We start from the raw sequence: 144179 nt of genomic DNA, 5'->3' as shown, positions 1-144179 counted from the left end.
ACTGTATGCAAGAAACTAACACATAGGGAGTGTAAATTCAGATGTATTTTTCACACTTGGATATAATACTTGTATACACTTTAAATGAATATTTTCCCAATCTAATGGACAACATACTAAATTATTAAAGCGGTGGATAAGGGCAGTTGCACAATACTGATTAAACACTGCTGCAAGCAAAATGACTGTGTATATAACCAGAAATGACTTTTGGTGACGAACTACCTGTTTTTCTTATAAAGCTACATGATAATGCCTGTAAAACTCAAGGCATACGATGAAAAGTAAATAATACTATGTAAGGCGCTAATGTGAGAGACTTAGTAATTACGAACCAGCGTCCACATAAACTGATATTTATAATCAAATGACATATCTTTGCATACTTTTATCTGTCCCATTGACTTCATGGGACTGTTCACAGCCTACATGAGGAAGTTTGTCCACTTGCATATTTAGGATTGAGAATTTCTTGAAAGGTGTTGGGCCCATGGGATTGACTTCAGCAGAAGAAAGTCGGCCTTTCAGGAATTCACTGATTTACTGGCAAGTGCATAATAGGAAATGTTGGATCAAGTCCTGCTTTTCTTTCCTGAGAAGTCTCTGCAGAACAGCATTCCCCATTAAACAGTTATTCTCTACCAGCTGTTCCCTCCATCAGGTCCTGATTTCTGAACTTTTATCATAATATGGTATCTGGTGATAAAGGACGTATTTTTGAGGGGTTCCTTTCTTGTCTTTAAAACATGCTGCAGAATAGAAATATACAAGTAGGAAAAGGATATTACTGCTTTTTTTGCATAAGATGTGCTTCTTCTTAAACTTGATAAATATTATGTACTGTCACAGCCCATTTATTTCTCCAAGTCTGGTTTGTCCTCTGAGTTTGATTTTGCTCTTTAATAAATGAATTACAAATTTTTTCCTTCCCAGACTGAGAAGTGCAAGTTAACCATTCCCTCTTGCTACCAAAAAGATGAATTATAAATAGTTATTCAACTAAAATAAGCATATTTATCACTGATATCTGGGCTTACAGAATGTATCATAGTTCTTTTAATGGGATAATTTGCTGGCCTATTGTTTCTTATCTGTAGAACTCTTTTAATAATGTCCTTACCTCTGGGTTGTGTCCAGACCCTTAAAGTGCACAGTGACACCAAGCAAAGAAACCTACTCTGCTATGCAGGCTTCTACCTTGGCGGAACACAAATGGTCGGGATTTGCTATAGTGGGAGTTCTAGGGCACACAGAAGCAGGAGGTATCCCTATTACTCACTAGCCCCAGGTGTTTTCTTTGCCTTAGAAAGAGAATTAAAATTCTGGTCCGCCTACCACTGAGATAAATGGAAAGCCTGTTATCTTCACTGGAAACTGGATTGAGCCATAAGAGGGCAAATACCTGTTCAGCTAGAGAGTGCATACCTAACAGAAAGCTACTTCTGTTCTTTTTAAATACCTCCCAGATGCAGAAGCACCAGTGTGTTTGTGTTCATGACAGTAAAACACCTTCCAGAAGCATACTAGGTGGGAGCAGCAGATTGATAACTGAGAATTAGCACAGCCAAAGCCAAACACTGCTCCCTGTGCAAGTTAACTGTGGGCAAAGTAACTTGCCATAGTAAGTTTCCTCCATTGCCTTATTAATGAACCTTGGCTTTCCCTTCAAGGGATCTTCTACAAGGGTGAGAGAATAGTTCAGCTTTTATATCGTGCTTTGGCTCAGATTTTATTTCTTGTCATCCGTACTTTGGCTTTTCTCCACTCACATTACTGCTAACAGATCTGAATTATTGTTAGTAGTAAGAAGAAACTGATTTCATAAAGGTATAATTTGTTTGGGAAGTGCTATCACCAGTCTTGTAACAAGATATACCTGATTTTTCTTGTATCAGGCACTGGCTACTGGTTTGTCTGAAAGAGGATATATACAGACAACTCTATGTTTTACTGGGCAAAGTAATAGTCTTAGGATTGGGAATTAAACTGGGATGGTGGAAACTCTAAAATCCTAAGGTCTGGTTAGGGGAGGATTTCCTAGGCATACACCCACTAACATATAATCTGGGAATTGTGGGCAGGCTGTGGTGGTCGTGCAACTTAATAGCTGCTTAGTTACTCTAAGGCTGATCTGGCTTTTGTGGTAGGGTCAGTGGGCCACAAATATACCTCAGAAATACCAACATTCCCTGGCACCTTTGGTGTGAAATTTCTGTGTTAACTACTGAAAAGCAAGATGCAGGAACTCAGCCATAAGGGCTAGCAGGGAGAAAGAGTTTGTTTTGTTTTTTTCCCCAAAAGTCTGTTCTCTTTTGGTTCCTCTGCTAAGACTGTCTTTAAGTATGTCAGCATCTACTGTGGTTTTTGTGTAACATGCACATTATATACACCTTCTCCCCACCCTCCTAACTGGAATGGGTTCAGAAAATATAATTCCTTGTAACAAAAAAAATCAATTATTACCTGTCCTGAAACACAGTAAGAGATAAAGTATATTTAAATTTTTTTTTTCGTATTTCATTCTTGATGTTTTGTCTCAAAATCAGAAAATTCCAAGACAAAGTTAAAAACAACCAAAAAGAAAATACCACAATGTGTTTGTAGATTTTGGTGCATGTTGTCCTAGCCACCTATATTATTTAGTTTATGTGATAAATATTTCTGTAACCTCTATCAAAGAAGCGAAAGAAAAAAGAAAAAAAAATATACCAGCAGGTCTCAGGGTTATTATCTAAGAGAGTGTGATGTTTTAATGGGATTTTCTGACATTTTCAGAATCTAACACATACCCTGTGTGTGACCAGAACTGATCTTCAGTGATCTACATTCACTTCTTATCAATGCTGTCTAGCTGCTAAATTGCCACTAAGCAGAGACTGCAACATTTTGAACAATTTTGAGTCTTATCTGGGAGAGAGATTGCATCAGTATCCACGGTACTCTCAAGAACCAAAATTCATCTGCAAGTGGGCTCTGCTGCTCGCAGTACTGAGCCTGTACCACTTGCAAATTCTTTTTACCTGCAGGTTCTGGGAGCCTGCAAATCCTGTTCCAGCTTTGGAAAGCAGATGCCCTCTCTGAAGAAGGCCACATTTTGCCAGGCCTAGGAAAAGAAACATACTACAAAGACAGAAAATGTCTGTGTAGCAAGCAAGGCAAAATAATGTCACAGCCCTTTATATCCCAATGAACTTTAAAGTGCTGATTGAAAGGAAACTCTCTGTCAACCTTAGGAAGAATTGGGCTCAAATCTATCTAAAGGTTTTTACCCATCCAAACTGACATGTTTCCAAGTTGCCCAAGTCCAGAGCAACACAGGCAAACAGACCCAGACTGCCTGTGCTGGTAGGACTATTTGTGAAAAACTGAGTTCAGTTCTTAGACTCCAAAGAGATCTGAATGTAAGAATACAAAACAGGGTAACTTTTGAAAAAGTAATACAAAAAGTGATAATATCAGTGATTGCTTGGATCATTGTATAATCGATGTAATAAAAGGAGATATTTTTTTCTGGAACTTTTGTAAATCCTCTCCAAATATGTTGGAATAATTTACAGCAATTTACACACTTGGACCTACACTGTATTTCTGGACAGAGCTCTGAGTGAGGGACAGCACAAAAACTGCTCATGAGAGTTAAGCAGGCTAGCAAGCACTGTGGCTTGCAAAGTCCTTTGTGGGCAGCTGTAAGAGTTGTCCTTACTGAGGTGCAGGAGCTGCTCTGTGACATTTGACCAGGGTTGGTCAAGTGTATGGGACTTCCAGGCCAAACCCTGTTCTCAGAGACTGACACCTTATGGCTACATTGTTCTATCCACCATGTGGATTTTGTGTACCCTTAGCAAGAAGAGACCCTCAGAGAGCTGATAAAGGTGTGCTTCTAGTGGTTATGTGTTGCTGGAAAGGCACAGCTCTGAATCTGATTCTAACATACGCTGCACAGCAGTGGCAGTACTGAGATTGCTAAATTCAGTGTTGATTTTCATTTAATGAGTGTGGCAGGCAGCTAATAATGTAATCTTACACACACAAAAGCCTGCACAAAACTATTTGGTATTTGAATGGAGAAGATCTGTTGAATATCAGTTTAGGCAAGAAAATGCAGGGGTGAAAGGAGAGGGCTAGAATATCAGAGCCCAAGGATGCTTCAGAAGAGTGAACAAGGATGGGGCTGTTGACTTGAGAGAAATTTTGGGAGCTAAATATTTGGCTAGAACTTGAGGAAAGAAGCTATGTTGTTTAATGTCCCCTGAACCAGAAAAGAACTCATAAATCAGCTGCATTCTGTCAAATTACTTGTCACTCCTCTTATGATAAAATCAAGCTTACAAGACTCTGATTTTGGCTTACTACTTCAGCAAAAGGGGTTGAAAAGAATAGATAAATAGTGACAGAGTAACTTCGTAATTCTAGTCAACAACAGGAACATTCAGGTACGAAGTATTGCATTGAAGGCAGCATCAGAAATACACCCCAGGCTGACTTGACAGTCCTTGCCTGGGTTTTTATGTACTGTGAATGGAAAACTCTTGTAGATGAGCAGAAATGCTGTCGTCAGCCTCTGTGTTTAATACTCAATGGCCTTTGCAGAATTGCTGTGAAACACCTGACCTGAGCTGGAAGTCGATGATTTCCTGCATGTTCTCCCTGCCCTGTTTTTCCTATTTACACTTTTGTCTAATGGCTTTTTTCAGGAGAAAGCAATTTGAGCTAGAGAAAAGAACTCTCCCCTTGGAGACACTCAGAAGGTGACAGCTTAGGTAAACATAGTGTATTTTATTCTTCCAAATGAAAACTGTTCGTGAATTTCTTTTCCCCAGGAAGAAATGTGGATTTCTTCCTTGAGAATCTTGGTTTTATGAACTAGGGTTGAATATTTTAAATTTCTTCTTACATTTTTAGCTTCAGCTGGTTATTTTTTTACCTAATGTGCAGACAATTTTTAGGATATTGGCTTCTGACAAGTGAAGATTCAATAAAATACAGTTTTTCAAAATATCCCAAGTCCAATTTATCATAGGATGATGTAATAAAGATGAATATTCAACCAATAATGAAAAGCTTAGTAAATGGGAATGTTTAAGCTCTATTGTATGCAGGGAAGTACATTAAGGCAGATCTAAGAGACACTTTAATGGATTTAACATTAACAATCAGACCTGGACTAAGTATAAATCAAATACCACTGCATTTCATCCTAATGTACACCCACTCATTCATTAGCACTGTTCTGTGCAGATTATAAATATTAGTGAAGAAACCTCCAGGTCTTGAAAAATCTTTCCACAGACCCAGCAATAATTGAACAATAATGATGACAGTCTTATTTTTATGAATCACTATAACTTATTGATTTGCACTTGGGACTTGAGAGAGCTTTCTCAGGCAGTATGCAAGAGGAAATAGTTATAAGCTGTTAAAAAGCAAAGGAGAGAAAGAGAGAGAGGCAGAATGATAGAATTATAAGAGAAGCACAAGAGGAGAGAAGCAGTGGGGAGGTGATGGAAGTAACATTTGGTATCAGATATATGCAGATATAATCAAGATGTAATGAGAGGGCTCCCTAACTTACCAACAAGGTGATATAAGGTAAATTAATTACCCCACGTCACATATGTGTTCATGCATACACAGGCCTTTGAGAAGAAAGGAAATTATAACATACCTTCATTTTGCTTTCCAAAACAAAAAGAGAGGAAACACATGTAAATATTTTACGAACTGCATACGCATAAGAGTATAAATGCAGGAAGAAAGTGGACTTTCCCACCACCTGTGATATAGAGCTTCAAAACAATGTAAGCAGTGTAAGGTTCTAGAAATATGTGATCTACTACTATGAAAAAGAGCAGATCTCTCGTGCCTTCTATCTGTGAAATATATAGCTTTATTTGTCAGGGAGCTTTTTCCTATCTTGTATCTCAAAATTGGTAGAAAGTTGAATATCCTGTACAGATATGAAGGTAGTACCAGCACTTATCTCTGTTTTGAAGTAGGAAGTGTATGTGTATGTGTGTGCGTTCTTGTTAGCTTTTCTTCTTTCTTGTTTTTGGAAGACACAAAAAGATTGGCTTTCACAAGCACAAAACACAAACTAGAATTGTTTAACCATTTATTTTATTACACTAAGATTTCACTGGTAGTTATTGATTCATGAATAGCTAGGATGCCACCACATGACAAGTTCACTTGGATATTGTGGTCTTTTTCTACAACTGTTTATTTTGAAAGTAAATTCACATAATTCAGGCTAGAAATTTTTTATGCTAGCACTTAATGGTGTAATAATTACTTGTGCAAGACTCTTCCTCCTTTTAATGATCTAAAATTTGCACATCTTATCTCAGCCTAATTTACGGAAATGAGTTTCATCAAGGCCAGATTCTGAACGAGATTCAGCTGTGCAAAAGGAGTTATGACATTCAGAAGTTCACTTTAAAGCCCCAGGCTGATGGAAGTCTAGAGAATTTCATTAACAGGCATAATTAAATTACAGCAGTTTTTGGGATTCAGGTGTCCTGTTGGGAACCCTGAAATATTTCAGCTTGTAACATAATCCAATGAAACATAGATGTTTATTAGGAGTCTTTAGCTACGAGTAAAAACATCAAAATATTACTTTTATGGGTTTTTTAATTGTTTTATCGTACATGATCATAAAACCACGATGCCAAATGCAATTACAAAATGAACTTGAATATGAACTACAGCCGTATTGATTAGGTTAATGCAGATTGCCAACGCAGTTGTTATGTATTACCATACAAAATGTTCACACAGTAAATATGCTGAAAAAGAATTATTGTCAAGATACCACAGCTATGGGCACTCTGTCAGCAGTTTTCAGGTTAAGGCTTTCTGATATAACAGGGAGAATTAGCTCTGGGTGAGATTGCCCTCCCTCAAATGAAAAGAAACAACTGGTGAAACCAGACCAGCAGAAATCTTGTGAAGTTCTTTTATTAGGGCACCTGGAAAGCACCCTCTCAGGTCAGAAGATTTGAAGTACGAAAAAGTTAACAGAGTAAGGTAACCTGGAGGTTTGCTGGGTGGGAAGATGCCTATATCCGAGTAGGTACAACTATTAATCTTCTTTGCCCTCTTTCAGCAGCTTTAGGACTTGTGCTGGTGTTATGGATCTGTGTGGCAAGGTTTTGGTAGCAGGGGGGCTACAGTGGTGGCTTCTGTGAGAAGCTGCGAGAAGCTTCCTCCATGTCTGATAAATCCAGTGCCAGCCAGCTCTAAGATGAACTCGCCGCTGGCCAAGGCCAAGCCAATCAGCAATGGTGGTAGCACCTCTGGGATAACATATTTAAGAAGGGAGGGGGGCAAACAACTGCAGTGAAACGGCAGTTAGAGAGAGAAGTGAGATGAAGTGAGAGAAACAACTCTGCAGACACCAAGGTCGGTGATGAAGGAGGGGGAGGAGGTGCTCAAGATGCTGGAGCAGAGAGTTTTGCCTTGCAGCCTGTGATGAAGACCGTGGTGAGGCAGGCTGTCCCTCTTCAGTCCATGGAGGTCCACGGTGGAGCAGATACCTGTGGCCCTGTGGAGAGAGGAGCCCGTGCTGGAGCAGGTGTGCTGGCAGGCCTTGTGACCCGGTGGGGGACTCACGCTGGAGCAGCCTGTTCCTGAAGGACTGCACCCCGTGGGAAGGACCCACGCTGGAGCAGTTCGTGAAGAGCTGCAGCCCATGGGAAGGACTCATGTTGGAGAAGTTCATGGAGAACTGTCTCCTGTGAGAGGCACCTCATGCTAGAGCAGGGGCAGAGTGTGAGGAGTCCTCCCCCTAAGGAGGAAGGAGCGGCAGAGACAACGTGTGATGAACTGACCACAGCCCCCATTCCCCGTCCCCCTGCGCCGCTCAGGGGGAGGTGGGAGAGAAATGGGAGTGAAGCTGAGCCTGGGAAGAAGGGAAGGGTGGGGGAAGGTGTTTTAAGATCTGGTTTTATTTCTCATTATCCTACTCTGATTTGATTGGTGATGAATTAAGCTTCCTTTTCTCCCCAAGTTCAGTCTGTTTTGTCCGTGACAGTAACTGGTGAGTGATCTCTCCCTGTCCTTGTCTCAACCCGCGAGCCTTACATCCTATTTCTTCTCCCCTGTCCAGCTGACGAGGGGGAGTGATAGAGTGGATTTGGAGGGCGCCTGGCATTTACCCAGGCCAAACCAAAACAACTGGCTAAATCCTTAGGCAACTGCCTATAACAGCAAGAAGAGGAGCTTTATTCCATATCAAGTACTATTCTATCCTGTTTGAAACTGTTATGGAGAGATGTCCATGTCTCTGAGATATAGCAGCGTAGCCTTGCTGTGCAGTAACTGCTCATGTAGAGATGCCCTCATTTGCACAGGTTGGGAGTAACACCTCAAATCCCATTTAAAGCATCTGCATTATATTGATTACAGTTTAATTGTGGTTTAATACCATTGCCTAGATAAGGTGAATCTGACAGTAACAAAAAAAGCAATTTTATGTCGAAACTATTTGCAGAATGAACATGGTTGGACATGGAAGCCATGTTACCAAATATGTTCAAAGGATGAATGCAAAGGCTGTGGCCTATGTGGACACAGAAGCAGAGCAGCAGCACTTTTGGTAACTTCCTCCTATAGCATTTCTGCATTGTCTTCTCTCATGCTAAATATTGTGATAAACTAAGTAATTAACCATGGTACTTTCTCCACAGTTGATGTGAGCTGTTCCAGGACATGGACGGAAAACTGAAATGTGGGAAAATTTACCTGGCCCTTTCTGTGTCCAGTGACAAGAAATTTATCTGACTTATTCAAAACTTTTCCCAACAACAAATCCACCATACAAAGATATTTGAATAAAAAAAAAAAAGAAAAAAGAGTCCAACTGAGCAGTCTGCAAGAAATGTTTTTGACTGTGAGGGAGAGAGATGTGTTCACAGTTCCACTACATAAAAGGGGGTATTAAAAGATATGAAAAATAATATATTGGAACCACAAGGATTAGCTTTGATTTGTTCTAGGTGATTTCTATAGTTACCAGGATTCACCACTGAAAAGAAACAGTACAAGTGTGGTGGGTTGACTCCACAGCCAAGTATGCCCACAGTCGCTCCCTCACTCCCCTCTTCTGCGGGGTGGGAACACAACACAAGGAAGGCCAGAAGACTCGCGGATGAAGACACAGACTGTTTCACATGTGCAGCAAAAGCTGCACTAGCAGGCAAAGCAAAGCAAGGAATTCATCCACCACTTCCCATGGGCTGGCAGATGTCCAGCCACTCCCTGCAAGGCAGGGCCCCAGCATCCCCAGCGCTGACTTGGGGAGACAAACACCGTAACCCTGAACATACCCTCCTCCTGCTCCTGTCCCTCGGCTTCTCTTGCTGAGCAAGCCGGCGTAAGGCATGGGGCATCCCTTTGTCCAGCTGGGGTGAGCTGCTGCGGCTGCGTCCCCTCCCAGGCTCCTGCCCACCCCCAGGCTCCTCACTGGAGTGGGTGGCCCAGGGCAAGAAACAGAGAAAGCCTCGGTGCTGTGCAGGCACTATGCACCAACAGCCGAAACGCTGGTGCGTTATCAGGACGGTTGTCGGCACAAATCCAAAACGCAGCCCTTTCTGGGCTGCACTGAAGAAAGGAACTCCACCCCAGCCAGAGCTGGTACAATGAAATAGCAAAGAAAATGGAACCTGGGTTTTACATTCCTCCAGCTGAAAGGTGCCATCGTGTTCTAGGAGAGATGCACCAGCCCCCAGGCGAAATTGGAGCACCTTGGTAGTATTACTCTTCTCACCAGCATCCAGAAGTGGCATGTTCTTTTTTAGGCATGTTTTTTGAAGTAGCTGGCTCCTTTTTCAATGTATTTGTGATCCAGCTTCTTTGGAGTCAGGAATAAGAAGCAGTTGTTTTCAAATGCACGGAACTGTCATTATCAGCTGCTCACAATGCCCTGTTAGGAGGCTTATATATAATACTTCAGTTCACAATGTGTTGTCCTGTGCTATCGCTACTGCAGTTTTCAATTGCTTCTGTCAACAGTAGTGTCTAAAATTGCAAACACGAAGAAGCAAGAGGTATAATTCCATTTGCAAACCATGGTAGGCAGAAGATAGTCACTGATCAAGAAGCTCTATCATACTATCAGCATTATGCATTGAGGCTGTACAATAATTAAATCTTTATTGATTGCAGGAAGTTAAAAATCACGATAACCTTGATCACTGTTCAAAAACAGGGAGGCTGTTCCCTTGGAGGCTACAAATCAGAAGTTATTTTTGAATCTAAAGTGCAGTAAAGAACAACTCTTAATTGCGGGCTTGCAGAGATGAAAAAGACATGTGACTTGGAGAACAAGCCGGCCTGTACAAAAAGTGGTAAGTCAAAGCTCTCCTGCAGACCGGGCACTCTGTACCACCCCAGTGCTAAGTAAGGGTCAGGAGTACACCGATTATTCCAAATTGATACACTGACAGAAAAATCAGTGTGTTGGTTTGGTCACATTCTGTTCTCAGCTGCATATGCATACATTCCAGGGCTTTAAAGGGTTTTCGTTACATGATCCTAAGGACTCAACATAACCTTGATTATTTTTTCCCTCCAAATAAAAAGGAATATTATACTCTCGAAGAAGGCTGAAAATTATCAAAATCGAGGGACTCAATGGAAAATTATGCTTTTTTCCGTTGGATAGGTATGACGAATGAGTGATGACTCAAAAATGTGAATGACAATTCATTAAGCCTATGGAACAAAATACCTAGTGAAAGAAGTAAAAACATAAAAATTATGCTATCAGGATCCTCCACTTCTGGAGCTCCCGACTCAACTGCTCATCAGACCTTCCTCTGAAAATCAAGGGCTTCCTGTGAATGAATAGAGTGAATAGATGTAAGATGGTAGTTTAATTCTCATTTTCTTTTCTTTCATTGTAAGTTAAAGCTAGCCATTAGCCTGAAGTCACAATTTACTGTGGAATGAGGGATTGCTCTCTTGAGCTCTTTTCTGGAAGACCACACACAAGTAGAGCTCCAACAAAAAAAACTTTCAAGTCTTTGGTATGCTTAGCTCTGGATTTAGGTTCGCATCTGTTGCTATTAGAAGTGCGTGTACTGCTATCTTCAGTATTATCCTGAAAATATTTTACTCCAGATGATTTTGTGGAAAAGGATACTAATGTCAGTTTGTTTGTTTACATTTTAAGCTTTTAAAAAAGCACCAACTGGTAAAGAAGCCTTCCACTCATTTGGCTAAAATACCAGATATCTGTTGCCAAATATGGTTTGTAAAATAAGCAGGAAGAGGCTTATTATTTGTTCAATGACATTTTGGTATTTTGTGGCAGATAAAGTTTTGAAAACTCTCTTACTTCTGAGGTTTGCAGAAAAGAGTATGGCACAGGCAAGAGGAAAATAAACCTGTGCGATCCCAGTGGCGTTGCTGCTAGGGTAGGAGTCCTGGTCAGGAACCTGTGGAGGCTTTGAATTCTCTCCTGGAAATGCTAGAATGTGTGCCAATTAGAGCCAATTTTACTATAAAATTTTTTTGGATTAAGAACAATAATTGTTTCCATACAGGAGCTATAAAGAAAAAGGGTGACATTTGGTCACTGCTGGCCTGTGACTAAAGAAATCCTGTTATGATCAATTGTCTCTGAGTGACACACTTTCCCTGATACTTACAGATTAATTGCATTAAAGGCTGTGTTTATGACACAGGCTCATTAGTGTCCATTTAAACTAATTTTTATTACTGATGGGATAAAGATATAAAATAACATTTAATTTACTCTGGATGGTACTAAAACCCTTTCTGTGGGTAAGTTTTGTTTGCAGAGCTCGTAAAAATGTGTTTTTGTAAAATAACATGCTACCTGTCTTAAGCCTACCCTCCCTTTTCCCTATGTCAACAAATTCCGTGGGCCAAAGCAGCATATTCCAACTGTTTTGTACTATGCTGATAATGTATAGCAGCTGTAACTTCCATTAATGTAGGTGTTTAACCTGTGGGAAAGCTTCTTCACATCACGGCAGGAATGTGAAGCAGCCAGACAGTATCTGGACTAAATATGCCTTCCAAAGTGTATATTATTTCCAGTAAGTGCTTTCAGCATATCGTTATCAAACATGCTTGTTAAGCTGGATGTTTGTATTTGAGTAGGAAAAAAAAAATCTGTATCTCTCCATCACCAAGCACTTTGGTGGCAAATAATAGAGGAAGTAAACTAATTTCCTTGGTATTTTAGGGCAGACAGCAAGTAGAGCAGAAACTTTCTATAATTCAAATCAAAAGGAGGCAACAATTGGTGTTTGTTTTTAGCCATACCCCTCTCTCCCCCTTGGAGTACAGCTCGCTGTGACCCAGGGCGGGGAATACTCCGTAGGAGCTCTAGTTGAAAGTGCTTTTGGAGCGCGATTGCCCGTAGGCTTCATGTTTAGGATGTAGGCTCATGAATGAAGACGAAGAAAGAAAAATTTAATATTAAGCAGTTTTTCTGCTAGGTCTGACTGGCCGTGCCAGGAGTGCAATGAGCAGGGGTGTCTGCGGCAGCAGGTGCTGGCTGCTGATTTCAACATGACGTTTTCCTTTCAAAAGTCACTAGCCCTGCTCGCTAGCGTCATTTCTGTGGGATGACAAGCTTCCCCCCGCCTTTCTTCCCTCCCCTCCATTTTTTTTTCTTCCGATGTAGGCTTGCAGGGAGAACTGGAAGTTTATTTGCTTTGCCTCTTTTATCATGAGAGTGCTGACAGCGTGCTGAGCCCCCGCCAGCTCTCCTGCCTTCGCTCCTGCAGCCGAGCCTGTCTGACATTGCGTTTCTCCCTCCGGGCCCGCACCCATCTCTGCTGTCGGAGGACACTGTCCTTGAACTGAACAAAGTCCTCACATGCTGAGCCGTGGGTTGAGTCACTTAGCTCGGCCTCCGGAGGAGTTCATCTCCCTTGACAAGGCTTCGCCCAGCCGTGGCGGCATGGCTGGTGACAGGCCGTGCGTTCTGCAGCGAGCGACCCGGGCTCCGCGTACCCACGCAGGAGGTCGCCGGAGCTGTCACGCAGTCAGGACAAGTTAATTCAACGCATGGAGGAAGAGGTGTGGGCTATAATAATACCAGGCCCCTGGAGAGGGTGCTGTCAGAAGCCATGCACCGGCGGCTGCCCCAGCTGCTACCTCCGTCTGTGAGGACGCATGGTGACAGGTGTCAGGTCGGCTGGGGACCGCGCATGTTAATTTTCTGTCCGTGTAACAGAGTTGGTGATGCTGCTGGCTGCGGCGCTTGAGGGGCCTCTTCGCGCCTCTCACCGTGGAAGGTTGTCTGAGGCCGCAGGACACGTTCGGGGGGCGGCGGCAGGTCGGGGTGCCCGTCCTCGGTGGCTCTTGGACCGGGCCTCCGCTGGGTTTGCTTAGCGTGCTCTGCTTCTCTCGCACAGATTACTCCGCACCTGTGTTTTTCTACCCTCTTTTGACAGCAGGTTGGTGCTTTTGGAGGCTAGTTGCCTTTAAAAGTTTTAGGGCTGTTGACTCAGTTCGCTTGTGTTTGTGTGTATGAGTGCATACTGCACATATATACACAATACACAAATGTACACACAGGATTTTCAGCTCTGAATGAGGCAGAGAGAGGAAGAATCTCTTCCTGTAAAATGTAGGTAATGCCATAATAATAATAATAATACTCTATGTCAGTCAAATGAAATTTCTCTTCACTGACAGACATGAGAAGCTCCAGAACTGGCTGGCCAAGGGCTCCCTGGCTACAAACACCCAGGAGTGATTAAACAAAATAGCAAGACTCAGTAATGCTGGTTTAGAGACCAGAATTAGCATGTGAAAACGGTGGTATGAAACATAAAGGATGAAGAAAAGGCCCCATGTTGTTGTTTGCTCCTACCCTCTTGCCTAAAATACACTTAATCAAGGAACACAGCAAGAAAATATGACTGCTGCCAAGAAAATAGTAAAAATGCTACCAGCCTATCAGGCTTCTGCCTGGTGGGAACGGGAAGTCTGCTGGAGACACTGTACATGTAGACACAGGCAAAGCTCTGGCTGTTAGTTGGTGTATGATTTAAGGAAAACTCTGATCCTTGCCTGCAGCTGTACTGGCTTCTCCTGTTCTGCAATGCCTTGCAGAAACTAAACCAGAAAAGCCCTCTAATGAGATAAATAACTTCTTGCCTAATAGTCAAATAGTACCTCTTCTGCTGTAAGCTGTTCTGCAATTGGTTGACTTGACTCAGAAAAAAAGTCTCTTTCATTTCGCTATTTTTGGCCTGGGCAAGGCTGTGGGAAGGAAAAAGTGGGAAAAAAATGCATGGGAAAAATCACTGCCTTAAGTCCGTTTGCCTTTCTTGTAGCAGTGCCTGAGAGGTGAAGACAGGGGATGAAGAAATTCCTTTTAATCTCTTGACTATGGTGACTGAATTTGAATGAACTGGATTTGAGATCCACATGTCTGAGGCTGACTCTAGAATTATATATTTAGAAATGGAGACAAAACCCAGTGTTTTAGGAAACAGATTGAAAGCTGACTCATTACAGCTGATTTCTGCTGTGGGCTAGGAACAAAGGGAAGGAAATGCCTTTTCGTGCTGTGTTAAATAAAACTGCACACTCTGTGCTGTAAAGATGACGTTGAAACCAAGATGAGTATGAGTCACAAAAATGGTTGGACACTGATAGCTAACGAGAATATCCAGAATTGAAACAGCTAATGATAATGCATTCTTCAGAAGAATTACTAAACTGAGAACTTCCCAGTTCCTATCTCAGACAACTAAAGAACAGGAGATACATTACTTCTAGTACCACTAAGAGTCAGGAGCAGGATAACATGTTATTTGGACTGTGCGTTCTGACCCAGCCGCACAACACAGGCCCCAGACGGATCAGGGCTCTGCCTTCACATCGGAGTGTTGCAGATGGGCCAGGAGGTCTTGTTTGCTTCCTGAAAGCAAACTGTTAAATTCTTGTTGTTCAGCTGGACGCCAGGAGCTTGCCACTGACCTGGTTTACAGGACTTTTGATTCTTCTCTTGAATTGACATTTTAAGGAAACTGTACAGAAGGAGTCCAAGGCCTTTCCTTTTCTGAGTGAACTTGGTGCTCATCACTGTTTCTGTAAGTATACGTACATAGGAAGGGCTTTTCGTTGTAGGTCTCCATCCTACACTTTGCAACACTGAATTTCAGTTGTCAAGTAATTAGTACAGCATGAGGCCCTTGATATCTGTGCATTTCTTAAACAAGACCACCAGCTGTCCAATATAGACAAACACCACTGACGGTTGAAGTACTAACCTCTTTTTTGCTGGTAGCTAGAGCCAAAACATGTTCACAGATTTTGAGAGATCACAGAATGGTCGGGGTTGGAAGGGACCTCTGTGAGTCATCTAGTCCAACCCTCCTGCCGAAGCAGGGTCACCTACAGCAAGCTGCACAGGACCTTGTCCAGGCAGGTCTTGAATATCTCCAGAGAAGGAGACTCCACAACCTCCCTGGGCAGCCTGTTCCAGTGCTCCGTCACCCTCAGAGGGAAGAAATTCTTCCTCATGTTCAGACGGAACTTCCTGTGCCTCAACTTGTGCCCATTGCCCCTTGTCCTGTCACTGGGAACCACTGAAAAGAGCTTGGCCCCATCCTCCTGACACCCACCCTTCAGATATTTATAAGCATTTATTAGGTCCCCTTGCAGCCTTCTCTTCTTCAGGCTGAACAAGCCCAGCTCCCTCAGCCTCTCCTCGTATGGCAGATGTTCCAGTCCCCTCACCATCCTCGTAGCCCTCCACTGGACTCTCTCCAGTAGCTCCTCATCTTTCTTGAACTGGGAAGCCCAGAACTGGACACAATACTCCAGATGAGACCTCACCAGGGCAGTGTAGAGGGGAAGGAGAACCTCCCTTTTCCTGCTGGCCACACTCTTCTTGATGCACCCCAGGATCCCACTGGCTTTCTTGGCAGCCAGGGCACACTGCTGCCTCATGGTTAACCTGTCGTCCACCAGATCACCCAGGTCCCTCTCCGCAGAGCTGCTCTCCAGCAGGTCAGCCCCAAGCCTGTACTGATGCATGGGGTTGTTCCTCCCCAGGTGCAGGACCCTGCATTTGCCTTTGTTGAACCTCATGAGGTTCCTCTCTGCCCAAATTTCCAGCCTATCCAGGTCATGTTGAATGGCAGCACAGCCTTCTGGTGTGTCTGCCACTCCTCTCAGTTTTGTGTCATCAGCAAACTTGCTGATGGTACATTCTAACTCTTCATCCAGGTCATTGATGAAGAAGTTAAACAAGACTGGGCCCAGTACTGACCCCTGAGGGACACCACTAGTTACCACCCTCCAACTAGACTCAGCGCCACTGATGACAACCCTCTGAGTTCTGCCATTCAGCCAGTTCTCAATCCACTTCACCAACCACTCCTCCAGCCCACACTTCCTGAGCTTCCCTAGGAGGATATCATGGGAGACTGTGTTGAAAGCCTTGCTGAAGTCGAGGTAGACAACATCCACGGCTCTCCCTTCGTTTACCCAGCCAGTCATGCCATCGTAGAAAGCTATTAGATTGGTCAGGCATGATTTCCCCTTGGTGAATACATGCTGACTACTCCTGATAACCTTCTTTTCTTCCACTTGCTTGATGATGGCCTCCAGGATAAGCTGCTCCATCACCTTTCCTGGGATGGAGGTGAGGCTGACTGGCCTGTAGTTCCCTGGATCCTCCTTCTTGCCCTTTTTGAAGATTGGAGTGACATTAGCCTTTCTCCAGTCCTCAGGCACCTCTCCTGTCCTCCAGGACCTCTCAAAGATGATGGAGAGTGGCTCAGCAATGACATCTGCCAGCTCTCTCAGCACTCGTGGGTGCATTCCATCGGGGCCCATGGATTAGTGGACATCCAGATCGCTTAAGCGATCCCTCACACAGTCCTCCTCAACCAAGGGAAAGTCATCGTCTCTGTAGGCTTCTTCTCTTACCTCTGGGGCCTGGGATTCCTGAGGGCCAGTCTTAGCACTGAAGACTGAAGCAAAGAAGGCATTCAGTAGCTCTGCCTTCTCTGCATCCTCCGTCACCAGGACACCCGCCTCATTCAGCAGCGACCCCACATTGTCCCTAGCCTTCCTTTTGCTGCTGATGTAGTTGAAGAAGCCCTTCTTGTTGTTTTTGACATCCCTTGCCAGATTCAATTCCAGGTGGGCCTTGGCCTTCCTCATCGCATCCCTGCACGCTCTGACCATGTTCCTGTACTCTTTCTAAGTGGCCTGCCCCTCTTTCCACATTCCATGGACCTTTCTCTTCCACCTGATCTCCGCTAGAAGCTCCTTGTTTAACCATGCAGGTCTCCTGCCTCCTTTGCTTGATTTCTTTCTCAGGGGGATGCATTGCTCCTGTGCATGGAGGAAGTGACGTTTAAAGAGCAACCAGCACTCATGGACCCCCTGCCTTCGAGAGCCTTGGCCCACGGGATTCCTCCCAGTAGCTCCTTGAAGAGGGCAAAGTCAGCCCTCCTGAGGTCCAAGGTTTTGATCCTGCTTATCGCCCTGCTTCACAGAATAGTAGGGGTTGGAAGGGACCTCTGTGGGTCATCTAGTCCAAACCCCCTGCCGAAGCAGGGTCACCTACAGTAGGCTGCACAGGATCTTGTCCAGGCAGGTCTTGAATATCTCCAGAGAAGCAGACTCCACAACCTCCCTGGGCAGCCTGTTCCAGTGCTCTGTCACCCTCAGAGGGAAGAAGTTCTTCCTCATGTTCAGACGGAACTTACTGTGCCTCAGTTTGTGCCCATTGCCCCTTGTCCTGTCACTGGGCACCACTGAAAAGAGCTTGGCCCCATCCTCCTGACACCCACCCTTCAGATATTTGTAGGCAGATCCTGAACTCCACCATTTCATGGTCACTGCAGCCGAGTCTACCTCCGACCTTCACATCCTCCACCAGTCCCTCCTTGTTTGTTAATACAAGGTCCAGCAGAGCGCCTTTCCTTGTTGGTTCCTCCACCACTTGCATTAGAAAGTTATCATCGATGCTCTGTAGGAACCTCCTGGATTGCGCCTGCCTAGCTGTATGGTCTTCCCAGCTGATGTCAGGGTGGTTGAAGTCCCCCATGAGAACCAGGGCCTGTGACTGTGAGGCTGCTTGCAGCTGCCTGTAGAAGGCCTCAGCAACGTCCTCCTCCTGGTCAGGTGGCCTGTAGTACACACCCACCGTAAAGTCACCCTTATGAGCCTGTCCCTTAATTCTAACCCACAAGCTCTCAACTTGTTCCTCATTTGCCCCCAGGCCAAGCTCAATGCATTCCAGTTGCTCCCTCACATATAGAGCAACTCCCCCACCTCTCCTTGTTGTCCTGTCTTTCCTAAAGAGTCTGTAGCCATTCATGACAGCATGCCAGTCATGCGAGTTGTCCCACCACGTTTCTGTGATGGCGACCAAGTCATAGCCGTCCTGCTGTATAATGGCTTCCAGCTCCTCCTGTTTATTGCCCATAGATGATGGGCATGATGGAGAACATGGGACAAGAAAGCTGGTTCTTGCTGCCAGGAGGGAGACAGAACAGAGTCTCGAACAGACACTTGCCTCAGAAACGGCTAGCGTAAGAGCAACTTTACAGATAGCATCATTTTATCTATGACTCTGTGCTACTAAAAATATTTGTTGGCAGTTCGGTAAAATTAGAATTTTACGATTTCTTACCATTGTCATATAATAAAAAGTATGTGCATTAACCCATGAAATGTCAGTCTCCTAGCATGACAGCTGGAATGGATCCCAGCTGTGATTATATATTAGATGTTTACAATGAGGAACAGTTTTATTAGAGTAAAGGAGTTCAACTTCTCCTTTTGTGAGACTTTTTGAAAGATCAGAATAATCTTATCATAGGTCATACAGTGCAGTGTGTTCTTTACCGCTTAATCTATCTTTAGGAAACAGAATATTGAAACAGATAACATATTCATACTGTTTAAAACTTATACTTTGGCAATGCCCTTTTAGTATGGGATTTGAAATCCCTTGAAATATCCTAGCTTGTGTACAACGGCTTATGTAGTGAGACATAACCTAGAATGATACTGTCTGCAGCCCATGTGAAATATACTGGACTAGAGGGGCATCTTATGTTGGTGCTTAAATGATGCACGTTGTAGGATCGTTCAGTAAGTGGATGGTCTATGAATTTAACTGCTTCTTGAGTGAAGTCTGTAAAGTAAAAAGGAGCTCATCGTGTGGTGCGTTTCTCCTCCGTGAGGTGTGCTGGGAAGAATAGGAGTATAATGAAGTACTGATTTGCTCTGGCAGTGCTTTCTTTTTTTGGGTAAATGAATACAATTGTATTAAGTCAGTCTCCTTCGGATTTCCAACCCTTTCAGCAAGGGCTGTCGCAGAGGTTACTTGCATTTATGGTAGGGGTTTCAGTCTTACAGTTTTTTGCTTACTGGCTGGAAGGTACTTCCCCTCAGTTTTGTACCTGTCTCTGTACTGTCTGTGTCTTTTCTCATAAAGTGTGGTTCAGGTTTGTTTGGTGTAAACTCAGTGCATTTATTTTGCATCTCACCTGCCTTTTGAGAGCATATTCACCCGCATCAGGGATGAGCTGATCAGCTGTGGACAGATGGCAGGTCTGCCTCATCCCCCTGAGCAGCTGCCCCTGCTGACAAAGATATTCTGTCTCCTCAGCTGAAAGAACAGGAGAAGGGTGGGAGAACCATTGAATATTTCATCCGACATGAAGTGAAGAAGTGATTTTACAACTTACTTCCAGTGATTAAATTAAATCGATTCCTTTCATATACATATTTTATTCGTTGCTTGACTATTTCTTATTTTGGAGAGGAGTGGCTGACTGTAGTTTGACTCTCTTCCCCTAGCTCTTGCACGCAAGCACTGCCTCTTTCACCCCCGTCTCGAGATGCGCACAGAGCCTTTGGTTCAGGTCTTTCTTTCTGAGAGGGGAAGGGTCATATAATTTTAGCTAACTTGATAGTATATCCTGGCTGCTGGGTGTGTAGCTAAAGTTGAGTGAGAAGTCAGAGTAGTGTGTTTTATTTCTGGGTTGGTTTTTCCCCTTTTGTAGCCCCCAGAGATGTAGGAAGCACTCCTAAGGTGTAGTGGAGATCTGAATAAAAATGCCCTGACACTTGCTCACTACTGACTTGTCAGTGCAGATAAAGTTTCAGCTCATCAAAACACCCCTGCAGGCAAGAACAAGACAGCTTTTCTCTCAAGTCTGCTGCAGAAAAGCCTTTAACAGAGTGGGAGTCAGTAAATTAACACTGGCTATTACCAGGTTGAGAGGTTTTGTTTAGCACTTTGCTAATTTTGTAGTCATGTGGTTTGGGCTCCAGAAGGGAGGATGGTGGTGAAATATTCCACACAGCTTGTCACTGGGCTACCCTTAACCTTGTGCAGGTTTGATCTACAGAGACAGAGAAAATTGGGTTTAGCAGCACTCTTCACCGCCATTGTTCCTGGTGCTGGTTTTATGGATGTAAAAGGTCGTGCGTTATCAGACCAGTCAGCTGTTGGATGTAGCCCTACAGCAATCGATCAACCAGGGCCAACTGCCTAACGCACTCCTCTTCATGTCCGTGTTGGGGATGGCTAAGGCTGCTCAGCATAAGAAATATGGCTCTGTCATTCACAGAAATGTTTCCACTGTGATTCAGGACCCCTTGAACATTTCGGTGTCTGTCAGCTGTGCAGGTGAAATGAATGCTTCACCAGCTTGTGCTGTGTGAAAGGGCAGTGTTTGGGAACAGCTGGAGGCTGGGGCATTGGCTTGGATCACAGCCTCTCTTCATATCCCAGCTGCAGAAGAAAATAACACCATCCTGACTTAGCGGGAGAATAGAAGAAAATAAATGAAAATCAGGATCCTGTACTATCTCCTTCCCTGAGATGGAAGAAATAATATACGATCATCTCCCACTTAACTGGGGTGTGGAAGATCACCACGTTCTTCTCTGAGATGTGTTGAAGAGTATGGTGGCTAGGTGAGGAATACAGTACAGTGAGGAGAAACGGAAAGGTTTGCTGAGGAGGCAAAGTCATGAAAAGTGCTGAGGAGGAGGGCTGGGGCTCTTGGGTGCCAAAGTCTGAGGTCCTTCACAGGAATATATGCTGGAGTGATAGAAGTGAGGAGACAGAAGAGAAAATCATGGCTGTCTGGAGAGAATAATAGGAAAAAGGTGATTAATTTGAGCCAAGATATTAATCTCCCCCACACCATATCGTTTTTCATTCTTATGAAAACGTAAGAGAAGAGTTTGACTTGTCCCATCATATTTTGTAATATGATGACTTACATTGGGGTGTAGTTGCTGTCTGGAATGCTAAAGGTTAGGCTCTGGGAAAAACAAAAATGGGAGAAACTCAAGGCAGAGTCAGGTACTTTTGTTGCCATCCTGCATATCTGAAAAGCACATAAAAGTTCTGTTTCCCTCAGTACAGCAGGAGCTGCACTGCAGGAGTCAACCTCTTTGCTTTCGGCTTTGTCACCTTCCTAGGCATTGTTCAAGCCCCAAGGCCCTCTCTTCGTCAGCTTTTTCTCAGGGTCACCTTACTATTGCTATTGCAACAGTGTTTGGTGATTCAGCTTGCTTGCTCCCTTTGCTCCCTATCCCTCCGGTCTTTTGGCACCTTTTTTACAGACACACAAAGCCTTTGAACATAATACTCAGTGAACCACCTGCACCCATGGAGCGAGCTGGAAGTAAAAAGTTCATTGCATACAGAGATTCATCAAAATCTCTTCCATTCTGTTCAACAAAGCACAAGTTTTTTGTGGTCCAGGCTCATTTCTTAGTTCTCTTTCAGGCTCTATTGTGCAGCATCAAGCAGGATGCTTAGTCTGGCTGTGGTGGTTCCCTGACATCTGAAGGCCAGGAAGGGGTGAGGTGGCATAAGTTCATAAAGTCCACAGAGAGCTTTGAGGAGTCAGGCTGGAAATTACTGCAGAATGAGAAAGCTGCTACATAGATGAGATGGGGTTCCTGCAGTGTGAACACAAGGACCACAAGAAAAGCAGAGGTCCCTTCCACATCAAACAAATTACCTCAGGGGAGTGCAATGAGCATGACCTTGAAATGAGCATACGACTCTACGAAAATTGTGCTGAAAAGAGCAATCATGGACTGGCTAGTTTATTGTAAGAAATAAGTGGAAATACATGCCAGAAGGGCAGTAGAGGAATTTGTAAAATGCTGCCCTGATGAGCCTTGTCTCTTATAAAAGATGCAAGTTTGTGAGAGTTGTTACAGTGAGTAAATTAGAGAAGATTTCTGATATTGAACAGATACGTCAGATGCCCTTTTCTCATAAAAGTTTTGCTGATTAATCAGTTTTATGCTGGTATTTCCTTTCCTTCTTAGACATGCACCAGTCTTGTTTCCTGACTGTGTATCTAATCCATTTTTCCCCTTTTTTTCCTTCATGAATTAAAGAAAGAAAAAGATATTGCTTTTATTGTTGCTATGAAAAGTACAATAAAGCTGATTATCTCTTCTTTTATTGTTCTATATTTTCTGTCTTAGAGTTGTATTGCTTTACAAAACAGTAAAAGAAGGAAGTAGAGGGACAAAATTTGGTCTGGAATCCTTTTGGTGATTGTGGTATTTGTCAGAGTAGGCCTTGCAATTTGTGCAGGCTATCTTTGTTGTTACACTGGAGAACTGGAACAAAACATCCACTCTGTTTCTTTTCCTACTGTTTAATCCTGGATATGATCAAGGGTGGCATCTTTTGCAATTTACGGCAGCTCTGGCTGTCTGTGTGTATTTATGGATTTATTGGGCAGTCAGCACAGGGATCACTGGAGCACAAGAAGAGATCTGGTCATGTTCCCTTCTTCTCTGCTTGCAAATCTTACCTTTAATGGTGAAGGTAGAATATCAAAGAGGAAGCATTACTCCAGCTCTGGGAAACCAGAGAACTTACAGAAGGCTTTCTAGATTAGTATTTTGTGATGTTGCATTAAGTTTATGGTAATACTGTGTTTTAAGGCTGGTCCTGACAGTTGCTGTTACCTACCATTTTTAGGAAAAGACAAACAAGTTATACTGTTGCAACTTTGTGTCTGTCAAAATGATATGATATGCATAAATCCAATCTTCCTTGACCTGCATGATGATGTTAGGTAATTTTCATGTACTCTATATCCATAATGCATTTAGAACCTATGTTAAACTCTCGTGATATCTTTGAAAATAAAATAGAAATTAGTACTAGCTGCTTGACACTTACAAACACACCCAACTCAGTTTTGCTCGGGTTGAACAGGTAAATTAATATGAACGGAAAATGCTACATGAAACTTTTTCTTCCACCAAATCCTCCTTGAATTTTCTATCTGGCCACTCCAAGGCAATTTTAAGGAATGCTTCCCCTTATCTGTGTGCTATCCTATGGAGGAAACTGCTTGTTCCTAATTAACGCACAGTCAGGATTGTGACCTCACCTCAGTATTTAAAAGCAGCAATATAATGTGACTTTCAGTCCTTCAACCTTCAAGTCATCAAGCATTTAGCTCATTAGCAATGTGATTCCGATCTGACTCTAAGGAATGCTTACTGATGCACAAAAGTGGATAAAGCCAACCTTTCATGACAGAAGCCTGTGGAAACTGGATGACTTTCATACGCATCTTTGGCAATGTTCGTAGCTCGTATCTTTCGATAAAGAAAAATTTGTCAAGACATACATTAGCTTGAAGTTCAAGAAGTCTTATGAGAAAATTAGGTTTTCTGTAAGCATTCCAGACCAGGGATACACGCCTGAAAGGTGTAAGTCATTTCACTGTTGGAGATTATTTTTTTAAAAATCCACTTACTGATTTAAAATATGGAGAAAATGGTACCAAAATTGAACACAGTCTTGCTGATGCAACCTTAACAGTGCCAAAGAGAGACTATAGTATTTTTCTTCATCTTCTGGAGAAAGTCCTGGTGTAGTCTCTATGAGGTTTATCTTATTTTTTGTTGAGAGCACATTTTTGGCTCATATTCAGCCTAATGACCACTGTAATTTCCTGGTACTCTCCAGAAGAGCAGATTCCAGTGATGCTTAGGTGGTGGAAATGTGTTTTGTACTAATGCTGACATCAGGGTAAAGCTAGTAAAACCCCGCTAGTCTCAGATGAGCTGGGATGCTTCTTTCTTTGGCTAGGTCTTGTTTTGGGATTTGCTTTATTATATCTCTCTTTATTCACCACCTGTTTTGTAGAAATACTAAGAATTATAAATAAAGGCTATATTTATAATATCTTACTCAAATTATGCCTCAGTAGCATTTAAAAAACCCTAGCATCACTGTAACTAAAGACATTGATGACATTATGAAGTTTCCCTTACACCACAGACAAGACGCACGTGATTTAGTGGCAAGGTCGCACAAACTGGCCACCTGCTGCTGAAGCCTTGCTCAATTTGTATTCAGGTACATTGCAGCATCTGTGCTGAGACAGTTCATGAGGATGGTTTGCCCTGATCTTGTTTTTATCTTGTGGTGGTTTTTTTTTTTTGTTTTTAATTTTATTACTGTTATTTGGGAACTACTGCTTTATAGAATATGAACTTTTAGCTCTTACGGGCTGCCGGTAGCCATCCTAGTCTACCTGTTCTCATGTACAGGCACAAATAGCTCTGACTTTTCTTTCTACATCGGTCCTCTGATTAGTCCCAGTACTTCGAAGGGACTTACTAAGCTGATTTGATTTGTCCCTAGAGAACTCTTCCACTTCACAGAGTTTTCCTGCTTCTGCAGGATATCCTACAACATATTAAGTGGTTGAAAAGAAAGAAGCATCTGCAGTGATGTAATACTCTGTCTATTCCTGGTTCCTGTAATACATGGTGAGGACCTTGACTTGCCAGAAATTTTTACAGAGGATTCCATGAGCTCCGGGGGAAAATCTAAAGATATCTGATAGTCTCCCAGGACAAATTCTTTAATGCTGCATAAAAGAGATAGAGGAGACATGATAGGGATGGAGAAACCTTTTTTCCTTTTTTTTTTTTTTTTCCTAATCCTAGGGATCTGTTTTTTCTTGAGCAGCTTAAAAAAAAGTTTGAAAGCTATATTAATAATTTGGACCTTGATTCTGAAAAACTCCCTTGATGAAACAAAACCCTCTTTCTCTGAATAGTTCGCTGTTTGAAATATGTTTCTGGCTGAAAAGAGCAACACTATAAAAACCTCACTAAGAATAGGAAGTCGCTGCAGGAATGAAACTCCCTTTCTGGCTAACAGGACTATGTTTTCCTATGCAAATGCAGCAAAGCCCAGAAATTAGCAATGACTGCTAAATTAACACACTTGAAGAGCTTGGCTGGTTCTAATAGGCAGTCAAATGGTCTTGTTACATTGTAATGGTGCCAAGCTAATTGAAGTGATTACGGTTGCTCATGAGCAGCCCTTTTGAAGTAGAAGTCTTTTAAATTATCCATAGACGTTAAATGTCAGACACTATTGTGTAATTATACTTTGTAAACGCTGAATGTCATAAGGCATCACAGGTAATTGAGGTTTACAGAGAAGAGCTTTATCTAAACCTAATTGGGCATCAACTCTTTGTCACTATTTCTAAACCTAATTGGGCATCAAATTTTTGTGCTAGGGGACACTCTAACACCTCATCGCAGCCCTCCCCCTGTTACTGTCAGCAAGGAAACACATATCACAGCAAAAATGACCCTCCAAACCCAGGACCTCTCACAGTCCAACCTGTGCAGCCTGTCACTCCAAAAAATTTTAACAGGGAACCAGGCCTCTGCACTTCATGCATGCGGGGCATCAGCAGCTAATGGTGATCTCCTAGTTCAGCCACATCCTGGTTTCAGTTGTCACACCACCAAATGGCTGTGGTAGTCAGTGGAAGCTTTGAAATGCATGAAGAGAAGAGCTTGGTTTAGCGAATGTATTTATTTTTAAAATTTTCTTTCATTTACATTTACTCTTTTTTATTATTATTTTCTAGTATTGGTATTCCTAGGAGAGGTTACAATTCACAGCACAGAAATTTGTTTTCCAACTGAACCCTTGGCTTTTCTGTCATTTTGCTAGTAGGCAACTGTTAAGCTCCATGAGACTTTCTTCCGGGTAGAGAGTTGCCCACAGAATTGTCCTGTTAGGACCATTCATATATAGTGATTGATTGCATTGATATGTCTGATTTTGGCATCTAGCTATTTGATTTCAATTTTTTTGTTCTTTTTTTTCCCCCCGATATTCCAAAAATGGCAATTATGCAGTACTTACGCTCAGTTTTTGGTGCACATCTCCAAAAGCATTCTATTTTGCAGACTAGAGTCCCCTAGCCTTATTTATACAGAGCTTGATCAAAAGTTTACTGAGGTCATCGAGTGCTTTACCTCTGACTTCAGTGCATTTGCCTTTGCAAGGCTATTAAGTCAATCCATTAAAGTCAACGGTTCACCTGTCATAAGATGCAGATATCCAAAATGCTTAGTACTGCCACTTTTGAGTAATTTTGTGTCACAGTCTGTCTTGCATGTTATCGTCAGGTGCTAATGGGCAGTGAGTGTTGAAAGCGCTCATTACAGGTAATGATCTCACATCTGCTCTGTATTGGTTAATTTTAATAGTGTGTTGTGACTGGTGAGGAAATTTATGGACTTATGGGACGGAACTCACTGTATGTATGTGTATTTCAGCGAAAAGGGTGCAGAGATTTTTTTAGACAAAAACTAACTTTAGACAAAATCTTTGGTCTGAGAATCTCAATCCATTTGCAAAGGAAGAGTTCTCACTGGTTACTCTAAATATTGGCACTGTTGTTTTGGCTTGTTATTATTTATTCATTCAGAAAATCCCGAATCCTTATCAGACAAAGCATAAAATAGAAACTGTTTGCTCACTTGGGGGAAAGGTATTTATACTGTAACTTTTTTTTGCTTCAGCAGCTCATGCCCTTTTTGATACTATGTCCCTGCTTTCCCAGTCTGTGCACAGCCTGAAATACAACTCATTTTCTGGTGAAAGGAGAATAAGAAATAACAGTAATCTGATCAGTTTTGAACTGTAGCACAGACATTTCTTTTGTTTATACTGTATCAAATATTTGAGATGTGTAGGTGGACTTACATAACTAACTGACATGGGAATAGGCACCTCAGTTGTAGAAATTTCTTTTTTTCCTCTCTTTTATTGGTGGTGTTGTTGTTGAGGTGATTTAATTAATTTCCCTTAGCTTTACTGTACATTTGCATTATAGAAAGATAAAAGAATACCAGTTTTACTTCTGGACAAATGCACTGAATTAACTTGTCCCATAGAATGTGGCCAAAATGGAAAACAATAAAAGGAAACACTGCAAAGTGTATCAAGTGCATATCCAATTATATTTGAGATCCGTCACTTTGATGTTTGATTTAGTTGTATTGTCTGGGTGTTTGATAGCCTCAGACTTCCTCTCTCTCATATAAAATCATATACATGTCCTTTCCTGGGATGTGCTGAAGACTGTTGTCAAAAAGGCGTTTCATTCTCAGTTGTCTGCAGAAGTCCCAACATGACTGCTAAAATATCAGAAAATGGAATTAAACCTGATGGCTGAGCTATCCCCAAAGGGCAGAGAACCTGATTTCACTCAAGGCAGAACACACTAATCCACAGCATTAGCAACTTGCCAAGGCTGTCTAAGTCACTGCTTGTCTTTGTCAGGAGTGGGAAGAAGGAGAGATATATGTGGAGCTGGTGGGTAGGACAGGTTTGAGCAGAAGGAAATTGGTGCTAACCAAAGAGATTAGCAGTCTTCCACATTTGGCAAAGACCAGAAATAAACGACAGAACAGAAGGAAAGGGAAAAAAAGATAGAGAATAAAAATATTAATTTTTTGATTTGGCAATTTATCTTTCTTTCAAGATTTGAAATTTAAACAAAGTTAAAAGGTGTACAATGTATTTCTTAAGGTGGTAAGTGCTGGAAAATGTCAGAGATTTTATTGCACACTTTAAAACAAATTAACATAGCCTGTGTTTATTGTGGGGAAACAAACAAGAAAAAAGAGGTATTCTAGCGAACAGTCTTGTTAAAGATTGCCTAAATTACTATTCTTTCTAATATTTTGACTATTTCCTTCATGTTCTTGCTTCCATTTTTTGATCTTAGTATTTTGCATTTTTTTTAAGGAGTGCAACCTGCATCACACTTCAGCCCAGTTTCTGTCATCTGACTTCTTCAGTCTCTCTATTTACAACAGAACAAGCAATGTCCACATCTGTATTGAATATCCAGTGCTAGATACTGTATGGGCTTGATAGGGTGGTTCACTCCTCCTTTAATCTCAGCTCACACATTTGTCTCCCAATTTCCATTGAGGAGTCCAGCGTATATTCCTGTTGCTCACAAAAATATTTGCAGTCAACAAAGTCAATATAAATATTGTAGAAATATGAATATGCCATATTTTGTTGAAATAAAGTCTTCTATACCTTCGGGGCCCCATCTTATGTTTCTTCTTGATCCTCTTCTACTGTATGTAAAAGATCTGCCTGAGCAGGGCCAGACTGAGTCATTGATCCCCTGGTGTTAACTAACCAGGTAGCTTGTGCTAAACATGTATCCCAGTTTTTGAAAGTTCCGCCTCCCATTGCTTTGAGGGTTGTTTTTAATAATCCGTTGTATCGCTTCCCAGAGGCTGATGCATGATAGGGCCTGTGATAGACCCACTCAAAGCCGTGTTCTTTAGCCCAGGTGTTTATAAGGCTGTTTTTAAAAGGAGTTCCATTGTCTGACTCATTTCTTTCTGGAGTACCGTGTTGCCACGGAATTTGTTTTTTGAGGCCCAGGATAGTGTTCTGGGCAGTGACATGAGGCACAGGATATGTTTCCAGCCATCCAATGGTTGCCTCCACCATGGTAAGCACACAGCGTTTTCCCTGGTGGGTGTGAAGGAGTGTGATATAGTCGATTTGCCAGGCCTCCCCATATTTATACTTCAGCCACCGCCCACCGTACCACAAAGGCTTTAACCATTTGGCTTGTTTGATTGTGGCGCATGTTTCGCAATCATGGATAACCTGTGCAATAGTGTCCATGGTTAAATCCACCCCTCGTTCCCAAGCCTATCTGCATGTTACATCTCTTCCTTGATGACCCGAAGCATCATGGGCCCACCGAGCTAGAAACAATTACCTTTGTATTGCCCATCCAAATCCACCTGAGCCACTTTAATCTTCGCAGTCCGATCTGCCTGTGGATTGTTTAAATGTTCTTCAGTGGACCGACTCTTAGGCACATCAGCATCCACATGACATACTTTAACAGGCAAATTCTCTAGCCAGGCAGCAATATCTTGCCACAGTGAGACAGCCCAAATGGGCTTGCCTCTGTTCTACCAGTTGCTCTGCTTCCAGTGTTTTAACCACCCCCACAAGGCATTTGCCATCATTCATGAGTCAGTACAAAGTACTGGCCACTTATCCTGTTCAGCAATGTTTAAGGCCAGCTGTATAGCTCTTACTTACCTCCACAAACTGACTTGACTCACCTTGTCCCTCGTTAGCCTCTATGATTTGGTGTGTAGGACTCCATACTGCTGGTTTCCACTTACGATGTTTTCCTACAAGACAGGAGGATCCGTCAGTGAACAGGGTATACTGCTTTTCATTCTCCGGTAGTTCATTATATGGTAGGGCTTCTTCAGCACGTGTCACCGTCACCTCCTGTTCTTCTGGTGATACTGTGAAATCTTTACCTTCTGGCCAGTCCATGATTACTTCTAAGATTCCTGGGTGACTGGAGTTATTTATTTGAGCCCGTTGTGTGATTAATGCAATCCACTTACTCTAGGTAGCATTGATTGCATGGTGAATAGCAGCAACTTCTCCCTTGAACATCCAGCCAAACAGTGGCAGCCAGGGTGCCAGGAGGAGCTGTGCTTCAGTACCGATCATCTCTGAAGCAGCTCAAACTCCTTCATAAGCTGCTAATATTTCTTCTTCAGCTGGACTATAGCTGGCCTCAGAGCATTTATATCCTCGGCTCCAAAAACCTACAGGTCAACCCCGAGTCCCACCTGGTGCCTTTTGCCAGAGGCTCCAGATAGGACTGTTGTCTCCAGCTGCGGTGCAGAGCACATTTTTAATATCTTGTCCTTACCTGACTGGTCTAAGGGCTACTGCATGCACTATTTCTTGTTTAATTTGTCCAAAGGCCTGTCATTGTTCAGGGTCCCATTGAAAATCATTCTTTTTCCGAGTTACTCAATAGAGAGGGCTCACTGTGTGACTATGATTTGGAATGTGCATTCTCCAGAAACCTATGACGCTCAAGAAAGCTTGTGTTTCCTTTTTGTTAGTTGGTGGCGACACCGCTGTTATTTTGTTAATCACCTCTGTTGGGATCTGGCAAAGCCCATCTTGCCTTTTAACTCCTAAACCCTGGATCCCTCGTGCAGGTTCCTCGACCTTGCTGCTTTTTATGGCAAAACCAGCTTTCAGAAGGATGTTAGTTATTTTGTCACCTTTTTCAAAGACTTCTGCTGCTGTGTGACCCCACATGATGATGTCATCAATGTATTGCAGGTGTTCTGGAGCTTTACCCTGTTCCAATGCAGTTTGAATCAGTCCATAGCAGATGGCAGGGCTGTGTTTCCACCCCTGGGGTAACCAATTCCAGGTCTACTGGATACCCCTCCAGCTAAAAGCAAATTGTGGCCTGCACTCTGCTGCTAAAGGAAAAGAGAAAAACACACTAGCTGTGTCAGTTGTGGCATACCTCTTGGCTGCCTGCGACACCAGTTCATACTGAAGTTCAAGCATGTCTGGCATGGCAGCACTTAATGGTGGTGTAACTTCATTTAGGCCACGATAGTCTACTCTCAGTCTCCATTCTCCATCAGGCTTTCGCGCTGGCCATACTGGACTGTTAAAGCTTGTTTAACTTCTTCATCAACGACCTGGATGAAGAATTAGAAAGTACCTTCAGCAAGTTTGCTGATGACACCAAACTGGGAGGTGTGGTAGATACACCAGAAGGCAGTGCTACCATTCAGCGTGACCTGGACAGGCTGGAAAGATGGGCAGAGAGGAACCTCATGAGGTTCAACAAAGGCAAATGCAGGGTCCTGCACCTGGGGAGGAACAACCCCATGCACCAGTACAGGCTTGGGGTGGACCTGCTGGAGAGCAGCTCTGCGGAGAAGGACCTGGGTGTCCTAGTGGACAACAGGTTGATCATGAGCCAGCAGTGTGCCCTGGCTGCCAAGAAGGCCAATGGCATCCTGGGGTGCATTAGGAGGAGTGTGCCCAGTAGATCGAGGGAGGTTCTCCTTCCCCTTTACACTGCCCTGGTGAGGCCTCATCCGGAGTACTGTGTCCAGTTCTGGGCTGCCCAGTTCAAGAAAGATGAGGAGCTACTGGAGACAGTCCAGTGGAGGGCTACGAGGATGGTAAGGGGACTGGAACATCTCTCCTATGAGGAAAGGCTGAGGGAGCTGGGCTTGTTCAGCCTGAAGAAGAGAAGGCTGCGAGGGGACCTTAGAAATGCTTACAGATATCTGAAGGGTGGGTGTCAGGAGGATGAGGCCAAGTTCTTTTCAGTGGTGCCCAGTGACAGGACAAGAGGCAATGGGCACAAGTTGAGGCACAGGAATTTCTGACTGAACATGAGGAAGAAATTCTTCACTCTGAGGGGGACGGAGCACTGGAACAGGCTGCCCAGGGAGGTTGTGGAGTCTCCTTCTCTGGAGATATTCAAGACCTGCCTGGACAAGGTCCTGTGCAGCCTGCTGTAGGTGACCCTGCTTCGGCAGGAGGGTTGGACTAGATGACTCACAGAGGTCCCTTCCACCCGCTAACATTCTGTGATTCTGTGCCTGAGTTTTACTTATCACTCCTTGATTCTCTAGTTGTTGAATCTGTTTTTGAATGGGAATCCGGGAATCTCGGTTGGTGCAATATTGTCATCAGTACACTGTTGTGGTAACAATTGGCACCTGTTGCTCTTTGACCTTTAGCAATCCCTCAGCAGAAGGGTCCTCTGAGAGGCCAGGCAAGGTAGACAGCTATTTAGTTTCCTCAGTCTCTACAGCTGCTATGCCAAGGGCCCACCAATACCCTTTTGGGTCCTTAAAATACCCTCTCTTGAGGTACTCTATGCCAAGGATGCACGGAGCATCTGGGTCAGTTACTATAAGGTGCTTTTCCCACTCATTTCCAGTTAGGCTCACTTCGGCCTCTAATACAGACCACTCTTGAGATTCCCCCATCACTCCATAAATGCTGTTTGACTCTGCTCCTTTATCATTTGATGGCATAGTACACTGTACACCAGTGTCTACAAAAGCTTTATACTCATGTGGTTCTGATGTACCAGGCCCTCGAATCCACACAGTCCAATAAACTCGGTTGTCCCTTTCCTCCACCTGGGTGGAGGCAGGGCCTCTCTAATTCCTTTTTCTCAAGTCTGTTAGGGAGGAACGAGAATTCCACCTACCCTCTCTGGAGAATTGCCCACTGGAAACTGGAGTAATTTTTCTTTTGGACATTTTCTTTTTTCACTCACTCACTCGTTCCTCTAGGTCAGCAGTAGGTTTTCCATCCCATTTCTGCATATATTTCCCCTTGGTCACACAGGGAAAACCACAAGTTTCTCCGTGACATGTTCCATTTCTCTCGAGCTGATCCCAAAAAAGGGGGTCTTCTCCTAATGGCTCTGACATGGCTTTCCCGTGTCCTCTGTCCTCTGACATAGAAAGTTGAGTTTGTCAAGTATTTTGGTCAAGTATTTTTGTAACATATTCTCATTTTTCTCAGCTGCCTTAGTCATCTTCTCCACTGCTGAGATGTAAGCCTGTAGGGGGGAAGATACACTATCTTCTAGCCACCACAATTTGGTGGCCACTTCACCCAGAGTTGCTTCCTCGTCATCTTATATTAAGTCAATTACTGCCAATAAGTGGACATATGTCAATGGTTCACATTGCACAACCTTCTGCAATAAAGGTCAGGTGCATGGCACTTTGTCAGGATTTATAATTGTCTCTGGGTGTCTGTGAATTATCTATTGCACAGCTAATTCTCTCAGATCTTTAATATCTTTCTTCATGGTGGTCCATTTGCTTAGGCAGCAAATGATATCACTCTTATGGGGATACCTACTCCTCACTGCCCATAAGATTTGCCTCCAGAGGCCTTGATTTTCTGCCCTGTCCCCAGTCACCTTATCAGTGCAACCATCTATGGCCAGGGATGCTAACTGAATGGCTTCTCTGCCATCTAAGTCAAAACTATCAACCCCATTACCCCAGCATCGAACCAACCAGGTGGTAAGTGGCTCACCTTCATGATGGCTAAAATCTTCCATTATACCTTGCGATTACACCAGGCATAAGGAGCGGATATCTGTCTCTGGTTCTGATGATGAAGATGTGCCTCTCCCTGGTCTGGTTTTCCCTTATATTTCCTCTTCTCCGCAGGTGCAACAGATACTGCTGGCACCAGAGTAATCACAGTACCTGCAGTGGGGCTTTGAATGGCTGCAGGGGCAGTCACTAAGGTTGGTGTAGCTGCACTGCCAGTCATCAGGGGCAAAGTAGCTGCAGAGCCTGTTACTGGAGCTGGAGTGGCCGCAGGGGCTGTTGTCAGAGGTGGAGTGGCTGCAGTATCTGTCACTGGAGTTGGGGTGGCTGCAGGGGCTGTCGCTGGAGATGGAGAGGCTACAGGGGCTGTTGTCACAGGTGGAATAAGTGCAGCATCTGTTGTCAGAGGTGGAGTGCCTGCAAGGGCTGTAGCAGGAGCAGCAATATTGGCAGCACTTGCTGCGGAGGCTACAGTAGCTGCGATGGGGGAGGAGGTTTTATTGGCACAGCTTGCATTGCGATGCCTTGAAAGAGCTACATTAATTCCTTGTCACTTACGCCCGCACCAAGGTTTAATCTGAAACAACACCTGAAAATCATTCAGAAAAGCCAAAGAAAAAGCAATGGTTTGATAGTCCCAAAAATATCTTACATTTCTAAGCTCTGGCAAAGTCAGGTTAGCATAACAAGAAACTGTATGACTTCTCAGATTAGAGGTATGATTACTGACAAAGTCCACAAGGTAACTCATATGAGCTTGTTGGCACGGGTTAGGGTTTTGGACTTTTCATTTTTAATACTTGATAAAAATGAGACATTGGAATGATAATTGCCAATCTTACCATGATAAATCTCAGTAATAAAGCCCACATCACAACAATGCCTTTCCTCTTATGCCCAAAATTCATAAACCGCACGAAACAAGTGGCAAACAACCCAAAGAGTACCACGACACCTAGGTCTGAACGAAGCTCTAAAAAGACATCATATAATATCAAGCTTAACGATAAGGTTTTCGATGTGGTGAATGAAAGCTGCCTGCTTTAATTCCAAACTCCTCGAAACTCTCAGATAAAAACCTTATACTTTCTCAACAGAGCAGAATCTACTGCCAGAACCTGAGTTTGAACTCAGACCTGCTCCCAAGCCCTCAGCCCCATATTTGGCACCAACAATAATCTGTCATGGTTTACACCAGCGTGTCAATAAAAGGAGTGGCAGAAGCTGTCTATTAACCCTCACCCTCCCACCAGAGGAAGGGGAAAGGAGGAAAAGTGAGAGACACTTACAAATTAAATATAAAAAGTTTCACGATTAACACTAATAATGCTAATAATATTAATAATAAAAGAAATAATGCAAAATATACAAAACTGTTACTGAGTTTCCCGGAGTTGGGTGCCGGGGTGCTGGCATCCTGCCAGCAGCTGCCGGGGAGCACCAGGCAATCCCAGATTGGCCTCAGCAGCAGGCAGGAGCTGGACTCAGGAATGCACAGATCTCAGTCTGGATCAGGATCGCAGGCAGGACAACGAGCAGGGTCCTCTTCAGAAGGCAGCCATGGACGAAGAGAGCGAGACGCTCGTGATCCCCCAGCTTTAAACTGGATATGACGTGCATGGCATGGAACACCTCGTTGCTCAATGTCGCATCATCTGCTCTGTCCACCCCTCCCTGCAAGTGCAACACTTTGCAACTCCTCACTTGCAGGACCCAAGAGATCTGTCGATGACCTTTGCTGCTATGGTAATAATTATAAACAGAGGCCTTTTTCTGCATTCCTTTCCTACTGTTAGCTCAGTATAACTATAAACATTAGGTGTTATCAGCTTTCGAGTGTACAGAGTCTGCAAAATACGCAGCCAGCTTCAGAAAAATGCAGTTACTTAGAAGAATTTAGCTGTAAGGAAGATTCACTAAAAGGGAATCTGTTTTGTTTTAATCGAAACCAGGACAGATGAACTTGAAAGAAGATGCTGAATAATAAGGGTCCGGAAGCTGTGGGTAAGAGGAAAGGAAAAGGAACTTTAAATACAACTAGCTTTTCTGTATCAGACTGTGACCATCAAAGTGAATAGCCAAGCTGGAGCAGACTGGGACATGCTGGCAGCAGTACTGTGCAAGTAAAAAGTTTGTATTGAGTAGTATTGAGCAAAACAGCCCCAGGACTTGTTGATTTCCCCCACAAGGGACTTCATCTAGCACGGACTCCTACAAAGGCTACATGTACTGCTCAGTCAGGCTGTGTGGCTGGGCAGTGGTCAAGCAGTGTTAGTGCTTGTGGGCTGCTTTGCTTTTTGCTCTGGTGGCTGTAATGCTACAAGTATAGTAATTTGTGTATATTTTCTCCCTTTCCCCCCCACTGATATGTAATTCTGCAGAGACAACATGGAACTTGTGCTTTTTTATTTTGCCTTTTTATCATTTGCTGTTTTATTTGGCTTCAATTATTTGTTTTTATTTTATTTACTATTTTATAATGGAATTTTTTTTGACAGATGAATATTTCATAAATGAATTATGTTTAAATGTTTAAAAATGTTTGGTTTGTTCTTTCAGTAAACAATTTTATCAGCACAATAACACCGTCCAGAGCATATGTTTGGTGGACAGTACACACACACCTAAGCTCTGTTATTACAAAGGCTCCTGGCTATTTTCACAGGGCAGGCTACAGATCCCCGGGTCAGGGTGACCTCTTCCATAAGACTTATCTAGGCTTCATACAGTGCAGTCAGACACTGACCTTGTGCTGTTCCTTTGGTAACAGCAGTACTTTATTGCCTGCAAAATGAACACTAGAAATCCTTTTTAGTGTTCTCTTAACCCTTTTACCAGAGATACCATTTTCTTGCATTCTCCCTTTTGCAAGAAACCCTGGACACCTGTGAAATGATGCAATACTGGTTCATCTTCTGGAATTCCAGATGCTTTTAGAGATTTGGATGCTTTTGTCATGAGGTACTTGGGTCATGTCTGAGGCTTTTGGAGGCAAAGAGTGGTGTCATACCCCACCAGCAAGTCTGGCTTCGCTTAGGCGATGTTGCAGTTCAGCCGTGTGAACAATGTTCTTTGATCTCACTGGAGGCTTGCTATTGCCCCGTGTAAAATAGTTGACTCCTTTCCTGGATAATTATTCTGGCTGTGTATCTTATCAGAGTGTAACCTGAATCAGCATCCGGGTGATCTTAGTTCAGTAATAAATAGTGATATGTTGCTAGGAATCATTGTCTTCTGGGTGAACTGGTTGTGAATATTCAGGGGAAATGGTTGAACGTAAAACATCTTTCAAGTGGGAAAGGAGCTGACTCTTGGATGCTGGACATGCAGTTCCAGTGTTAGTTGCTGTTTCCAACAGCTGACTCCTAATTTCTTGGTAAGTCTTACGCTTGATACATAAAACAGACTATGTTCAACCAAATTCTACAGTGTAGGAATAGATTGATTAGGTATCACCGGTAAACATAAAGATGAGTCTGCACTGAAATCAGCAATAGCTTTTGCTGAACATGGGTAAAATTACGGCATGCTCAAGAACCCTTAGTAAGTAAATATTTGGTTATTTGTATATTGTTAATTGATCCCCACAGTTATCACTTGATGGCTAATTTGAAAAACAACACCACGGGAATTACAGAAATTGATAGGAACTTGGGTATTTAACTTGACTTAAGACCATAAATAAAGACAGGAAGAGAACAGATAGTTTACATCCATGGTTGACATCCAGTCCAGCTAGGATCAGTTCCTTTTTGAGATGAAAAGAAAATACGTTGAGGTATAAACAGGGCAAACCATTGCCATCTGGGTCAATTCTTGTGGTAACTATAAAGCAGCCACTCCATACATCCTTGGTTTATCCTTCCTGTTTCCTCACTTATCAAATATTTATTGTCAACAACGGGCAGTTCTGTTTGCACACATTGCAATTGGATAATGAGATAGTTAGGTTTACTTCTGTTATTGATGGCGAGGGCTGATGGCATGAATAATTTCCTGGTTTTATAAATGGGAATTAAATTATTGATGCTTCATTTAGGCAGTGATAATGGTGTTAGTAATGTATTGTTGTGGCTGTAGTCTGGTAGTAGTAGTAACCAAGATGATACTTGCAGTTGATGGGCCAGTTCTACCTTATATCTAGAGTGCAAATTGGAAATCAGTTCCCATGAATACAGTGATTATTGATTAACTGCTGTACAAATAACTCAGAATTTGTCCTGATAACTTCACAGTAGACACCATTGCTAGCAGAATAAATACTACATTTCAACAGTCTGAACTAGCAACATTTTGCTTATAACCCCAGCTGTCCATGACAAAACACCCCATTTCAGAAATAAGGAGAGAGGAACTAATGATTAATGAAATAACAGGTTTTTGCTTGCATTCAAAGGGCTTTTAACATCTTCAGAGAGTTTATCTGAATTTTTCACACAAATTTTGGGCTTCTTCAAGCCTGAGTGTCACTCTCATAACTTTGTGCTTTTAGTTTCTGCCATTCAGGCTCTGGGATTTATTTTTTTTTTCTCCCCATCCGAAATCACTTCACATTTTAAACAAGTAAGCTACAGAGAAATGTGTGACATTTGCATGACATCTTTCGAAAGAGGACATGTCTGAGAGAGAAGAAATGGCTGAGATTCCCTTCTAGCACTCCAACATATGACATTAATGTCCCTTGCCAAATCTAGAAGGTTGAAGTGAAACCTTCTCTACCCCATTTGCATTTCTTCACTTGCTGCTTGCTGTACTCTTCTCTGTCCTGTTTTTCAGTCCTTTAGGAGACTCAGATGCCCTCTTGCTTTCCCTAATCACTGTCACCCCACCAGGGCATTAAGCACAGCAGTGCTTCCCCTGTCTGCAAACCTCCCCCGGCTGCACCATGAGCCAAGTTTTTAGGGAAATGGCAGGATAGTGTGTTAGGAAATGAACAATGCACATTTGCCTCCTCAGATCACAGCTAATAGATTTCAGAAATGTAGTGCTGCTCTGAGATCTTCCTGCCTCTTCACTGTTTTTTGAACTGTGGGGTGATGGGGAGGAGTCATTGCTAAAAGTTTTGTGCAGTATTTCTGATGATAAGTACAGAATAGATCAATACTGTAAAAAGAGAAAAAAAATAAGGTAAAGAAGATCTCAGGCCAATTATTTTTCTACAAAATACTTTATGTGACAACAGCAGCAGCCCCCAAAGGGCAGCATGTAACAACAGAGCCTAATTAGAATGATTTCAGTGTAATCATTAACTAGCTTCTAACACCTATGAGACTATTTCTGTTTAAACTAAAACATGACCTGCATGGTGGAGAGGCCTTGTAAACTGTCTACGAAATAAAAAATGTGACAGTAAAGGTCAGAGCTGTGCTCATTTGAATTTCAAGCAGGAAGCAGGCTCCACAGTCGGCATGTACAGGAAGAGTGGTGGCTCTTTTCCTAGTCTCTCCTTGCCAACAGCAGCAGTTGGAGAAATCCTCCAGGACTAATTACTGGGGCTGCAAAACAAGGATTGTTCTTTTGTCTCTCTCCCTGACCTGGTGAAATGCAAGGGTCCTAATTATATTGCATCAAAGATGTGGTTTTGTTTTTCACTGTCATGTGAGTGAAGGTCACAAGTTAAGAAAGCCAAGTGGCACTTACATCTCTCTCCAGCCACCCGACTACAGCTTTCTTGCGGCTCCTGCTAATCACATCACCTTGCTGGAGAAGCAGGGGAGGGAGGGAGAGTGCTAACAAACTCTGCTTCCAGAAAGAGTGATGCTAACACATTGTGTTCCACTGGGCCCCCTAAAAGCACCTATCAAATCAGTGAGTTTTGGCTTGATTTGCAAGCCTCTGGTGAAATTTTAGAAGGCAAAAATGTAAAACATTCAGTGGAAAAAAAGCATGAAAACATTTTTAAGGAAAGCATTTAAAAAGTTGGGAGACAGACGTCATGAAAAAAAGTTGGCAGAAAGGGTGTTATTTATTCATTTTGAAACATTGAAAAGAGCTCTGTTAACAGCATTTATCTGCTCTTAAAAAAAATCCAAGACAGCAAGTGCATTGAATTCATTTCCTATTTCCTTTTGTGACTTTTAAAGTGCTATATACACACAGAGTGCTTTTTACGCTTTGGGGAATTGACAAAGCTGTAACATTTAGTACATAAGCCTTGCTATACTGCATCTTTCTTCTTTTTCTCCCCATCCTCCAAACTTTGTAAGTTTTGTTTGCATTGGTCTTTATTTTCCCCTTTTCACTTCATGGTGGGTTTTGTTTTTTTTTTTTTGGGGTGCTCCTTCTTCACCTTCCTTACATACTTCTCCCTTATTTTTGTCTCTCATTGCTCATGTTCTTTGTTTCTTGAACTTTCGAGTACAACTAGTGCTTACGAAGTGATGTGACAGCCCAGAAAGAAATACTTCGTGAGTCCACAGAGTAAGAAGAGTCAGTAGAAGGTCGTGTACAAGAAATTTCTTTCCTTTTTTTCAGTAGCCCACTTCTTTGCCTCCAGAATAGTTCTGGCTTTTCTTCAAAGGGTAGGTGACAAACCGTGTATACACTAATTATACATTTGTTTGTATCTCAGCTAGATAGTCACAGGAAAATAGACTGTGTAAACTAGCACAAAAGGTATGTATGATATTCTGCTGTTACTGGGAAACATTTCTGGCATTGAATGTCACTCAGAGGTGTGTAGCTGTTGGGTGGTTTCAGGTGTACAGGAAGAGAAGGCAGGCCCTCATAGTTCATTAGTTTAATCACCTGTTCTCCTTCCTGGAGAGCTTCTTCCTCTGGACATCGTCATAATCTGCTTTGCACCACATCCACAAGAGGCGCAGATAGTAAAATCTTTCTTGAAGTCAATGTAAGTCTGTTGAGGGTCTTGAGTTGAGGGTCTTGTGCTACTAGCAGAAAAAGTAAACCAAAATCTAAAATAAGTTAAGGTGCAGTGACACAATTCAAGACTGTTCCCGTCCCCTGCTGCCCTGTTGCAGCTGGCTGTGAAATCCTCAATGACATATTATAGTTTTTCATGTAATATCTGCTTGTGATATACCACTGAGGAGCATGAACATTTGCAAGGAAAAATTAAATTGTGTTTCAGAAGAATTTCTTTTCTGTACATCTTGCCTGCAACTTCATTACAGAGCCTCAGCCATTGCATGTCTTACCGCTTTGAGAAAACATTTAAGTAGTGACATTTTGGTAACTGATTTTACTCATTTATTTCCACAAATATTTCATATTCAAAGCAATCCATAACTTTTTCTTTTTTCTGTCTTAATATTTTCTCCTTCCACTCATGCTGGAATACTTCACGGCTGTGAAGAGGTAAGATTGAAGGGAATACTGAAGTACTGGCTGTAACTACTGGAGTAAAACGGAGTAACCTCATATAAGCCTGTTAAACGGCATAAAATTTTGGTACTGTCGTGTGATTAGGATCTGGCCTGTTGCTGCCATAGTCTATTTTTGTTGGGAGACTGTGACTTTTGTGTAGTTCCACATGGCTGAACTCCAAATAACCTCTTTGGAGTTCAGGTATTACGTCTGCAGTCTTCTCCTTGGATGACTACCTCCATTTATCTCTGGAAAACTTCCTGCAAAACAGAGTCACCAAGTCTTGGAAGGAAACAAATATCTTTTCTAAAACATGAAATTGTTTTCCGTGCCAATAGAATGTTGTTAGGAGCAGTATTCCTTAAAAGGTTCATTTGTTTCATATAGATGCTGTCTTTACTTACTAGTTGTTTGAAACTTGAAAGATATTTGCACATTGCTTATGATATCTTGATGACTGGCATTTGGAGTTTTATGGGTTTATTTTAATAATTTAGTTTTATGGAACTTTGAGAAATGCAGACTGTAAAGTAAATAAATAGAAACATACGCCTGAGAGGAATTCATTTTGCCTACCAAGAATGTCAGCTTTTACATCCCTAATGTTCAGTTTGGCTGTAGAGTTGTTGTTGAACAGCTGTTTTAGAGTTTCTGAAAAGACATGTGAGTGTATGGTAAAGTTAAAAGGAACCTTGCAGAGTGTCATGACTCTGTACAGCTTTTTCTGCAGCTTTACTATGCATAGAAAGAACCACTGCAATCTTGCTTTATTTACTCAACAAAGGACATCTATATGCTTTTGATAGACCAGTCATATGACTATCCTAAGGAAGATTTTCATTGCCTTACATAATTTCTGACATTGTTGTTCTGCCTTATGCCTCCTATGGAAGGGAAGGAAATTTAATAAGGCAGTATATAATTTCTGTAAAATCTATTATTTATTATAAAATCACGTCTTCAAAAAAATTCTCTTGCAGAATTTTGCACAAAGGTCACCAGATCTGAGATGCTGTTAGTTGCATTTCATTGGCTTCCTGCTTAGGCCTACAATGCTGTGGAAATAACCTCTTTGATTCTGTATTGCTGTTGTCTGGGAGGCCAGTTTTACATGCTTTAGACACGTCCTCTGTGGTGATGTTTGTAGATGTCTGTGAACCTAGGATTTTCTTATGTCACCTTCCATTAATAAGACCTGATTTCTCCTTCAAGCTGGTATAAATTCATTAAAATATGGAGGATGCAGAGTAATATGAAACAGCTACAGAATACTGAACAATTTTGTTGGAGACAGTGGAATTAGATCAGTGTGAAAATAATGAAAAATCTCAAGGAAATACATTTTAGGGAAGTAGGCAATGAATAACATCCAGCAGTCTGCTTTCCTGGTATGCCTTCTGTACCATGGGAAGAGGTTTAGCACGTCCTGCTTGTGACTAGGAGTCTGCTGAATCATCAGGATAAACACAGTCTGGTTCTTCCTGGTGCTAGGAACCCACTGAACCCAGCAACGTCAAAAGATGCAGACACTGTCTATCAGCAGTAACTTGCTAGTGCAGATAAGGCAATAGATGTTGAAGAGGTGAATCCTGGTGTTGGACAGAAGAGCTCTGATTTGCAGAACATGCTGCAAGCTGCAGTGATGACTGGCTCTGGCTCCTGTCTTCTGTAATGCCTCAGAAAGCAGAAGACAGTTGTCAAACTCAAGGTGTTTCAGTGTGAAGATCAGTATTGCAACTTTAAAATCAGGACTGCAGCACCACCAGCGCTGAGACAGAAATCAAATAAGCTAGCTTTGAGCACTGACAGTTTTGGCCTGCGCTGCTGTAAGGAAACTGAGATTTAAGGTACTGTACTGGGGATCTTCTTCAGTATTACAGAAGAATATCAGTATAATTAAGTGGGCTACATTTCTGCAAGACATTTAGCACCTATAGTTTGTTAACAAAAAAGCAGTTTGCAAAACATTGCAACCACGCTGCTTTTAATAATGCTTTGTAAATTTTAGACATTTTTTATCTCTAGTTTAATTATTGATTTGCTTAAAAAATAGAGATAATGGCAGCAGCCTCTGTAATTAGTCAGATCAAAATATAGACAGAAGAAAGAATCTGACCTATTCTTTTCTTCCTTCATTCTCTTGTGTTCCTCACTCCTGCGGTATTAACAGATTCTTGCTGTAAAAGAAATTGATTCTTCACTCCCAGGCAGGTCATTATAAAAAAAGGTTTTAAATCATTTGGTCTTCCCATTTCTGAAATATAGACTTCACTTTAATCTTCTCTGCATTACCAGCAATAAAAAGCCCATAATTTGTGAAAAATGAGCTTTTTCTTCAATATGTCATCTGACAAGTAACATTTCTGCTCCTTGATCACTTGTCCCACACCTGTTAACCTGCCAAACTAGTACTTAGTACATCATGAAGAGGCTGTATTTATCTCTGTTGCATAGCCACATGAAGATCAAAAATCATGTTAGGGGCTAGCCACTCAGTTACTAAAAAATTACCTTTTTTGCTAAGTTGCTGATGACATTTAATCATTCACTGAGTGGAAGGGTGCAGCCTCACGTTTGTATGTCAGAGTGCATAGACCTGTGCCATTAACAAATCAGTCTGAAAGACAGGCAGGTAGGATGGGTTAAGGAAAAGGATTCTCTTCTGCTGGCAATGGTGGTAATTTGTCTGGTTTCTTCATGGAAATACAGCAACCTCAGGGCAGTCCGAGGTAGAATACATTTTCCACAGTACAGAAAGCATTTAAAATAATATAGCAACGCTGACAGTTGGACTAGATGATAGTTGTAGGTCCCTTCCACCTGAAATATGCTATTCCATCCTATCCTATCCTATCCTATCCTATCCTATCCTATCCTATCCTATCCTATCCTATCCTATCCTATCCTATCCTATCCTATCCTATCCTATCCTATCCTATCCTATTTTCCCTAGGGAAAAAGGTACCTATAGATCTGTAGTTATACACATATCTCTTTGTGTTTGCCACCTTACTGGAGCATGCTGGGCTTCTGTGCTAGGACCATGGCCAGCTCCTGTCTTCTTCATTTAGAGTTGTCAGGGTGGTCATGTCTTAGTCCAAACTCTCCATCTGGTTTTAGGGCTTTTTTTGTTGTTTGTTTCATCATCTTTCTAAGGCTTATTGCAAGGTCGGACAGAATGCCTATTCCCAAGTTAGTTAACCACCCTGAAAAACAATTAATTCTGTTCAGCCTGCTCTGATTTTATAATTTGCATCTGCTTGAACTGAAATGAGAAAGTCGAAACCAGACACAGCTACATTCCATATAGGATAGCTACTTAAAAATTCTTAGAAAAAGGCAGCATATGTTTTAAATGGTGTTCTTGAATCAGATAGAGACACAGAATTATCTTAGATGTAGACAACATTAGGAAAAAGTGTTGATTCTTCAAAGTTGTCAGTGAAGTGGATTTCTTTTGATAAAGGAGTGCCACATACCTTCATATTCACAGAGAATAGCTGACCACTAATCATTTTAATATCATTCACTTAAATGTGGAAAGCAGGCATCTTCACACTCTTGCAACATGAGTATTTGCTTAATGGAAAAAAATAGCAAGTGTGAAAAAGTGACCAAAGGAAACCAGGCAGGGATGAAGTTGGAAGCTCGAGTACTGAATAACGTACCAAAGAAGAAGTAAGTCAAGAACTACACACTATAAAGCTGCCCTTTAGGTCCTCTTTGTTCATTGTGCAAAGTGGAATGGAAAGCAGTTGGTAGGATGTGTTCATCAAAACACTGATCTGTCTGGTTAAAATGATGAGACCACTGGGATTGCCCTTTACCTCTGATCCAGCACTGATTTCTGTATTATTTGTACCATTTTCCTCTTTCCTCTAAGTAGTGTTTTCTATGTTATGGAAGACACAGAGGAGTTAAAGAAAATCTACAGGATAGATATGGGGCAAATTGACTGCAACGGTGTGTTAAAGTAAAGATGTACTTTTGTAGTACTAAACAGGTACATAGATAGTAGCTTTGTGGTCTAGATATTTTGTAGAAAATCCTTGTTTTTCAACAATACTATGACTCAAATCTGAGTTTTTCTGAGTAAATTCTAATGTATTCATTATTTCCAGACCTCATATATTATGGACTTCTATTTCTTAGTTGATTTAAAGTATATTTCTTCCTGTTTGGTTGTAATTCTTGTGTTTCTATGCTCCGCTTTGCTAATTTTTGTCTATTTTAGCATATATTAAGGTTTGCATATAAACAACTCTTCATCCATTCTCTAATGATATGGTGCTGGGTTTAGATTTCTCATGGAATGAAGTGGAAATGCATGGCTGAACCTCTTCCTATTCTATGGAAAACCATTTTCTGGCATGTGTTTGTACTATGACAACCAAAATATTTCCAGTCATGTGTTTTCATTCAGGAACCTCCTTCCATAGAAAATCAGCACTGTCTGTAACTCATCCCCTCTCCAGTTAGTAAGAAAAGAAAGGCTGACTCTCAAAAAGAAGAGTCGCATTCCAGTCTTGCCAATTCAAAATCTGAGCCGCCCTCTGAATTTCCAGGGTCACTGTGTACCTGTCCTGGGTACATAATATTTGCCATATGTATTATGGAATAATTGTCCAGTGACAAATAGAGTCTGTGTACAGGCAGGAAAGATTTGAAAGGCGTATTGAAGAAACATAGCAGCAATATTTTTTTAAATAATAAAAGTGACATTCAGAAGACTACCAGATGTCTGGATTTCCCTAGACATTTATTTTTCTTACTGCCTGGTAATTCTAGCTTGGGAGATTGTGAGGAAGTTCTGTATTTGTCTGAGATTTCTACTATTCAGTACTTACAGCTAGGCAGCTGTATGTCTGGAAACTCTGGACTTGTCCACTTTGTCTGTACAGTAAATTCAGTGTGCAACAAACTCATGGTTTAGTCTGTATGTAGGTACAGTTTTCCATGGATTGAACTTCCTATGGACGTTTTAAATGGAAAATGTGCATGTATTTCTGTCTGGAAAATTCTGGGCAAAAGGAGGTTAGCCATAATACTTCCCATGATAATGAATAAAATTGACTTCCTGTTTTATCACAAAGAGTTTCCCTACTTTTCTAGTTCATTACCTTTTCTTTGGGTGAACTAATTTTCTGAATTGGCAATTAAGTGACTGCTCACAGTGACTTTGCATATCCTCCTTCTTTAATCTGCATCTTAGAGTTTCTGGCATGAACTTGGCATGCATTTAGGGAAATTTTAGGATAAATCAAACTCCTATTTCACTCTAAAAATCGGTTCCCATGTCTCTTACTGATCAGCTCTTCTTTTGATCTTTCCATCCCCAAATTCCCTCTCCCTGATCACTATACCTTTCCTTCAATGCCTCTCATTTTCCCTCCTGCTTTTCTACTTCAGAAAGAAAAAGACACTTCTCAGACTCTTCTCTTCTTGATTTTTTCTGATCACCCCTCCATTTCCGCTTCCTTGCCCCAGCATTGCCGCTTTCAAACCTGTCCTTTGCTCTAATACTTATTCCTTTAAAATGTTCTGTGGCTTACCTAATGTTATCTTATTCCTATGTCAAATTTCAGTCTTTACCCTTATCTCTGTGCTCCAGCACAGACTAGCAATAAGTCTTCCTATCACCTCTTTTCTCACCAATTGTTTCTCTTATGTGAGCTATTGCCACAAAATAAGATAGATAACTGGGAGCAGGGAATGCTTCTCACTCTGTGATTTTGCAGAGCACCATGTACATTTTTAATACCAAAATGCACCACATCTATCAATGCTATCTACATATTAAATAGCAAATTACAAAACTGCTGGCAGGTTTCTGCTCCAAACTTCACTGGAGGACTGTCCCAGGCTTTAAATTTTGATGTTGCTTCTTGTGGTATCTTCCTCTAGTAGCCGCACACATAGTTTGTTCTCTGGACTTCTTCCAATATCTTCTGTGCTGTTGGAAATACCTTTTGTTTAGTCAGTAATTACAGGAAAGGAGATCCTGCATTAGAAGATTAATGAAAAGATGAAACAAAGAATCTGAAGAAAACCAACATCCTTTAAAGTGCAGGCAATGGCAGCACTGTTGTCGGAAACAACTAGTTCTGTATGGGAACTTATTTGCTTGATAGATGAGCCATGTGGTGTACAGAAGTACCCTAGCTCTAGCAAAGAACTATTCCTGCATATGTCAGAAGAACTAGCAGGGAGAAAAAGGAGCATAAATTTCACAATCCAAGTAAAAAAATGCAGATAATGTATAAAATTACTTTTATTATAGATACATACATTGCTCTGCACGATATTTTTAACAGACTGACAATTAGAGCCTTTACTACCTTAATATGGTATGCTTTCTGTTTTAAAATTGACACAGCTGGTCTGTTGGCCTTTGAAGAAAAGTCTTCCAAATCCAAAAGTTCAACCTTGTTTCTCGGATGTTTGCATAAAAATGGATCTTGACCTTCTCTTACAGCAACTATCTGATTGCATTTTTTCTTTAAACCTTTAGAAATTGTACATAGGAAGCAACCACAAAACCATAAGGAAACCATTCAGTTCGCATGTCTTAGAGCCATTTATTTTACCCCATTTCTCTTACTTTTTTTCACAACAATGTTTATTTAGTGGGACTAAAATAACAGCAATTTTCTGTCTTTTTTTTTAAACTTTGAAGACCTTAGAAAAATGCAGTGTTCGTTTTTGGGCTGTTTCAATTAACAATGTTTAATCCCTCTATTTATATTCAACCTTTCAAAAATCCAAAAAGGTAAAGTATAAGGCTCATTACTGTTTGTAAGAAGCCCATTGTCACTGTTGCTTGGTCTGCAGAAGAGGGGTAACCTGAAGAACTCACCTATTCAGAGGTTCTTGCCAGAAAAGTGGAGTGAGGTTTTTATCTTTTGGGCTGCTACTTGTTTTACTGACATCAACATTACATAAACAAATCTAAAAAGATTGCAGTTCTGTTAATTACAATGACTTGGAATATCTACAAATTCCTGTAAAGAGAGATGACAATCTCAAAAAGGCTTGCTGTACACCTAACAAATACTGTTTATTTGGTAGAAAAGGAGTTAAAGATATTTTTAGTAAATATACCACCACCTGTACCAACACAAACTAACACAGATGTAAAAAAAAAAAAATTCACACTCTGGCTCAATACTGAAGTCAGATTTTGAAACTGAAGCTAGGACTATGCATCCCTCTGTACTTGTATATAAAATCTTTATTGATTGAGAGTGGTGGTCTTTTGCTCTATATATTCCCTTCTTCCACATATTTTTTTCCTTCTTTCTGATAAGCTGCTGTAATAAAGTTAAAAAGACAAGATGGCTTATTTTCTTTTTGATCTAAGCACCTCTAAGAAAGACATTTTAAAAGAAATAGAGACACTGAGTTGTATACCAAACATACCTCAGAATTTGTAGCACTCTTATGTGTTCTGTCTGAATTTACAGAAGTTCTTTCCTCTTTCAGATGAATATTAGAGCAACAAGAGTGTTTGCTTTTGCTTTTTTTAGCTGCAATCTCAGTTGGTACTACCTGTCAAAGATGAAATATTAGTACATTAAACATTATTTCTTCTTTCGTTTTAAAGATGACCTGCTGTTTCTATGGTGTTTTTTTCCCTTTTCTAATAAACTAATTGATGACTGTGTGCTAAATTTTCCAATCTGAGAAGAGATTGGAACATTCATAAAAGACACAAGCTCAGTCATCCTTGATCATCTTTGAGGCTTTGTGTCAGTATACGTTTTGGGATTGTTTTGTGTTAGATAGGTGCAGCAGACATGAACTTGACCAGGGCTGTCTCAGAAATCAGTTTGTGTTTATTTTGGTACTAAAAGAGGGTTTTGATCAAGGCTGCCCACTCTTCTTTCTTATTTTCTGAGCTTATTTCTTTAAATGCATCTTCTCATTGAAAGTTTGGCTCTAATATCAAGTACATTGTGCCAAATTTTTTTTGCTGAGTACTACTGAGCTGTTGCCTTGTGTTTCTAATCCTCGAAGTCATAGATAATGCAGATATTTATCTTCCTGACGGTGCAAGATTGTTCCCAGCATCACACCCATGAACTTTATTTGGTCTTGTTTTGAATGACTAGGCCGAGACTAACCTGATCTCAGTGACAGGAAATGACTCCTGGCATTCATTCCAGTTTTCCTTGAGAGAGTTCTCTTTTTCCCTGTACCACCTTAAGCTGTTGTTGTCCCCCATTTATCTGCGCCTCTGTTCAAATGACAGTCATGAGAATTCATATAAAAGCACACATGCTTTTGTTTTTATGAGTGCTGCTTTCATCGGTAAGAAAGCCTGGTATTCTCATGATCTTTAGCTGCCCTGTTGTTCTATGTCTGTATTATGGGGTTCCTCCCTCTCATGCCAGTATAAACCAGAAGGCGTTGGTGCTGGTAATGGCACAGTCAAGATAAATCTAATACTTTTAGCATCCTTTCTGAATTCTTGACCAGGCTTTTAGCTAGTAATATGTCAGCATAAACTCCACAGAAATCAATAGTCACCTATATCACCATGGATTGGGCCCAAGGTATTATGTGATTTAAAGCATGTTATTTTTTCTGCAAAAACAATTTTATGTGCTATTGATTTTAGAGTTATACTGCTGTTTGGGTTCCTCTTCTTTTTTGTACTTCTTTTCTAGAGCAGTGTTCAAGGACGTCGTGGACACCCCAGATCTGAGGGGCAAGCCATAGCTTATGATGTGCTTGTGCCAGTAGCAGCATCTGCTGCTTGCTATTTTCTTTGGACTCAGCTTTGAGCTGGCAGAAATTTACACATGGTGATCTCTTTGGATATCGGCTTCTGAAAATAATGTCCCTTGGGTTTTGAATGGGACACCTTTTAAACATGTGCTTATGTTCTGCAATGTGATAATTTGCTTTGGAAATGTGGGTCTCCTGCATTTGATTGAGGTTTAATTGTGATATGAGCCCTGTTCAGTTCTCTCTGTGTTCGAGTTTTACACTAGCAGAGCTTCAGTGACTTCAGCAGAGGCATTACTACTCTTGAATGGTAAAACAGGACATGTAAGTCTTCATTTATTTGTTTATGTATGAGCAAACAAACATTGCACCTGTCCAGTTGTGTAGACCTGTGCAGACAAACTGGAATCAGCGAACCCTTTCTGATTACAACAGTCTTAAGCATACGGCCAAGCCTGAGGATAAGAAACGAAAATTCTATGTCACAGGCATTTGGAATCCACAGAGTATCTACTCCAACCAGTGTAAAGTAGCCTGTATTCACCAGGTTAGCACACTGCTGAGGCCAGCAACTTATATTGGTTCAAAGGTAATTATTCTCAGTTTCAAGACACATGAACTTCTTTGATTCCATCAAGGAACAGAACCCACCGTGAAGCAAATGAAGCAAAGAATAAGTAAAAGATGAAACAGAAGCTGTGTAGAGAATAAGAAGAGAGAAGAACTGATTCTGCTATGGTTTGCACCTTCTTGCTGATTTTCAGAAGCATACAGGGACAGAGGTTATGAAAAATTGCTTTGCGCTTTTCAAAAGAAACAACAAAAATTCATGTGCATCTGTGCATGCTAAGCATAAACTTGTGAGTCTCATTGCTCTGTATTCTAAAAAAGTCATTAGGATAAATGGTCTAAATTCTCTGCATATCTCACTTCATTAATTAGACATGTTTCTCACATCAGGATGCCTGTTTCTTTGCCTTCATGCTCTTCTTGTTTTCATACTGCCTCATGCTGTATTACATTTTAGACTGATAACCGACTTCTATCAAAACGTACTATAACCGTCATCAGCAGCCTGTCTCTTGCCTGGGTGTACCTGTGTGTCTTTTACCAAAGCAACTGAGAAATGGGTAAAAATGGTTTAGGAATGAAAAAAACAGGCAAAACATAAATATAAGAGGAGTATGCCGCTGCAGGCAGTCTCTCAGCCAGGGAAGATTGAGTGGAAAAAGAGTAAAGGTTTCCTGTCTTTGATTCATACCTTATGAGAGGGTTCTTTAATGATTGCTCTTTTGTGTAGCCAAAGCAATGCTCACTTATGAGTCTGTGGTTTAATACAAATGTATCAGGATGAAAACTAAAGGAGGAAGAAGGTTAAATGACAGGCACACCCCAACTTAGAAAATACAAGGCTGATGGATGTCTCAGAAAGCTGACTAAAAGGAAATCTTTTTTCAATAGACCCTGAAAATAACAACAAAGATGAAATGAGCACATTTTGGTTTAATGGTACATTTAACTAATTCTGAATTACTGAGGAACCCTTTTGGAAGTGTTTCTCATAGCAGCATTAATACCAAATGAATTCATTGGGATCAGTGTTACTGCAGTGAGTAATAGCACATAAATTAATATAATTATGGGGAAATAAAAGTGTTAGCAAAATAATTTATATGAGTAATTCTTCATTGCTAAAATCCTATTTGTCCTCTCTTGCATTAAAGTCTCTCTGTTTTCTTCTGCTCTTACTGCTGAGGTAGAGTTGGTAATTCTGGTGATTCACATGTGAGGTACAGTACTGTAATACCCAAGGGTTTTTGCTCTCTGTGTGTATATCTCTAGACTTCCAAGGTGGTATCAGAGATATCCTCATAAATCTTCTGGGACTGATTGACTATCAGTGATTTTGCTGACTTTTACAGAGGAGAAAGAGACATTAAAACTTGCCCAGGGTTGAATTTGAATGTGTGAATAATGGTTTCAGCCCAACAGTCTTTTTTTCTGTCTCAGTGCTCCACTCATTTATGCTGACATAAGTCTAGAGTAACTTATCTGAGGTCAGTGGAATTACATCAAAGTAAAGTTAGGGTAAATGAGAGGAGAACCAGGTCTCCATGTGTATTTCTTCTAGGAGAGCTCTTATTATTCGGTGACAAAGTCAGCAGGATGAGGAATAATTTTCTTTATTATATAAATAATGCAATTAGAAATCAAACCAAATTTGCTCTGACTTCTCCAGTCAGATTTCCTCCAACCTAATATGAAGGAATCAGATAAAAAGGATTCTTCTCCCTATCTGATTATACAAATCATGTTTGTAAATTTAAAGAAAGAGTGGAACGCTTTTGAAGTCTGATGGAGAATTTTTATTTGATAAAGTGAGGAAAGGAATCTGACATAAATTAATTAAAAAAAAGACAATAGAATTAGTTAAACTTAGTCTTCCTAAGTATGGTTATTTAAATTTAGCAGAGAAGCTAGCCAGAAGTTTTATTCATTTCTCTTAGTATCCGAGAAGCTTGCTGGTTTTAGAATGAAATTTTGAGGTTTCTCTGCGAATGGTAACATCAAGGGAATTTGCTCTTCCAGCCTCTCCAATTAGACATCCCTTTACAAGTAGGCTTTCTTTCTAGGAGCTTGATGTTAATGCCCAGGTGAAGTCACTGAAAAAATAAAAAAGGGGGAATTCCTGAATTTAGGGATCCTTCCGTGGTCCAGTACACAGTGTAAAAGAAACTATTTCATCTTTCTGTCTGATGATGTCTGATCTGCCATCAGCCTGACTTGTGATGGCAGAGGCTGTGCTACCATGTATTGGAGGAGGCTTCTGCAGTCCTTCTCAGGCAGCTATGCAGGGATGGCCTGGAGCGTGCTCTGCCACAATGGATGCCACAAAGAACTTGCTTTTTGCTACTGTACAGACTGATTTTATATCCACACATTGCAGGAGGGCTCTCCTGGGCCCCACATTTCCCTGAATGGTGAGGAATGTTTTTTAAACTTCTATTCAGCTGTAATCACGAAGAGTGCACAATATTTTCTAACTTTTAAGACTTACCACAGGAATCAGTTTTGGCTTCAAAGTGTGGCTGGAGAGTCTGGGGGGCTTTGACTTCACTGTAACTAGTCTAGCTGTTTCTACTTTTCTCATCAGCCTTGCTTAATCAGAAGGAAAACCTGGCCATAAGTCAGAGCTGAGATGCTTTCAGTTCAAAAAAAAAGGTAAACCAAACCCCCATAGCTTTGACAGAGAAGCCTTTGTGAATTCTTGTCCCCATTTTTAGCTGTACAGGTAATTGGTGCCTGGCAGCTCATTCCTGCTATATTTCTTTGGCTTGGGTTTGTGTTAATTACCTAAATTTACTCATTTAGAGGCATTGCTGCATGTGCTTTGGCAGGGACGTGTTTTCCTAAAGAGACTTTCATGTATGCTTTTCTGCCTGCACTGGAAACTGTGTTTGCTGCACTGTACTTCAAAATGTTATTGTTTGCTTTATTTAGTCAGATAAACAAATACTATGATAATGAAAAGTCCATGAACAAATGGTGACAACAGCAGAACACTAAACATAAGAATTAATTAACAAGAACAGTGAGCTATGCCAGATGTCTGATGTAATTTTGAAGACAGAACTTGAAATATTGAAGATGTTGAAAGCAGCACTTAGGAGGGTGAAAAACACCCATGCACTTTAACATCTAAACTACGAATGTGGTCTCTGTATCTTACCTACTGGCTTATAAATGAATAATACCAAGACTCGCGTGCCTAGAGCTTATCAGTTGCGATAAAAGGGGCCTATTGCTATGCCTGTTTTCTGCCCATGAGGATCTTCCCAGTTCTGGATTTTTTGTCAGAATGGGTCAGGAGGCAATGCACGGAGGCGGGATTCTCCTTGTCAGTAGTTCAGAACTTTGTATGTTGCACCAATTTCTAATCTCTCATACTTGTTTTGAAAAGCTGAGCCAGAGCTCACGAAAGTTAAAGGATCGTGCCAAACCAGGAATGTTTCCATTATGTCTGTGTTTTCCACCATTTATTTTACCACAGTCTTTTCTGTGTTACATGACTGCTGTATACATCTAGTCTTACTCTTTGCTGAGATTTCAAGGACCCATTTGAAAGCAATTTAAACAGCGAGGTCCTGCTGTGCCAGTTCAGGTCCAGGTATCTCAAACTATGATTTACTTCTGATATGTCCTGGTCCATGCAATGACGCTATTTTATTTGGTTGTAAGTAGCAAGTAAGGTTGCTCAGAGGCTTGAGTTAATCCTGGACAGCCTGAATCAGTGTGCATCACCATTTAAGCTAGTGGACCTGTGCTGGTAAAAAAGCTAATCTGTAAATAACATCTCAGTTGCCGACCTCGGCAGGAGCAGTCTCTAGGGGCCAGTCTTCCTGGTGGATATTGCCAGCCTGTGGTTCAGCTCCCTCCTGAAGAAAGGGGACAAGCTAGATTCTCTATTGCAAACTTCAACTTAACCATATGCCGTTCAATTATAGTTGGCAAAGATGTACTCAGGTCACGTGTTCTGGGCTGCAGGGAAGAGCTACTTGTATTTTTCCTTATTTCATTGCTACTAAGACAGGGCTAACTACGATTTGCTCCTGAAGAAATTTTGTGTTCAGAGGTGGTCTGCACACTGCAGGTATGACCCTCAGAATTTTTTAAAAAATAGTAAGTCCTTGCCTGTCTTAGTTAAGCAGATGACATCATGGGGAGAGGTTGACTCTGAGTCCAGATAAAGATAAATGTGAGGTTTGACCACTGGAAACAAGAATTGGACCTGTGTGCTGAACCTGCTTTGTAAAATGAGGAAATACTCACTAAAGCAGAGCATCGGCATATTTTCAAATTAAGATCACAGTGAAAATGAATACAGTACACTCTGATTGTTTAACTAACTAGATAGATATGAGAAATTCTATCTCCTATGACTAACACAGGATGCTGTTTGATCTCAGTACAATAAGAAGGAAGACAAGCTGCTGGATGTCTTAACAATGTTGATTTTGTATACTCAGTACAAGGTTCCCAGAATTGCAAATATTTAGAGTGAGTATATGCTCTTGTGTAGTCATTATTCCATGGACACATTATCTCCATTTAGGAGGACTCTTTTTCCTCTGTTCTTGTTCCATCTCAAAACTATTTGCATGCCATATCTTTTTCATAACAGCAAAAAACCGTCACCGGTGCCGAGCCCTTCCTAGAGAGAAAACGCAGTGTAGCAGTGTCAGGCTCTACCTGATGGGCTTTTTCCTAAGAAAATTTTAAGTCCACTTAAATGGAGCTGATTCTTTCCCACTTCTATTTCACATAGTACCAGTTTCTTTTTTTTTCTCCCAGGTATTTTACCCGCTTCCCTCATCTCAGGCCACCAGGGGATTTCCAGGAGCCTGGTTATGGTGTAAAAGTGTGATAGTGGAGCAAAATCCTTGTTAAGCATCTGTCACCTGCATGGCACTGAGCACCACTTCTGCAGGAGAGACTTCTGGTGTCATAGGGAAAGTCTGCTTCTCCAGGCTCCTGCTATGTGTCTGGCTTAGCAAGGTGGCTGGTGCCTGCCCCATCACAATGTTTAGGCATAAAATTCCAGCTGGAAATACAGCAGTTAGGTGAGGGAGAAGCACAGAAAGGACAACACAGTGATGTAGGAAGGTGGGTAGGCAGCTGACCTGTGCGACAAATGGCTGGCTGGAATGACTTACATACGTTCATCTAGCGGCCACATCACTCCCTTCACCCCACTTCTTTTTCCTGTAGGCAAGTAGTGTGTGAGCTGACGTTTCCCTTGTCAATAACCTGAGGTGAGGGAGGAAGATGCAGGGAGAAGTGAAATGGGGCTAAAAAGCAAAGCAGGTCCTGGGAGAGAGTACCTCACCATGAATGTGATAAGAAATACATGAGACAGGTTTTTTTTTAGAAAGGAGAAGGGTAGGTGAAAGAGAGACAGAGTAATGAACAGAAGAGTGAAAAAAACTCTAGACAGTTGTGAAGGTAAAATTATGGTGATTAATGCAAGGGTTATAATAAGGAATACAGAAAATGAAAATAAAGAAGTACAAGAACAGAAAAAAATGTAGACTTTGAGGATTTTATTTTTTTCTATTTTATTGGCAGACATTCTTGAAAGACTTCAGGAAGGAGATCAGGTCAGATAGCTAACTTCTGACTACTAAAACCAATACTGCTGACTATTTCCCTGCTGTGGCGATTGCCCTTAAACAAATGGATTCTTTGCTATTTTGAGCTAATATCTTAGTGACGTAATGTCTTACATTTTATTCTAGTTTTCAGTGTTGGTCTTTCTTCCTTTGACAGAAGTAACAAGACTCTGAAGTGGCATTGTGAAACAGTGGTGTAGCAAGGAATTTCTTTTAAGTTAAAAAACTTTAAAAGTTGCTGAGTGTATTATTACAGGGAATTGCTGGAGCAACTTCAGGGGGTAGATTCTGAATGTGATTTGTGTAAGAATCTCTAATAGACTTAGAAAATCAGCTCTGGAGTTGTTACTTCATAAGTCTTTTCCATGAGTCTCATAAGTGAATAAAAAGGCTTAAACATACAATATCAGTTGAACCCGTCTTGCTGTGAAGCTCAGAACCTAGAAGGAAAATACACTTCATAGTCGTTATTCAAAGAGGAATCATTATTTTTATATCCATCTCGAGATTTTTAGCACACTTGATTTTGAGCAGTTGGGTTGGCAATACAGAACAGTAGCAGAGCAAAAATAACTTGCTGCTCTGTAGACAGCCTGTGGCAAAGGGAAAATTTAATGTGAGCATAGCCAAACTCGTTGAGCTGTGTCTAAACTAATCCTGGTCCTCTACCAGTGACTTGGAGCAGATTGCAGGTCCTGCCTAGTTTATGCATTCAGAGTTCCTTTTCTGGGGGGACTGGGGGAGGTAACAATAAAACCAGATACAGGAATTTGGGTTGGAGTTAGTAGTTACCTGGGTCATAACCTTGGGTTGTGTTAGGAGTTCAGAACTGACCTGAGGCTTTCTCCCATCTACCTTCCCTTGACCATTGCCCTCTGTGGAGGTCTGTGTTTACTGCATGTATCGCAAACCAGGAAGATCCTTACCTAAAGTGTTATAGTCCACCTTCCTATTCAGAAGAGGCTGCCACTCGTGCCATTAACGTAGATGAATCTTGAGAAAGTGTACTTCAGGCCACTGAAGACTGTTGTACTGCACTTACTGCAGAGGAGAGATGAAAGGAAGCCATACCAGCAAGGTGTAAGTATTTGCCCTACATTTCTCCATTTCTGTGCTGTAAGAGGATTGCTGAGAAATGCTGCCAGGAGATACTGTGTTCCTCACACAGCCAATTACTTACAGCAGCACAGGTGAGTTTCTTCAGTCCAGCAGACAGCCAGTGAAAGGATGCAGACCCAGTGCCTAATTTCTAAATAATTCAAACAGCTTTTAATCCCCGGAGTTTACAGCAAATGCTTGTTTCATTCCAGTTTGGTCTGCGACCTCTTATTTGAAGGAATAACCTTCACTTTGTCTCTCATCACTTCTCTGCCCCACATCACATGGTGTGAAAAGTAATGATAAACTTCAATGCTACTACCAACCTCATCCAGCTGCAATAGTGTCATAGTAGTCCAGTTTTGCAACCACTTTACATATCATACACTTTATTTTTTTCTCCCATTTCTTCACTTTAAATGTTCTATTGCAGGAAACGTTGTTAGAGTTTCTTTTCCTTTTTTATTTTTTTTTCCCCTGAGGAGAAATATGGCTGTAATAAACAAGGTCTGACTCTCTTCTTATGAAATTTCTTTTCCACTGAGGGGCTCAGCTGTTCATTACTGAGTATTCTCCATTTTGAAAGTGTTTCTGACTTACATAACTTGGACAGTTCTCACTCCCCTCTGTTTATATGGAGGAAAGTATATAAAAATAGTTGGAGGAGAAAACAAGCAACATCTTCCACCTATCATCTATCAAAATTAAAATCTGTTAAATTTCCAATTTGTTCGGGTAATTCAACAACAAGCTGGCTCTTTTGGTGGTGGCTGTGGTGACAGTTTTCACTTGGAGAAAGTTGTGTGTAGGAAGCAGCCAGAAGCAACCATAAGCCAAACGGGAGACTGACAGGGGATCAAAGAGGCACGACTGACTTGCAGCGTAGAGTGCATCCTCTGTAACAGCTGAAGCTCTTGTTTGGAAGAAAAACTACCCCTGTTGATCCTGACACAAAACCAAACATCAGGAAAAAAAGGCTTTGGCAGATATCCCCTGGAATTTGTGGTAATTTATTTATTTTTTCTGGGTGTCCGTGCCATTAACTCAGAAACAGGGATAACGACTCTGCCCACAGTGAATGCAGAGTGTCCTGGGTTTGGCCAGGGCAGGGTTAATTTTCACCGGACTCCAGGAAGGGGTACAGCCGGGGGTGGGGGCTGACCCCACCTGGCCAAACAGAGCCCGGTATTCCATACCATGTGCCGTCACGCTGGGTTCCGGTGGCCGGGGCGGCGCGGCGGGAACTCACTCGCAGCTTGTGGGGGCGCAGCGCCAGTCCTGTTTGGGAGAGCGGCTGTCTGGGTCGTGCGGTTCATTGTTGTGTTTTTCTCCTTATTTGTACCGTTGTTGTTCCTGTTTCCCTCTGTTTGCTGTTCTGTTAAACTGCCCTTATCCCGACCCACCAGTTTCTGCCTGTTTCTTTCCATTCTCCTCCGCACGCCGGTGGGGGGAGGGGCCGCCACGTGGCGCTTTTGTTGCCGGCGGCAGCCGAAACCAAAACATTAATTTGGCGCCCAAGCGTGGGGCAGGGATAACGGCAGGGCTGAGCAGCGGGTGTTAAAACTGCTTTCTTAGATTTTGTTAAATTTTGTTATAGGCATTTTTCTGTGTTAGTTAAATAGTCGCCGGTAAAATGTTGCTGACTTTGTTCAGATGACTGTGGTTTTTGAACCCTTATTTGCAGTATGTGTTTACTGCCATGCTGTTCATCATCACTGGAAAAAGGATTAGGATGATGATTTTGCTGTACTGTACGATATCGACTTATGATATGATAACATCATTGTGCATGAAATTAGGCTTGTGTTTGCATGCGGCACTGCGGTCATTTCCGTACCTCGGACCCTATGTCTTAGAATTTGTTAATAATCAAACCCAATCTGTGGGGAAAACCGAAGGGGATACCTTCCACCACTCTTTCGCCCCCCCTCTCTTCCTCAGGCTGGTCCTAACTGCTTTTGAGAATTTCGAGTACCCGTGGGATGCTCAGGGCAGCACTCTCCTTTTGTTCTGCCTCCTGAATGGGTTGCAGGTTTTGTTTAGGGTTAAACAAGTCGTTAAGAACATCGTGCAGAGACCTGCCCCGGGGCTGGATAGCTGTGAGTGGCTGGGTGTGTGGGACAGCACGGGCAAGTACCTAGGGCAGTGAACACCCCCGATGTTTTTTAAACTCACCCCTGAACACGTGCAGGATCCGGACAAACTAGTAAAATATCTGCAAAAAGTGTGCTGCCACCCTGGGAACTCCAGAGAGACACAAATCACCGCAATGTGCTGGGGTCTGGCCCACGCCTACTGAACCCTGTTCAACACTGTTCAGTGCCTTAAAGGGGAAAGGGGGGGAAGTGAAGCGGCAGGCACTGCGGCTGGCGCTGCCCCCCCAGCCGGCCCTGCAGCCCCTCCAGCCCAGCAGGCAGTCACAGCCCCACGCTCCCCACCCCCCGCTCCCCCCCCCCCCCTCCCCCCCCCGATCGGCACCACGGCTACTGCAACCACAGCTGCAGGGCCTGCCTCGGTTTCCTCGGTTTCCCTGGTGGGCACAGCAGCTGCTCCAGCCCCAGTTCCAGCAGCAGGCATCGCGGCTGAGCCCAATGACCAACCTGTGCCGGCAGCAGTCGCCCCCGTAAAAACTAAAGAAAGACGCAAAGAGAGCAGATCGCTCCGGGAGGGATGACCATGAGCCAGGGTCATCGCGGGAGACAGAGATCATCACCCGGTCCCTGTCCCTGAGCGAGCTGCGAGACATGCGGAAAGATTTCAGCTGCCACCCAGGTGAGCACATTGTCACCTGGCTGCTGCGGTGCTGGGATAACGGGGCCAGCAGCTTGGAGTTAGAGGGCAAGGAAGCCAAGCACCTGGGATCCCTGGCCAGGGATGGGGGCATTGACAAGGCCATTGGGAAGAAGGAACAAGTCCTCAGCCTCTGGAGGAGACTTCTCGCAGGGATGAGGGAGAGATACCCCTTCAGTGACGATTCTGTATGTTATCCTGGCAAGTGGACCAATATGGAAAAGGGTATTCAGTAGCTGAGGGAATTAGCTGTGCGGGAGCTGGTTTATAATGAACCAGATGATGACCAGTTACCCACAGACCGAGATGAAGTCCAGTGCACAGCATCTATGTGGAGGAAGTTTGTGCGGAGCGCACCCTCCTCATATGCCAACTCACTGGTAGTCGTAAACTGGAAAGGTAAGGAGGCACCAACAGTGGATGAGGGGGCTGTCAGACTCCGGCAATATGAGGAAAGTCTCTCTTCCTCCCTTGTCTCAGCTGTAAATAAATTGTCTCAGAAGGTCCAGCGACTCGAACAGAGTATGTCCTACTCCCCACCTGTACGGGCCAGTGTCTCAGCTATTAGGGGCAAGTGTTTCTCTGCTCAGGAGAGGGAATATAGAGGCTATATACCCCGGGGCACCCTGTGGTTTTACCTGCGTGACCACGGAGAGGACATGAGGAAGTGGGATGGAAAACCCACCTCAAGTCTAGAGGCACGAGTACGTGAGTTGCGAGGTAAAACAATCAGAAAAGGGGACTCTGTTAGGAAAAATGCCGCTCCACAGTTTCCAGCAGCCAGCTCTCCAGACCAGGTAGACTGTTTGACCTTGATTCCGATCCTCTGGAGGGGACCTCCAAGTCATTTTTACAGCAGGTGAGCAGCAAATTTTCTGACAAGGATTAGAGGGGCCCTGCCTCCAGCCAGGTGGAGGAAAGGGACAACCGCATTTATTGGACGGTGTGGATTCGGTGGCCTGACACGTCAGATCCACAAGAGTATAAAGCTCTAGTGGACACCGGTGCACAGTGTACTTTAATGCCATCAGATTTCCAAGGGTCAGAGTCCATTTGCATTTCGGGAGTGACAGGGGGGTCCCAAGAGCTGAGTGTACTGGAGGCTGAAGTGAGCCTCACTGGGCAGGACTGGCAGAAGCACCCCATTGTGAGTGGCCCCGAGGCTCCGTGCATCCTTGGGATAGACTATCTTAGGAGAGGCTATTTCAGGGACCCAAAGGGGTATCGATGGGCTTTTGGCATAGCTGCTGTGGAGACAGAAGAAATTAAACAGCTGTCCATTTTGCCTGGTCTCTCAGAGGATCCTTCTGTTGTGGGGTTGCTGAGGGTTGAAGAACAACAGGTGCCAATCGCGACCACAACGGTGCACCGGCGACAGTATCGTACCAACCGAGACTCCCTTCTCCCCATTCATCAACTGATCCGCCAGCTGGAGAGTCAAGGAGTGACCACCAAAACTTGCTCACCCTTTAATAGTTCCCATATGGCCAGTGAGAAAGTCTACTGGAGAGTGGAGACTGACAATAGACTACCGTGGCCTGAATGAAGTCACACCACCGCTGAGTGCTGCCGTGCCAGACATGCTAGAACTTCAATATCAGCTGGAGTCAAAGGCAGCCAAGTGGTACTCTACAATTGACATTGCTAATGCATTCTTCTCCATCCCTTTGGCAGCAGAGTGCAGGCCACAGTTTGCTTTCACCTGGAGGGGCATCCAGTACACCTGGAATTGACTGCCCCAAGGGTGGAAACACAGTCCCACCATTTGCCATGGACTAATCCAGACTGCACTGGAAAAAGGTGAAGCTCCAGAACATCTGCAGTACATCGACGACATCATTATATGGGGCGACACAGTAGAGGAGGTTTTTGAGAAAGGGGAGAAAATATTTCTGATCCTTCTGAAAGCCGGTTTTGCCATTAAGCGAAGTGAAGTTAAGGGACCTGCGCAAGAGATCCAATTTTTGGGAATAAAATGGCAGGATGGGTGCCGTCAAATCCCAATGGATGTCATCAACAAAATAGCAGCTATGTCTCCACCAACCAGCAAAAAGGAAGCACAGGCCTTCCTGGGTGTTGTGGGTTTTTGGAGGATGCACATCCCAAATTACAGCCAAATTGTGAGTCCTCTGTACCACGTGACCCGGAAGAAGAATGATTTTGAATGGGGCCCTGAGCAACGACAGGCATTTGAGCAGATTAAACGGGAGATAGTTCATGCCGTAGCCCTTGGTCCAGTCCGGTCAGGGCAAGATGTTAAAAACGTGCTCTACACCGCAGCCGGGGAGAATGGCCCAACCTGGAGTCTCTGGTAGAAAGCACCAGGGGAGACTCGAGGTCGACCCCTGGGGTTCTGGAGCCGGGGATACAAAGGATCCGAGGCCCGCTATACTCCCACTGAAAAAGAGATTCTGGCAGCATATGAAGGCGTTCGAGCTGCTTCAGAAGTGGTCGGCACTGAAGCACAGCTCCTCCTAGCTCCACGATTGCCGGTCCTGGGCTGGATGTGCAAAGAGAGGGTCCCCTCTACGCATCATGCCACCGATGCTACGTGGAGTAAGTGGGTCGCGCTGATCACCCAGCTCGCCTGAATGGGAAACCCCAGTCGCCTGGGAATTCTGGAGGTAATCATGGACTGGCCAGAAGGCAAAGATATTTGAGCATCGCCAGAGGAGGAGGTGACACATGCTGAAGAGGCCCCACTGTATAACCAGCTGCCAGAAGATAAGAAACAGTATGCCCTGTTCACGGATGGGTCCTGTTGTATTGTGGGGAAGCAGTAGAGGTGGAAGGCTGCTCTATGGAGCCCTACACGACAAGTCGCGGAAACTGCCGAGGGAGAAGGTGAGTCAAGCCAGTTTGCAGAGGTGAAAGCCATCCAGCTGGCTTTAGCCATTGCCAGTCGAGAGAAGTAGCCAGTGCTCTATCTTTACACCGACTCTTGGATGGTGGCCAATGCCTTGTGGGGGTGACTGCAGCAATAGAAGAAGAACAACTGGCAGCGCAGAGGCAAACCTATCTGGGCTGCCCCATTGTGGCAAGATATTGCTGCCCGTCTGGAGCAGTTGGTTGTAAAAGTCCGTCACGTGGACGCCCACGTCCCTAAGAGTCGGGCCACTGAAGAACATCAAAACAACCACCAGGTAGATCAGGCTGCTAAGATTGAAGTGGCTCAGGTGGATCTGGACTGGCAACATAAGGGTGAACTCTTTATAGCTCGGTGGGCCCATGACACCTCGGGCCACCAAGGAAGAGACGCAACATACAGATGGGCTCGTGACCGAGGGGTGGACTTGACCATGGACACCATTGCACAGGTTATCCATGAATGTGAGACATGCGCTGTAATCAAGCAAGCCAAGTGGGTAAAGCCTCAGTGGTATGGAGGACGATGGCTAAAATACAAATATGGGGAGGCTTGACAGATTGACTACATCACACTGCCACAAACCCGCCAAGGCAAGCGCTATGTACTCACAATGGTGGAGGCCACCACCGGATGGCTGGAAACCTACCCTGTGCCCCATGCCACCGCAAGGAATACCATCCTGAGCCTGGAAAAACAAGTCCTGTGGTGACATGTGGTGACATGGCACTCCCGAAAGAATCGAGTCGGACAACGGGACTCACTTTCCCAACAGCTTCATAGACACCTGGGCGAGTGTATCACGTCCCCTACCATGCACCAGCCTCTGGAAAGATCGAGCGGTACAACGGGCTGCTAAAAACCACTTTGAGGGCAATGGGGGGTGGGACTTTCAAAAATTGGGATACCGATTTAGCAAAGGCCACCTGGTTCGTTAACACCAGAGGGTCCACCAACCAGACTGGTCCTGCCCAGTCAAAACCTCAGCGCCCTGTAGAAGGGGATAAAGTCCCTGTAGTGCACATGCGGAACATGTTAGGGAAGACAGTTTGGGTTAGTCCTGCCTCGGACAAAGGCAAGCCCGTCCGCGGGATTGCTTTTGCTCAAGGACCTGGGTGTACCTGGTGGGTAATGCGGAAGGATGGGGAAGTCCGATGTGTACCTCATGGGGATTTAATTTTGGGCGAGAATAGTCCATAAATAAATTGTATAAAGTTAATTGTTAAATAACCCTGTCACTGTCTGTTATCACTGTTATAATTGTTATATTTTGTACCAGTAGTAGCATAGTAAGAATCGTCCAGGTTAAAGAAGGATGGACTTTTTCGATGAAAACCCAGCAGAGCACAGCGATGATGGAACTGGACCTGGTTTTCAACAACTGGCATCCAGCAACTTCATCAAGATCAACGTCTCCTGCAGACTGTGGGCACAGGCTGCAACAGATACATCAGCCGTGAGCTCCGGATGCAGCAAGTGACCGCCCATCACCACACATCACCTCTCCTGCCACGGAAGACCGTTACGACAGATGGAGCCCGAAGTCATGGATTAAATGAACTCAACGGACACTTTAGAGTGATGATCCATAGACTAAGGGAATGATATCTGGAGACAGGAGAAGTGGTGGTGATCAACTGGACAATGGGGGACCTGGGCATGACGTAAATGGTATGCAATAAGGGGTGGATAATGTCCTGGGTTTGGCCAGGATAGGGTTAATTTTCACCGGACTCCTGGAAGGGGTACAGCCGGGGGATGGGGGCTGACCCCACCTGGCCAAACAGAGCCCGGTATTCCATACCATGTGCCGTCACGCTGGGTTCCGGTGGCCGGGGCGGCGCGGCGGGAACTCACTCGCAGCTTGTGGGGGTGCGGCGCCGGGCCTGTTTGGGAGAGCGGCTGTCTGGGTCATGCAGTTCGTTGTTGTGTTTTTCTCCTTATTTGTACCGTTGTTGTTCCTGTTTCCCTCTGTTTGCTGTTCTGTTAAACTGCCCTTATCCCGACCCACCAGTTTCTGCCTGTTTCTTTCCATTCTCCTCCGCACGCCGGTGGGGGGAGGGGCCGCCGCGTGGCACTTTTGTTGCCGGCGGCAGCCGAAACCAAGACACAGAGCTAGGAATTCGCTGCTGTTTGTAAAGCACAGGAAGATCCTTAATTGGAAGGATCAAACATTTCCTCAACTGGGAAACATAAACATCTTGAATAAACAGGTTTTTTTACTGGGCATTTTCTTCTTACTAAGTATGAAATGGTCTTAATGGCCTTGGATGTACAGCAAGCTTTAGTCTGCTCCCAAGTGGCCATTAATCCTGGAGAAATATCAAATTTTTTCAACAACTGATTGCTTTAGTAACGAATATTTCTAATGTGAGTAGAAACTGGTCATGATCGATTTACAGTACAAAACACCTAATGGTTTCTTTCAAGTGGTGATGTTGTTATTCTTGATATTTATAGTTTAAAACAGTTGGCTGCTTGTATTTAATTTATTAGCTCCTCTAATGTCACACTGGACAACACACCTTTTGGATGAGAGCAAAGGAGGACTCTCTGGAAAGCTAACAGAATGCACATTAATTTTGAGCCGGGGTGACAACATTAGGGATTGCTTATGGTCCAGATCACTCCAGAGAGACAATTTTACTCCAGGCTTACCTGTGGATAGTGAGAACAAGTTTGAACAACGTTTGCTTTATATATAGGCCTCTGAGTTCCTGAAGATCTTGAGGTGTTACTATTGTTCATGACCTACATGACTCCTCTTTGAACAGGAAATTTGTCAAGGAATGCTAGATCATATTGCTATTTTTTCTGCATTTCATGGAGGAGGTAAGGTTTAAATGGTGTTGCCTAAAATGCAGTAGTAGTGATCTCCTGCGAGTACAGACTTATTATTCACAAGAAACCAGTCTTTTCAGTAGCAGCTACCATCAGTAGTCGTTGAAATACCAGACCCTTACACTGTTTACAGAACTGGGATTTAAAAAATGGAATGAGATAACCCTAAAACTTGCCACACATTTAAATATATCCACTTGCATGAACATTCGTTGCATTCACTGAAAGGCTTCCACTTTGTTATGGTGACGTACTGCTGTGCTGAGTCTCCTAAGATAAATTAAGTCCTATTATTTTATAACTACTCTTATTGGAAAACACGTCATTGTTATGTATGACCTCTATGGAGGGTGTCATTAAGATAGGGCAGTGTGTGCCTTTCTGTGAGTATATACATTTTGCAGGTTAATCATAATGGTAGTGCATACATTCAAATTATGCCATTTTTCAGCTTCCTTGAAAGAAAGAATTGGAACCTCTTGAATAGACCCAGATTATAAACACTATTCACGTAACTTTATATCTTACAATATATCCCTTAGTGCTCTGTTATTAAAATATTATGAAAAATGAAAGAGCTCTCATTAAATATGCTTGCATGGATAAATTTACATTAATGTGAGGTGATTAATTATAAGTTAATACTCCATTCAGAAAAAGCATTTTTGGTGGCATAATGAACAGGGTGCAACAATAATCCCGCTACAGTCCTCTGGGGAGGCAATCAAAAGCCAGACACGAAGTGCTATTTGGAGTTCTGTTGATAATAAACGCTACTCTGAACTCCTGCTCAGCTGTGCTCTCTTTGCACCACAAGATGTCACTACACAATCCAGGATGATTTTTAGCTTTTTAATTCTTTTTTTCAAATATTTCTTAAGCTATATTGAGAAAAGTTAATTTCTTTTTATGTGTTCTCAAGAAGAAAATAAAGCTTATAGGATAATCTACAGCGAACACTCATCATGCCTTTTAAATAAAGTAATGAGTATAAACCTGCCAGCAGATTGGGAACAACCTCCAGCTCTATTTCTTTTAAACAATAGCACATGGGTCCTGCCAGCAGTCGTTGTGAAACCGCTGATGATCCATAAGAAATCCAGAAGCATGTTTATGGCAGTTGTTCCCAAGTGCCATTTTTAAGAGAGTTATTCCCCTGTTTGGTCTTGCTGCTCATCTCTCCAACTGGCAGTACTGGGGGACAGGTTTTATCTGCTTCTACTAGCACAAAACAGACATCCAACCAGGTGGAAGTAAAGTGTGTAAAGAGTATTACATTGTCAAAGAATTGCACTATTCTAAAAGATAACAGCAATTTCCTGTACTCCATGCTACAGTTAAGCAGTCATAATATGGCAGCCTATAGATGCCAGGCCCAGAAATAATAGTTGAGAAAGTAATCACTGACTGAGAAGATCTCATTTTCTTTATTCGTGTTTTAGTGAAAAAATGTGTGTTTCATTCTTTATTTATTTGATGTATTTCTTGGGAGGACTGTGATCTTCCACACTTCTGTCATATTTGGCCTGGATTTGTAAACCTCTTTTACTTGGAGGTTAGATAAAAACATGCTGTCTACATATATGCCTCTTTATGGCTGCTGTCTAAATAAGTAAAGTACTGTAACTTCAAGATAAGGTGAACACCACATTCAGAAAATGTTCTCTGGGAAAACTGTGCAAACGGACACTTCATCTTACCTCAGCTTGGAGGTGGAATGACAAAGTCAAACCAGAAATATGTTTTAAGTGATTCTGCAGGCAAAATACGATTCTGTCTTCTGACCTGAGGCTGGCTGAGGTGCACAGCATGGAAAATACAGCCAGCCAACAATATTTATTTACAAGAGAAACATAAATTAGGGAATACTGAGATTGAGGAACCCTCCCCGAACTGTATTCAGTTATACATATCTTTTGCTGAATCCAAGTACCTAAAGGAAATAGGATATGATAGGCCCTTTCTCTGATGCTACACATCAGCAATATCTCTACGGCAAAAGAAGTACAGAGCCTGATGCTCAGGTCTTCCTGATTAGGTCAGGGAAGAGGTAAAGTTCAGACGCTTCCTTTTAATTCTGTGATATTAAGCGTATACCTAACTTTTATTAGGACCGTGGCTGGCTACCCTTTCTCACTCTTACACATTGATTTCTTTTACTGCTTCTATACTGTTATTTTTTTACTTCCTTGAGGTAGAATTATGCCCAAGGAGCCTCTGAAATATTCTTGAGGGCATCCTACTGGCACTGTACCCACAGTGCTTCTGGGCAGCCATAGGAAGGTCCCCTCCATCCTTTGTCCCAACCCAACATTGCTCCTGGCCTGGCTGCAGATTACTATCACGGCTATAAAATATGGCCTGTCTCACTGCATCCTTATTTCACTGCCCAGAGTTCCCTAAGAGCCACATGTTCTGATAAAATAGCTCTGTGGTGCAGCTGGGGCACAGAGTGCTTTTCTTTCTAGCAGCCAGTCAGTTATGTCTGCTTCCCCAGGTGTGTTGCTCGGCAGGGATGTGTGTAGGGGTAGACCTTCTTGAAGAGGCCATGGCCATACAGAGGTGACTCACTGGCTGAGGACGATGGCTGTCTTTGCGGCCTGCCAGCAGGAGAGCAGTGCTGTGCCAGGACAGAGGCAGTTAGGGAGCCAGGACAAGTAACTCCTGTTGCATTAGCTGGGGAGAAGGGAAGGGTTTTCACTCAGGGTCTGAGGTGTTCCTGAAATCCTTGAGAAAACAGCCACTGTGTACACTGTACACGATATTCATGGCCGCATTTTCAACTGGTGGGATGTTGGTCAGTGGGTGTGGAAAGGGAAGAAGGCAGCAGACACCTAAAGGGAAGGAGGCAGCAGAAACCGTTTTTTATCAACCCTCTGACTTCCTCTGGAAAGGATGGTGTTGAAATATTTGGTCTCTCCACATAACTATCACAGCCATGGAAGTGAACACAGCACATGCCATCAACAGTGGTGTTACAAATGCTATTTATGCCTTTTTAAGCCAGTGCCCACTCTACTTCCCCGCCCACCCTGTAGTGCCCAGATGTCAGCATTGCATACTCTGACTCTGGAAGAGGTGACAATGAAAGAATAACTGACCTGTCCTGCAGTGCAAAACGTGGCAAGGAAGAGCTCCAGGACTGAAGGCCTGCAGGAATGGAGAAGGAAACTGGAGAAATACTGTCATTCTCCAAATAACACCTGGGACTTAGCTGGCATTCGGAGCAAGTGCATACTTTGTCTAACATTTGGCACTGGCCAGAGCAACAATTTAGCAATTGCAGTTGCATCTGCAGCACAGATATTAGAGGAAGGAACAGAGATCAGCAGATACTTGTGGCAGTGCCTGAATGTCGTGAGGGCTTAGAGAGGTGCTGCAGCCCCAACTACAGAGCAGGAATGTTGTTTTGGACTTCTAGAGCATGCTGCAGACAATATGTGTTCCCTGTGAGACAGGAGAGAGGCCCTGTCACCTGCTTCCGTAAGCCTTCCTCCTGTTAATGGTGGTTGTAATGAGCCTTGAAAGAAGGACACACATTTTCTTTCAAATGAGAGGTGTTGAGGGTCTGCTGGCAGTTCATGCGTAGTTGCTGTCAGGCATTCCTGGGGGAGGCTTCCTTGCACCCACCAGAAATGGATGAGCTCTGTGCATTACCCAGCTGCTGAGATAGGACCTGACAATTTGCTAGTGCTACTTTTCATGCTGGTGCCAAGGAGAAACAAATGTCAACAGTTATGAGATGCTGAAAATTGCACTTGCTAAATATTTGGCAGGATGACAAGGTGCAGTTGAACTCACATTCCTGTAGATTTATCAGTGGCTTTCACAATGGCAACACCTAGGTACATAGATCCATGACTCCAAGGGATGTACATCAGAGTGCAAACCCCAAATGACTTCATGCAGATAGCAAATGAAGGTGCTGTTTGATAGCGTATGGTGGACTCTGAGACCCTGGAACAGAAGAGATGATTGATGTATTTGCACATAATCACAGCAAGCATGGGCCCACTCCAGGAGACGTTTGAATGGATCTGGTTTAGCTGCTTTTTGGGACAGAAGTTTTCTTCAGGATGGGATAAACTGGAGGACATGCGGCTTCACAGACTCCTGTGATGAAGACAGCTACACAGAACTAAATTTCTGTTCTGTTTGAATGGTTGAAATAGAGAAATGGTACAAATGGTCTTATAAGCAAAGCAGATAAAAAAGGGCCAACAGAGTAAAATGGGAATTTAGAAGCCAGTGTGCTGCCACTCTGGAGCTGGAGGCTTTGCATCTAGAAGTTAGGTACGTACTGCTGGTCACCATTTTGTCTGCGGAGTGGCACGGTCTACCAGTAAGTGCTTGGAATTTATGCTCACATCAACCACTACAGTGGTCAAGCCTCACCTTGGCAGGCTCCAGCAATGTGGACATCCTGTTGGTGAATCTGAGAGTGGCTGAGGTGTTTCTTTTTATGGGATGTAAGCTGTGGTCCCTGAGAGGATCTGACTAGATCTTAGCATCAAGATACAGATGTATCTTTAGCCCAGTAAATTTGCTCTGGAGCATCCTGGTTCTTCCCCTAAACCTTGCAAGTCATCATCTCTTTTGGCACAGAAACTAAAAGATAATGCTAAGCACAGTCCTTTCAACAGGATATTGTTTTAGATATGGTTCTGGCCTAAGGTTACTCCAGCTAGTGAACAGTGGGGAAATCCCAAGGGCTGTTAGGTCTGTAGGAAGAACAAGGATGGTGAACACCACTTTTGGAGCAGCCCTTGAGAGTGACCTAAGGGAGCCAAAGCTAATAGGACCTGCTTCTCATATGTAGTGTTAATTATTATGAAAACTGGCATAACTGGTCCATTCGGTAGTAGAAATCTCACATGGTTTGATCTAAAAGAAGTCATATTACTGTGCATATGACAAAACTGCAAACTATTGCTCTGAGAAGGTTAGACAGGGAAAAAAGAAAGGTTTTAGTATGGTGAAATTATACTAATGGCACGTCCTCAACCTTGAAGAGGGTTAGGATTTTTAATATGACCATTTAAAAGAATAATACTGCTCTCAGCAAACCTTTCTATTCAAAATGACTTACTTTGTTGGCACCTGAATGACAAAGATGTTTTTTAGTATCAGACACAACATACAGTACACAAGGCCACGTATTTTCTCACTGGAGAGCAACAGATTATTGCCTGCATTGCTGTTTTGTAACTTCACAACCTAAATGGCTTTTATGTTCCAAAAAGAAAAAGCAGGGAGGCGAAAGGAAAAGCTTCTAAAGAAAAAAATAATTTTCCAATAACTCCCATTAACTACAGAGGTCATTGTGGCAAAATGAATGGGACTCAAAATCCACTAAAAGCTGCAATATAAGGTGTGTTGAGACTGACAAGCCTTTCACCAAGTAGTTACAAATGGGACTAATGGTTTAAACTTGTTAGCCATTGTCAGACCCTCTGATCTTTGAGTCAGCTATGGAGGGTATGGCAGAAATCGATAAGGCATTGCTTACATGGTGAACTGCTAGACCATATAGATTACCTGAAGGGAACTGCTCAGTTCCTCCTGGCCTGCAAGCTGAAACCAGGCAGCTGAATCTCCAGAAAGATCGACGACACTACCCTCCAGCAATTAAGTCTTTTGTTGCTTTAGGCAGTGATGAGGATACGGGAAGGGAGAAGAAGTCAACAGGAGAGATCGCAGACTGGACTTCCATGCTGTGGTGAAGCTCATGATGTGTTTTCACCCATCATCTGCATTATGAAGTGAACGACTGGAGACAGGCACGCTTGCCTCAGAAGATCACAGAAGGCATGGCAGTACCATCGTTAGTATGAACAATCTAATAACAACCTACATATGAACTACTGCTGGTATGGACAGAGATAACCCCTAAGGCTGCCATTCTGAAACTGTTGGAGAAATCCCTTCGACATATTTTGAAACGTTCTTGTCGTATCGATCAGCTGCTTCCTGGTGGAGTACAACAAGGTTTCAGTTAAATGAAGCATGTTTTTGTAACAATTAGAGACAAGCTACAAATTGTCAGCAAGCTGTGAAAGGCAAATGTTGGTACTCGCTTGCCAAGAGACTTTGAAAGACAGAGGGGTGCCATTGTTAGATGTGGTGCTCTCCTTGCCGTCAGAATTAGCTGTACCCTCTGCTTCTGTCCAGTGTTGCACCAGGTATTGGTATGCAGGCTACAACTCTGACAAAGTTCTGAAAATGTGGCGGTGATCTGTGAAGACACTGTGATCTCTCTACTGCTCTCTATCTTTTGTTCCCTCTCTTCCAGAGGTTTAATAATGAAACGCTACATGTCACTGACTAAGCAACCCTCAGAGCTACCCTCTTGCCCCTCTCGCTTCATTTCACCTCTCCTTTGTCCCTCCAAGACAACCAGAAATGATTGACACAACTTGTTTAAATTTACTTTGTCTACTTATGTTGAAGGAAGACCAGTTCCAGACTAGCCAATAGCTTGGTAGTCAAAGCACTCCATAGTGTAGGGGAGAATTAAAAATGAAGATACTTTTCTGATTCAGAAAATGTGTGGACGAAAACATGCTATCCCAGAATCAGGCTCAAATTTTAACAATGTTATTTCCTATCCTGGAACAGCTGTGCATACATGCTTTTCTGCTCATGCTTTTTTCTTTCTTTCTTCTTTTTTTTTTTTTTGATTTTCCACAATTGTGTTTTCATCCACAGTGGTGTAAAAAATCTGAAAACTTTCTGTGAGTTAAAGAAAGAGTGTCTCGTACAGGGATAGCCCAAATAACGTCTCTCCTGTTGAAAAATGTTCAAATGCAGCAAAGGCAAAAAATGTCAAGGTTGTGAATTGACTGTTGTCACTGTTTTGTCCTCTCTCTCTCTCACACACGGTGCATTTTGTCCAGGTTCTCACTACTCAGAAAATGACTTTCTTGTTACAGTTGCTTGATTGCTCATAGAGAAAAAGAAGACGACAGCCTGCTAGAGGTCACCAAGGACCTTTTCTGAAAAAGGCTTGCTAAATGATACAGTAACAAGCATCTGGTGTGGTCAGAGAATGATGAAGAAAGTCAGTTTCAGCCAGACACTATGGCTTGTTTTAGTTCTTAACAGGCTGCGTAGGACGTGACTAAGTTTTTCAAATTCCCCATTGGACTGGGGTTAACAAACTAACAAACCTACATGCACCTTGCAGGAAAACAGCAAAGTTGGCAGAGGTAACCTAAGAGCCATTAAGACACATGATTTAGAAGGTGTTTCCTTAGTGGCTGAACACCAGGGCCAAATAGGTGGCATTATTTTTACATGGCAACATGTAACATGAAGGTTATTTCAGATCACTTACTCTAATGACCAATCAATGTAATAGCATATCTGTGGCAATTTACATGACTAAAAGATTCTGCGGCATCAAATGGGCAGATTGTGCTAAAGACTATGCAAGAGTTTGTTGTTTGTGACAGATTGTGGTAAGATCATGCTTCAAGAAATTGGTGGTGCCCAGCAGCACGAAGTTTTTTGAAAAAGTTTTGGGGTTTTTTTCCTCACTTGTTCTTGGACAGACTTACTCCAGAGGAAACCGCAGAATTACACAGTGCTATGGCAGACTATTAGCTCTGAATAAACCTTCTCATTTATTTGGCTTTACATTGCTTTCAATTTCTGCAACACATCTATTGCAATTTTATGAAAAGTTGCTGGCAAACGTATGCAAGATGATAGTGGAAAAGTCCTCCAAATGCAAAAAAGCCTCCCATTGAGGTCAAGTCACTCATAACTGCCTTGGTGCAGAAGCAGTTGATGATAAACACTAGCTAAATCTATAGAAGAGAAATCAATTCGTTCCACTTACGAACCATACACCTCCTGCTTTCTTTTGCATAACCACAGCGAGCGACTCAGAAGCAGGGGGATCAGAGTGTTCAATAAAACCATTAAGCAGTAATTTTTGTATGTGTGATTCGACAGCACTTTGAATGAATACCTAACACAGCTTTTGCAGTACTGGAGAATTGTTTCTGTGAATGTGTTTTTCCATAACTCTCATTCCTTCCCAAACTTCTGAAAACGTGCAGTAAGCATAACACAAAATCTCAAAAAAATCTCTCCACATCTATTCCACTTCTGACTGACCATTCTGTCAAGTTGCTCTGGCTGTGTGGTTCTCACCTCTGCTCTGCTGGCCCGTATCAGGGCTTGTTTTTTGTTAAGTTCCACTAATAATTCATGTTGAAAGATTATGGGCAATTCGCCTTTGTGCTTCATCTGATCTTTCAACATGAGCTTTGACTGAAGTCTGCTTCAGTCAGTATTATTTGTATTCTCTGTGTGTATCTCATGTATCAGAGAGTCCTGAGTGAGAACTCCTGGTTAACTGTCCAGAAAGTTAGGTGTAAGTGGTGATACTGGAGGAGATGTTTAATTATGCTTCTTGTGATGGAGAGAAGACTAACTTACAGAGAGAATATGACAGCTTTCAAGAGTAAAGACACTGGAGAAGAGGAGACACAGTGTTGTAAACTAAGTTCCCATTATGACTGTTCTTCACTATGGGAAAATTTGGTGATTTTGTATTTTCTGAAGATAGCAGTGCTGTCTGCATTCATTCTTACAGAAAGGTCTACATCCCTATCTTCATGACTCTCTTTTGTTGTCCTGAATACACTATGGTTCTGAAAAATTTGTGACTGGAGGTGAAAAGATGGCTCTGGAAGTATCTCAGGGCCACTTTCAAAAGTAGAACTTCAAGTCTGAGCCTCCACGTATGGGGAATTTTTTAATTCTTGTAGTCTGAGGACTCCAAGTGACACAAGTAACTCCATTCTTCTTGGCCTGGAGCTGTTGTCAAACAAGGAAGTTGTGGATGTGTGGACTGGCTGTAATCCGAGTGCATAGAACGGCGTGCAACATTTTAGCCAGCCATAGACAGAGATTTTTTTTTTTTTGTGAGGAGGGCAAGATATGGACAGAGCAGATGATAAATTGCAGTATTATGTCTTTCCCACAATACAAGTCGAAAAGAACACCAGTGTGTACAGGAGAATAGCCCACCGCAAGGCATTGAGATCTGTTGTCAAAGAAAAGAAAATCCTCTTGATGTATCACTACACAGGTGCACAGCAGTGCTCTCTGGAGTTGGTGTGTACCTGGCACTATTTCCTTAAGCAGATCCAGCAGTGCATTGAACCACGAGAGGTGATTGTTCCACCTTCTGTAATAGCTGATATGGATAAGTCAGTACTAAGAACTGCCTCTCGTTGAGGTACTTTCAAATTTAGTGACTTCCAGACATACAATTCAGGATAAAATCCAGCTAACAAATGTATGAATTTTATAGCAAATCCATGAATGACTAAATTATGAACTTTGCAACAATACAGTAATTCCACACGAGGGAACTACACTTTGGCTCTTATAGAACAGTGATAAAAAATCAAGCACAACTTCTATGGCTCGTCATAAAAAAACTGCTAAGGGGCTGCTTTTAAAAGTACTTCTTCAGCCTCATCCATGGTTTAATACGTTGTGACCTGGTTGGTTCTTTTTAGTTAAAAGAATTAAGAGTCTCACACACATTTACCAAAGAAGTTGATCTCACTATGTATATATAAAGAGGCTTTAAACCTGGCATGCTTACCTTTTTCAGGTTTCTTTGTATAGTGTTACAAAGGTGAAGGCATCTTTGTATAAATTGGACTCAAACCTCTGTGTCTTGGAGTGTGCCTGGAATATATCCTGTATTTAATTAATGGATAGATGGAAAATAAAGATGCTATGGCGATCTTAACATTTCTTTCTCCATAGCGCATGTTTTATTGGGGAAATATTACAGTCTTTATTATATAATTTGATTTAACCAAAGAATCTTGGAGACTAGTAATTATAGTTCCTAGCTGAATAAGGGTATTGTTTTTGCTCTGAGTAGTAAGTTTCTGGTCTGAATGTGTTTGTATGAATGTCTAAGATGCCCTAATAGCACATGAGCAACTGAAGGCTATACAAAATCATCGTGCATCAGCTAACAAACTTTTCACAGGTTAAAAATAAGCAAAGATATGGGCTCAATTTCAAGCAGCTACTTCATTATAAAACAAAAAGTGAATGAAGTCAGCAGAATTACACAGTGCTAAACTGCTAAGAGATTAAAAGAGTTGGCTCTTAAAAAGTATAACGTCATTTAAGCTGATAACTGCTAATGTGCTGTCCATAAAATACATCTGTTTATTAAGGCAAACATTTCAAAACCTCTTTCAGAAGCTGATAGTTGTAATTCTTTTCTCTCTGCTTTTTTTCTCTCTGATTATACTGACTGTATAATCCCTATTGCTTTGAATGATGATAAACATGTTGCACATTACATTTTATAACTAATCCATGTTCTTTCTCTTGGTTTCTCCCTCTAGAAGGAGAACTGTTAAGGAAATGTAGGGTTTTTATGATTTATTTTTTTTTTTTAAGTGCATTGAGCTATATGTTTATGTGGAAGAAGACAGATTAAATATGTTTCTCACTTAAAGTGGAAAATGTGGAGATTTGGGATGGCTTCTAGTTTTTATGGGAGTTTGTTTCACAGCTGGGGCCGTCCCTTAAAAACCTGTTTCAGAAAGGCTTCTGGTAGACTTACATTTATTCAGTTGTTGTTTTGCCACAAACTAGCAGAACCCTGTCCTGCTCAGTGGTCTGGATACCAGAATCTCCTCTGTGGGCAAAAATGTAATAAAGAAGCATCCAGCTGTAAGTATAAAATTGTACATGTAGTTTCCTCCCTAATTTAATTATTTTTCAAAAAAATCCACCCCCCTAAATTAAAATAGTCTTAGAAGTATAAGAAATTCCTGCTGGATGATTTTCTCCGTACAATCAGAGTGTACATTTCATAAGAGCAATGTGGGTTTTTTTGTAAGTCATCTAAAATTGAAATGGCTTAGGGTGTGGCCAATGGCAAATCTTTCAGTCATGGGTCATAGGTCTAATCGTACTGTTTGAGATTTGAAAGATTTAAGTTAGTTCAATGCATGTTAGACTACAAAGTTTTGTGAGAGTAAGTGATTGGCAGCAGCTTCTTAAAAAAGGGAGAGAATATGTTACTGTTCTGCTTGCTCTTTGTCAAACTAAAATACAGATGGGTTGATGCAAACACATTAATTGCTGAAACTTATTTTGATGAAACTGGGCAAAAGGTTCCAGCACCGTGTTCTGCTCAGTAGCTTGAAATAGACGAAAGGTGGATCTTGAGATAGTCCTGGTTCCTCTGTTATTAGTTTTTTCTAATTAATTTGTTTTAATACATTATTTGTAGTCGTCCTATTTAATTCATGTCTGGGTCTCTTGGAGTTACTCCTCTTTTCTGGGCCACACTTGTAGATGGGGCACTTGGAAGCATAAACTTCTTAACAAATCTGCATTTTCCTATCCAGCAAGATACTTGTTGCCAGTGTGGCTGATATCTGGCTAGCATGTCATGAAGAACTGTGGAATTTCAAATTTTATTGTGTCAAGATTTATGCAAAAGGTTGATGTCCAGACATTGAACATCTATAAAATATTGATATTCATGTATAGCTACTTTCCAGAGAGGGGTATAATAACTCTTACCTTTACCAATGCAGTTTATAAGCTTTTTTTTTTTTTTTTTAATTGAAATAAGTAATTTAGTATGAAAGCAAAAATAAAACCGAGAAACTGGATGGGAAGTTGTGTTTCAAGTCCTATGAACAGTTTCTGGGTCACTTTCATATGCACTAGAGCTAAGAAAGGACCCATTAGTTCAAAATACATAAATAAAGTTTTGTGTCACTTTTTTTTGCACTGTTGTGGGACCTGATATCTGAAACTAAAGCAGGATGGCAAGACACTTTTCACTTAAGCACTTAGCTGTAGACAGAATAGAATTAAAGCACAGCAAGAAACTGCTCTATTTCCATCATATTATGGCTTGTAATGTCACCACCTGAAAATTCTGAAAGTTTAGAGCTTGGATTCCTGCATACCTTCTGGTTTAAGAAGTCAGGAAAACAACAAAAACAAGTCAAAGAAAAGTAGTCCTAGGCTTGTAGGAAAAGGTAATTTATGCTCATTTAAAACTTTAAATAACTAAGAATAGAGAGTTGCTTTATTTCTATGTCTGCGTAGTCTATTCAGGGCAGCAGTGAATTATATGCTACCTCAGCAGAGGTTAGATTTTATGGGACAATTTAGAGAAGAACATAGTTCCTGCAGTTTCTGTTAACTTTCAGTGAGTGTTACAGCTGCTTATCTGCCATTAGAAATAAGGGTCTAATACCCAGAAATGTGCTGGGTGAAGTACATGAAAATCTAAGTCATATATGTTGATTGTGGTGCACGGATTTTTTTTTTTTAACAAGTTGACACCGTTTGCAAGGTCTTCCTTAGCACCATTGGAAAGATCTTCCTTAGCACAGAGCCTGAGGGCATTTACTTGAGAATTATCAGGTTTTTTACTTTCCTACCCTCTGGAGTATTCAGGGTTGAGCTTGACTAACCCTCACATGGTCTTCTTAGTGAGCACCACATGTATCAGAGAGGTGCGACATGTTGGCCACATCTGCAGCTTCTTTGCAGACACAGGACTAGAACTGCTGTAATCCACAAGAGTATTCACTCTGCCTTGGATCCTGCTGAACTGTTTCTTTCAGGTAGCTGTTTGACTACAGTTGGACTAGATGATTGTTGTAGGTCCCTTCCAACTATTCTATTCTATTCTATTCCTACTCCTATTCTATTCTATTCTATTCTATTCTATTCTATTCTATTCTATTCTATTCTATTCTATTCTATTCTATTCTATTCTATTCTATTCTATTCTATTCTATTCTATTCTATATTCTATATTCTATATTCTATTCTATTCTATTCTATTCTATTCTATTCTATTCTATTCTATTCTATTCTATTCTATTCTATTCTAATTCTACACAGTCATAATGAAACCACACGACCTGTCCAGGAACTCAGTGTCTGGAAATGATGTTTTGGCAAATCAGTCTGTTACCCTGTATGTTCTTTTCAGTAACCCAGCTCAGTCCTGTCATGAAATTTAAATGAAGAATGTATGCACTAATTATATCAGAATTCTTACCAATGTGCATAATAGTCACTTTGTGCAATTTGTAAGAAAATAGTCTTAGAAAGCGTGCTCTTAACTGAGTATAAGGCCAGATGTTTTCACTCGTGTAGCCCCACTTCTCCTCAGCTGTTGAGGAAGGCTTTGGCCTAAGATACCTAAACGCAGATAGATCAAATAAGCAACTTCCTTTAGGTGGGTGGACACAGACCCAGAGCAGCCAAGGTATCGAAGGTCATATTTCCTGCCAAATCACTTTCAGAATGTGGGACAAACTATATGCTTAACACAATATAATAAATAATTAAGGATGACCATATTTTGTTGCTGTATTAGCATATTGCCTTCTGATGAGCCAACTTAAAATTTTGCATTTATGTGATATTTCAACGCAAAGAATAGCAGAACCTGCAGCCTCCTTGCAATAGTTTTCTGGGACACATTGCATTTCTTCCATTGTTAACATAAGGTAACATGTACATCAGACAACACTTTACAGAAGGGTTAAAATGACTTGACAAAGATTCTGGCATGTGTGGATTGATCTGCATTTGCATTTCCTTCATTTCAAGTCTAGGGTTGCTACAATATCTGATTAATTTTCTCTACAGCTTTACATGGAGTGTAGCTTCTACTAAGTTTAATTAGTTTCCCTGCAGGCTTGCAGGGTAATGGTACAGCTACTAAAGGAGAGCAGCTTCTAACTGAGGGTAGCTTCTAAACAAAGATACGTGTAGTTCAATACATTCAGTTTCAGGGCTGGGTTACTTCAGTGAGGCACTGCCTTATATTCAGAAATGGATGTGCTGTGGGCATAATCGACTAGAAGGGTGCCAAGATAACTAATCTTTGAGTTTGTGTGACTCACAATTGCAGTGGGTAAATGTTTTTACCATTAGCTTGCACTGGAGAAACTGAGGTACAGATCAAAGATGTGACTGTTTGAGTTCTTTATGAAAATGTGCACCAGGCACCAAAAATCCCCACAGCTGCATTAAGATTCAGCTACTCCATGAAACAGGTTTTGAAGGCAAAAACTTGGCCTTCAAAAAATTTTGGGCCACCTTCCAAATTTACCAAGGACAGTGGAGCCTGAATCTGGGATCAGGAAGTTGTCTCCTTGCAGATGTTAACCATGGCAGAGGGTCTGACTTGGTCCCCATTTATGTATGCTAACCTAGGAAACCCAGAGACTTTTGCTGTAATGTTTTGGCATTAATGTTGGCACTGCAGCTTGTGGTGTTTTTCACTTGTGTGATCTTCAAGCAGAACACAACTGCAAAATCTCCACTAGCAGGGCATTCCCAGAATAATACGTGGAAAAAGTATACAAAAGAGTAATACGAGAAATGGGTGTCTTCACACTAACTTCGCTGGATCTATGTGGTAGTAGATACTCTGATACCTGTACATAGAAAATACCCTTGAAAAATCCCGTTTAAAACATACTGGAAAATGAAGAAGTGGTCGGCACAAAACAGTAAGAAGATAAAAGCATGTTGTGAATGGTGGAGAAAGAAGGTTGCACGTTACCCTGATAATCCAGCTATTTGGGAAGATAGGAGGAGGAGCTGTTATAAACACAACTGTTATACTTTAGATATGAATTATTGTTGTGGTCTGTCACACAGGGAAAAACATAAAAAAATAATTGAAATCCCAACAATAAATAAAAAAGACTTATCTAGAATATGTTTTATTTTCCAGTATCTTTTGCTGAGAAAACATAGAGCTCCTCTGATATTCTCATTTTTCAGCACAAATTCCTGCTAGACCAACAAAAAATGTGTTACAATTTTTAGCCTCTTCTTCCTGTGAATTATTGACTAGGCATTTTTTTCTCTGTCATTGTTATTATTACGCGTATGTTCATCAATTTATGAATTATTTAATTCTTTTTTCCTTCTGCTAGTTAGTTAAAAACAGTTTGTACGTATAAAAAGTTGCCACTTTCCCTAAAAAGAAACTTGATATTCTGCCTGTCTGAGCAAGCAGTAAGATAAGACAAAATAAAATGTTGTCTCTTGATGTCTGCTACTAACCTCTTTGTGGCCAAAATTAGACCTTGCAAAATATTTCGGTCTCAAGTGCTTTCGTGTTTTAACACAAATTAAATGCTGAACTACCCTTGATGACTAGGGCTTTTGGCCACAGAATGCAAAGACATGTCCCTAGCCCCATTTTCAGGTGTCTAAAGAAGTAACCTGATTTTGAGGAATGTATAGCCGGCTTCAAGAGGATTAAGACGCTTGGTACCTCTGCAAAACATGAAATCATACAAAGTTTAAGTACTTAATTTTAAGCAGCCCTCCTTGAGAAGGTTGACTTTAATTTATTTATACCTTTCTCCTGCTGTAAGAAGGATAGCATTGCACTTCCTCCTCTCTGAAGAGTGCAGTTGAAAGAAGTCAGGGAAAATGATGCTTTCTGCAATACAAAACCGATCATCTGTGGAATGGGTGTCTTCTTTGAACAAAGAGAAACTATCGTAAAAATGAGTGGCTGTAGATGTTTGAAAAGGAAAAGGCAAAAAGAGCATGATAATGCAAGAAATTGGATGTAGAAATTCATAACACCACACTCTATCATATGACAACTTTCATTTAAGCAAAAAGCATTCTTATTCGATTGCATGCAATGCATAACAACAGGACTATCCAGTGCAAGGAGCAGTTATCATGGCTCATTTTAGCATCTGCTGCTAATATCAAGAAATGCCCTTTAATAGTAACCTGTTGTCTTGGAATGCTTTTAGCTGTGGCTTTACATTAATGTACATAAGTAGTGTCATTTCCTTGCAAGAAAAAAAAAAAAGACACTACAACCAACTTTTAAGGAATTCTTAGTAGTTTTAAAATTCCAGGACTTTGGTCAAAGGACTGAGAAACCAGGTATTAAGGATTTCAGGCCTGTCAGAAGCTTCCTCCAATAAGAGGGCTTCTGTCATTCACAGTTGGGCACGTTCAAGATTTCCTGTGTTACTTACCTTCATGCTGACAGCTTGAGCGTCTCAGGGGACTCTGGGATTTTCTTTCTCCTTTTTTTTCCTTTCAAAGTGTTTTGAGTGTCAGAGGAAGCTGAAGAGCAGTGGGAAGCAGTGAGAATGAGATGGGTTTTTCAGTGTTTCCACCACTCTCTATCAAATTTCAAACAAAATATTGGCAATTTGTTAAGCCTTTCCCCCCTAACTAATATTTAAAAGCATTCAATTAAGATTTTATAATGTGTCCAATGAGTTAAACCACCCCACGATATTAGAAAAATATTACGTATAAAAATAAAATACATCAAAGCATTTAAAAGCTATTACATACCCTGAACATAAAATGGCAGAATAATGATGGATCCTGCCATGCAGCAAACATATTCAAAAATATTATCTTCCTGGTAATGAAATGCCATCCGTTTCATTTTAAGCTAAATACGTTAGACATATCAGTGGAGTCTGTGCTGACACAGCAGTGAGTTGAAATTGAAAATCTGAAATTATATATATGATTGGACACAGTGTTAAAGTAATTTATAGGAAAAACCACAAATGTGCTGGGTCTGCACCTTTTGGTGAACTCATTTTAGAGAATCAGATAGAGGAAAACTCTACCATTTCTAATGTGCAGTTAGAATGGCAGCTTGCCAGGGCCCCGATATATTCAGTATGAGGGGCAGAAAAAATAGGAGGGAAAGAAAGAAAGAGGCTAGGGAGACTCGATTCAAATTACAACAATTCTGCATAAGCCATCAAGAAAATGGCATTCGTTTTCATCGCTCTGACCTAATATGATATAGCAGCTGTAGGAACTGTATTAGCTATCAAGACAAGTGGGAGATAACGGGGAAACATTTAGAGAGGGACATCAGGATAGGACTAATTTCAGCTCGGCTGCAGACGCTTTGTACGCTTTGCCATGGAGAGCAAAGTGGCAGCAGAAATCATTATGATGATCATCTGATACCCAAAGTTTAGCCTGAAATTCAGGTTCTGCTGACTGGAATGGAGCCTCAGTTACTACCACCCCCTCCCCCTGCTCCCGCCCCCCCCAACTGCACTGACAATTCGCTCTCTCTCTGATAAGTATTTCGTTCTTCTTGGCTGACTCATCTCCAGTCAACTAAAGAAAACCAAACAAAAAACAAGCATCAGGAAAAGTTTAGCATGCAGACCAGCTCTCTATGCCATGCTTTCAAGTATCTTTTATCCTATTTTTTGCAGTTCTTTTCTGAATTCAAAAAGTTTTTCATTTAATTTGGGAAAAGAATTACAGAAAGAGGCAGTAATTTACTATTCATATATGGATTCAGCCCTAGCATTACTATTACAATTATTAATGTGCTAATCTATAATTTATAGTATTAAATAACATTATAATTATTTATTGCTTGTTAGTCAGAAGAAACGTATTTGGCATGGTGTGAAATATAAAGTTAGACAGATTCTAACACAGAGCAGTTACTTTCTAAGCAGATCAGACACACAGGCCATTTTGGGGTTTTATATTAATCTCTTATTTAATGTCCTACAAATGTCCTAAACTAACCTGATTTTTAAGACTACCATTGTCCTGATTATCTTCAGACATCATAGTGGTCACCAAACATGAAAACGAGTGGTGGCTGGGGCTTTGAAAAGTATTTCATATAGTTCTGTTTAACTGCTGTTCTTGTGAACAATTGAAAGAAAATCCTTAATCTTTGGGAGCAGTGTGCAAACAGTGTGTGTTCTTTATTTTGGATCGAGGTTGCTTGTTTCTAACGCTAGTGACTAACATCTTTTTTTTTTTTTTAATTATCTGAATACTACAAAGAGAAGTTGATTTGTATCTTGTTGATGGAACATCTACAAGGTTTGTAGAAACAACCCACTGCAGTAACTTGTAATTCATGTTCTGCTCATCTGAGAACCATGACTGAAGTTTTATTGCCCTTAGAGAAAGAAATCTGTGTACATTGCAATTACATTTTTACCACCTCTCCTTTCCTGCACCTGATCACATGTTCCTTTGTTGTTGGGTATAGGAGTATATGAGGAGTATGACCTTGACGAAACAGCTGTGTGCCCTTGAAGAAGGAGATAAACGACTTACGCCTTGAAAAAACAGCTGTGTTCCCCTAAAGGAGAAGATAAACTGCTTTTCAGGAAGTTGTGGTGGCGAATAGGATGAGGCCCAGGAAGGAGAGGTTTAACCAATCAACGTGAAGCAGAGGCGGGTGATCGCAAGACTTGACCCTATCAGCAAAGGACTGGTAGTGTGTGCCCAAGGAAAAGTGCTATGAAGCTTGGAAAGCAAGGGATAAGAGATCTTTGGTTTATACCCTGCCAGAGTCTCTGTCAAAATTCTCCACAGTTGGGCAAATCCATTTTGCTCTGGGCAAGTCAGAAAAGCTCTACTGCATCACTCTCCTTGGAATCTCCACAGGAGCCAGTGATGATCAGTAAAATATTTCTACCCTTAGCTACAGATCATCTTCTGCTTCACAGTTCCTATGTGATGACTTCACCACTAGCCCCACACTGGCAGGTTCCCTGTTCACACTGGCAAGAGCTGTTAGGACAAGACTTTCAGTCCCCATGAGTTATCATTTGCATTGCAACACAGGGACATATTTCCAGTTTGAATCTGGAGTCTTTAGAGAGCTGCTTTAGAGTGTTCCTGTGAATTACCTTTCAGACTTCTCAGGGAAGCTCTCATGGTGGCAGTTTTTATTCTTAAAAGCCCCTCAGAGAATGGTATAATGAGGAAAAGAAAACTGCATCTTAAACAGCTCACTCTCTAGCTTTCCTGGGCTCTTTTGCCTGACCCTTGGACAAAGTTTATGCTCCAAATGGGAAATGATTACATTTTTAAAGTATGACTCTCTACAGTATTCCTCTGGGCCTCCTTGCTAAGCCTTCATGAGGGCTGATGTTAGAATCATAGAATCATAGAATGGTTTGGGTTTGAAGGGGTCTTAAAGATCATCTAACTCCAATCCCTCTGCCATGGGCAGGGACACCTTCCACTAGATCAGGTTGCTCAAAGCCCCGTCCAGCCTGACCTTCAACACTTCCAGGGGCTTTCCACGATTTCTCTGAGCAACCTCTTTCAATGCCTCACCACCCTCATAGTAAAGAATTTCTTTCTTACAGCTAATCTAAGAATCGATATAATCAACTGTATTTGCTAGAGTCTTTCCCTAATTTTACAAGGCAGTTTGTTGGCAGTTCTTACCTGAAAAAGCCATATAGTAGAAGCAGGATACACATGCTGAGTTAGCCTATAGCATGGAGTTACAGCATAAGACAATTTTTCAGCACTTTCCTTTTTATGTCTCTATCACCGTCACTGACAAAAATATTTCCTCTTCTACTTTGGCAATATTTCCTGTAATTTTCTTGTTGGTGCTAAAGATACTTCAAAAAAAAATTGTAAAGAGTAAAAAGGAGTTAAGTTCATAAGTCCCTCTTGGTTCTGGCTACATTTGTCCCAGAACATTTAAGAAATGCCAGGACTCCTACTCACTACTACATTTACATTTATTTGGAGTTCACAGTAACAAGACAGGAGTCATTGCTTGCAACAGTTCACCTGGATTCTGTCACTGAAATGATTTCTGGATAGGTAGTTGTTTTGCTTTGGCCTGGATAAGTGCCAGGTGCCCACCAAAACTGCTCTGTCACTCCCCCTCCTCAGCTGAACAGGGGAGAGGAATTAGGATGTAAGGCTCGCGGGTCGAGATAAGGACAGGGAGAGATCACTCACCAGTTACTGTCACGGACAAAACAGACTGAACTTAGGGAGAAAAGGAAGTTTAATTCATCACCAATCAAATCAGAGTAGGATAATGAGAAATAAAACCAGATCTTAAAACACCTTCCCCCCCCCTCCCTTCTTCCCGGGCTCAACTTCACTTCCCGTTTCTGTCCCTTCTCCCCCCCGAGCGGCTCAGGGGGACAGGGAACGGGGGCTGTGGTCAGTTCATCACACGTTGTCTTTGCTGCTCCTTCCTCCTCAGGGGGAGGACTCCTCAAACTCTGTCCCTGCTCCAGTGTGAGGTTCCTCTCAAGGGAGACAGCTCTCCACAAACTTCTACGATGTGAGTCTTTCCCACGGGCTGCAGCTCTTCAAGGACTGCCCCAGAGTTGGTCCCTTCCCATGGGGTGCAGTCCTTCAGGAACAGGCTGCTCCAGTGTGGGTCCCCCACAGGGTCACAAGTCCTACCAGCAAACCTGCTCCAGCATGGGCTCTGCTCTCCACGGGTCTGCAGGGTCCTGGCAGGCTCCCCACAAGGCCACATCTTGCTTCAGGCATCCACCTGCTTCAGCGTGGAATCACTTCCATGGGCTACAGGTGGATATGTGCTCCACCATGGGCCTCCATGGCTGCAGGGGGACAACCTGCCTCACCATGGTCTTCATCACGAGCTGCAAGGAAAGATTCTCTGCTCTGGCAACTCGAGCACCTCCTCCCCCTCCTTTGTCACTGATCTTGGTGTCTGCAGAGTTGTTTCTCTCACTTCATCTCACTCCTCTCTCTAACTGCCGTTTCACCACAGTTTTTCCTCTCCCACCTTCTTAACTAAGTTATCCCAGAGAAGCTACCACCATTGCTGACTGGCCTGGCCTTGGCCAATGGCAGGTCCATCTTAGAGCTGGCTGGCTCTGGCTTTACCACATATGGGGGAAGCTTCTCGCAGCTTCTCCCAGAAGTCACCCCTGTAGCCACCCCGTTACCAAAACCTCACCATGCAAACCCATAACAGCAGTATGATGCTTGTATTAGGAAGAATTAAAAAAAAGACTTTCTTTTCCATAGTTACTTACTAATCTGCCACAGCTGATTTTCAAGGACATCAGACTTGGTGAAGGATTAGAAATCTGCAATCAGCATTTTACAGCATGTGTATGTGCTGGCTGACTTGTATACACAAGTCACAGAGGGTGCAACCATGAATTTTTACTTTTTATGTATTATCAAATGTGTTCTCTACTGGGAAATTGGAGGTCTCAATTCTCTCTGTCAGCCTGGTGTTGGGTCGTGATTCTTCTGTTCCTTCTGCTACTATTGTCTGTTTCATGTGTGACTTGGTCTGCAGGCTACAGCCAAACATATTTTTTTGCAAATATTGTATTTGTTGCATTCACCTGTGCTGGAAAACTGAAGTTAACATTGGTTTAAAAACCAGGGATTTAAGAGAAATACTGTTCAGATCATTGCAATCAATGGGGCTGATGACTCACAAAATTAGACCTTTTGGCAAATTAGCTAATAACTGACAAAACTGCCTGAATATCTCTACTCATCAATGGCATGTCAACAACTCGATGAAAAGTGGTCGAAGAAATATGCTAAGTTGGTCTAGTGCAATCCCACAGTAGTGTATTATCAGGTAAAGAACAGAGAGAACTGCTGTTGAGATATTTAGATAGACTTAGTCTCTGATAATCTGTATTAACTCAGTATCTTGCATTTCTTAAATAAGTTCCATTGCATATTGCTTTAATTACGCCACTGTAACCCAACTGGCAAAGTTGTTCAGGCTGCAGACAATTATGGTGTCGACAGACATTTTTACCAATGATGTTACAATGCAGTAAATTAATCTTGTAAATGTGTCCAAGCTATTTTTATGTCTGGAGATAAAATAAGAACCCAAGTAAATTATTTGGAAGCCCTGAAAAGACTACATACACTTGAGAATTGGAACAAATTTTCAATTTTGTATCTTTTTCTTGCTGTCTGGGGAGAATTGAATAAACTGCTGAAAATTTATGATGTCAAGACAAAATGGATATCCTCAGTGAAAAGAAGAGGTAGGATGTTAAAGGGTGTCCAAATCTGGAGTGGAATTTGTGTAGTGCCAAAAAAAGTCAGTCTGAAACCCAGGCAGATTCTCTCTGGAGCATGGGCTAGAAGAGAGATACCTATGTCGCCTTCAAGTAAGGTCTTCAGCGAAATGGACCTGTGCTAGTGTAGAAATGGGCAATATGGGCAGTGGAGCCGCAGTGAGGCTAAAGAGGAAATCTGAGAACCACAGTGAATGGCAGCCTGTTCTGGGAAGGTGCTGAGTGCTCACATTACGTCTAAATTTTTGCCACACTTCAGGCTTATATTGCATGTAATTAAAATAGAGAATGAGTAAGTACAGTAAGTACAGAAATTGCTTTGTTAATATCTGATTAGAAGTAGAGTCCCAAACTTCAATCTTTCTGCTTGTTCCTTTGCTATCTATGGTATTTGTGCCCAGTGACAGGACAAGTGGCAATGGGAACAAACTGAGGCACAGGAAGTTTCGTCTGAACATGAGGAAGAATTTCTTCCCTCTGAGGGTGACGGAGCACTGGAACAGGCTGCCCAGTGAGGTTGTGGAGTCTCCTTCTCTGGAGATATTCAAGACCCGCCTGGACAAGGTCCTGTGCATCCTGCTGTAGGAGACCCTGCTTTGGCAGGAGGGTTGGACTAGATGACCCACAGAAGTCCCTTCCAACCCCTACCATTCTGTGATCTGTGATCTGTGATCTGTATCTTTCAAGTACGTAAGCATCTTTTAAGTGTGTAACCACATCAATGTAACAGTCTCAATCTCCCTCCTCAGTCTAAAGACGAAAAGCATTTAGGTTATTGGACTATTCACAGAAGTGGACAGGCCTCTTTGCATGAGGGTGGCTGTGAGCAGTGGGCCCAGGAAACAGCTCACTCCTTTTTGCTCTCTCAGAATGGTTTCCAGAAGTTCAGTTTTATCTAATCAAAGACAAAATGGGATTGTGCCCCAGTATCAAGTTTCACAGTGGCTAATGAGTTGTGAGCAGGGTTGGGATAGTAGTAGAACCATGGCTTCTGCTGATTTAGACGTAGCTTGGTGGTTTGCTTTATCTGGTCTCGATGCTTGTATTGAAAAGCCTTGACAAAAGTCTTCTGTCTGAGATTTGGTTTTGACATCCAGGTATGATCTCAGAAGGAATATTTGGACCTTCTGTCAAAATATTGGGCCAGGTCCTTGTCACCACTACACTGTCATAAATCCAGGACTATTCCATTGATTTCAAAGAAGTTACTGCAGGCTCACACCAGTGTGCATAGCTCAGAATGTCAGAGCTCTGCTGAGATGAATGATGTTCAATTTAGATGAAAGTGGCATCATAAGATGTCGTGGTTTAGCCCCGGCCAGCAACACAGAATCACGTGGCTGCTCTGTTGCACTTCCCCCCGCTGGGGTGGGGAGGGGAATCTGAAGAAGAGGTGGAAGTTGTGGGTCAGGATAAGGACAGTTTAACAGAACAGCAAAGGAAGCGAACAGTAATAACAATAATACCGATAAGAATATACAAAACAAGGGAGTACACAGAGCAACTCTCTCACCGCCCAATGCCCAGTGTACTCCTGAGCAACGATTAATCTTCCCCCAGTCAGCTCCCTGACTCAAAACTGAGCATGACAGCATGTGGTGTTGAATGCCCTGTTTATTTGTCTTGTTTGCTTGAGCCATCCCAGCTGTGTGAACATCCTGGCTTCTTGTGAAAATTAACACTATTGCAGCTGAACACATTATTCTGTACCATCTACATCATGCCCAGGTACCTCATTTCCCAACTGGTTACCACCACTTTTCCTGTGTTTAATATATACACACAAATATCATTTCCTTAGTCTGTGGATCATCCCTTTAAAATGGCCATTGTGTTAACTTAATCCATGGCTTTGGGCTCCATCTGTCTTAACAGTCTTTCAGGGCAGGAGAGATGTGTGGTGTTGGGCGGTTGCATGCTGCATCTGGAGCTTGTGGCTGGTATATCTGGCGTGGCCTGTACCCACAGTTTACGGACTGAAGATGTCAAACTTAATGAAGTTGCTGGGCACCAGTTGCTGAAGCCAGGTCCAGTCCCATCGCTGCTGCACTTTGCTCTGTTTCATCAAAATCCATCCTTCATAGTTTAGTTGATTCTTACTGTAATATCATTGATATGGCATATAATAACAATAGTAGTGATGACATACAGTAACAGGATTATTTAGCAATTAACAGAATGCATTTAATTTATTGGCTATTCTCACCTGAAATCAAATCCCCATGAGGTAGATACCAGAATTCCCCATCCTTTTGCATCACCCACCAACTGTACCCAGATTGCTGAGCAAAAGCAACCCTGTGGATGGGTTTACTTTTGCCTGAGGCAGGACTAACCCAGACTGTCTTCCCTAGCATATTCTTCACGTGCCTTATGTGGTCTTTATCCCATTCTACAGTACATGGAAGTTTTGACTGGACAGGGAACTCGACTGGTGGATCCTGTTCCATTAATTAACTGGGTGGCATTTGCTAAGTGAGTATCTCAGTGTCTGAAGATGCACCCCCCCCCCCCCCCCCATTGCTCTCAGAGTAGTTTTTAGCAGTTGAATGTACCATTTGATTTTCCTGGAGGCTGGTGCATGGTAGGGGGTGTGATACACCCACACCATGCCATGCTCTTTGGCCCGGAAGACTATCAGGTTATTTCAGAAATGAGTCCTTTTGTCTCAGTCAGCTCTTTCTCAGGTGGCATGTCTCCAGAACACTTGCTTTTCAAGGCCCAGGATAGTGTTCTGGGTGGGAGCATGCAGCATGGGATAGGATTGCAGCCATCCAGTGGTTGCTTCCACCATTGTGATCACATAGCCCTTGCCTTGGTGGGTTTGTGGCAGTGTGATATAATCAATCTGCCAAGCCTCCCCTTATTTACATTTCAGCCATGGTCCCCCATGCCAGAGAGGCTTTACCTGCTTGGTTTGCTTGAGTGCAATGCATGTTTCACATTTGTGGATAACCTATGTGACAGTGTTCATGGCCAAGTCCACCCCTCGGTCATGAGTCCGTCTGTGTATTGTATCTCTTCCTTGATGGCCTGAGGTGTCATGGTCCCACCAAGTTATGAATAATGCACCCTATGTTGCCAGTCCAAATACACCTGAGCCACTTCCATCTTAGCAGCCTGATCCATCTGCTGGTTGTTTGGATGTTTCTCAGTGGCCCGACTCGGGTATGTGGGCATCCACATGATGCACTTTTACAACCTGCTTCTCAGGTCAGGCAGAAATGTCTTTCCACAGTGGGGCAGCCCAGACTGGTTTGCCTCTGCGCTGCCAGTTGCTCTGCTTCCATTGCTGTGGCCACCGCCATAGGGCGTTTGCCACCATCCATGAGTCAGTGTAGGGATAAAACACTGGCCACTTTTCTCGATCAGCAATGTCTAAAGACAGTTGGACGGCTTTCACTTCTGAAAAGTTGGTCAACTCACCTTGTCCTTCAGCAGTTTCTGCGACTTGTCGTGTAGGGCTGCAGACAGCAGCCTTCCACCTCTAATGCTTTCCCACAATGCAATGAGACCCACCAATGAACAGGGCATACTGCTTCTCATTTTCTGGCAATTTATTACACTGTGGGACCTCTTGGGCATGTGTCACCTCCTCCTCTGATGACATTCCAAAATCTTTGCCTCTGGCCAGTCCATGATTACTTCCAGAATTCCTGGGTGACTGAGGTTTCCCATTTGGGCCTGATGTGTGATCAGTGTGACCCACTTACTCCATGTAGTGTCAGTTGTGTGATGCGTAGAGGGGACCCTCACTTCAAACATCCAGCCCAGCACCAGCAGTCAGGGTGATAAGAGGAGCTGTGCTTCAGTGCCAACCACTTCTGAAGCAGCTTAAATTCCTTCATATGCTTCCAGAATCTCTTTCTCAGTTAGAGTATAGTAGGCCTTGGATCCTTGGTATTGCTGACTCCAAAACCTAAGGCGTTGATCTCGAGTCTCCCCTGGCGCTTTCTGCCAGAGACTCCAGTCAGGGCCATTCTCCCCGGCTGCGGTGCAGAGCACATTTTTAACATCTTGTCCTGACTGGACTGGCCCAAAGGCTACTGCATGAACTATCTCCTGTTTAATTTGTTCAAACGCTTGTCGTTGCTCAGGGCCCATACCAAAAATCATTCTTCTTCTGGGTCACTTGATAGAGGGCTTACAATTTGATTGTAATTTGGGATATGCACCCTCCAAAAACCCACAATGCCTAAGAAAGCTTGTGCTTCCTTTTTCCTAGTTGGTGGAGATGTAGCTGCTATTTTGTTGATTGAATCCATTGGGATCTGACGACACCCATCTAGACATTTTAATCATAAAAACAGGATGTCCTGTGCAAGTCCCCTGACATTACTTTGTTTTGTGGCAAAATCGTCTCTCAGAAGGATTTGAACTATTTTCTCCTCTTTCTCCAAAACTTCTTCTATTGTATCACCCCACACAGCTATTTCATCGATGTACTGTAGATGATCTGGAGCTTCACCCTTTTCCTGTGCCATCTGGACTAGTCCATGGAAAATGGTGGGGCTGTTGAGATCCCCCCGTCACTCCAGAAATACAGATGGATTCTGCTTCTTTGTAATCTGATGGCATTAAAGTACATTGTGCATCGGTGTCCACTACAGCTTTACACTCCTGTGGATCTGACGTGCCAGGCCATCGATTCCACACAGTCCAATGAATGTGGTTGTCCCTTTCCTCCACTCAGCTGGAGGCAGGGCCTCTCTAATCCTGGTCAGATAATTTGCTACTCACTTCTTGTAAAAATGACTTAGAGGTCCCTTGAAGAGCATTGGAAGTAAGATCAAGCTTTCTTCCTTGTCTGGAGAACTGCCTGCTGGGAACTGGAGTGGCATTTTTCCTAGAAGGATCCACTTTTCTGATTGTTCTTCCTTGCAGCTCACGCACTCCTGCCTCTAAGGTTGAGGTAGGTTTTCCATCCTACTTCCTCGTATCCTCTCTGTGGTCATGCAGGTAAAACCACAGGCTGCCTCATGGTGCATAGCCTCTGTATCCTCTCTCTTGAGCAGAGAAATGCTTGCTCCTAATAGCTGAGGTGCTGGCTGGCCCATACTGGTGGGGAGTAGGGTATATTCTTTTTGAGTTGCTGGACCAGTTTCTCCACAGCTGAGATACGGGAGGAAGAGATACTTTCTTCATACTGCCAGAGTCGGAGAGCCACTTCATCCACAATTGGTGCTTCTTCACCTTTCAAGTCTATTACTGCCAGTGAGTTGGCATATGAGGATGGTGCGCTCTGTACAAACTTCCTCCACACGGGTCATGTGCCCTGGACTTCATCTGGGTCTGTGGGTAACTGCTCATTGTCCAGGTCATAATAAACCAGATCCCACATGGCTAATTCCCTCATGTGCTGGATACCTGTGTCCATGGTGATCTCATTGCTTGTATGACATACATCTTCACTGAATGGATACCTTTCCTTCACAGCTAACAGAAGTTGCCTGCAAAGGCTGAGGGTTTGTGTCTTTTTTCCAATTGCGTTGTCAATGTCCCCTCCCCTAGACAGGGATCCCTGCTGCTTGGCTTCCCTGACGTTTAATTACAATCTACTGGCCCTGTTATCTCAGCATTGGAGCAGCCAGGTAACAATGTGCTCGCCTGGGTGGTGGCTGAAATCTTTTTGCATATCTTGCAGCTCGCCCAGGGACCGGGACCGGGCGATGATCTCTGGCTCTGCCTCCTCCTCCTGCTCTTGTGATGGGCCTTGTTTGTCATCATCCCTACCAGGCAAACTGATATTTTTGTGTATTTTTTTTCTGTATAGAGGTGACTGATACTGGCATGGGTTGATTTTCTTGTATAGCTGCAGTGCCTGTTGTGGGGGTTGGGGCAGTCATAGGGGTTCAAGCAGTTGTAAAGCCTGTTTTGGAGGCTGGGGCAGGCACGGTGCCTGTTTTCCCCGTTTCCCTCAAGAGCACGGAAAAGTGTTGAAAAGGCCTCCCTAGGCATGGGCCAGGCCCCAGCACCTTGCACTGATTTAAATCTCACTGGAATTCCAAGGGTGGCAGCACACTTCCAAATATTTTACTGATTTTTCAGGATTCTACACTTGCTTAGGTGTGAAGTTCCAAAACACCGGGGTGCCCACTGTTCTAGGCATTTGCCTATGTTATTCCACACACCCTGCCACTCAAAGATATCCAGTCCTGGGGCAGATCTCTGGGTGATATTTTTAACTACATCTTTAACTCTAAACAAGACCTGAAACCCATTCAGGAGACAAAGCAATGGGAACATGCCGGCTTGAACATCCCACAGATACTCAAAATTCTCAAAGGCGGTTAAGACTAGAAGAAAGGAGGGGTGAAAGAGTGGGGGAAAGTTTCCCTTCCAATATTCCCCATAGAGTGGGTCTGATTATTAATAATTTCCAAGAGATGGCATCCCTGATACGGAAATGACCACTGTCAATGTTGTATACAAATACAAGCCTAGCCTCATGCCGAGTGATGTTACTATATCATGAATCAGTATTGCACAGTACAGCAAGATTATAATCCTGATCCTTTTCCCAGCGATAATGAACAGCATGGCAGGGAACACATACAGCAAGTAAGGGTTTACATACCACAACCATGTGACCAAAGACAGCAATATTTTGATAAGCGACTATTTAACTAATACAGTAAATGTGTATAACAAATTGTAACAAAGTTGTTTTAACATGCTCCAGTCAGCCCTGCCATTACCCCAACTTTTGTGCCCCATGTTGGGTACCAAAATGCACTGTCGTGGTTTAGCCGCAGCCGGCGACACAGAACCATGCGTTTGCTTTATGGTGCCTCCCCCTGCTGGGGTGGGGAGGAGAATCAGAATAAAAAGGCAAAACTCATGGGTGGGGATAAAATAAGTTTAACAGAACAGCAAAGGAAGTGAACAGTAACAACAACAGTAGCGACAAGAAGAACATAAAAAACGAGGGAATTCACAGAGCAACTCTCTCACTGCCTGATGACCAGTGTACTCCTGAGCAATGGTTAACCTCCCCCCGGCCAGCTCCCCTACTCAAAACTGAGAATGATGTCACATGATATTGAATACCATGTTTGTTTGCCCAGTTTGGGTGAGCCATCATAGTTGTGTCCCCTCCTGTCTTCTTGTGAAATTTAACCCTATCCCAGACGAACCCAGGACACAAGGTTGTATCATTTTCCTGTTTCAAATCAGAATGTATGTGCTGTTCCCTAATTAGATTTTATCCTGATGAAGGCAGGCTCTGTTAGTGGTGCAGTACTAGGCAGCCACAATTGTTCCATTTCTGTTCTGAGTTTCACTGGGGGTGTTCTCAGATAACTGCATGCATACTGGACCTACTGTTGCCTGAAATCTGAATGTGAGATCAGTGATAGGCTACACTTAGCCAAATTAATTATCATTAACAGATTAAATTATTATTCATATTAAAATAATTGTTAACAGAGTTTCACAATAATGAAGATGAGCATAGACATTGCCCTACACGAAGGTGATGAGTGCTTTGGAAATGCCTGGTGACAGCTGGAAAGATAGGAAAGCCCCTACGTCCAGGAGGTAGATAATCTTTTCTCACAACCAATATATCACTGAACAGAAATGCAGTTACTGTTTACCACCTTCCTGTATTTTCCTTCAAAACTTCTCATATGCTTGATATTTCAAGTCTTGATAGTTAGGCAGTAATTGAAATAGACAGTTTTCTGTAGCGAGATTTAGGCTGAGGCAAGTCCCTTTCCTAAAGATGTAAGCATTTTTGTCTAATAGTAGTAATATGGGTAGGGATCAGGGTTGTTAATCTGGCTGTAATGGGGGTTCCACAGTGATGAGGAAAAAAACCCCCAAAACTGTAGGTAGTTCTCTTGAGCTAGTAGTGAACCACGTCAGAATCAATGTGTTTTTCTTTACTCCTGAGCTGCTGCTTACTGCACTGGAAAAAAAATCTGGTTTTTTGCCCCATTTAGTAGTCACTAAACAGCCCAATGTGTTGTCCAGTAACACCTGATAAGAGGGGCAAGTTTTCTGCAACTAAATGAATAATATTATCTGAAGTGAACCCAAATGTCATCACTGAGAAATCTGGATAAATATGAGATGTAAGGTTTTCCCAATGTTTTCTGGCAGTTTGCATCATTTATGGCAGACCCTTAATGGTGCGTAGTGCCATCAGATAAGATATTTCAGGCCACTGAAATGCCATAAAAATGCAGGAGAAACAAATTATTATCCCAGAACTTTGTATTCAAATGCCTGTTGTGAGGAATGAATGTAAACCAGTCTCCATGGCTCCCCAAGTTTGCTGGGCACCAAGCCAGCCAGAAATTATTTCATTACAGTAATACTTTGTTGCTGCCATAAAAAGAGGAAAAAGTAGACAGGAGACAAATTCCTGTATTACATTGATCAGGCTGAATTTAAAAGCTTACATGATCTGGGATTTAAAAAGGGTGAGGAACGGAAAGAGAGAATAAGAATGATATTCTTTGAACACAGAACCACCATTTTGTAGTTTTTCTGTTAGTACTTGTTTTCTGATTTCACTGACACTTTGCAACCTTTGTATCAAGGTCTGAAATGAACTTATTTGTACAATTGAGAGAATAGATAATGCCTTTTTCTCAGAATAAACTTTTGACCCTTATTTGTAAGAATCAAGCTTGACTTTATACTGTAATTTTCTCCAGCTTTACCAATGTGTATTCTTTCTACTCTCTATGCACTCCAGATATAATTTAAAACTTATATGACTACACATGAAAACAATCCTTTTATTTTTTTGTGATCTGAAATTGGTAACTTTGGCATAAAATCTGTTCAGATGTATTTATTTAGGCCCAGAAAGCCTATTCTGCGTAGTAATAGATAGTTACTGTTTTGGCTCTGTAGTTTCCTTTTCTTCTTCACCTAGGAGCACTATCTAAAAAGATCTGAATTGAGCCTGATTCTTTGGTGGGTTTGCATGTCCTCTGTTCCAGACGAAGTTGACAGAGATCACATCATGCCTTGCCAGATATATTCTGTGTTCAAAAGCAGCAATCACACTGCCTAAACTGAATGGCTTTTACACTTGCCTGCTCACTGCAGTGTTGCTAGTAATGGTAATTTCGATGTCTAGAAGAAAAACTCCTTTGGATTTCGCTTAGCTGTTTTTAAATTTTACAGAGAAGTGGGTTGGCTTGTTTCATTAACTGCATAGGAACCTTAGATTTTTTACACTTCAGCGATATTTTTTACATGTGCAGACACATATGGTGTTATAGCCATGTAAAAAAAAAAATCGTGTTATTCCTTCCTATGTCTTCCAGCACCCAAATGTTCTTAGAAGTATCTAATATAAAGTCTGTATATTTTAGTACCCATTTATTTGGAGTCATTCAAAAGTCATCTGGACATAATCCTGGGCAACTGGCCCAGTAGAAAAATGTCCAGGACTAGGAGGTCCTGCATGAGCAAAAGGTTGGGCCAGTTGACCTTCAGAGGTCCCTTCTGGTCTCAATCATTCTATGGTTCTGTGGTTTTAAGATTTTGCTGTGAGTGTACCTCAAAGATGGCTAAGAGAAACATTCCATAAATGAGAAAATAAATAAAGTATATAGCAAGTGGTGGTGGGAGTGGAGGGACAGATCGCGGAGCAGGCCGCCCTGTCAGCTTGAGTATGACTCATATACTGAGTGTGTGAAACAAATATATTTCTGGAACATTCGGTTCTCTGCTGCCTGGTGATAATCTGTTGTTTTCAACTGTGAAAAATATAGAGTGGTGAAAAGTCCAGAGTTTTCCAAGCACCGAGCTGATGGCTGCTAAATATGCTCTGCCTTTGAAGAGTGTGATAGACTACTGACGGCACCAGAAGAGCAAGAAAGGTGAACCAGTGCTATGCAGGAAACATTTAGGGGCAGGAGGTGTGGTCACCCAACCCTCTGTGCCCCATTTTCTCTCCCGAGGAAAGTAGCTGCCTTCTTCTCCAGCAAACTGGGGTAAGAAATGCTTATGCTTCCTGCATAACTAGGGAACCAGGGGGCAAGTGGGGGTCTTGAGCTCCTGATGATACCCACGTATCTTGGAGGTGGTAGATGTCTAGCTTCTTTTGCTATAGCATATGAGGACGCTTTGCAGTCTTTAAAGGTCTAAGAAGTCTGCAAAACAGCAAAGTGCTATTGTCCCAGCGTTACAAATGGCTGAACCATGAAGCTAAGTACAGCCTGCCCAAAGAGGCCTGTGGCCATGCAAGGATATGAACCCAAGCCTCCAAAGTAGTCAGGAAAATTCCAGCAGAATCTGTATAAGTAGGAAAAGTTGTTAAAGCATCTTTCTTTTCCTGAAAAGAAACCCATTCTGACAAAAAAGATATCATTGCCTAATAAGAAAATACTATTTGTCTGTGCTTTTTTATGAGCAAAATTGTAATTAAAGAGTAACGAAATAAAGCCGTTGTAGTCTGCTTGGTAAATGGTATTTCTAAACCGAATCATGAACACTTGTGACTTGTAGTTTTAGTACACCAAAAAAGGAGTTTAAGTTCAACAAACAAAAAAGTTATTTTATTTTCACACTTTTTTTCTGCCGTGTAAAACTAATTTGGATATTTGTTTGTCGGTTCGTATTTATGAGAATTTCTATAGCCTTAGGTTTTTCAAATGATCTCATATTTGCTTTTCTTTCAGATTAGGTGAAAATTTGAAAGGACATATACAAAGATTTTGTATTCTCCAAAAGAATGCATTCTCTTAATGGGATATCTGAGATGGACTGAAAGTCAGTATCAAAAAGAGAATTCAATTATAGCCAAAGAATTGCCATATTTATAAATGGTACAGGAATGGCTTTTATTTTCCTTCAGAAAACACCTACTTGCCCAGTAGAAATAAATGCTGGAGGCTATTACTAAGGCAAAGGTTTTAGAGATATTAAGAAAATTTACATAGATGCCAAAATCCACTGTCCTTTTAAAGGATAAGATAAACACAAATGAATTGTCATATGTAAGTCCTATATTACCTAATTTTATTAGAAAATGCCTGAGCAGTTCACAAACAGTAGTGACAAGGCAGCAAATGAAATGCAGTCTTCTGTAACTGTATTTTACACAGTCTTGTACTTTGCTTTGAAACACTGTCTACTGCTGCTAAAAAAACCTCTTTCCAGATGAGATATAGACCCTCTGGAACTTACTAGGGCAGTTCCACATTTCATCTTGCTTCTGTATTCCCTTGGAATGTTTTCTGTGACAACATTTTTTTTTGAGTGGTGGTACTAATAGCAGGGATTTCATTTTCTATTTAGTGACATTAATTTGTGCCAAAGCTGTACAATGTCAAGCTGGGTTTGCACATTGTGATTTTTCTGTGTTGTAATTGAATGAAATCACTTGCATTCTTCAGCATTAGTGTTTTCAGACACTACCTAGTAATTTGTTTTTGTTGTGCCTTACTAAGGACCAGTAGGATGCTTCTATGATTAAATTCAGGTGAACTGACCAGCAAGTACAAATTGAAGAAACACCGGGATAGTCCCTATTTTCTCCTGCTGGTGCATGCTGTTGCCTGTTTCTGACACTGAGTGCAGTTCTTTTTGAAGTAATTTCTTGTTCTGGACTCCCTTATTGGTTATAAAGAATAATTGTATTATTTCTATTTTTATTATTGTTATTTCCTCACACGTGCCCTCATGACACAGGGTTACAACTGTGTTTGCAGAATCTGTTCAAATCCCGTCAATTAATCAGCTCTTTGAGATGTCCTAAGTCACTTGTCTAGGTCCATTTAATGCTTATGGACTTCTCAGCCAGAGGACAACTTGCTCAAGTAAAGAGATGAGACAGAAAAAGTTCTTTCACACAAGTAGTGAGAATGAAGGAATACTCTTCCTGGGATGTGGCTGACCTAAAATGAGTATCTTCTAAAACCGGAAGTGAGGGAAATTATTTTAAAAGTGAGAGATGACTTCTGGAATCCAATATAAGACTAGAAGAGGAGCCAAAATTGGAGCAGAGGATGGAAAAAACCACTCCGTGCTACGATCTGTAGTAATACATGAATCATCTGTTACATGTTACATCTAGATTGTAATTTGCCTTCTGTCTTTTGTTAGTGATAGCAGGTTAGGGTAATAATAATGGAAAAAACAGGACAGGGGCGATAATCACTATCAATGCAGACTAATCTTTTAATTTTAAGTCACAGTACAAGTCAACCCAGACGGAGAGCTGGATCCAGTGGCTACTGGCCTGCTCTAGTCACTCTTTCTCCATGAGCAATGGAGTGTCCCCATTCAGTGCACAAATACCAACATGGCATCAGAAAAGTGCATGTAGCTGACATTTCTTCATCCCTTCCTGATCATCCTGGAGGATGAAGTAATAAAATGTTTAAGTTAAGGGCGTTTCAGTCCTCTTACTGGGACTTCTGGATTTCCCTGAACCCAAAAGTCTGCTGACAAAACAAATCTCTGCTAGAGGCATTCCCTATTTCAAATAATCACAGATCTGGCTGAGACCCTTCTCTCTGAATGCTCACATTTTTCTCTTCTATGAAGAGCTGCTGGGGGATGGAAACAATGTGATTTTTAAGGAAAATGTAATACATGTAAAGATGTAAACATCTGTCCTCCTATTATGGTCATGAAATACTACTATTCAGTGGTGTCATTCAATCTACATGGAATAAAACACTCAGCATTCATGGTGGCTTGAACTTTGAGCCAAGACTTTACCTTTTTATTGTTAAACTGAGATTTTTTTTGTGTCTTCTGGTTTTGAAGACAAGATCTTTTTTTTTCATCACGTCAATTTTATGGAGTGAAAAAATTTCCCAGTATATTTCTAAGCATGTGTCCAGCATAAGACAATTTGTAATTTCACTTTTCCATAATTCAGCAATTATTTATTACAGGTAGTTTTAGTCTATGCTAAATCCCACAGGTGACAGCTGAAATCAGGAGTAAATATTATTAATCATGGTGCAGGTTGTAAAGCAATCTCTGCTTGGAAGAACTTATAATTCTCTTGGATAAGAATTAAGAGTTAGCTTCTAGAGCTTGTCATCTAGCCTGGGCAGCAGTGACACAAGTTGCTGAGGTCCTGATATTTTTGTGGCAGTGGATTGTCTAAGCTCAGGCTCCATTTACAAGATATTTCTGTCTGTTTTAAAGGCCGATCTGAGTCCTTATAGCTCTGACATGACTTATTTGCCATTTTTACAACCCCATATTTTTGTATATAGGGATACTTCTGAAGTGGTTATGTGCAAGACGTAAACACTTTTGACCTTTGATTTGTGCAGAGGTGTCTCTGAAGTGCTCCTATGGCATGGTATGGAATTGGAGTATAAAAAGATTTAACGTTCCATAAAATACCAAACTATGTCTAATGTTCAGATATCTGTTATTTTCTAACAGGCTTTGTAACATTTACAATTAAAATAGCTTTCACAGTGACAGTTTGCCTGTTATTGTTATTAATTACTATTTTACATCTTTATTATTTCACAAAATTCACAACGGCTTACTGCACCACTGCAGACAGTTTTACAGCCAAAGATGCTTGCTTGTCTGTTTCTTGCATTCTGTTAAATATTTCTTATTCCTTGAGACTGCACTACAAGGACCATTTCACTGTCCCCTTTGGCTTCTGCATCTTGCTTCCAGCGTGAACAGACAGGTAATAACCATTCAGCAGGGCCATTACCTCTTCTAAAGACTATTATCAAAATGGTCATTATACATAATGGAGATTATTACAGGCAGCTTGAGAGATTTTTTAGATACATCTCTACAGTAATAGGTGGCCCTTTTTAGCCTTACACATTGGTGGGAATAATACCAGGGCACAAAACACATGGCAAATGTTGCTTTTTATCAGAAATTTTTAGCTTTTAATGTCTTTCCAGGATTGACTTCTAGATTAAAATGATATTTATACAACATCTATGAATGATACCTGTTAATAAGCATATCAGGCTAGAAGCGCAACAATGAAGAATCACAAGTTTAAAAGGTAGACAAGGTATATTTTCTTCCTAACTAACTATGAAGTTATGAGTAAAAAAGAAATATTTTAATGCATCAGGTTTCCAGGTGAGTTTATACTTTACAAAACAGTTAGAACCCAATTTTTAAAGAACCCCAACCTGTTGCCCTGTGGAAAAAGAGACTATATGAAATCACTATTTGTTCTTTTTACAGCAGCATTTGCTTTCCAATTTATGATATCTCTTTTTCACTTTAAATTTCAAATGCAAAATCTTGGCTAGTCCAAGGATTATCTCCAGGGCAGCTGAGCCTGAATCTTGAAGAGGTGTGTCTTTTCACTTTACTTCAGCAACTTTCCTGCTCCATCTTCCAGCACTTACAAGAATGTTGTTTGCAGCCCTTCTTCCACACTAATCTAGCGTACTGCAAAAAGAAGTGCCAAACAAACTAAAGCGCAGTTATATCTTGAGTTTGGCATGACTGATTTTGAGTAATTTCTGTGCAGAAGAATGGGCTGGAGAGTGAGGGGGAGGAGGTGGTGATCTTTTTTCCAGTTTAGTCGTGACTCTCACTCAGAGGAGACTGGCATTATTTATACACCTGAAATTTTCTGTGTTAGGAGGCACAGCTCCAGTGTGCCAGATTTACTGGTAACTATGTCTCACTTCCTCTCATTTCTACTGTGTTCGAATCACAGTTCAAAGCAACTCTCGTCTAAGAAGAGCTGAGTGGATCTGGAACTATTATGAGTGTTTTCCTTGTCTTGATTATCCCTTCTATATGTAGATTATATGCCTTTCTTCTTAAAGAATATTCTCTCTTTTGGGATATATGGTCTGCCTACTCTGCTTCTAATAATGGCACTTATCTTTTGAAGGAAATCTGAAACGCCCTCCTTACATAGCCTTTTATTTTCCCTCCTCTGCCATACAGTTCATTCATCTCCTTTTTTCGTTTTGTTGCAGCTATGCGGATATCTCCCAAACACATTGTATTTCTCATCACACAGTTCTTGCTGAAGTGATGCATCCTTCTCAAGTCACACCATCTCTTTCTGACACAGCCCTGGCTAACAGGAGAGCACTGACCTTTGATATGTGTGTGAACAGACAGTGCAGAAGGAACTCGGGCAATAACAACTGCATCCAGAAAGATGATAAGAAGAGAGTTTCTGCCCTGAAATACATTTTCCAGAATGCTGCTTAATGATGGAGGCAAATTTTCACCCCTTCAGAGCTCTTTAATCCAAATCCATCCCACTGCACGTTAGTATGAATGGGACCCTTCTGAGCAATGACAACGTCTATGCCGTCTTGTGGCTCACCTGTCACAGAAAGGCTCTTAGGCATTCCATCCTCTGGTTTTCAATGTTTCTTTTTTCTCAGCTGCCCTACAGAAGTCAAGCACACAACTATCGTTGTGTACCCAGCCCTCATGGCCTCTAGAGTGCAGGCATCTAGGTGCTTGAGTCATTTTCTGTATTAAAATCTCACCGTTTGTGGCATCAGTCCACCTGTTACCCAGGACTTTTGATGTTTGTAAGCTACCATGCTGAGTGGCAGCAATTGACCAAAAAGAGCTGTTTGGCTCAAAACACCAGTGGAAATAGAAGTCTGAAGATAAACTCAGTCAGAAAACATTTCCGCTTTGGGACTGGTTTCTTTAAATCATCTGAATCTGTGATTCCCCAGACAAGATGATAGCATGTGCCAAGAATAATGTTTCAATTACATAATATTATTATTGGTTGGGAATTCATATTTTTTTCCTTCCAATCTATGTAGGTGTCAGATATGACAGATTTTGGACCTCATTCATAACTAGCGCTGAGGAACTCTCTCTGCAAGACAGCAATGGCATAAAACTTATGTAAAATCCAGCTAGGCTCACTCTGAGAGCTGTTCCTTGTAGGTATAGCGTATTAAGTCTCTGTAGCAGCTTGGAAGTCTTATACTTCCCCTGTCATGCAACACCTTTCATTATTAACAAGAACTTGGTCCAGGTCTGTGACTTCTGTCAAGTGAAAAAAAAAGTTGTGAACAATTAATAATACCTGCATTAGTTTAGGTTGGCTGAGAGGGACTGCCACACTTAAAATCACAGTCAGAAACCAGTCGTGTTACAACTATATCCCTTCTTTGTCTCATTTGCAGCAGCAAAATGGGTGGATGGAACAGGGGCAGTAATAGGAGCTTTCACGATAACTTTAACATTAGTAAGACCTCTTTCCTGTTGCCAGAGCCTCTGAGGGGTTTAACTGCATGAAATCCAGGAATTGTCACTTCACTTAACCAGTGGCTTGTACATTATTTGAAAGGGAGAAATGAAATGTGCGGCGGGAGGGTAATTTAAATAGAAATAAGATTCTTATATTTTCACATCTTACATATTCAATCAATTTGCCTGTTTGGGTCTGCAGGAAAAAAGTATTTAACTGGCTGGACAGCCAAGCCTCACTGCCGCTTACACAGCGGTTAAGCCAGGAGCTGTAAATGCTTAGCAGTATTTGAATTAGTTTTCTAGTTTGCAGCATCCTTTGACTCTGAAGGGAAAAAAAAAGGGCGGGGGGGTGGGGGTGGGGTGGGGGAGGGGAAAGAGAGAAAGCCTGCCAGCTATTTGTGAAGTAAATGTTCCCATTTCTTTTAAAATACAATAGCGAGTGTAATTTTGTCACATGCATCTGTTGCTATCACCTCTCACTTTGTGCTGAAGTGCTCACCAGAGCATTTACAGAAGTGATTCTTCCTCCCACCCCTGACATCTGCCACCGAAAATGCTGCATTATTCATCAGCGTGCTAATGGCAGGTGATGAGATCTTTTCACGCTACATCCCTCTCAGTAGGTGTTTATTACTCTGTTCACCAGCAGCCCTGCTATTACTGCGGGGCCAGAAGAACTCTACATACTCGCTTGACAGGTAATGGGAAACGTGCTCTGCTCACTTGGCTCACAAGTGCAGATGAAGGTTATTAAGAGGGTAGCTGCAATATCGTGGGTGCAAAGAAGACGGTCACTTTAAGAGAACAGCTTAATTCTAGAAATCCATACAAATCATGTCAGCACCATGATAATCCATCTTCTTTACCTTCTATCATTTCAGGAGTCATCACACTGTAATAATTTTCTCCTAGTTCACCTGTGGTCTCTACAAATAACAGAGTGGGGGGGGGGGGGGGAAAAAGAAGATGAGTTTGGCTTAGTGTCTGATGATCACACTGGTGAGAAATTTATCTCTGTCTAGTAAGCAAGATGCTGTCTTGTGTGTGTGTGTGTGTGCATGCATGTTTGTGCACGAATATTTGTGTCTTGAGGAGGGGAGAACCTTGTAACCAGCACTGAATGAGTGTGTTCAATTTTAAAAACCAGCTTGACAAGAAAGTCAAATCTCTACTGGTTTATTTGAAGCCTTGTGACAAAAATTACAGAATATAAACACGCCAGAGCACAGGGGAAATTGAAGGAAGAGAAATTATTTTTACTTCAGAGAACTCAGTTCACTAACAAGCCTTCCCTCATTGTCTTCCTTCTAGGTTTCTCACTTAGACACATTATACTGTCCTGAGCAATCCATAAAAAAGCTCACCCCATACCAGGAACAGGCAGACTTTTTTATAATTTAAAGATGGAGAGTCAACTTCTTATAAGGGGTAGAAATTTCTGAGCCTAATATTTCCTTTTCTAAAACAAAAGGTGTGCTGGGTCTGCAGAAATCTCTCGAGTTCCTTCAAATAAATGATGTGGTAAGGCACTGTGTTTTTCAGAATGTATCCTCCCAAAAATGATAGCTAGGGAGATCTTGAGACAAGCAAAATTTGCTGCAGTTTTATACATGATACAATTGCTGAACTGCACCTGTTTCCCTATTAGTACAGCCTACAATAATTAAACAAAACCTGAACTGTGAAAGAATGAAATTTTTCTTCTCATCACACTTTTATCCTTAAATTCCTGTTTCTTCTTTTAGTGTAACAACTGCAGAGTCTTTTTTACACCTAGCAGAGGTAAAATGCCTTTTAATGGGAGGAGTTAAAGGTAAAGGGAAAAAAACCTTCAGTATCTATTTTGTTTTCCATCACTCTGTTTTTGGCAAGCATATTTACTTTTATCTGTTGAACTGCTGTATCAGTCCAAACTATCAAAATTTTAGATGGGCACTATAGACTAACAATTACATTATTTGCAAATCAAAAAGTGTCATGATCCAGAGACGGAAAGCAAAATATATGCGCACGGCAAGAGTTGTCAGAGACGTTGCTACCTACACAAGTAACTGGGATGGGGAGGGAACAGAGCAGTCTTGGGGCAGAGAAAATCTCCTGTGTGGGAGTTTGCTTGGAACTACGTGGAGGGGTGCTTTGTGCTGGGGATGGAAGGTGATGAGTGGCTGTGTGTGTACCTCGAATTACAGCTGCGAAATGTTAACCCTTGCCTGGGGTTTAGGCAAGGAAGACAGGGACAATCCTGGAAATGCAAAGCATTTTCTGTGAAAGTGATTAGTCTGCCTTATTTACTAAAATGTTGATTTCACTAAGGGATTGCTCCTCATTCCAGCGCTAGTACAAAGAAAAGCTGCAGCTTATTGCTGGCTGTAATTTCTCTGTTTCAGTATATGAATTTATTCCAGTATAGCTTTAGCTGAAAGTTTTAGTAAGACTGTGACAGACGGAGTAAGGAAGAGATATAGTTGTCCTAAGATTTAATACAAATTCATTTCGTAAGAAGATGAGAACATGGATGTATTTGCTGTAATTGGAAACGAATAATTTCTTTGACTATTGTATAATCACAATGCCTTCAAAAGAATTTTCTATGTGCAAGCAGAAGACAACATCTCATGGCTTTCTTGTTCCTGAACATATGTCATTTATGATGATGTCAATATTGGCATTGAAATGTAATTGTGGTAACAATGTAAGTCGTTGCTTTGGGCCCAGCAGGTGTTCAAGAGGAATAGCTTTTGGGAAATCACTCTGCAGAGTGGGAGGAAGCAGCCAATATAGTCTTGCAACTGAACCCTTCTTCTCACTCTCTCTCAGTCATCAATGGTTAGGTGAAGAAGGCTTGTAACCTCTTCATATTCATGGGAGTGGGAACATTCCCCTCCCAGTGATCTAACCAAAAATTTTCAGAAAAATGTTCTCTGACTGCACGGTACCTGTGACTGGCTAAAGAAATTTGTCATTGAATTTTTTAGGAAAAGTCTTTATTATGATGCACGAAGTACAAAAAGAATCTCAATATTTGGCATTTTTGATGATGGAATATTTTGACTTTTGATTTAATTTTTTTGTCGAATTAAGTGTTTTGTATTTTAAATTAATGTTTCAAAGGTAGAACATAATGTGCTGATGTTGTCAAACAATATTCTTATACACAAAAGCCATACATTTTTCATAATTTCAGATAAAATTTTTTATTCTCTAAGGTTTGTTCTTTTTTCCACAATCCCCCCAAATCCCATAAGTACCAGAAATTTCCGTGAAACTGGGAATTTCACTGTTGCTTACCTTGACTGCTCAGTTGCACTGGTGTATAGCAAGAGGGATACAATTAGAAACAGTTTTTAGCCTTCAAAAAAATCCTTATTACCTTGACATCTGGATGTTGCTGTCATCCATGTTCACCATCATTGTAGACTACAGAAACCACTGAAATATTCACAGTTGTGGCACTAGCTAGAATTTGAGTGGCTGTTTGAATTCTTAGAGTTGCTATGACTTGTTATTTCCTCTGTTCACTTTCTCTAGCCATGCTTGTTGCATGAATGTGAGTGCATAGAACAAAACTAAAACAGCACTGTTTTCTCAGCAGTTCTTTACCCTTATATAAATTTTTTTTATAAGAATGGACTACATAGAAAGTCAATTCTATTAGAAACCGTAAGTGATTTTGAGGACTTGGCTGATCACAGAGTGATGACATAACTTCCAACGACTCCAACGACGAAGGAAGGACTGCAAGCACAGAACAGTGAAAACAGAAAGCAACTCATGCAACAAACCCCTCATTCCTTGGGCAGCGCAAATAATTTCATGCAGGACAATTAAAGTCCATGTTCGGAGGAGGAGGAGGACTAGCGTCTCTCACTCAAGTGCTAAAGTTACATTATTTTCTTTTAGCTTTACATATTGGATATCCAGATTTTCACTGTTTTATAGCAATTTATGGACTGTTGCATAGACATGCTGGCTACATTTTTTAAAAAAATCTGCTAATGATTTAAAGGGAAAATTGAATACATGGGATGAACTATGTAGTTAATCATAGCATCATAGAATCATAGGTTGAAAACGACCGTTAAGATCATTAAGTCCAACCACCAACCCAACACCACCATGCCTACTAAACCGTATCCCGAAGTGCCATATCTACATGTTCTTCGAACACCTCCAGGGAAGGTGAATCCACCACTTCCCTGGGCAGCCTGTTCCAATATCTGACCACTCTTTCTGTAAGGAAGTTTTTCCTAATATCCAATCTAAATCTCCCCTGACGCAGCTTGAGGTCATTGCCTCTCGTCCTATCGCTAGTGACTTGGGAGAACAGACCAACTATCACCTTCTTTCAGGTAGTGGTAGAGAGCAATAAGGTCCCCCCTCAGCCTCCTCTCCTCCAGACTAAACAACTCCAGTTCCCTGGTATGACTTGTACTCCAGACCCTTCACCAGCCTCATTGCCCTTCACTGGACACGCTCCAGCACCTCAATGTCCTTCTTGTAGTGACGGGCCTAAAACTGAACACAGTACTCGAGGTGCGGCCTCACCAGTGACTACTACAGGGGCACCATCAGTCCACTGCTCCTCCTGGCCACACTATTCCTTACAAGCCAGGATGCTGTTGGTCTTCTTGGCCACCTGGGCACACTGCTGGCTCATGTTCAGCCAGCTGTCAACCAACCCCCTTAAGGTCCTTTTCCACCGGGCAGCTTTCCAGCCACTCCTCCCCAAGCCTCTAGCATTGCGTAGGATTGTTGTGAACGAAGTGCAGGACCCGACATTTGGTCTTGACGAACCTCATACAATTGACCTCGGCCCATCAATCCAGTCTGTTCAGATCCCTCTGCAGGGCCTTCCTACCCTCAAGTAGAATGACACTTCCACCCAACTTGGTGTCATTTGCCAACTTACTGAGGGAACACTCAATCCCCTCATCCAGATCATTGATAAAGATGTTAAACAAGACTGGCCCCAAACCTGAGCCCTGGGGAACATCACTCGTGACCAGCCATCAGCTGGATGTAACTCCATTCGCCACCACTCTCTGGGCTTGGCCATTCAGCCAGTTCTTCATTCAGCAAAGCGTACATTCATCTAAACCGTGGGCAGCTAGTTTCTCCAGGAGGATGCTGTGGGGAACAGTGTCAAAGGCCTTACTAAAGTCCAGGTGGACACCATTGACAGCCTTTCCCTCGTCCACTAGGCGGGTCACCTGGTCATAGAAGGAGATAAAATTGGTCAAGCAGGACCTTCCTTTCATGAATCCAAGCTGGCTGGGCCTGATCCCTTGGTTGTCTTTCACATGCCCGGTGACAGCACTCAGGATGAATCACTCCATAATTTTCTCTGGCACAGAGGTCATGCTGACAGGCCTGTAGTTCCTGTGATCCTCCTTCTGGTCCTTCTTGTAAATGGATGTTACACTGGCAATCTTCCAGTCATCTGGGACCTCCCCTGTTAGCCAGGACTGCTGATAAATGATGGAGAGTGGCTTGGCCAACTTCTCTGGCAGCTCCTTCAGCACAGTCAGGTGGTCCCCATCTGGCCCCAGAGACATGTAAGTGTCCAGGTGGCACAGCAGGTCATTAACTGATTCCTCCTGGATTATGAGAGGTTTATTCTGCATCCTTCCCTGTCTTCCAACACTGGGGGCTGACTACCCTGGGGATAACCAGTCTGATGATTAAAGACTGAGGCAAAGAAGGCATGAAGTACCTCAGCCTTTTCCTCATCCTTGGTGGTGATATTCCCCCTCACATCCCAGAAGGGATGGAGACTCTCCTTGGCTCTCTTTTTGTTGTTGGTGTATTTGTGAAAAATATTTTTGTTGTCCCTTACAACAGGGGCCAGCCTGAGTTCTAGCTGGCTTTTTGCCTTTCTAATTTCCTCTCTGCATGACCTAATGAGATCCCTGTACTCCTCTTGAGTTGCCTGCCCATTCTTCTATAGGTGGCAGACCCTCCTTTTTTTCCTAAGACCCTGCAAGAGCTCCCTGTTCAGTCAGGCTGTTCATCTTCCCTGCTGGTTCATCTCGCAGCACATGGGGACAGCCTGATCCTGTGTCTTTAAGACTACTTCCTTGAAGAGTGTCCAGCCTTACTGAACATCTTTGCCTTTCAGGACCCTCTCCCAACGGATGAACAGGCCAAAGTCTGCCTTCCGAAACTCCATGGTGCAGGTTTTGCTGGCCTCCCTCTTTACTTCACCAAGAGTTGAGAACTCTATCATTTCATGGTTACTACACCCAAGATGGCCTCTGACCACCTCATCTCCCACCAGTCCTTCTGTTAGTCTACAGCAGGTCTAGTGAGGCACCTCCCCTTGTAGGCTCACTTACGAGCTGTGTCAGGAAGTTATCTTCCACGCACTCCGGGAACCTCCTAGACTGTTTCTTCTCTACTGTGTTGTATTTCCAGAAAATGTCTGGTAAGGTAAAGTCCCCCACGAGAACAAGGGCTAGCGATTGTGAGACTTCTGCCAGCCTCTTGTAGAAAACTGCATCTGTCTCTTCGTCCTGGATGAATGGTCTATAACAGACTTCCTGCAGGATGTCTGCCTTGTTGGCTTTCCCCTTCATTTTTACCCATAAGCATTCAACCTTGTCATCACAAGCATTGAGCTCTATACAATCGAACCAGTCCCCAACATACAGAGCCACCCCACTGCCTCTCTTTCCTCGCCTATCGCTTCTGAAGAGCTTATAGCCATCCATCGCAGCATTCCAGTCATGAGAATCATCCCACCACGTTTCTGTGATGGTGACCATAACTGTCCTGCTGTACAATGGCTTCCAGCTCCTCCTGTTTATTACCCATGCTATGTGCATTGGTGCAGATGCACTTGAGCTGGGCTGTCTATCTCACCCCCAACCTGGCATGCCACCCATTGGCTTATCTCTAGTGAGCCTGGTTACATCCTCTTCCCCCCTTCGAACCTAGTTTAGAGCCCTTTCAATGAGCACTGACAGCTTGTGGGCAAGAATCCTTTTTCCCCTTTGAGATAGCTGGACTCTCTCTGTCGCCATCAGGCCCAGTGCCATGTGAACCTCCCCATGATCAAAGAAACCAAAATTCCACTGACGGCACCAGTCCCTGAGCCACCTGTTAATCAGGTGAGTTTTCCTGCCCCTTTCAGTGCTCTTCCCTGCCACTGATGGGATTGAAAAAAACACCACCTGCTCCCCTGATCCTGCAACCTGTTGCCCCTGTTCCCTGAAGTCCCTTTTGAAGGCCTTGGGACTTCTTTCAGGAATCTCATCACTGCCAACCTACATTACCAAGAGCAGGTAATAATCAGAGGGCTACACCAGACCAGGGAATTTCCTAGCAACATCTCTAACCCGGGCCTCAGGGAGGCAGTAGAATTCCCTGTAGGATGGGTCTGGCCAGCATATGGGGGCCTCTGTTCCCTTCAGCAGGGAATAGCCTATGACAATTATCCTCCTTTTTTCTTAACTGGGGCAGTCATAATACATGGGGTTGACTGACTCATCCTAGGCAATCCCTTGGACAGACCTTTGCCCACATCCTCTGTGGCCAGTCCTTCACATTCCAGAGCCCCATATCTGTTGCTTAAGGGCAACTGGGCAGGTGAGGGAGGCCGGGAGGGGATTTGCCTGCTGCCCTGAGCAGGGACCCATTTCCATTCCCCCCTGTCTCTTAGGTCCCCTCTTTCTGCTTGGTGGCAAGAGGGTAGGGGGTCCTCTTCTTCTTGTGGAGGTGCCTCCTGCTGCCTTGGCCTCAGGGATAGCAAGGTGTGGCTCCACCTGTCGATCTCCCTCTCACACTCACTGATGCTCCTGAACTTCTCCACTTCCTCTTTCTGCTCTGCCACTAGGCTGAGCAGAGATCATTTACCCGGTCACACCAAACACAGCTGTAGTCTCTGCTGCCCTTTGGTACAAACACCAGGCTCAGGCACTCCCTGCAGCCAGACACCTGGACAGCTCTGTGTTCGTGTGGAACCTCCATCTGGGTGGCCACTCTCTCTGGCGACAGCTTTCGCGCTAGTGGAAACCACAGCAAGAAGGTCTCCTTGGAGGGTGATGTCCACTAGTCAGATTGCCAGGAGGGGAACTGAGCCCTGCCCTCGTGAACTGCCACACAAACTGCTGCTCCACACCCTGCCTGACACACCGCACCCTGTTTGCCAGCCCTGGTTGCCCATGATCCTGGTTGCTCGCTCTCCCTGGGGGCTGCTCTTAGGTGTGAGGGGAGTTTGGCCACTGTCACACTCGTCCTCACCACACTGAGTCAAAGCCGGGGACTTTGTTGTTATCAGGTGTGAGTTAAACACAGAATTTTGAAAAAAAGGTCTTTTTGGATTTGGGTTGGTTGTGTTGTTTTACATATGTGGCTTGTTTGATAGGAGTTATTAAAGTTTTTTTTTTTTCTGGAAAACCAGCCCTTCTCCTCAAACTAACTCTGAAACTGGAATTTTTTGGGTTGAGAAAAATGACAGCAATTCTGATGGCACTGCTCTGGAGGAAAGAGAGCAGCTTTCTCTGTGGCATTGATCTGTACGCAGGCTGTCATTTTCGTCTTGTCCCAATGTCCTCAGGAGAATGGAGGTGCTCTCTTCCTTGGAATGGCAGTCAGGCCAGTTGTCGAGAGACGACAGTCAATAACCGTCTACCCTAGATTAAACAAAAGAAGTTGTTATGGACTATCTGCAAAAGGGAAACTATGTTTTCTCGTGAGGTACTCTCCACCTTATGTAGATGAAATGTAACATCTGTGCACTTAACTTACGTCCCTACTACTACAACACCTCAGTTGTCTTAATAAATGACCTTCTTTCTTGGTCTGGTACCACAGAAAGCTGAGTCTTTTGAAGTGTTTTCTGAAGAAACATAATGATAGTCTAAAGACCAGCATAGCAGAGTATTTCTGTGCAGCTATATCTGTAGTGATGTTTCTTACATTTTTTCACCCAGAGCACTTAAATATATAATTCTTTTACCCTCTTTGTGATGTAATTATTTATATACCAAACTTATTGGACATATACAGGGACAAGCTACTATTACATTCATTTCCTTTATAATGATAGCAGTACAATCTGTTAATCCTGAAGCCTAAGCTTGGTTTTGCCTGTTACTATTTCTGTACACACCTAGCTTTATCTGTATCATAACAAGCTCTGCTAAAAGGGTGGAAGCTGTCACAGTTCATAAGATGAAGCACAGGTATCACTCTTTCATGGGGTGGGGCCTTTCTGTTGCTTAGCTTGATTCTTCCAAAGGGAAGGCTTTTAGGCCCGGATGCAGTGTAGAACGCAGAGAATCCTGTAGGCTTTGGCCTGCAACTAAAAACATATTCTTATGATTTCTTCCTGGATCGTAAAACATTTCCCCTTCTTTTCTACTGACAGCTATCTTATATCTAGCACTTTAAAAAAAGCAACAATGAAAAAGCAAGTATTGTCTTAAATTCCTCTTTTTGTCCATATTTCTTTTTTTTTTTTTTTTTTTTATTATTCCTAAACTTTTTTTCTATGATGAGTAAAAGCTCTGGAGGAGCAGACTCAAAGTGGCTGTCAAGCAGATTTTTTTCCTAAAGTAGAAGGTGCTGACAGACAAAAGAACTATGTCATGAAAAATTTATAACCAAATTTCTCACAACAGAAAAGGGGCAAAATCACCTCACATATTAAATGCCAAATCTTCATGCATATCTGCTCCAGTGCTGAATCAATGGCAAAATAACTTTCAAAATGTTTTATGGTCCAAAGCAGCTATAAAGTAGCTACACTTGTCATTTTGGTAGACTAAAATCAGAATTATACTAATATTCAGTGGGGTGACAGCAATATATTATCTTGTCAAGCAGGAGATCTGAGTTTGCAGGAATACATTGTAGGTTAGAGAGAGGAGCTGTATGAAGGATGCATTTAATTACATAAATAATAATAACAGTAATGATAAACTATAAAACTTGTTTTACACACTAGAATATGTATAATAATATGTGGATATACATATTTATATTCATATAAGAATATATATAAGCTTTCTGGCAAATACCAATGTGTATTCTAAGCTAATGTCTCATCTTTTACATACCTTTTGGCTCTTATTTATATAAGCATATTATTCAGATTAAAATAAACTGTAAAATACTTTTCAAATTATAATAAGCTATAAACTGATGGGCTCAGCATTAGACCCAACACAGAAGGATAAGACTTCGGATGTGCTTATTGATCTTAGGTTGGGCATGAGTCATTAATATGATGTGTCAGTAAATCCAGCCAGTCTGATTCAGGATATATCAAGCAAGATATTTTCAGCAAATGTGATATTAGTGCTGTTGTGCAACATACTGGTGACACCAGTCACCATGACCAATTATGGTTACTCAAAAAGGTGTGCTGAAATTGGAATGGGTGTAGAAGAGGGTAACTGAGAAGTTTAGGAAATAGGAGGCATTTCATATCAGAGGACCATAGACAAGTCTGGGTTTGTAGACCAAGAAAAAAAATGATTACTCTATTTAGAATCAGTATTGTGCTACCCCTCTGAGAAAATCTTTTAAATGGAGATGTTTTAAATGTTTCCCACCATAAGAAAACTGAGATTTTAGAATAGCTTCTGCATAGGGGAACACACAAATCCTTTGGGGAAACCAACAAATCCTTCAGCTCGTCTTGGTAGATTAGAGTTCAATAAATACGTGGAGGGACTTTATGGCAGAACTTCTTGTGGGGTCTATGAAGCTTTCTCCAGTCCTAACTTCCTGTGGGTGATTTAAAAAAATGACTCAAGAGAAATCAGATATTTTAATTGTCACTGGATTATCCCAAAACGATTGGTGCTTCTACGTGTAACATCTTCCTAAATTTTGATGACTGTTTGGCTAACTCTTTCAGTAAGTACAGAAATTTAAGGTTCACATCAACAACAATCAAAAAAGATTTCTTAGATAATCACATGGATAAGTATTTTTTCAAACAATAGCAAGTTATATTTCTGGATGTTTTTGTTAATGTCTCTTGCTAAGTCACGGTCTGAAGAAACTAGACTTATGTAAAGAACAACGTAAGTATTTGAAGGTTTTGATTCCATAAGCATTGTACAAATTCTTTCAGTTAGCTTGCAAATGGACTTGTACAGGCACTGTATTTTTTTTTCCTTGTGATTTAATGAGCGCAAAGTGCAATAACTTTAATATTCTGAATTACCCTTAAAAAAGAACAGTTTTAAAGAGAAGTGTTCAGATTTAGTCTTTACTTTAAAAAATTTATTCATCTTATAATAACAAAAATTAAAATCAGTAATGAAAACCTTTTCACAATAAAAATTCAAACTGTCAGCTTTCACGTAGCAAAAAATGCCACCGCTCAGTCTAATCATTATTTTTTCTCTGTTTTTTAAAGAAAATTTTTAACATTGATGCACTGTTGTAGAAGACTTTATGTGATAAGAAAGAACGTTTTTTAGCAGGAAAATATTCCCTTAGTGTATCTTCCTCCAGCTTTAAAAATGTTTTAATTGACTAAGGAAAAGAAACAGTGAAATGATTACATATAAAATTCTGTCAACTGTGTTAATTACACCCATCCCCTGCCCCCAAAAAAGCAGAGAAAACCATCTAATGCTAATCTCTTCCAGATACTTACACCTCAGATCTTATTTATAATAAGTTGTAGGTAGCGAGAAGGAAGGATTGTCTTAAGTTTAGATTATCCCTTCAACAGGACTATTAAGCAGTAATTGCTGCAAGTGATATTAGGTTTTAGGCAGGAAGCAGCAGTCTTACTGAAGGTTTCCAGCCCTTTATGTAACATGACAAGGGAATATTAAAACTTTCTAAAACTGCTTGGCTCCTTCTTGCCTCCATTTGATCGTATGTAACTTCTTCTGTGAATTATCACAAAGGAAGACACATACAATTTCTCTTTCCTGTCTTTAGATTATAAAGCTTTTTTTCTTTTTTCTGAAGATGTAGTAGCAAGCAAAATATATTTGTTTGATAAAATAAGGTAAAGTCATTCCTTCTCAAACAGAAAATATAATCTAAGAGACAATCCTCTCGTAAAGTAGAAAATAAAATAAAGCAGGGATCGATTGGCTGCATTTTTATTTGTACATACAAACCTACTCATTTACACATCCGTAATGTAGTCCCAGATGCCCTGTGTACTCATTAGCTCACTGGTTTCTTGTAGCCATTGTAACAGCTGCGTTTCTTCAGGACATATTGAATTTTGAAGAGGCCTCTGGCTTTGCTGATCAGCTAACAAGGGCATTTCATGCGAAGAGGACTGGACAAAAGCGCAGTTAGACTTACAGAAGAAAAACATCAGCATATTGAAACTCACAATTCTGTGAAAAGGCACAAAAAATATGTTTATTTAATAGAAAACTTACCATACTGTTCACATAGACTGTTGTGCTCTTTCGAAATCAAACATTTTTTAATGTGCAAGTTTGAAGATTGAAAGTTGGCTAGAGTTTCCTTGGGGAAAAAAAAGGCTTTTGCTCTATTGCTGGACAACACTACACATTCCAATAATTGGAAAATAGGTTAAAGTCTCTTCATGTACAAAAGTCTCCTATTGATTTAAAAATCCAGCCTGGCAAAATGTGAAGTAGATATTTAAAAAGTGCATAGTGCATGAAATTACCTCACATTATGGGTAATGCATGCCTTGTAGCAATTATGTCACTTATGCTTACACTAATTAAGTGTTGATGTGTGAGCACTAAGCTGCAATGATGTTGTTAACTAATGTACATAAATATTCCCTTTAAATTGTAATTGCACTTTGCCATAACTTAAAAGAAGATATGCTCAACTGGAAGTATATAGTTCTGTTGCCTTAAGTAACAGATTACGAACTTCAGACTGCCAGTAAATATAATGCCTGAGTTTTATATTTTAACTTAAAGAGGGAAAATTCCTTTTGTGGTGGAGTTTACAATATATAAACCTGTCAGAAAAAAGTATATATTACCCATTTAAAGGGACAGCAGCAGTGTGCAGGGTAAAACAGTTCAGCCCACGAGGGCTGAATATCCCAAACCTGAAGGATGCAATGTGACTTAATCCACAATTTATCCACAGTAGACATTAACTGGACTGCATTTTTGTCAAAAGAACTGAACTGATCTTGGGAGAATTTGTAGTGTTCTACCCATTTGGTGAATGCAAGATTTATGATGGCCTAAAATTAATGTTGTTTCACTTTTAACACTAGAATTCCAGTGTCTGCTCTTAAACTGAGACTGAAGAAGATTCAGAAGTGGGTGTTGTCCAGCATTCTCTTTTTAACAAGTGTAGCTGTAGTACCATGAAACCACAGAACAATACTGTCCTAGGAGACCCATGTCAGGTCATTGCACGCCTGAAAATAGCCAGTTTTGGAAAACGATTCGGTCATGTTTTAAAAAAAACTCACCTTTGTGAGCTAAGAATAACAGAAGTACCAGCATTCTTTATCATGTATGCAACAACATATATTGACTTGCACTAAGAAGAATATGAGCAGAGAAAACAAAGCTTTTGCGATGCTATGCAATGGCAGCTGGGGCAACAACTGCTATTCTATAAATCTCAATTATATTGAGAAAACCAATACTGCTTGGGAGAAACACAGGATTTCTACATGTGAAGTGCTGGGAACTATATGAAATTCAACCTCTATCTTCAGTAAAAGATTGGGCTTGTTCTGCTTCAGTTTAGGAAAACGTTTTCAGTTAGTTACTATCTCCCAAAACATCCTTCTGGAACAAAATGGCTTAAAGGCTTATAGCAAATGGGGTTACATCAGGCTGATGGCCAGTCACCGGCGGGGTTCCTCAGGGCTTCTTTTTAGGGCCAGTGCTCTTCAATGTTTTAATAAATGATCTGGATGCAGGAACCAAACGTACATTAAATAAGGTTGCAAATGATACTAAACTAACAGGACCTATGGACTCCCTTGAGGCTAGAGAGGCCTTACAGAGAGATCTGGATAGACTAGAGAGCTGGGCAATCACCAACCATATGGAATTTAGCAAGTGCAGGGTTGTCCACGTGAGATGCAGTAATCCTGGTTATATGTACAAATTGGGGCACGAGAGGCTGTAGAGCAGCCCCACGGAAAGAGATCTGGGGGTATAAGTTGATGGCAAGTTGAATAAGAGTCAACAGTGTGCCCTGGCTGTCAAAAAGGCCAACTGTGTCCTGGGGTGCATCAAGCACAGCATAGCCAGCCAGTTGAGTGAGGTGATTGTCCCACTCCGCAGTGCACTGGTGAGGCCCCACCTCAAGCACTGTGTGCAGTTTTGGGCACCTCAATAGAAGAAGGACATCAGACTATTACAATGTGTCCATTGGAGGGCAGCCAAGATGGTGCAAGTCCTCAAGTGCAAGACTTGAGAGGAGCGTCTGACATCACTGGATTTGTTCAGCTTGCAGAAGAGAGGGCTGAGGGGTGACCTCATTGCAGTCTACACCTTCCTCAAGGGGAGCAGTGGAGGAGGAGTTGCTGATCTCCTCTCTTTCATCACCAGTGGCAGGACATGAGGGAATGGAATGGAGCTGTGTCAGGGGAAGTTCAGACTGGACATTAAGAAAAGGTTCTTCACTGAAAGGGTGATTGGTCACTGAACTGGCTCCCTAGGGAAGTGATCACAGCACCAAGGTGGTTAGAGTTCAAGGAGCATCTGGACAATGCTATTAGTCATATGGTTTAGATTTAGGTAGTCCTGCAAGGAGCAGGGAGTTGGACTTGGTGATCCTTATGGGTCCTGTCCAACTAGGGGTATTCTATGTTTCTATGATTCTATGATTATGTAGGCAGACTTCCTGAGACTAGGACTAAGTGTTTCCCTGCGGCCGTGGCTTGTAACCAACATCAAAATTCTGATGAAACCGCATAGATTTTGACTCAAGTTACAATAGTATGCTTTTATAAACTCAAAATCGACATTCTGGAGAAAAAAAAGAGAGAGAAAAATAATGAATCCACAAACTCTTCAATCTAAAAATGGCTGTTTACTACAATGTAGCTTCACTGCAATCTTCAAAAGAATTTTTTATTCCAGTGCAGAGGATGAAAAAAAATTGAAAATTTTGAATACGTTGTCATCAAATAGAATTGTTATCCTCTAGTCACCTCTAATAGTAGCTAAGAATAGCACGAACAGTGTTGCCTTCCCTCCAAAATCACACGATATGAAATAGAATGACTCAGCCTCAAGACTGGCTAATGACATCAATGATGCAGTTTAGAATGCAATTTATACATAAAAAACTTCAAGAGGTGCAAGATCAAATGTATTATTTCCGTTAAGTGTATCCATAAGGCAGATCTGTGGACAGAGGACAATACATGGACTCCTTGAGCCTGCAAAGTTGTTATGTACACAGCAGATGAAACATCGAAGTCAAGAGACAAGCCAGTGCAAGTCTTAAATCCATCAGGGATATCTTCCCCAGTGGCTTGTGGGAATATGTTTCAAAGCTCGTAGTAGATGCATAACAACTAAAAGCCTGTTCTCCCAGGAATTTAAACCTGCTGTGAGAGATGTTTGGACGACCAGAAAGAACAAAAAATTTGTTTTACCAAGACAGGCAATGCTACCATACATACAGTATATAAATTACTTGAAAGTATTCTCGTAATTCACAACAAGAAAATCTCAATGGCTTTAAAGTTTCAGAGAAGCAGACAGAACTTAAGGTACTCCTTCTATTTCAATCTACATTAACCAGGTCTCCGCTCTGCCTAGAAAATAAGCCTTTAAACTTGCTGAGATTTTCAGGCCTGGGTAATGTGGGTATTGCCTCTAGTATTGCTGACCAGATTTAACACTGGATATATTTTATAAGCAAGCAGCAAACCTAAATTTCACACAGTCTTTACCAACTAAGTCAACTAAGGCTTTCCACAGTCTGAGTTTGGATGACCCACCACATTCATTCCCCTTTTATCCAACCTGCTTCACCCATCTCTGGCTGCAGACTTTTCCATGATGGAAAGACCAGGTATTCTAATAGACTGCAAATACTTGCAGTAACTGCAAAATGGATTAAGAGAAAATCTTTTTTTCTGGCAGGAAGAGAGCAGCCAACATGGGACAGAATGAACCTGGGAACTCGTTGGGAAGAAAATTCATGATGCAACATACTGCTGCTCCAAAGAAACGAACACCCTGACCTGCAACTCAGTGCAATATTGTCTGTGAAGAACGTGAGCACAGCACTGAATTGCCAGGCTTCACTCTCTGGTGGCTGAATAATCCTTATTGTGTGTTATCTCGGTCTGGTCTACTAATCGTGTTTTTCTACTGCTGAGGTGGAATTTGTCTTGACTTTTACTCCTAGGAGTAGTCAGCATATGGGGACAAGGCAGTTGAAGCCTCAAAAGGTTTTTCTTCCAGAGCTTCCATGCATTATCAGTTAGAATTTTGGCCTAGGTGTGAACTGCATAAAAAGCAGAGTAACAGAAGACCGGAAATCAAACTTCTAATGTCCACTCCTGGTGCAGAGTGGTCTGTATAACCTCTGGATCAGAGCAGAAAATAAATCTTGATTTTCAGAGGCCTAACTACTCTGCAGAAGAGGAGCAGGCCATAGTACTCTTCTTCATAGAGTAAGCTGCTCATGTTTTGTTCACCACAAACTTATTTTCTGCCTTCTTTGTCTAGAAAAGAGATTGGATAGAGCTGTGGATAAACTTGCCCTTTCCTCCTCCTCTACTTCTTTGTCCCATGTTAAGCTTGGCATCTAGGCTGGAAAAAAGGATTGTATGGGAAGAGGCTGTCAAATAAGGGCTATCATGATTTAGCTCAAATTTAGTCATCTCCCTATAAAAGCAGATTCCTTTCAAAATAATCATGCAGACGCTTCATTTTAAAGATAGGGACACTGAGAATGGGTCAATTCATGCAAAAGGAGAAGCTGAACTGAGCTAGCTAAGTTATAGCTAATGTTTTCCAAGCCTGCCAGGCATGAATGTTTGATGTCTTTATGTAGTAGCATTTATCCGGTTTCCACTGTAATCCAGTGTGAGTGCTAGAATGTCTGCTGCTGTTAGTGGTGTGCCTCGTATCACGGCAGATGCCGCAAAAAGATGACTCAACTCATGAAGCTGTCCTAGCTGCTACCAAATGCACGAAATATAAATGGCAAAATGCAGACCACTTTCTCTACCCCTGCCAAATAGTCTGGTCAGTCATAATGACATTTCTGTTCAGACTCTGTAACCTCATGTAACTTGGGCTGGTTGGATTGGGAGTATCCCTGTGAGTGCAGTGTGGGCCTGTCATTGGCCTTTTCATCCTGAGGTGACTTCAAGACATTTGCTAGGCTGCTTCTCAAACCTTTTGGGGTAAACTTTCAGCTATTCAGGCCCCAGAGTAGCCCTAGAACAAGGGAAGCTTCAGGCTGTTTTGGACTCCCTCCGGTGCCCTGTCTCTGCTCCCGTTGCTTCTCCCATATCACCCCCTCTGGGCTGTCTGTGAGGAGGAATAAAGTCCTTAATATCATCTATTCCTACTGAGCTCAGCCAGCTTTCTCATACCTTCCTCCAATTGCAAGACAATTTGTCCTAAAGGAATGAGATCGAGGCCATAGCTGGAACCTAGAGTGCCTGCTGAGTTTCAGAAGCCACTAGCTTGCTGCCACACAAGGTACTGGTGTTGTACACATGGTATATATTTTGCATACATATAGGAATACTTCTATTGTATACAGACCTTTGTTACACTTTTCATAAACCAGATATTGGGATTCTGCTGTGCTTACCAGGCTCCTTCATATTATGTATGCTCTGCAAAGAGCAAGCAACACAAATGTGCCTTTAGCTTCCTATTTTGAAGTATATCTGCTTCTCTTTCACACTGATTTGGGCCAATAAAAAAAGAAGACAAGTTAGTTTTTAATTCAGTTATTTTTTCCCTTTACTTCCTTGTCTCTTCCAAAGACTTAAGCGAGTGTATAGATATGAAGTAATGGAAGAAGTAAAGGTCTGTCATGTTGGGATAAGGTATTAAGTAAGCCTCTGCAAACTCAGCAAGATCCAAGGTCACAAGACGTTGCCTCTAAACAGGCACTGGTCATCAAGAAAGAATTTACTAGCAGATGGTAAAAGACATCTGAGATGGTATATATTGATTTTGAATGAAAAAGATCTATGTCTGAAAATTTGTAACCATTGAAAGTTTCGGAAATTAGAAAACAGTAAATATTGAAGTGCCATAAAGAAGTGAGCAAAACAACCAGAGACAAGCAATGGGAAGGATCTTGGTGATTACTGGCAAAAATGGCTTTTCTGATATAGCTACATGTGGGCCACTCAGGTGTGTATCAATTTGATGTCTTTTTCTCTCTTTCAGTAAGAATTTAATTACAGCCTGAAAATAAGTATTAGAAACTCCAGCCCCCAAGAAATTTTTTTGGGTGCAGAGGAGAAAGAAAAATTATATACTTAGACCAGAAGTTTGTCCTTATTCATACTGACAGTTCTCACAATCCTGTAACCTGTGCACTTATTTTTGTTCTGTTTCCTTGGGAGTTTTTGTTTTACATATGGAAGTGGTTTGGTAGTTTCATTTTGGAGAAGGCATTCTTTTCATCTTTTCTTCCTGCTAGTTCTCAAAGTGAGACGTAATAACCTAACTAGCACTTTTGCAGCCTCTCAGTGTTGGTGTTGGTCTTCTTCAGCAAAGGCTGGAATAGTCTGGCCAGATCATGTGATGATTCCTGTTTTCTATTCTGTATGTGACACCTTTGCTTTCTCTTCTGAGCAAGTGTATAATAACACTCTTTTCAGCTTGTCATGTTGAATTACAACAGGATGACAAAGACAATACCGCTTCATGCAAATGTTAAAGCCTTTCATTCTACTTTATTTTTCTCACGCTTTACCTTACTTCTGCATGTATTTCTTTTCTCAGAAAAGGAGTAGATGAGTTTTCAGGAATCATAAAGGCAGGTCCAGCAAAGCTGATGAAAAGCCAGCCATATTTGCTTAGCTGTTCTCATCAGCAAAAGAATGACATCTGAAAAAACTTGCCATAGAGTACCAGAGAGTAGGTAATCTAGCAGCCTTGGCAGAAAATCAGATTACTCAGTGTCTGAAATGAAAATAAAATTGTGTTTTACTTGGCTATTAAAAGCAACTTCAGATCAGTATTTAGTGAGTGAGCAGAATTTTAAACTCAACACCAAAACCTGAGAGATCAGGAGCTGTTTGGGTAAGATACAAAGTACTCACCTCTCAAAGGTATACTAGAAGAATCTGAGGTCAACCTTCTGCTCCCCACTGTGACATGAGGATACTGTTCCCAACTTCAGTGAAGGCAAAGTTCACCTTTGATTTACAAAAAATCAGAAATTTACTACACTTCAACTACTTGCGAATTAGCTGGTTACTTCTTCACCTAAATGGTCACTGGACACGGTTGCTTTAGTGCTGCTTAATACTCTGAGGAAGAAGAGTCTGGGTCAAAGACAAGATACCGCATCAGCGGTAGGTACAGTGTCACATTCTTTTGTCATCTCCTTCCTTAAAGGATTCGGGCCTGTGAAAGCACAGTAGTTACTGCTTGATGTTAGCAACATTACTATGCCTTTCTGGTGTTTCTCTTAATTAGAAGTACAAAGTGATGAATTCTTGCTGTACTTTTGGAAGAGGCTCTATCTGCGCTGTCTTTTGTTGTAGTCTTTGCTGTCTTTTTCCCCTGAAGGTATTTATTTTAATATTCTGCTTTATGGCTTTTATCATTCATTCTTTTTGACATAAAACTATGCTCAGCTGACATGAATGAGCTTATAAACTTTGTTCATGCTGTCACATTTTCCTGCTCTCATCAGAGAAAAGTGAGCAATCTCCAGTGAATAATTTGTTAAATTTAGTCTCTTTTTCCTCTCAAACTACATGATTTCCTCAAACGCATCTATTATTAGATAGTGTGGTACAAACACTCTGGGCTTTATTCCATTTATTGAATAAGAATATTCAAAATCTGAGATATTGAGTTTAGTGGAAAGAGGTCAGGAAAAGGACAGCATAGTATTTCTCATTATTTTTCAAAAGCATCTTAGTGAGTTAAAAGATCAAGTTGTCGCTGTGGTTGTTATGAGGAAGACTGAAATTCAATTTCTTTTCTAGCAATCATTATTTATCTGGTATTAACATTCCTAAGGAAATTGCCTTGATGGCTTTTTTTCCATTAATGTCCTGAACTTAGCACTGGTTTCTGTGGCTTGTATATTGGAGAAAAACGCATTCAAACCTTTCTGAGTTTCATATTTGGACTGTTTTTTAGTTTGCATGGAAGACTGATTTCTGTGACATGATGTATGGAGATTCAGTCTTATTCCAAGACTCAAATTAAAGCACCATAATGACAATTATTGTATTGCAATGTTGTAAAACTTTGTAAAAAGCAAACACAAACTGAAAAAGCAGCTTAGTACAGTGAGAATATTCACATTTTTTAGAAAATGCTATTTATGTAGAAAAGAAGACTGTTGACATTTCAGGTTACATTTGTTTCTTTATCCGTTTCAGCAATGACTATAAGACTTGAAGAAATCTCTTCCCCAGCTGCTGAACTTGTTGGATTTGAAGGAGCTGAGATCCAGGGTTTACTGTGCTTATTTGAAGAAATACAATGGTTGTCTCTGTTGCTGTATTTAGTGAGTAAAATGAATGCTGTGTTGGCAGAACTACTTGATTTATTCTGTGCCAAAAAATTGGAAACCATGCTCCCACACTTTTCATGCCTTTGACTGATGTAAGATTTTCTAAAAGTAGCAACACTGATAATTCTTCCCAGGTTTGTCCCCTGCCTTTTGGGTGCAGGAACACTCCCGAGTTCATAGACGTGCTTTGTTATGAAGATCAAACATCTTTGCTTTTGATTTCTGACTTGTTTATTATGGGAGCAAAAGTAAAAACACCGAGACACCAACCAACCAAAAACCCAATATCACCTGATATTTTAAACCACCTGCAAAAGAACTGAAGATGAAATCTGATTTCAAACTTTGAAGTTGAGTGAAATATTTTAAAGTTAATTAATCCATAAAATTCAGTACTTGGGACATTCCCCTGTTGAGCAAAGCCTGTGGTTGCAACTTGGTACAAAATCAAACGTTATGAACTTTAGTTAGTTCTTTATTGAGGAATTTCAACTCCCTAGAAATATCTCAAGAAATTAAAAATAAAATTTAAGCAAAGAATTCGTTTGAAATGTTCTCTAGGGCTGGAGTCCTCATTCTGTATGGTCAGCTGCCTTCAGTAGCCGAGGTTATTCAAAGGTTTTTTTGATATCTGAGGACTACATTGCATCATCTTTTTGAATTTCTCTTTTTCAAACACAAGCAATCGGAACTAAAAAACAGTGAGTCCTCACTAGGATTTTGTATAATATTAGTACTTTCTGGCTCTACTGGAAATATATAGACTAGTATAGGTAGGACACATTTGCCTTTTCTTGGTCAGATGATATTGACAGTACAGCATGAGTCTGTGCTGAATTCATAAATCCAGATGTTTCCAGTCTTTCCTTACTACAATATTCCAAGCAGAAATTATTGCTGCTAATCACCTTGCACTTCTGCTATTAAATTTTGTCCAGATCTTGCATGCAATGCTATGTAGGGATACCCTGGAGGGAACATCTACAGAGCATGCCCCAGGCTGGAGTGCCCTGTCTGTGCCAAATGTAGAGGCTTTAAAAATAAGAAGAAAGTGATCTATTTGTGAAAGCTTGTTGACTGGAGACGTTCTGGGATTGAAGCTGCACCAGTCCTTCTTCTTGGGGACAGGAGGAGTGGGCCTAGCTCAAGTCCCTCCACTCAGGTCACTTCTTCTGGGAAGAAATACCCTGGATTTTTCTGTGGTGTGGGCAGACACCTGGTGCCTGTGGTGGCCAGCTCTACAAAGGAGATGCTAGTCATCCTGCCTGTTCTGGGGAATTTGTGGGGAGCTCTAATGGTTTTGTGGATACCACCTCCCAGGACAGGGTGTCCCGGCTGCCCAGCCTGCGATGGGGGCATGTGCTGCTCTGTGTTCAGCAGGTTTATTGGTACTGTTAGCGGGGGTTGACAGGCAGATGGCAAATAAGAACTTTTATTATCAGCAAAGAGAAGGATGAGCAAGGGATCACACTGATGCTCAGACAACCAGGTAGGTGCTGCAAGTCCAGAACATAACTCCACAGAGGAAGGCAAGTTGTGGGGTCTTTTTCATGTGCTGTGTGGGTCTGCAAGATCTTGTGCAGGTCTTAGCACCATTCCTCTTTGGCTGCACGGATTGCTGTCACCTATTCCCTTTCCACTTGAAGACCTGATAATAATTTCAGGTCTAGTCTGCTTAGAAAATGAGTTAAAAAAAGTTCCTACCACTACATTTTTTCCTGGGTCCTCCAAGTGTTTTTAATCTTTGTCTTCTCATTTTTAACTGTGCTGTTCTGTGTCCTGCAGATACTTGAGTGACCTATACAAAAACAGGTGAAGCTCGTTAAAATAAGGTAAATCATAAAACTTGCTGCAGAAGGAAGTACTTTCAGGTGTACAAAATAAAGATAATGGAAACATAGTTTTCCCTAGTCTTCTTGGATGTTATTCGTAACAGCAGGAGTTGAAAAGCGTATAGACAGAGAGTGATCTTTAAGCTGATGGTGTCTTGAAGCGTCTTGAACCCTTTAAAAGGTCTTGAACCCTTTAAAAGGTCTTGAACTTGACCAGGTATAAGATGCAGGCAAAGAATAGAGAAAGATAGCAGAAAAACTTGTAGGAAATTTAGAAAATAGGACAAGTCTCCAGATGCCAGAGAAAGAACTAATGCAACACTCCAATCCAACCGCTTTTGCAACGGATCTAAAAGAATTGCAGGTAATTAGACCAGTCAGTTTGACATCAATTGTTTAAGTTTCAGAGGTATTTTTAAAGGATCAGATGTTGATACATTCAAAAGCACATCTTGAGAATAGACAATCAGTCCAACATAAGGATGGGGTTACAGAATCACAGAATCACAGAATAGTAGGGGCTGGAAGGGACCTCTGTGGGTCATCTAGTCCAACCCTCCTGCTGAAGCAGGGTCTCCTACAGCAGGATGCACAGGACCTTGTCCAGGCGGGTCTTGAATATCTCCAGAGAAGGAGACTCCACAGCCTCCCTGGGCAGCCTGTTCCAGTGCTCCGTCACCCTCAGAGGGAAGAAGTTCTTCCTCATGTTCAGACGGAACTTCCTGTGCCTCAATTTGTGCCCATTGCCCCTTGTCCTGTCACTGGGCACCACTGAAAAGAGCTTGGCCCCATCCTCCTGACACCCACCCTTCAGATATTTGTAAGCATTTATTAGGTCTCCTCGCAGCCTTCTCTTCCTCAGGCTGAACAAGCCCAGCTCCCTCAGCCTCTCCTCGTAGGGCAGATGTTCCAGTCCCCTCATCATTCTTGTAGCCCTCTGCTGGACTCTCTCCAGTAGCTCTTCATCTTTCTTGAACTGGGGAGCCCAGAACTGGACACAGTACTCCAGATGGGACCTCACCAGGGCAGTGTAGAGGGGAAGGCGAACCTCCCTCGTCCTGCTGGCCACACTCTTCTTGATGCACCCCAGGATCCCATTGGCTTTCTTGGCAGCCAGGGCACACTGCTGGCTCATGGTTAACCTGTCGTCCACCAGGACACCCAGGTCCTTCTCCGCAGAGCTGCTCTCCAGCAGGTCCGTCCCAAGCCTGTACTGGTGCATGAGGTTATTCCTCCCGAGGTGCAGGACCCTGCATTTGCCTTTGTTGAACCTCATCAGGTTCCTCTCTGCCCAGCTTTCCAGCCTATCCAGGTCACGCTGAATGGCAGCACAGTCTTCTGGTGTATCTACCACAACTCCCAGTTTTGTGTCATCAGCAAACTTGCTGAGGGTACACTCTAACTCTTCATCCAGGTCGTTGATGAAGAAGCTGAACAAGACTGGGCCCAGTACTGACCCCTGGGGGACACCACTTGTTACCAGCCTCCAACTAGACTCAGCGCCACTGATGACAACCCTCTGAGTTCTACCATTCAGCCAGTTCTCTATCCACTTCACCGACCACTCATCCAGCCCACACTTCCTGAGCTTCCCTAGGAGGATATTATGGGAGACTGTGTCGAAAGCCTTGCTGAAGTCGAGGTAGACAACATCCACGGCTCTCCCTTCGTTTACCCAGCCAGTCATGTCATCGTAGAAAGCTATTAGATTGGTCAGGCATGATTTCCCCTTGGTGAATCCATGCTGACTACTCCTGATAACCTTCTTTTCTTCCACTTGCTTGATGATGGCCTCCAGGATAAGCTGCTCCATCACCTTTCCTGGGATGGAGGTGAGGCTGACTGGCCTGTAGTTCCCCGGGTCCTCCTTCTTGCCCTTTTTGAAGATTGGAGTGACATTGGCCTTTCTCCAGTCCTCGGGCACCTCTCCTGTCCTCCAGGACTTCTCAAAGATGATGGAGAGTGGCTCAGCAATGACATCCGCCAGCTCTCTCAGCACTCGTGGGTGTATTCCATCGGGGCCCATGGATTAGTGGACATCCAGATCGCTTAAGCGATCCCTCACACAGTCCTCCTCGACCAAGGGAAAGTCATCCTCTTTGTAGGCTTCTTCTCTTACCTCTGGGGCCTGGGATTCCTGAGGGCCAGTCTTAGCACTGAAGACTGAAGCAAAGAAGGCATTCAGTAGCTCTGCCTTCTCTGCATCCTCCGTCACCAGGACACCCGCCTCATTCAGCAGCGGCCCCACATTGTCCCTAGCCTTTCTTTTGCTGCTAATGTAGTTGAAGAAGCCCTTCTTCTTGTTTGTGACCTTCCTTGCCAGCTTCAATTCCAGGTGGGCCTTGGCCTTCCTCGTCGCATCCCTGCATGCTCTCACCACATTTCTGTACTCTTCCTAAGTGGCCTGCCCCTCTTTCCACATTCCATGGACCTTTCTCTTCTGCCTGATCTCTACTAGAAGCAGAGAGGTTTAAGAGGTTATGAGGTTTAAGTAATTTGCATATGTGAATATATATGTATATGTTTTAAAGATGTTACCATATGAAACAGTGGGAGTGCAATAAACAATATGAAACAGTGTAACTATCTGACAAAATCTCCCTTTGATTTAAGAACTGAGGCATGCAGTCCTCAGAATAAAATCCAGCAAGTACAATTGATGGCTGACTAAATTAGGTAGAGGAATAGATGTTCAGTCTTTGGCCCTTGTTGGAGTAGCTCCATTTCACAGATGCAAGTCATTAGCACTGGAAAGCTCTGGCAAGTACTTCATTTAACTTCAGAAGCTCCTGGTGATCTTGTATGATGGATTTTCCCCTGAGTGTCAGAGGTGTTAAACACCGAGTACCAGAAAAATGGTGTCTTTTGTTTCAAAGGACTGAGAAAAATATCCTACTAGAGGAAAAAAACATTAATTTAAAACATTTTTCTGACATCGAAACCATTCTGCTTAGTGTATGGGCTATGCATACGGTTGGTGGGACATGGAGAGGAGAACTGATGGAACTTGAAACTGTAGAGAACTGAGTGCATAGGGAAAAGATGGATCTGAATGTGTGAATGATGTAATTATTTGGTATTTGCATAAAAAGAACATGTTGTCTTACAGAATTTTTGGAAGCCATATGCCCAGGTCTTAATAGGCATGGCTGAGGGCAGGGAAGAAGGGGATGATCAAAGGAATCATTTCAGTGAAGTGTAAGACTCCCTGTAGGGATTACAATGAGACACATATGTCTGGAATAAAATTCACTCATGTACGCTGATAGCAATGAAGACAAGGTTTGTCTGCTTTCAGATGCTACTAAGTTAGAAGCCATAGGAGTCTGCAGGAAGATGAGAGAGTAATTCTGTCACATATGTAGATGATAAGCTCTTCAGGTAACATGCAATTCAGAAAACTGGGATGAAGATCTCCATTTTAAAAATTACAAAGCTTCACTATGTAAATAGAAAACACTTATAAAAAATCAGATTTTGGTTCAGAGCTTTAATCTCAACCAAGAGTCAAGTTTTCTGTAAGAGCTGGGAAGCACCCAGAACCCTAGTGATGATAAATGTCATACACCAGTAAATGTAAGTTATTGTTGATGTTATCCTTCTGCAGCATTTGTCATCAGAATTATTAGATCATGCTGTTTTGTCGTGCTACACATTGAACGTTAAAAGTAATCTGAGTTATATTTGCAGCCACTACTTCAAAGTATTTAACAACCTTGCCTGGACATATTCATAAAAAAGGGGCAGAGGGTAAACGCAGGCAAAACTTGATGCTCTCTTTAATACAACAGTGCTGCATGAGAATTTGAAGCAAGTGGTGATACAGTGTAACTGCTTTGTGTGGCTGTCTCTCTCTCTCTTTTCCACAAAAAAAACATTGAAAAGAATATTTTTTACTCTGTTGGCCTCAGGTGACAGAGCTGCTATTTGGCTCCCTCTGTCAAAGAAGACCCGATTAGGTCATGACTTTTTTGTACATTTGCAGATGACTCCAGCCCAAAATGCCTGGAATCTTCTGTAATTGTTTCAGCTGTTCTGTGTTGATGTTCACAACTTACACAAGGTGTGAAGAACTACACGTTTAAAAGACATCTGGCAAGAGTATAAGACTGACTGCTGTGTCATATAGAGGTTCACATAATATAGAGCTACACAGATGCTCAAGAAAGCAGACTCGGACATGTACTCGAGTGACTTCTGAACAATTCCTATTGTATTGGCAATTTGTACCAGAACTCCACTAGCTGAAAGCAAGCACCTTAGATAGCATGGTTTCTTGATGCCACCACTTGGACATGTGACCACTGTAAAATTTGTATCTAACCAGGGTAGCGAAATAGGCTAAGGTGGCTATAGCCAAATACCATATTTTAACCAGTTATAACTTAAAATTTAGTATTAATCAGTCCTATTTGCACCATGTTTTTTATGGTTCTCCCAGATGACTAAGATGTCGGAGGCCCTGATTAACTGAATTGTCTGCTAGTGGGGAACTGGAATATGCAGCTTTCTGGGCTGAGAGTAGTTCATGCTGTGTTGCTCACTGAGTCCCTCCTGCCTGTCTCTGTTTGACTCAAGCCCAATTGCAAAGTTCAAACTTCTCTTGCATCCAGCTTCTCTTTTGGTCCTGGGTTGTTGTACTGCTGCAACCTCCTCAAATAGCAAGTTAGTTCCTGAGGGGAGTGTCCTCTCCCTCTCTTTGCTGGCCAGAAGCAGGGGAGGCGACTGTGCCATAGCCATACATGACATGGGAGGAGGAAGGCAGTTGATGAGGATGATCATTCCCTGCAAGGTAGATTCCTCACAGTCTACTGCTTTCTGGCATAACAGCATGTCCAAAAGAGAAGGGCAGTCAAAGACTCAGAGATTTTGCAAATGATGGACCAACAAACTGAACTGAGTCCACCTATCTACTTAATTTTCTTGTCCACTTGTCATGACTAGTTCCATTGTTAACATCTCTTTCTGCAGTATACATTGTGACGGCCTGACTGTTCACTTATGCACTATGTGGTTTCTGACAATGTCTTCTTTTTATTTATTTTTTTTTTCCCCCAGGGAAAACCAGAAAGGCAGAAAGTATATTATTATTTCTTAGGGGTGAGATATTTATTATCATAGCCTGCTTGTCACATTAAAAAAGAAGCAAAATCGGATTATGAATGAGCAACTGTTTCCACTCTTCTGGAATCAGAAAAGATAAAAGCAGGAATAGAAAGCAATCCATGAATTTTACTTTATGTGCATATACTCACTTTGGGAGAAGGGTAAGAGAGAAAATTTTTGACTCACATGCTGCACCTTTCAGTTCCAAGACTTCTTCTTCACCACCTGGTCCCCTGCACAGTGATTTATCATTATGTGAAATGAATTCATATTAAGACTAGTTGCACTACCCAGGTGATCGGCCTCAGTTCATCAGCAGCCATTGTGTATTTCGGAGACTGAAGGCTGCTATAAAGCATCTCAGCTTCACCCTTCACTCCTGGCTAATACGGGAGATCCCAGATGACTGGAGGATAGCCAACGTAACACCCATCTACAAGAAGGGCCAGAAGGAGGATCACAGGAACTACAGGCCTGTCAGCATGACGTCTGTGCCGGGGAAGATTACACAGTAGTTCATCTTAAGTATGCTTACTGGGCCTGTGAAGGACAACCAGGGGATCAGGCCCAGCCAGCATGGATTCAAGACAGAGAGGTCCTGTTTGACCAACCTGATCTCCTTCTATGACCAGGTGACCTGCCTAGTGGACGAGGGAAAGGCTGTCAATGGTGTCCACCTGGACTTTAGTAAGGCCTTTGACACTCTCCTCCTGGAGAAACTAGCTGCCCATGGTTTGAATGGATGTATGCTTTGCTGGATAAAAAACTGGCTGAATGGCCAAGCCCAGAGAGTGGTGGGGAATGGAGTTAAATCCAGCTGGCGGACGGTTACAAGTGGTGTTTTCCAGGGCTCAGGTTTGGGGCCAGTCTTGCTTAACATCTTTATCAATGATCTGGATGAGGGGATTGAGTTCTCCCTCAGTAAGTTTGCAGATGACACCAAGTGGGTGGAAGTGTCAATCTGCTTGAGAGCAGGAAGGCTCTGCAGAGGGATCTGGACAGACTGGATTGATGGGCCGAGGCCAACTGTATGAGGTTCGTCAAGACCAAATGTCGGGTCCTGCACTTCATTCACAACAACCCTGTGCAACACTACAGGCGTGGGGAGGAGTGGCTGGAAAGATGCCCAGTGGAAAAGGACCTTGGGGTGTTGGTTAACAGCTGGCTGAGCATCAGCCAGCAGTGTGCCCAGGTGGCCAAGAAGGCCAACAGCTTCCTGGTTTGTATAAGGAATAGTGTGGCCAGCAGGAGTAGGTAAGCGATCACGACCCTGTAGTCATCACTGTTGAGGCCGCACCTCGAGTACTGTGTTCAGTTTTGGGCCTCTCACTACGATAAGGACATTGAGGTGCTGGAGTGTGTCCAGAGAAGGGCAATGAAGCTGGTGAGGGGTCTAGAGAATGAGTCTTTTGATCAGCAACTGAAGGAACTGGGTCTGTTTAGTCTGGAGAAGAAGAGGCTGAGGGGACCTTATTGCTATCTACAACTACCTGAAAGGAGGTTGTAGTGAGAACGGTGTTGGTCTCTTCTCCCAAGTAACTAGCGACAGGACGAGAGGCAATGGCCTCAAATTGCATCAGGGGAGGTTTAGATTGTATATTAGGAAAAATTTCTTTACTGAAAGAGTGGTCAGACATTGGAACAGGCTGCCCAGGGAGGTGGTTGAGTCCCCATTCCTGGAGGTGTTTAAAAGACGTGTAGACGTGGCACTTCAGGTTATGGTTTAGTAGGAATGGTGGTGTTGTGTGGATGGTTGGGCTTGATGATCTTAGAGATCTTGTCCAACCTATGATTCTATGATTCTATGATTATACTGGAAAGCCAGATACCTGAGAGACACCCTAAGGGGATGTTAGACACTGCCCCTTCTTCCTGCTTCCCTCTTCCCAGGGATGATCTGCTGTCTCTGCTGGTGTAGTTGGAAAGGCTTGTGGGAGCCAGCTTGTTTTTCAGACCTGGTACAACAGGGACTGTAGCGTGCATTGCACAAAACCTGCATACCTGGTATTGCTGTTGTTCCTGCCCAAGAACTGCCTGACAGATGCAGAGTCAAGCACATGGCGCTGCATTTCTGAATTAGGTACGAATGTCCCTGTTGAATTTCAGTCTGACCTGAACTCTTCAGATGGACCATATGGCTGCCTTCCACAGCTGAGGTTACTGCCTTTGGATTCAGTTGACTCTTCAGATTTGAGTAGTCTAATTAAATCTGCCCACTTCTCCACATAGAGAATTATCAGTCTTTCTATTACTCATGTTACTGCACAACATCCCCTCTTGATGACTTTATTCATTTCAGACTTGGACAGCAGGTGCCAGATGGCAAACTGATGCTGTGTGATACTCAGTATTTCTATCACTTGGTGCTTAGAGTTTCTCCTTGCTCCTGTGTGTTAGCCTGATGGGGATGATTGCTTCGGTTAGCTCTAATAAGCTCTGGAGCACGGGAAGTGATAGTGTGTCATTGCTTTGGAGGAGCAGTTTAAAGGCAATGAATATTGTTAAGGTCTATATAAAAAGGGACTTGCTGTAGTCTTGTAGACTTGTAAGGAAAAGAACAGATTTTATGTGTGCTTTTTTATGTATCAGCTTTCAATTTCAACAAGTATATTAAGTGCTTTTAAGGTTAGGCTGCAATTTACTAAAAACACCCGAACTCAAAGTTTAATTATAAAGGCACATTTTTTCCCTATAAGGAAGTTCCATACAAATAGGTGGCATTCATTACTTACTGATGACAGTAGCAGCCGTCTAGAAAACCTCAGTGGCCACTAGAAGGTGCATTTTGCATTTATTTTCAACACACTTTGCAACCAAAGAGAATAGGTGGTGGTAAGTCAGTTTTCCTTCTGAAATTGTAATTCATATGAAAAAAAAGAAAAAGAAAGAAATTGAAACCTGAATAGACAAAGACTTTGTTTATTTATTGCCAGGAGAGACCCATTAGGATTCAGTGCTGTGTTTCCATGGCATCCCAGAGACATAAACAGAAAATACAGGCTAATGCATTCAGTTAGACAGAGATTTTAAAGTCTAATGCACCATATATATATATATCACATATGCCCACTATTTATTTATCTATTCTATACACTGCAGTGAGACAGAGAACTCACTAACTATTCCAAAGCTCTAATCCACTTGCATCTGTGTCTCCTGCACAAGTTCAGTACTTGTAGGGTATATAAGTAGTCAGTGTTCTTTGGTTGCCTTACAGATTCCACTCATTTCTCTCCATACCATTCTCCACTTCATTACTATCCCCATATCTGTAAGTATCTCTGTAGTATTTCTAGTTAGAAAGCCCAAAACAAACTCAAAGATTCAGTCCTGAAGGACTGGTTCCTGCTTAATCCCTTCTTTCTCATGGGCTAAACACCCTTGCCTGTTTGTTGAGTGTTTCAATTTATGACTAGAAATGTTAAGGCTTGTGCCATTTCCCCTCCATGGAAACATCCTTCCCAAAACTGAACAAAAAGTCTAAGCAGGATTGTCCTTTCCTCCTTGTAACCCATAATTGAGCTTCAGTGCATAACAATTACAGGAGCACATCTCACAACCAAAATGTTATAAATGTTGCGGAGCTGACAGCATTTCCCCTGCCATCAAATTTTCACCTCCTTATGTGTGGTAAGAGTGGAGTTTCTTGGTAATGCTGCAAGAAATCTGGGAGGGTATGCCAGAGTGAGAGATTACCTTGGAGGGAACATTTTAGGCTGTCTTTTCTGTGTGAGGTCTTCTGGGTTGTTAGATCACCTCCCAGGGGATGCGGTGTAGGCCCATTGCTGCCTGAGCCATTTAAAACTCTAGCAGACAGAGTATTGTAGAATGCCACGTAAGATGCAGTCTGGACTTGTGAAATAAATAAATAAAACAGGTCCCTGTTGCACAGAGATGCTTTTGAATTGGGTTTTTCATTTGAATAAATGCCTTGATTCATATCAACTACCTGTAAGCATGTAGAGATTCTCTGGGTTTTGGTAAATATTTCTCAATGAAAAAGGGTTTACTAACCTCACAAGTTTAGAAACAAAATGTCTCCTAATGACATTGTTCCACTCCTTGTAAAATATTACAACTTCTGCTCAGAAAGCACTGGCTTAGATAACCTGAAGACTGCATGAAAGGTCAAGGCACAATTTGTGAGCAAGCCAACATCTAAATATCATTTGTCCAGACCAATAACTCCCCTTGTATCTTGGGGTCCAGTAATCTGCTATAGGTCTCTCATGGGATTTTGGGATAGCAGATCTGAGACTGGGGGAGAAATTCAGAAACTCCCTGAATTCTCCTTCAGATCAGGGCTTTCCTCCCTCTCTGACCATGAAGGTTCTGGGGTTCCCAACACCAAGATCAACCGTGTCTCTGAGAGTGTGGAGTGATCTGAAATCTTCAGGTGAACTAACAGGAGAATGGGAAGGTTTCTGGTGGAAATCTGCCTAGTTTTTGGTAAGAGTTTGCCAAATGTTAAGTTTTTTGACCAAACAGAACCTTTGAATGAAGTCTCAGTGTTGGAAACACCTCGACCAGTGTTAACTCTTGTTTTTAATAGCACCCTTATAAAGTGCTGATTTGCTGTGCTTTGGCAAAGCTACAGAAGAGGAGCTGGAGCTATTTGGCATAGTTATTTACCTCATCTTTTGGAAAGAAATATTTCAGTTCCTTGGGAAAAGTATAGATTGGCAAGGAATGGAAATAACTGAGGGTGCTTTCTCAGGTGGTATCTTTCTCATGAGATCAATACATTTGAGAAGGGCAGTGGAACAGATCATGGAGAATGGTTACATAGAGAAGGGCAGAGAGAAAAAAAATGAAAATGAAGATGGATGGTCACAGTGAATACCACTGTAGTCGTGAGGATTTCTGCTTAAATCTTTCGCAGGAAAACATAGATATACATTTGTAATTTTTTTAGCGTTCTTTTCTTGTATCAGCGAAAAAAGTATTGAACTCAAAGGAAGAGCAGGGAAAAGACAAGTAGAAAACGGCATGTGTGGAGGCAGGAGGGAACACAACTGAAGAAAGAGCGATGTAAAATGAGTTTTGTAAAACAAGTAAAAGGGAGCTGACAGAAGTAAAAAGCATCCATACCCTCAAACAGATATTGAAATTCTTCATTACCAATTTTTCTGTTTACATATAAGAGTTTCAGAACAGAAACTGCTCTGACCAGAGGTGATCTGACTCGAAAATATTTTAAATAAATAAATAAATAAATAAATAACAATTTACATAAACAAATTATGAGTTGTTACAAATTATTAAGAATAATTAAATAAGTATTCCATTATAAATGTTATTTATTTTAAATGTAAAAATATTTCTTCAGAGTTTCTTCAGAAGACTGATATTTTCTTCTAAGAGGTAAAATCTTGTGAGAGAGCATTGTGCAACATAAAGCATAGTTTGCATGAGAAAAAAAAAATGCTCCTTCTGCAGCAGGCTGTTGCAGAAAAAGTATGCTAGAAAAGTTTGGAATGCAGTTGATAATCCAGACTGACCTTACAGATTGTCTCATAAGGTGCAAACAGTCACCTTCTTCAACTAAGAGGAACTAGCTTTCTCGGTCTTTTGCATAATCTACTGCTGGACCAAGTGTGCGCTCATAAACATCCAAGACAATACTGCTGAAATAAATTCCATATGTACAACTTGCCTCGCAAGGTTAAAGTTGCACAGTAAAAATATCACGAAAGATGATCTTGTGCAATGATTTCCAGTGAGATTTGTAACTGCAACGAAGAACTGAGTTTAGTATTCCGTATCTGGTCAGAGTTGTCAAAGACAGCTCAGGAGGGAAGGCAGGAGCTTAAAACTAAACCTATCAACTTTTCTCGCACAATAAATGGAAAAGCTTCAAAAGCAAGTTTCAGAGGAGCAGAAAAGTTGCGTCAGCATTTCCCTCTGGGCTATCAGAAATCGGATAAGACTGTGCAGTGCACTGCGGAAAGCTGGAGTACTCTCGCAGGACCAGCTGGGATGTTTCCTGTCCCCATGTTTACTGACAAGGCTCTGGGATTAGGAGATACTAACTTGACCTGCTTAATACTGCTAACACAGCTATTGTTGCTGCTGAAATAAGACTTGGAAAAGTTTCTATACAACAGCACAGGGAGGAACATCTGGGTCTGAAGAAGAAATCTGGGCTAGGTAGGAGACTGATGCTAAGCTAGAGGAAGGCAGGCAGGTGGCTTGGACAGGAGATTGCTGGGTTTGAGGTGGCTGTTACTAATGGTCACAAATTCCCCTGTCTGCCTCTCACCTCACCTCTGGCAGTGAGAAACTGATTCTTCAGAGATACCCCCAATGTCCCTGTCTCTGTGGGTGCTGATCTTCTCTACTCACCCTTTGGCCTGCCCATCACTGCCTGATTAGAGAGACCCTGGCCCATAGTACCTCAGAGAAGACTGAATTCTGCTGACAACTGTGGGGTGTGAGCTTTGCATTTATGGGAGTTACCTGATGTAACCTGTGGGACACCTCAAACTGGATCTGGCTGCAAGGCTTCATTTTTTTCTGACACTAAAGTATTAGAGAAACTGAGGAAGTCAATTTAATTCTGATATGCAAAAGTGAAAAAGATCGTGGCCCTATGGTTTCATTTCTAGCTTCAAATGTGTTGGCCCAGATGTCACTAAAAATTAGCTAGACGTTTACATTTAAGGCAATGGGTTTAATTTATTCAAAGTACAAGTCAAGATTTAAGCACTCTGCAATAAAATCAAGATATGAACATATTACACATTTGTTGAGACAAAGCTAATACTTTTTACCTTATTTTTATGATTTTCTTGAAATAATGGACAACAGAGAAGAAGACCAAAAGATTTCTTATCTTTATATTGTGTTAATTGTGGTGACTGTGATATTTTCATTGCCTTTTGGAGAGAAATGAACAATTACTACCACCTGCGTATTAAAACATCCTATGTAGAATGGTTATCGTTTCAAATGAGAAGTACTACGTGTTACACATTGTTAAATATTTAAACACTCAACTACTAATATACAAGAAAATAGAAATTTTTGGATTTTTAAACTTTTAGGTTTTTTCTCCAAAGATCATTTTATGTTACTTCTTGCTACAAAATGTAACTTTACATTTTACATCCCCAAAAAGCTATTAAAACAGATTAATCAAGGCAAAACAAAAAATACATTTAGATTTAAGGAGGACATGAAATTATCCAGGAATCTTACCTTGTGCCCTAGCTATTGCGTTTCTCTCATCTTTATATATAAGACCAGAAAGGGAAAAGAACAGGTTCCGATTCTCTGACTTTTCACAATTGTACTCGTTTTGGCCCAGGATAGTGTCAAGTTTCTTCATAGTAGATTGCATTTGGCTATGATTGGAATTTGTGATGAAATCACTGTTGATAACACAGGGGTATTTTAGTTGTTGCTGAGCAGGGCTTACACAGTGTCAAGGCGTTTTCTGCTTCTCACTCCGCCCTGCCAGTGAGTTTGTAGGGGGTGCATATGAAGCTGGGAGGGGACACAGCTGAGACAGCTGACCCCAGCTGACCAAGGGGATATTCCATACCATGTGATGCCATGCTCAGCAGTAAAAGTGGGAGGTGGAGGTTGACAGGGGCTGCTGTTGCTCAGGGACTGGCTGGGCATTGGTCGGTAAGTGATGAGTGATTGTTTCCTTTTGCATAACTTGCTTTTCTCAGTTTCTTTTTTTTGCCCTTTCTCTGCCCTCCCCCCCCCCCCCCCCCCCAAAATTATTAATCTGTCATTTTTGCACTTTTACTCTTCTGAATCTTCCCCTGTCCCACTGAGAGAAGCGAGTGAGCCAGCAGCTGTGTGGTGCTCAGCTGCCTGCTGGGGCTAAACCACATCAGAAATGCATGTATGGCAGCTCACTGCTGTGTTCTCTACAGAGTGAACAAACTGGTTCCCCATGGGACACTATGGTGATCTCTCAGTGCAGGCAGCAAGAATTAGATTTTATCACGTTTGCCTCTGTCTATGCTACAGAGATTATACTGTAGTTTGTATTCTGTCATATACTATATCATGCTATATCGCACTCCTAAGTGTCCTCATTTGCCCTCAGGCAAATACCCCAGACCACACAACACCTACTGTCAACACAATACTATAAAAACCTCACTCTGATAACTGTGCCCTACTACTTCGGGCACAGTGAAATGAAAAAAAGAAAAAAAAATTGTTCACAGATAAAATCCCAATGGTGATTTAAAAGGACAGAGCTGAGCACTGAGGAGAGCTGGGCCAAGTGCTGTATAATGTGTGGACCTGAATGGTCAACTGTCCAAAAAAGTTGTGACCCAAGCTCTAATATTTGGCCTGGGAACAGGACATAACATTCTCCATCAGAAAAATCCAGTGATGTAGGCCCAGCATTAATGTTTACCATTGTTATTCAATTACACTGGAAAAAAAAATGTTTTGAAGTATATTCCATCAGTACTTTTTTGTTATGCTGACAAACAGTTTTAATTAATTTAAGCGTGTAACTATAGACAGCACAACTGTAGTAGAAACATACAAATGGGTTAATGTTTGTCTAATCACTTGACTTTGACCATCCCAGTGAAATACTTGTTTTATTTATTCATGACAGTACAAAGTCATCTTGAACTCTATTCATAGCTGTCTTATAGCACAGACATTTAAAGCACAATATTGTTTAGTATCTGTAAACCTGGACCACTTTGTATATTTATCCTTGTAACAGCTTTATGAGTCAGGAAAATACTGTCTTCCTCATTTTACTGGAGGAGACATTGTCTTTTTGGAGTTGGCTGATTTCTTGTCCTGGGTTTGGCCAGGACAGGGTTAATTTTCACCAGAAACCAGGAGGGGACCCAGCCAGGTGGGCTGACCCAAACTGGCCAGACAGAACAGGGTGTTTGATATCATGTGCCACCATGCTGTGTTCCAGCTGGAGACCTGGGCGGCGGGAAGGGAGTCATGGCTCGGGAACCTGCGGGGCACCAGGTGGTGAGAACTGCTCTGTGCATTTTGCTGTTTGTTTTGTATACTCTACTTATCAGTATCGTTGTTGTTACTGTTCACTTCGTTTGCTGTTCTGTTAAACTGCCCTTATCCTGACCCACCAGTTTTTGCCTTTTTCTTCCCATTCTCCTCCCCACCCCCGTGGGGGGAGGGGCAATAGAGCAATCATGTGGCTCTTTGCTGCCGGCCACGGCAAAACTGCAACAGTTGGTTTTATATACAAGATTCTGCTTTAAGCCAAGGTGAACTGCAGGAGTTACTACTTGCTGGGGTTATTTCAGTCATCCAAATCCAGGTGCAAAAAGCACTGTCAAAAAGATACAGAAGAGAGCATGTGGAATCTCTAACAAAATAATGGTTTAATTTTCATAGACATGAAAGAAATAAAGGGGTGTTTAACAGTTCTAACTAGAGTTAGAGTGCCTTTAGTTGGTATCTCCTGACCAAGGCAGTTAAGTTTCAGCTGGTGTCAAGTTGTGTAGCTTTACTGATGGCACTGAAGTTAGACTGCTTCGCATGTATAGAAAGTCCAGTGCTCTTTACATGAATCAGTGCAATGTAAAGTTTGGCGTAATGAACATTTAGTTCCTTTCAGTTCAGAGCGGAAAGTTCAGAGGTTAGAAGAATGGAAAAGAAGGGAGACAACCAAGTCAAAGTTTGAATGGGTGACATAATGCATTATTTTTGTGCCTAATGACACTTGCAAACTGTGGAGCATTTCACCAATCAATACTTGTTTGTTTACATCACCTTGGTTTTGTGAATTGCACATTTATGCATTACATTAACATTTCTTGTGCTGCACACTGCATTTCATGGTGACACTAAAAATTAAATCCCACTACACTAAGCTCTGGATCAGACAACAAAGGAAAGTGTTAAAGAAACATTCTTAAAACACTCGATTGTTAGGCAGCAACATGAAGAGCTCATTTTTTTTTTGTAAAAGCATTTATAAAGTATTTGTCTCTTTCACTGTTTGCCACATTAAATTTGTATTTTAGATGAAAAATTTAAACCCAAATATTTTAAAACAAATTGCATCTGTGGAGTGCTTGAAAGGTGCCACTTGACAGCATGCTGTTCACTTGATGGATGTGTAGTAACATTGACAGATGCCTGAGCTTACCCACTCCTTGGAATATGGAGCTGGGGGACAAGAAGGTTGTGGGCATGAGGTGGGACAGCAGAAGAGGCAGCACATCACTCTGTAAATGGCTGTGACTGAGAATGGTCTCTTTTCAAGGGCACAGGTCACATCTACAACTTCAGACACGTGATTTGTTATGTCCTCAGCGTTGTCTGTGCCAATCAATGGCAAGAGCAGTAGCATCCTCTGCTTGAAGGTGACCTGTTGCCTCTTCCTTCTTCATGGACAGCTGAGTAAAAACATGTGCCCCATGTACTTGTTTTAAACCATAAGTTTAACTGTGTCTGTTTCTGATGAAGGAGGGGCCAATGATTAGGCCAGCTGGAGGTTGATGACCTTGCCTGTGCAGCATGATGTCTCAGAGGACAGACTGTCCTGCACAGAAGATTTAGACACACACCTGCTTGCGCCTGGAAGCCTCAGCTGTGTGCAAAGAGTGACCAGGACCTGAACAGTGGCAGCTTGTGTGTCCAACATGCCTCTGCCTTTATCTGGGAGCTTCTTCTGCCGTTTGTGCAGTACCATATGCCCTGCTGCTGTGTGGGGAGACTGCAGAGTGGTGGGCAGCGGGATGGGGGTAAGGGTGGAGAAGATGGAGAAGGGTCTGAGGATGGAGAAGGCAAGAGGGACAGGGAAATCCCAGTGCTGCCCAGAGCTCCTTTGAAGGTCAGCAACAGCAGCAGGAAAGGCTGCAAAGCACAACATGGCACTAGGTTTTCTGGGCCAAAAACATTTCCCAGCCTCCATGCTCACTTTTTGCTCACTCACCAAGAAGCTAGGTACAATATAACCCTAAAACTTCCCAGAGAAAGAAACTATGTGTTTTATCTTGAACCTGAAACTGTGTATTAGCCATACTGCATTTGAAATGTTATGGGCTATCTCGGAACCCTCCCATGTGGATGATGGAGAGCGGAAATGTTTATTTGGCCCTGGCAAATCTGCCCCAGATAAGTTAAAGCCCAGGGTTTCTGGTCTAAAAACTTGGTGTTTTTTTCCAGGGAAAATGACAAATAGTTGATATGGCTTTCAGAAGTACAGAATTTTCAGTGTTTTTTGTGTAACTGCACTTTAAAGCATTTCTTGCATTTCTTTGTCTTCACTGTTTTCAACTGTCCTGGGTTTGGCCAGGACAGAGTTAGTTTTCACAGGAAGCCAGAAGGAGACACAGCTGGGCCAGGTGACCCAAACTGGCCACACAAAATGGAGTATTTGATACCATGTGATGTCACGCTTGGTTCTGAATGGGGGAAAGTATCCGCTCCTGTTTTCCCCATAGATTTTGTTCGATTATTAATAAATTCCGAGAGACAGCATCCGAGGTATGGAAATGACTGCAGTGCTGCACTCTAATACAAGCCTAAATTCATGCACAGTAATGTTTTCATAAGTTGATATTACAGAGTACAGCAAAATCATAACACTGATCATTTTTCCAGAGGTGATAAACAACACTGTGGGAACACATGCAGCAAGTAAGGGTTTACGCACCACAAACATGTGACCAAAGACAGCAACATTTTGACTGGCGACTATTTAACTAATACAATAACTGTGTATAACAAATTATAACAAAGTTCTTTTAACACACTGTGCTCAGCCGTGCAGTTATCCCAGTCCCGTATTGGGCACCAAATTAAATGTGGTGATTTGGCTGTGGCTGGCAGCAAAGGGCCATGTGGTCACTATATTGCTCTTCCCCTCACAGGGGTGGGGAGGAGAATGGGAAGAAAAAGGCAAAAACTTGTGGGTCAGGATAAGAGCAGTTTAACAGAACAGCAAACAAAGGGAACAGTAACGACAACGATACTGATAAGGAGAATATGCAAAACAAACGGCAAAATCCATAAAGCAGCTCTCACCACCCAGTGCCCCGTGCACTCCTGAGTCGTGATTAACTTCCCCCTGGTCTGCTCCCCCACTCAGAACTGAGCATGGTGGCACTTGGTATGGAATATCCCGTTTGTCTGGCCAGTATGGGTCAGCCAGCTCATCTGGGTCCCCTCCTGCTTTCTGGTGAAAATAAACCCTATCCTGGCTGAACCCAGGACATTAACCTAGATTTATATAGATCCACACTGTAGAAAATCATCTCAGTTCTTTCAATTTTAATATTCAGTTGTTGTCTGCTTTTAGAAAGGTGTCATACTTACAATGCACAGTTGATAATCGAAGGAACTTAAACTATGTGAAATGTCAGAGGTGGCTTAGTATGGTCCTGCCACTGCATAGTCAGAACATAAGTAAACTCCTCCTTTGCATCTATTCCCTGTATTGCTGCCCAAAAGTTGTAAGTTGGCCCCAGATTTGTTCATTACATTCATTGGGAAGAGACATGTTTCTTTAAAATTGAACCTGCTGTTCCTCATCATGCAATTTGTGTTTCATCGCATGATACTGGTACATATCAGACATCTAACAGCTGAAGTGTCTTGTAGGAGCGGGTAACAATATCACTGTCTGCACATCCAGTTCCTGGGGGTTTTGAAATCGTGCTAAGATTTTCTCTTCTGTGGGCGAAATGGTCTAACCTTGTGAACTCTGCAAGTCTAAATGTAAAAGTGCTTTCATTTACTACAGGTTTGCCAACTTTACAGGGAGCCCAGGTGTCTGTGGTGCAAGCAAGAAAATGAGTCTGATGCAACAGCAGAAAAAATTACCTTAGCCACAATGTAGCAATTATTAAGCTGTTTTCCAGATGAGATTTCAGAGATGCTTCTAGCTTTATCCTGTGTCAGGCTGTGTCGTTTCATATAATACTGCCAGTTCCTTATTTTCCCTTTTTATCCTTGAAGAGAGATTGTTCACAAGGATTACTCTACTTTATTGTCCAGAAATATCAGCTATGATTAATACTATGCCTTGGATAGTACATCATATTCTCCCTTTGGGGCACCAAGTGCAGTGTCCTTTCATACACCTTTCCATCCTGACAAACAGGTTCAGCTATATTGTGTTTACACAAGGACATATTTTCTGATGTCTACTGTCTGCACGCATTATCAGATTGGACTGCAGTATCTAGGGCTTGAGATAAATCCAAGCTACGCAATACATGCCTATATGACTATTGAAAACTGGAATTTTAGAAGTAGTGTTGCATTGTCCTGGTTTGCAGCTCACCACAAAGGAAAAACAAAACATGAACCAAATAAAATCAGGGTCTGAGTTCACACGATAAAATATATAGCAGACTGCTCGAAAGAAGAAACGAAACAAGTATTTCGCATTCAGTGAATTAAATGCAAGGATACCACAGTATTTTAGCTCAGCACTAAAAAGGGTGTTCTTATACTGAAG

The sequence above is a fragment of the Opisthocomus hoazin genome, chromosome Z (assembly GCF_030867145.1).
Source record: "Opisthocomus hoazin isolate bOpiHoa1 chromosome Z, bOpiHoa1.hap1, whole genome shotgun sequence".
NCBI classification, from domain to species: domain Eukaryota; kingdom Metazoa; phylum Chordata; class Aves; order Opisthocomiformes; family Opisthocomidae; genus Opisthocomus; species Opisthocomus hoazin.
This window is presented reverse-complemented; position numbering follows the sequence as displayed.